This window comes from Mytilus edulis, chromosome 8 (genome assembly GCF_963676685.1).
Source record: "Mytilus edulis chromosome 8, xbMytEdul2.2, whole genome shotgun sequence".
In the NCBI taxonomy this organism is placed as follows: domain Eukaryota; kingdom Metazoa; phylum Mollusca; class Bivalvia; order Mytilida; family Mytilidae; genus Mytilus; species Mytilus edulis.
In genome coordinates, this window is record NC_092351.1 from 14380127 (window position 1) to 14524305 (window position 144179).

Consider the following 144179-nt stretch of genomic DNA (forward strand, 5'->3'; position numbering starts at 1 on the left):
TTCTTCTGTACCAACCCTGTATGCTAACATTCCCAGGAAAATTTTTAAATTGTTTGTACGTACATTGAACGACAAACTTATGTGACGTATAAAATTTTCTGACGTCAGACACTCAAATCAATAAATGTGTTCGTTGATAGTAGATGTTTTTGTGTTCTGTTAAATTGTTCCTTTTAAAATTGTTAAACGATGATGACTGATGTACCCATATTTTGATTATTTTATTCATTGTGTCTGTTTAGTTAATGCATCAATGTAAATATAACGAAATTTGATGAGACTGTCATTAAAGTGAGAGGGTTAGCGCTATAAAACCAGGTTTAATCCACCATTTTCTACATTTGAAAATGCCTGTACCAAGTCAGGAATATGACAGTTTTTGTCCATTCGTTTTTGATGCGTTTTGTTATTTGATTTTGCCATGTGATTATGGACTTTCCAAATTGATCTTCCTCTAAGTTCAGTATTTTTGTGATTTTAATTTTTTTTTAGCTCAGCTATGATATTTTCGATCGCATAATCAAAAAATGTTCTAAATAAATTATTCTTTATTCTCATTTTGTCCTCGCGAATCGTCAACCTTCCTTTAAACTAGGCTTTTTGACAGATGCTGTCAAGGCAACTATGTTTGACTTCTCAAAATACTCAATCCATTCTATTGGTATATGAATATTAGATTTCGCTTCGCCATCTTTAAACTTTTCCTCGTCAAATTTTTTTTTCGTGTCTTCGAAATTGTGCAACAATTTAAAATAGGCCGAAGGTTGTTCTTGCTTTATCTTGTCGACAACATTTTCTCCAAATACGTCTATCAAGAATCTGTAAAACGCCTCGTTGACGGTAATACCTCCCCAATGATCTCCACACGTATGGTGTATTTCCTTCAGTGTGTTCACACCTTGTATTTCATGAACAGCAATATCAGTTGTTTCACCTGAAAACAGTTACAAGATGATTGAACTTTTCAATCATATGATCAACTAAATTATTAGCTCTTTGGAAACACTCTTTATACAAAAATTTTTCTTTTTTAATTTATAAAAAAAACATTTCTCCAAATGTCCTAGATGGACATTAGGCAACAACTAACATAAGATTATTTTTGTTTATATAAAAGGCATCAAATATGAATATTCAAGAATTTATACATTTGAAACCGATCACTTTTTTGTGAAACTACTTGTGTGTGTCAGTTTTCCTTCGTGTATTTGAGATATTCATAATTAGTCATGTAAACAAAATAAGCCATCGGTTTCATGCCCATTTTCTTTTTCAGTTACAACAGCAATGATTTGTGTTCCGCTAGGATTAATTTTCAATTTCATTGCCCTGCTACTTTTCATTCCCCCAGAGTTCAAAATACATTGTACCAATGCAGCCACACCCCTCATCTGTAACATATTTTGGATTTTTGTTTGTTGTTGCATAAAACTTAAAACGAACTGTCATTTGCTCCCGTCTTGCAGGCACGTACTCGTGCTCCTTGAGAAACTCACCAGCTTTAACCGCTTGTCCACGTTCGGTGTGTTTATCAATTACATTGTCAACTAATCCGTTGACCAAACTGTTTCTCTTTGAATCAAGACCAACTCCTGGTATGAAAGGTCTTTGCATAGCAATTTCATATGTATATTGCATCACGCGACTTGTTATCGTTTCAGGTTCAAACCCATAAAGGACGGCCCCCCTTAGAATAGCAAGAGATGGCTGTTTCGGTACTACAATGTCGAGATTTGAGAGGTGTTCATACAACGCATTTATCAGAACAGGTGATTCTGAATGGCCACCGACTACTAATAAGGTCTTCACGTCCCGTAGCTCCTTCTTCTGTACCAACCCTGTATGCTAACATTCCCAGGAAAATTTTTAAATTGTTTGTACGTACATTGAACGACAAACTTATGTGACGTATAAAATTTTCTGACGTCAGACACTCAAATCAATAAATGTGTTCGTTGATAGTAGATGTTTTTGTGTTCTGTTAAATTGTTCCTTTTAAAATTGTTAAACGATGATGACTGATGTACCCATATTTTGATTATTTTATTCATTGTGTCTGTTTAGTTAATGCATCAATGTAAATATAACGAAATTTGATGAGACTGTCATTAAAGTGAGAGGGTTAGCGCTATAAAACCAGGTTTAATCCACCATTTTCTACATTTGAAAATGCCTGTACCAAGTCAGGAATATGACAGTTTTTGTCCATTCGTTTTTGATGCGTTTTGTTATTTGATTTTGCCATGTGATTATGGACTTTCCAAATTGATCTTCCTCTAAGTTCAGTATTTTTGTGATTTTAATTTTTTTTTAGCTCAGCTATGATATTTTCGATCGCATAATCAAAAAATGTTCTAAATAAATTATTCTTTATTCTCATTTTGTCCTCGCGAATCGTCAACCTTCCTTTAAACTAGGCTTTTTGACAGATGCTGTCAAGGCAACTATGTTTGACTTCTCAAAATACTCAATCCATTCTATTGGTATATGAATATTAGATTTCGCTTCGCCATCTTTAAACTTTTCCTCGTCAAATTTTTTTTTCGTGTCTTCGAAATTGTGCAACAATTTAAAATAGGCCGAAGGTTGTTCTTGCTTTATCTTGTCGACAACATTTTCTCCAAATACGTCTATCAAGAATCTGTAAAACGCCTCGTTGACGGTAATACCTCCCCAATGATCTCCACACGCATGGTGTATTTCCTTCAGTGTGTTCACACCTTGTATTTCACGAACAGCAATATCAGTTGTTTCACTTGAAAACAGTTACGTACTAGTACAAGATAAATAAACTCATCATAGATACCAGGACTAAATTTTGTATATACGACAGACGCGGTTTCGTCTACAAAAGACTCATCAGTGACGCTAGAATCCCCAAAAAGTTCCAATACTTTGATATACTCTGCTGACGAATTTAATGTTTCCGGTTTTACTGAATAAAGATAAAACATGTTTTCGTCCATTGTTTTCGTAAATAAAAAAGTATTTAAAAGATGTCAACCAAAAGATTTATGTGACATACCACTAAAAGTTGATTAATATTCATTTTGCCAATTTTACTTCTTTTTGATAAATTCCTTTTTATGTATGAATGAGCAACAGCAGCCAAGCGTTGTCAGTTTATTTTCGATTTATGAGTTTGACTGTCCCTCTGGTATCTTTCGTCCCTCTTTTAACCAAAGAGAAGGTTATCTACAAAGATGGGAGTGATAGAAAATTATCTTTTGGTATCTTTGATGAAATTTTACATGCATTTTATTAACCATAAATCTATATATTCTATTTCTTGTCAAATTTACTAAGTTCTGGCTATTCCATTCACATTCAAAGTGACGTTTTTGAACAAAAATAAGAAACAAATGATTTGAGTCCTTTTGAAGGTATTGAAAACAAATCTTGTTTTTGCAACTTTAAAGGATTAGTCATATAAATACGTGTACCCATTTGACTTTTCGGGAATACCATTACTGAGCGATTTGGTGTAATTTCACTTACTCATTATATTCTCTATATGAAATGTTTTTTTCTCTCACAATTATGTATTGATAGGATTATGGAATTGATTCGAGAAAGAGATGAATTGAAAAAGGCAAAAGACGAGGCACTTTCAAGGTAAAAACAAGGGAAATACAAAACCTCCTTTTAGTTTTTATAGACAGTAATTTCAATAGAAAAAAATGTAAATTGCTTAAATTATGTTTTTGTTCTTTTTTTCTCGTTGGAACATATTTCAAATTTTGGAAAATGAGCATACCTTAAACATTTTTGCAACTACACTACTACAGCTAGTATGATTGAAATACATGTCATTTTATAGGTTAAGTGAGATGATGGGAGTAAAACTGAGAGAGACTAATCCTGCCATTACAGACCTAAATGATCCAAATAGTCCAATGAAACTTGGAGAACAGTTTAATGAGCTCTATGAAAATGAATGGACAGAGGCATTTTTAGAGCTACAAGATTTGAAAACTGATGACACTCCAATCAATGAGGAAGATGCTGTCACAATTTTACTGAATATATTAAAGGTAAATAAACATCATGTATTCTAAAAACAAACCGAACCAATATACCAGCCAGAGTACGAACCTTGTATCCCTATCACAATAACCCTCCCATCTACCAAACGAGTTAAAGGGTACCATGAAGGAAAAGTTTTATGTCTTATAGGCTGAGGCAAGCACTGCTACAAACACTGTTCAACAGTGATATTGATTTCAATCAGCAGAACCAAAAGTGTTTGAAGCAAGTTTATAACATAGACTTTTCATTTCAATTGAAAAAGGTAAATACTAATTTTGGATATTTAAAGGATGTTGTTCATCAAAAGCTCAAAAATTTAAATTCAGTTTCAATGTACATTGATTTTATTTGATATACAGGTAGACGTTTGTCATAAATACAATTCAATTTTATATTTCCAATCTTCATGATAACTTCTTTTCACAGGAGATAAATGAGCAGGGTATTGCAGAATTGACGCTTCAATTATCTGGCTTGTTTGAGTCAGTTCAGGTCAGTTTATTTCAGTTTTACTTACGATAATTTTTATGCCCCACCTATGATAGTAGAGGGGCATTACGTTTCTGGTCTGTGCGTCCGTTCGTTCGTCCGTCCGTCTGTCCTTCCGTCCGTTCGTCCCGCTTCAGGTTAAATTTTTTGGTCAAGGTAGTTTTTGATGAAGTTGAAGTCCAATCAAATTGAAACTTAGTATACATGTTCCCTGTGATATGATCTTTCTAATTTAAATGCAAAATTAGAGTTTTTACCCCAATTTCACGGTCCACTAAACGCAGAAAATGATAGTGCGAGTGGGGCATCCGTGTACTATGGACACATTCTTGTTTGTCTTATTTTTTATGCATGAAAAATATTTTCCACAGGGCCTTAAGCAAACATCAACGAATCAAACTATAACCGTACACATGTTTTATTTATATTACTATACCATGTCATCATGCATTGATTTATTTGTGTAGTAAATTGCTAAATATAACGACATACTTATTAAATGACATCCTCCGATGTTGCTTCATTTTGACCCAGAAATAGTGTACGATAAACAAATTTTCAAAATGTACACAACAATGGGACGCAGAGTAAAGTTTTTGGTGTGGCCTGCTTTATTTTTGCACAAAGGTGGTCCTCTTCTTGTTGTGTCACCTTTACCAGATGTTGATTGAACCTTTATTCTTCAAGTTATTTAATCACAACGATGAATATATTATACCTAGAACCACTGTTTATGTTTTCATTCAATATTATACATACATGTATTCTGATATCAATACATGTATGAGATATACTTGAATATCAGTAATAATTCAGGTTATGTAATATAAGTCAGGTAAATACAATAAAAGTTTTAGTTAAACATTAATTTCTAAGTTATGAAAATCACACTAGTTGCAGTATCATTTCAGTCAGATAATGGAATTTAGTATTTCGTATGTCTGGTTCAATTGATGTAAGGAAGAATACTATAGGTTTGTTGTCATAGGTAAATGCCCAAATATTTGAAAGCTAGTGATGTATAAAACACGTAAAACGTTATGAGCTTTCTGACCAAAGGGACATTCCTTTAACGTCAACATTGTATAAGGGAGTTATAAACTTAATTTATTTGAGATTAAAGATCAAAGGGACCTTAAAAGAATAGCCGAAATGTACGATTATATTAATTATTTATGTATTTCTCTGTCTTCAGTATTACTGCATTTATATTTACTGTATTCCTGTCTTGCAATGTTGTCATTTTAGTGGTATATTTATCATTGCCATCAAGTGCAATGTTTTGCTAGTCACATAACCAGGTTCAACCCACCATTTTTCTTAAAATTTGCGGTAACAAGTCAGAAATATGGCAGATGTTATCTTAAAGTTCGTTTCTATGTTTGATGTATTGTCGTTTGATTTTTGTTGCACTTCAGCGTTTCTGTTGTTTCGTTTTTTCCTCTTATAGTTAATGTGTTTCCCTTGGTTTTAGTTTGTAACCCGCATTTGTTTTCTCTCAATCGATTTATGACTTTAGAACAGCATGTTTAAATTCATGTATGTCAGTACATCTATAAAACGAATAACAATTCAGAACAATTTCGATTATGGATGATATATTTGAATCATGTTTACTCTAACCACCAGTGCACAATGTTCCATATTGACAGAAGTATTGTTTTTAACTTTTTGCACTGTAGTAATAAATAATCTGGAATTTGTGAATTTTGCGTCAGGGCGATATCTTGCTTGTCATATTATTACAAATGCGCGTAATAATGATTTTCGAAGGAGTATGCATTTTGTTGGAATGAAAACTCTACTGATAATGTGATAACGAGAATATGCTATGTCCTGGCATTTATCGCTGGATTAAGCCAATACACGACATGCATTTTACTAAATATACACTGTTATTTGAATGGAGACTTGTCTCATTGGCACTCACACCGCATCTTCCTATATCTACTTATCCCAATACTTAAAAAGAACAGAAATGAATGTTGATGTTAAACCTGAAAAAAGGGGATTTCCAATTGGTCATAATACACCTACGTGTACAAGTATCCACCAAACACCAAATAAATCAGGATTTAATAGAATACAGATACCAAAGCATTTTTTTTAAACAGATACGCCAAATTACAAGGTGTAATCGACTACGGGTTCTATATGGTTTTCAACGATTTGAAAAACCAATGAGTATAACAGGCTACAAAAGACTCTAAAATAACAGAATAGCCTGTCGTTTCACATGTTTCATAGCTGCGTTCATTAAATGCTCTAATGGTAAATCGTGTCATAACTGGAACTATTGAATGATATGATTGTAAGCCGTTTCAGTTGTTATCCATTCGTTCGATGTGTTTGAGATTTTTTTTTGCCATTTGCATATGGACTTTCTGTTTAGAATTTTCATCCGATATATAAAAAAAAGAAGATGTGGTATGATTGCCAATGAGACAACTATCCACAAAAGATCAATATGACACATACATTAACAACTATAGGTCACCGTACGGCCTTCAACAATGAGCAAAGCCCATACCGCATAGTCAGCTATAATAGGCCCCGATAAGACAATGGAAAACAATTCAAACGAGAAAACTAAAGGCCTTATTTATGTAAAAAAAATGAACGAAAAACAAATATGTAACACATAAACAAACGACAACCCCTGAATTACAGGCTCCTGACTTGGGACAGGCACATACATAAATAATGTGGCGGGGTTAAACATGTAAGCGGGATCCCAACCCTCCCCCTAACCTGGGACAGTGGTATAACAGTACAACATAAGAACGAACTATAAACAGAAGTTGAAAAAGGCTTAACTCATCAGATGGACAAAAATACAAGTGGACGTAGCCGGGTACTTATACAGCTCGTTTTAATGTTATTTTAGTTTTGTCCTGATGTTTAGGTGTTCTGAAGGTTAGCTGCTTCATTGCTAGAATCATTGGATGTTCTGATGGTTGGCTGTTTCATAGCTGGACTTATTAGATGATCTTATGGTTAGCTGTGTCATTGCTGGAATTATTGGATGATCTAATGGTTAGTTGCTTCATAGCAGGAATCATTAAATGGTCTAGTAGTTAGAAGTTCAATAGAGCTCTGGAATACTTCAATGCTCCAATGGTCAGCGGTTTGAAAGCTTGAATCCTTGAATGCCGTCATGATTATCCTTTTCAAAGTTCGAATCACTGTTTCTGATGCTCAACTGTTTAACGGCTGTAACCATGGAATGTTCCGTTGGTTAGCCTTTTCAAAGATACAACTATTGAATGCTCTGTTGATCATCAGTTTTTGGACGGATATCGCTCTCCCAGGAGCTCAATCTTTACCGGTGCCACGATAAATAAGACATAATTTGATTTGTATCCGCGTTAAACAGATTGTTGTTAGCTTCTGACAAGTAAGAAAACAACTCGATGCAATAAAGTTAAAAGAGCGGCGAAAGCTACCAAAGGTAAAACAAACCTAATAAGTCGAAAATAATCTGACAACGTCATGTCTAAACAAGAAAAACGACAAACATACAAACAACATAACACAAAACATGACTTGAAATAATCACTAAGTAACACCAACCCCATCAAATAATAGGGTTAATCTCAATCAAATGAAAGATGAAAAACAGAGAGAATACACAGGCAAAATGAAGAAAATGACGAAAGTTATAATTCACTAAAACATCCAGAAAGTGACGATCGACATATTGAGAAATAATGTGCATTCGGTTGCTCTCTTGCTTTACTAGATGCAACCATCAAATCAATTATTTCATTAAAATTATAGTTATTGTCGCACATTGATATATAGTTACCAAAATGCACAAAAAGTATAACATAAATACCAAACTCCAAGGTACATTCAGAAAGGGGAAGTCCGTAATCTGCTAAAATTTAACGTTATGAACCAACGGAACGAATAGAAAACAACTGTAATAATCCTGACAGAGATTTGATTGATTTACCTCGTATATGAATGTCAGTTTTATGAGTGACAACTTTGACATTGAACTGTCACTGGAAAAAAAGCAACTTGGGGTAGGGAATGGAATTGTGTCTGGCAAAAATTAAGAACGGACCATTGAAAAGTTGCCACAAGCGTTCGTTTTCATGGAAGGAGCATCCGTCATCTTCCCTGTCAAACTACGTATTACTCTGTATTAAATATGAATTCTTCACACCAAAACGGACGACTATGAACACCATATGTTTCCATAGTTATATGCAGTATTCATAGTCCAATCCATTTAGTTTAATAAAATTGAAAAGATGTATTTTGATTTCATTGAAACCTGGTATTATAATAATATTGAATAAAAAATCATCCTTTTTGTATTGCTCATAACATGACCTCTTACGTTCTGAAGATACCCGATGTAATAAAAGTGATTTTCTTGATCTTTTTCTATTATAAGTGGTATCAATATGATATCTGATGCAGAAGATAAACTTATTTTTCACTTTTTCTTTTTATCTATTACACATGGTTATATTTTTGCATGTATTCTTTTGATATCAAACTTAGAACATTTATCGGGCTTTGGTATTTTTTTATTCTGAGTTAACTGAAAGTTTTACAATTTTTACATTATTTTATGCATTCTTGGAATGATGCCATTGGCGTATTCCCAAAATCCAGTGTACTTCAATATACAGTCATGCAATGTATCGTGCTTCCTACTATACATTAAGGAGCTGTTACAGAAAATTGGACGCAAAGATGCACACAGTTGTAGTTGATAAAATGCAAATATCAGTTGTTGTTATCGTACTTGTTGTGTTTGCTACCAAAAAGTCTTATGGGTACAGAAATTATGTGATTAGGCAAATGGAACGGAACCTGAATGATCTGAAGAACATGAAAGGTGTGAAGGAACTGGGAAAGGTATTTTAACTTATGTTTACTTTCTTCAATAGTTCATCTTGTTCCTAAGTTTGACTTTTGAATACTAGTTGCAATGGCACTTTAAATGGGTAGATTATCGGATGTATTTGAATATAACGTTTAGCAGCTAATTTAAAATGCATATCAGAGCTAGGACTTGTCAAAATTTATATACATGATATCCCTATTTTTGTGTTAAATCAACATAATAAACAAGAATTTGAACTTTAATCTCTTGATAACACATAATAGAAAGACTTGCTACCAACCGGGAAATTATGACTCGTCTGAGTGAACGGTCATCATTGATCTTACTCATAAATACCAAGTGTTTAGAGGAAAAGCAGTCAATTCAATTTGACACCTCTGGTTCGCACCGGTCGGCGATCGTATCCACGACCCCCTGTACCCAAAGGAAACACGCTACATTTTCAAAGGGTTTTTTTCAGAATAAATATATATACATCGACAAAACAGGCGTCAATAGGTTCCTCGATTATTTATTAATTATTTCTAAAAATTGAATTACAATTTTCTCGTTGTAAAATTATATTTAATTGTTTTGTTATATATTCAACAAATGGTCTTTGTTTTTAATATTTTCATTTTATAATTAAACTGACTTTTGTCGTTTTTTTCTTTTATTTATAGCTAAAGCAGGAGTTACATATATTAGATGGGGAAGAAATACTTGCGCAGGGGATGCAACACTTGTGTATAATGGTGTGTAACTTTTATTTCTTCCTCCATGATTCTGTAATTAAGAATATAAAGAGTATTCTAAACTTTCGTAATTAGAATGAGCAAATGGTCAAATTTTGATTCAGTTAGAAATAATCTTGTAGACTATTTATTTATCATCCTTATAGACAGAACGACTTAAAACTTGACATTTGCTATATACATTTGTCTTATAGAAGAACGATTGCCTCTTTTAAACTGTAAATTGTATTGTTAAAATATTTCTTATTGCCATACTGTATACTAAACATCTTTGTGTATGAAAGTTAACGATAGTTTTTATTTTCATGATTAAAATACGAGCATTAACGATCATTGCAAGATGATCAAATGCCTATTTCTTTTTTTAAATCTAGGAATAAGAATTATAATCAAACAAATAAATAAATACAGTGAGTGGTCAGTGAGAATATTTATATTTTAGTTCTGCTCTAAAATTTAATTATGTAGAGAATATCTTATATTTTTGGAATTTTAAAAACATTATATTATACAATGCTAAGCAACAAATTATTCATTTGTTTTCCTACGGTAAGGGTCAATAAATCATGTATATTCAAGGTAAGAGATGCAACTGATCTCTCTTTCTCTCTTTTACTCTATTCAAAATGCGCCCGTATTTCGCTTTTGACACCAAATAATACTTAAAACTGTTTTGTTTTAGGATTAATGCCTGAATTCAAAATATTCAAATTTCAATCATTAGAAACGTTCTGCATTTACGACGTTCAAAAATAAATTTCGCTCATTGCTTTTTATTTTTTTTAGAATACTGGAAATAGGAAGGGATCCCGAAAACAACATTTTGAACTAGTACTTTAAGCTAAATTACATGGCAGAATATATCAAAGGGACACATACTTTTAGAGTAAAAAACCCAGACAATACCAGATGTCAATTCATTATGAAAAGGAATTCCAGTCCAATAACATAGTTTCTACTTGAAGATATATAATCCATTTGCAGTTGCTGCCGAATACTGGAATAATTCTATAATTTAAAGATTGAGATGTGCTAATGATTGTAGAACTGCATACTAAATAGCAATGATTTATAAAATGATTAATACATCCCTAGTTAAAAATAAGGCAACAACGAACATAATTATCTTTTTTTTTTTTATATATAAAAGGAGAAAAATATAAATTTTCAAGAATTTTACATTTGAAATAGATCACTTTTGTTAGACGCGTTTATATATATATTTTTAGCTAAAGTCGTAATTAAGATAATAATGACTGTGTATAAAAATAAACTACTTGTGTGTGTCAGTTTTCCCTCGTGCATCAGAGCGTTTTATAATTAGTCAAGTAAACAAAAGAAGCCTTCGGTTTCGTGTCCATTGTCTTTTTCAGTTACAACAGCAACGATTTGTGTTCCGCTAGGATTAATTTTCAACTTCATTTCCTTGTTACTTTTCATTCCCCCAGAGAGTTCAAAATACAATGTACCTATGCAGCTACATCCTTCATCTGTAACATATTTTGGATTTTTATTTTGTGTTGCATAAAACTTAAAACGAACTGCCATCTGTTCCTGTCTTGCTGGCACGTACTCGTGCTCCTTGAGAAACTCACCAGCTTTAACCGTTTGTCCACGTTCGGTGTGTTTATCAAATACATTGTCAACTAATCCGTTGACCAAACTGTTTCTCTTTGAATAAGGATCTACTCCTGGTATAAAAGGCCTTTGCATAGCAATTCCATATGTATATTGCATCACGCGACTTGTTATCGTTTCAGGTTCAAACCCATAAAGGACAGCCCCTTTTAGAATAGCAAGAGATGGCTGTTTCGGTACTACAATGTCGAAATTTGGGAGGTTTTCATACAACGCGTTTATCAGAACAGGTGATTCTGAATGGCCACCGACTACTAATAAGGTCTTCACGTCCCGTAGCTCCTCCTTTTGTACCAACTTATTTAGCTCAGCTATGATATTTTCGATCGCATAATCAAAAAATGTTCTAAATAAATTATTCTTTATTCTCATTTTGTCCACAACAATCTTCACCCTTCCTTTAAAATTAGACTTTTTGACCGATTCCTTCAAGGCAACTATGTTTGACTTCTCAAAATACTGAATCCATTCTATTGGTATAATAACTTTCGATTTCCCTTCGCCATCTTTAAGCTTTTCCTCGTCAAAACATTTTTTCGTTTCTTCGAAGTTGTGCAACAATTTAAAATAGGCTGAAGGTTTTTCTTGCTTTATCTTGTCGACAACATTTTCTCCGAATACGTCTATCAAGAATCTGTAAAACGCCTCGTTGACGGTTTTCCCTCCCCAATGACCTCCACATGCATAGTGTATTTCCTTCAGTGTGTTCTCACCTGTTATTTCATGAACAGCAATATCAGTTGTTCCACCTGAAAACAGATAAAGATAATAGAACTTTTCAATCGTATGATCAACTAAATTATTAGTTCTTTTGAAACTCTTAATATATGAAAAAAATTCTTTTTTAATTTATAAAAAAAAAACATTTCTCCAAATGTTAGCCTTGAAATTTAATGCGAACCATGTCTGCTCTTTGTATGTCATATTTAATTCCATTTACTAACCCCATGAAGACTACTTTAGGATCCGTTAAAGCCAGAAACAGAAGAGAAACTGAGTAGTTATTAAACTAAATGAAATCATAATGATTTCGATAAAGACTGATTTATTCATGGGTAACTTCTCTCATAAAATATAACTTATTTGTTTATATTTTCAGAATTGCTATGAAGTCCATCTGAACTATTTTCTGGTAAAATTACAAAAAACCTGACCTCCGAGGTAAATTCCCAAATCAAAAGCTCAAACACATCAAACGAATTGATAACAACTGTAATATTTCTGACTGTACAGGCATTTTCTTATGCAGAAAAAAGTGGCTTAAACTAGGGTTAAATCTAGCTAAACATCTCACTTGTTTGACAGTCGCATTCAATTCCATTATATTGACAACGGTATGTGAACCAAACTAACAAACAGACATAATAGGTAAAAATGTCAAAAAATGGGGTACAGCAGTTAACATTGTGTGTTGATCTTAATCCCCATAAAACAAACAAATATGTAACAAAGAAACACAAAAAGTCATATAGACAAAGCACTGTAGCAAAAATGTGAGACAAGAATACGATTTGTTTTACCATAGAACAATACCACAATGACGGGATGGATAAGAACATTACCACGTCAAATGGATAACAAATAGCATAAATTTTATAACCGATGCTTGTCTAAATCTTGGTATTTTTTGTGTATTTTACAACATGGTTGTCGAGAAAATCTTAACAGTGTTGTATATAATTTATTATTGTATGTATATCTTTGTGTTTTAATGTAAATATAGTTCCTAATGGGACAATGTGTTAAGTGCACATTTGTTTGTATACCCTTTTCAAATTTAGTTTGTAATGTTTAATGTCCAAAGTAGTAAGTAGAAGGGTGGAATTACACTGTTAAATTTGGGTATTAGACTTTTAATTTTAATGTAAAATAGTGATATGGTCCAGCTGAAAAGATTAAAAATTAGAATTTCGAAAGCCGACAAAACAATTGGTTGGTGGGATTTTTAAAATTTTCATTTATTGTCTAAAAGAAATCCACTTCGAAATAACTGTGTTCTCGGGTCAGATGGAGCATGAAAAAAAATCTTGAAATTAATTCAGCTCAAATCAAGGAATGTGCTCTGTATATATGGTTATAACTGTTTCTTTGCGGTGAGTTTAGTTGGTTTATCAAGAGTGCAAACGCAGTTGTTATGTCTTAGCACAAATACTTCGTTTTACCTATCACTTTGGTATTTTATAACTTTTTTTATAAATTTTATAGACGTAAATTTCAAACTAATTTCATAATATATGAAATGAATGTATTTTTGCAACCTATATGAACGTGAAAGACAAGGAAAACACAAGAATAAAAAAATAATATGTGTTTGTCCACTTTGCAATTCTAAAGTAATACAAGTACACAAAGAGTGTTGAATGTATCACTTTTGTTTTATATTTCATACAGTATTATAAAATCATACTGAATCACTTATGTTTAATAAAGTAGTATGCAATAGATATGATGATTCATTTGATAAATAAATGAATGAGTGAATGAATGAATGAATAATATTGTTTTTAATAAGACTAACCTCCTTGATCTAGGACAATATATTTTGACCCAATGGTCATCTTAGCAATTGTTTTCTTTCCATCGTTAAGAGTTTGGACGCTAACTGGAACTCGCCTACAATGAATTGATGCTACCTCTGGTTCTAAAGCAAGTTTAAGTTGGTTGATTGGAATCCCGGCCTTAAAATGAATATATTGTATAAATTATTGTACATTGTATTACACTTTAAAGAATAACACCGTCGTTCTTCTTACATATAGAAATTCACAATGAGGGTCGGGTTAAAACAAACCTTACGACAAAAGGGATGATTTCAGTTTCCCAATTGTGAACTTTCCATTTTTAAGCAGCAACATTCCAACAGCGCCTGCATACGTAATATGTATCTTCGAATTGCTATTCCTGTGCTTGTATTTCTTATCATGATTTTTTTGATAGAGGGTGGCTACTCACAAGGAAGCTATTAAACCGAGAGTTTAGTAATGGTGAAGTTGAAATCATCCCTTCGTTAATTTTACGGACGCCATCACGAGTTGGTTGACCGTTATGCAATAACCTTTTCACAGATGATATCGGATATGTTTCTTACGTCGTAACTACAACCCCCTTTCCTTTTTATGAATGCGACCTATCGAATTAGACTATTTACCGGGTTTGAAATAACATGAGCAACACGACGAGTGCCACATGTATAGCAGGATCTGCTTGCACATGAGATAAATCCTGTTTTTGGTGGGGTTCGTGTTGCTTAGTCTTTAGGTGTCTATGTTGTGTCATGTGTACTATTATTTGTCTGTTTGTCTTTTTCATTTTTAGCCATGGCGATGTCAGTTTATTTTCAATCTATGAGTATTATTCGCCCCTCTTTTGCAAATCCGTACTTTGTTCCCCTCCTGGTTTATTCGCCTGATGTGTGTGCTATTTAAATATCAATCATATTACAAAATTCATGTTTACAAAAACCAAAACGCAAACAAAATAAACAAATTCAATACAAAAAAGAATCACACATAATACTGTTCAGAAGACAGTCATGTTAAGCATTTTCAAATTATACTTAGAAATTCAAAATTGCGTATAAAGCTAATATATATTTATTAAAGGTACTGGTCACATGGCGTAGTAACGTAAAGTGATTGTTCACTATAAACACGTGTTTAAATATAAATCAAGCACATGTTGTGTGTTCAAATTCAATTTGATTGGATGACATATACCCGTACTGTGGCTTTTACGAATATATATGCACTCATGAGATTTGTGAAAAAGTATGACGTAAGGGGTTTGTTTAAGAAAAACAAAGATATTCGAAGTTAACGTAACAGCAGTTCGTTATTATGTTTACCCAAACAATCAACCTTTTTATGGGTAGATTATTGTTTATTCGGGTATATACAAATATTACATATTAATATGAATTTTCCCTCTCTTGTAAATAGATTTTAATGTGTAACTGTATATTCTATTATTTGATTGGATTGGTAGTGGGCTTGCCTGAATTTATAGTGAAGGACTTTAGTTTGAAGAATTTTGAATGTAATTAGTATTAAAGGCTACAGCTGTAGGCACACAGATCCTATTTGAGTGTTGTTTTATTAAATAATTTATATTCGTTTGAAATGACGAATTACAATATCAGAAGGTTTTCGAAAATGAGTTGATTACTAGCACATAACATTCCCTTCCCTTATCATTGAAAATTGATTTACCTCTTTAGCGGCATCTCGCATGAACGTCCTTGCTTTAAGGTCCCATATAGCTGGCACAGTAATTACCCAGTCTATATCACCTTCATCTATTGAAGAAGTTTCGTTTGCTCTTCTATTTAGAAGCAACTCTTTAAAATGCCTAAGTACGGCTGCAAACACGAACATGGCTTTCATTTTCTTCCTACGAGCTTTATTTCCAATCATTACCGATTCTTCTAAGTCTGTTTTCTCAGTTAACTGGTCCTATTTGGAAAAACATATTTTGATAGATCATCCTGTTATAACTTTTTTGCTAAACTTGATGCCGTTTGTTTTCATGATATTTTCTGACTGTTGTCTAATCGTCAGGTACCTATGTACAATCATTTAGTCACATAGACTCAAAGCATTGATTACTGCGTTTTTTCAATGAAAAGTTCAAAAGTTGAATATTTCCAATTGTAGGTAAGTTTTTACTACGTCATTTTGGATATTTGTTAAAGAGTCCATGCATATATATATTTCGCCAAAAGTTAATCACCATCTATTTTTATTGCATCGATTTTTTTTCTTATTAAAAAATCACTTATTCCTCGATAAAAGAAAACATTCATGTAGTAATAAAGCTAACATATACCATAACCAAACCATGAACTTAAGTTTGGTCATTTATGAAGGTTCTATTTATTTAAATTTTGCGTTCATAGTAATAGTGTAAATTACACAAATAAGAAACGAAAATAAAGTTTCACCGTGTTTTTATTTTTTAACAACAATCAATCACCCAATATCATTAACATTTTCTACAAATAATATTTGGTATGTAGGGCAAATTTATTGTCAATATTTGAGTCAATAGGATGTGTAACCACCCCTCTTCCAGTAAGTTCCATAACAAGGCGTCTCATACTCTGTATAAGCCTTCTGAACTTTAGTTGAGGAAATCTATTCCATCAATAATTGCCACTCTTAAAACACCAAACATTTTGCAAAGGTGGATTTCTGCGATTGAGATTTTACCAATGAAATCCCTGACATGTTCGATAAGGTTTATATCTTGAGAATTGAAGGCTAAACTATAGTGTAAATGGCTTCTTGCTCTTTGTACTCGGTTACAATCCTTACCCTGTACGGTTAACAACTCTGTTCTTGTTTAGCTTTACAACTATTTTGATCTGAGCGTCACTGATGAATCTCGTGTGGACGAAACCTGCGTCTGGCGTACTTAATTATAAGCCTGGTACCTCTGATAACTATTTAGCATTGTGGTCCATGTACAAGGGTCTTGACGCAAGTTGGTGATTATCAAAATGAGGGACTACAATGTTTTTAAGTTCGAAATCCCTGTATGTCTGTTTGTCCATGTTACCCTGCAGAATATGCTTGCCCAGCTTACAATGGTATGAGAAGCAACCCCATACTGTAACACCACCCGTCCAGCATTGAATGCAGTCGTTGGGCAAATATTGATTTGGTGATGGGCAATTTATTTCCCCGCCAAATTCGTATTCTGCTGGCTACTGGTCGTAACAGAAACCGAGTCTCATCTGACCAATGAAATTATGACCGCTTCACATGTTCAAGCGTCGATGGACATAAGCCCATTGCAACAAGATTATACAGTGCCTTGCTATTATGTCAGGTCTCTTCACAACACGACGTGCTCTTATGTTACCTATATAGTCGACGGACTAATGTTTGAACACTAACACGACCACCCAAAGACAAGTGGTGTCTAATTTGTGGGACAGGGGTAAATGTGTTGGCTTTAGCACAACGAATAAGCAGTCTGTCATCACGACGGGTAGTAAAACGGGGTCTTTCGGGTCTTAGTCTATCATTTCAAGTTCCCGTGTCAATAGAGATGACCAGGATATTGAAGAACTAACGGACGAAAGCGTAACTTGACGAATCGTACAAAGTGGGAGCGGCAATTTATATATATTAATGAATTAATCCAACATAAAATCGTCGAAGTGAAAGAAATTGCATGGTACTGCATGTAATTTAAAGAAATATTATCGGTTTATTAGCTTACTCCAAGCATTAATAATTTAATGTTTGCTACAATAGAAAAAGGTGCACTCGATATTCAAGACTTTTAATTTTAAATTTGAGGTCCCACAAGTGTTGTTGTTGTTGTTGTTGTTGTTGTTGTTGTTGGGTATAAAAAGGTGAAAGCATAGATATCAAAGTTTACCATATTGAGATAATTCATTTTTCTATTTTAAATCCTGTTTTCGTTTCCGAAATTTATCTATCTTCGTTGGCTTATACCTCCAGACAAGCCAGATTAGGCTGATTACAAGGAACCCTAATAAAATTAAAGAAATAAGTTCCTAATTTTTTTTTTAATATTTTGCATGTCGTAAAAAGAGGATGCTACAAAAATAGATATTATTACTAGTGTATTGATACTTTTGAAAATCAAATTGCAGTTGCATCTCTTATGGTTATTACATTTTCCGCTCATTTAATTAGTTTACTCATTATAATTGCAAATTTATACGAATATAAATGAGTTTACAGACTTCTATTATCCAATATACCTCATCATAGGAGGTGCATACTGGTGAAGGTCCAATCTTTGAGTACTAAGGGATATAACCGTAGAAAATTTTGACCAGATCATCCAACCCACGCACACAGATGGACCTTAAGTACGTTTCAACTGGCGGAGTATCACATTATGGCATAAAAAAAAAAATAGACAATATAAATAAAACATCATTTTGAAATGTTGGTTTAGACATTCTTCAGACATTTGCATTTTGTGACATTTTTCCTGCTATGGCTTCATGTGAAAATCGACAATTTAGGACAAAACTAATTTTTTTCATTATAGTTAACATATAATTACCGGCAGGACATGAGTGTGGAATAAAAAAAGGCGGATGACATTGTATGAAAAAAAGTCAGGACAAACTTATATAAAAAGGCAGGACCGAATAGAGTGAAAAATAATAAGGACAGCGATTGCACTAAACAAAATGCGGGACAACAATTAACATACTAGCCCCACCTTTTCCTCCTTTTAAAAAAGATCATTTTTGAACGGGTTAAAAAAACGATATACTTTTTATATATAAACTGATCAATGAGATTACATATATAAAACTTAAATACCTAATTAAAAAGACAGATAAAGAAACGATCCCACAACATAACATTTGCATATTGTTTCAGAGCATCTAAATTTTATGCATTCATATCTGTATATATGAGTATAGTAAAAGTTGTCGGTGCACTCGAATACTTCTGTGCGTGATGTATATTTCGTGATTGCATCCGAATACAATTCAAACAAATTAACCATTACATAACAACACCTTTTGTTTTAAGTACGTTTTTAAACATTTAAACATACAATTACCGCTCCTAATACGTTCGTTCGTCAATATCCTGGTCATCTCTATCATGACTTTGTAAAAAAAAATGGTTACCTATGTTTATAGTGCTCCTACCGGCATTGGAGATGCCAATATTGCTAGCCAACGTTCAGCCACAAACAACTTACGACTTGCCATATTATATAATGGATCGGTGAAGGTCAAATTTCACCTAGGGCAGGACAGAAGGAAGATGACTTAACGATATCGAAACAGTGTATTTGTAAACGTCCAGATGACCTTTAATAAAAAGTTGCCTGACGGGTTTATCGGAGTTCAATCGTTTTGGTCGTTATGATTTTTTTTAAAGTATCTTAAAGGCATTTCATAACACCAAACATTAATATCTTTTTCGAAATAGTTCATTCATTAATTAGGTGGTGCTTAACTTTTGGCGGACTGTATATATTAAAACTGAGCTTTATTTTAACAAGTTAATTTTTGTGATAAAGTAAAAGAAAAGAATACGTTTATGGAAGTTTTAAAAAAGAATGGATAGGTAGGTAGGACATAATTATGTATCTGAATGACATGTTTTTATCTTATTGTAACCTCCTGTAATTTGTCAAAATACACTACCAAAAAGAAACAACAAAACATTAGGATAGGCAATTGGAGACAAACTAAATAAAGTATAGAATGAGAAATGCTAAACAGAAGTATTTTAATTTAGCCTTCTAAGTGGTTTCATTTGGAGTGAACTCAATAACATTTATTTTATAAGACATTTCATAACTAGATTATATTACCTTTTCGTTGTATAGCATCATTTTGAAATGTTCAAAGTAGTACCATTCCGTAAAGTCAATGGTTTCAGCATTATTATAGAAAAAATTAACTGCTTCAAATCCAAAACTGTGAAATATTCCGTCTTGGTCAAACAGAACACACGTTGGAGCTTGTTCTCTTCTACTGCTTTCATCATTCCAAATTTGACTGTAAATAGGTAGATCTACACTTTCTACTCCTTTTTTACAGGCTTCTTTATAAACCTCATAATCCTTAAGTTTGCAGTATGCAAATCCAGAGTAGGTTGTTCCAAAATCAATGGCAACCACTATCAACTAATGAAAAAGAAATTCCTTGAATACACGTTCCATAATAGTTATCCCACGAGGACGCAGTGTGTCATTGTAAGACCATCCAGATAGCCAGAGGACAGAGGGTGATCTTACCCTGACACGCCAAGTACTATTTTACATCCAATATGGAGTACGGAATAACCGTTTCACAAATGATATCGGATATGTTCCTTACGTCGTAACTACAATCCCCTTCCCTTTCATGAATGTGACCTACCGAATTAGACTATTTACCGGATTTGTTATCATCACATAAGCAACACGACTGGTGCCACATGTGGAGCAGGATCTGCTAACCCTTCCCGAGCACCTGAGATCACCCCTAGTTTTTGTTAGGTTTCGTGTTGTTTATTTTTAAGTTTTCTATGTTGTGTCATGTGTACTATTGTTTGTCTGTTTGTCTTTTCATTTTTAGCCATGGCGTTGTCAGTTTATTTTCTATCTATGAGTTTGACTGTCCCTTTGGTATCTTTCGTCCCTCTTTTACATCCAAGCTGTTTTTAGATTAGTTGAAAACAACATTTACGCGTCATTAAATCCGACACAATGTTTAGATATGTTAAAGTAACAAAGAGTGTGTATCCAGTCGACCTGGTGTATTGGTTTGTTTGTATCGTAGGTGAATATTCTTAAGGTCTTGATTTCGATTCTCAGCTTAGACACAGGATGTTTTCTTCTACATAAAATTTGATAAAAAGTCTTTTGACATTCCCACCAAAATGTTATAGAACAAAGGAAAACATTCAGAAAAAAGAAGCATAAGCTAATGTGGTCTGGTAATTGGATAGAATGCAGGAGCTGATATGTTCTGTTTGATTTTGTATACTTTAGTTTCGTAAGTTTTGTATTTTCGAGTTTCAAAGATAATTGTAATAATGCCTCAGTTTTTATCTAATGATGTTGAAAGTGATAATTTCTATAGCAAAATAAATTATTGTTAAAGGTATTCATGTAATGAATATGTATTATAACTAATATTTCCTTATAAGTTTTTCAACGCATGTATCTGTTTTATATTCAACGATTGCGGGCAAATCTTTCGTCACATCGTTATTGCTTTTACAATTTAAAGTTAAATTTCTGTTATAGCTTAACGACTTGTTTATTTAAAGTATGATTTTTATCAGTATTAGTTAAATCATAAAGTATATGTTACTTACGTTCTTTCGATCCGGCTCTCTTATAGTTTCCTAGAAAAAAAAAGAAATTGAACCCAAATGAAAGAATCCAAGCTTCACACATAGTCTACAAAACGTAAATCAATTGTGAGTTATCGTAAAAAAATAAAAGTACATATAATAGTTATCAAAGGTACCAGGATAATTATTTTATACACCAGACACGCGTTTCGTCTACATAAGACTCATCAGTGACGCTCAGATCAACACAGTTAAAAAGCCAAACAAGAACAAAGTTGAAGAGCATTATGGACCCAAAATTACAAAAAGTTGTGCCAAATACGGCTAAGGTAATCTACTCCTGGGATAAGAAAATCTTTAGTTTTTTTTTAAATTTAAAGTTTTGTAAACAGGAAATTTATAAAAATTACCATGAAATTGATATTCATGTCAACACCGAAATGCTGACTACTAGGCTGATGATATCCTCGGGGACAACAGCTATTTAGATCAATTTACCGTTACAAAAAAAAGATTAAAAAAGAAACAAGTTTTAACTCTTGATCTCCTTTATAATACTGATTTATTTTGATTTAGACATACCTGTTAAAATGCTAGATCACTTCTGTTTGTTTTATTTCTAAAGTCATATAAACCGGTGTGACAATTTTGTTTCAAACCAGGAAGTTATTTGATAGAAAAACATTGCACACGTTAACGGAGAAAATATGGAAAATTTCCGGAAACAATACTCAAAAGTCATTTATTGCTAGATGATATATATATGTTGTGTACAAGTTATCATTTTGTACAAATTATAATTTGTACAAAAGAATTGTACAAATTATAATTTGTATTTTGACTTTGTACAAATTATAATTTGTACGAAAAGTGCCTGTACAAATTACAATTTGTACAAAATAAGGCTTAATTTCACTTATAACTTGTACAACAATTTATCATATGGATATTGTGATACAAATGTATTGATACCTACTATAAAAACTGTTCAATGCTATTTCTAAATTCATATTGATTCATTTATATTGCCTTGAGGTTATAAATTGAACGTTCAGTGGCAAATATTTCATGCATATTCATGACGATGTATCAAAATAATCAAACTACTATAGGATCACAGTAAATAAGGGTGTACACGTATTTATTAAGGAACTTTAGGTCACAAAACAGACGACAATATGAGCTTTAACTATTTCACAGATCTGCTTATATTTATAATATTTAAACAAGAATATCGCTGTTATGGCTCATAACATAATTATCTTTAGAACAAAATACAAGTTTAGCTTTGTGCCATACTCAAAATGGTTTAATGCTTACTTTCAGATGACACCATTCTTTACTACTTATCCGTTGAGGATATGTATGATATCATAAAACAGCACATGTTGGGGTCGGTCATGGAGGTCTCAATAAAACTAACAAAGAACTCAAAAAACATTTTGCTAACATTAGCCGGGAAGCAATACGCATATTTAATGCCAACTGTGAACAATGCATCTTGAAAAGAAAACGTTCTGACATATCAAAATTTGTTGTTAAACCTGTAATGTCTGCTGACTTCAACTGTAGAGGGCAGGTTGACCTTGTAGACCTTCAATCTGTCCCCGACCAGGAATTTAAATGGATAATGCATTATCAAGATCATCTTACCAAATTTAGCGTGCTTATTTAGAGCTCTGAAATCTAAGAGAGCTGCTGAAATTGCGTATCAATTACATGACATTTTTCTTCTCTTTGGTGCACCCTATATCCTCCAAAGCGATAATGGAAGAGAGTTCACTGCACATATAATTACTGAACTGAAATCGTTATGGCCAGAATTAGTAATAGTTCATGGGCGACCAAAACATCCCCAAAGTCAAGGGTCTGTAGAAAGAGCAAATTCAGACATTACAGAAATGCTCATATTATGGATGAATGACAATGACACACGACAGTGGTCTGAAGGTTTGCGTTTCGTGCAATTTCAGAAAAATATCAGAGAGTAATTGAGCAATCGCCTTATCGTGCTCTGTTTGGTTCTGACCCAAAGATAGGTTTATCTTCATCTTCTTTGCCCAGGGAACTTTTGCCAAATCTTGAAACTTAGGAAGATCTGGAGATAGTGTTTAAAGAGGTTTCAGAGGAGAACAGTGAAATTGAGATTGATGGAACGGATCAACAAGTACAACTATTGAAGTAGTATCAGAGGAAGTCGAATCCCCAATCATTCGTGCTAGAAAACGTGCATTGTCTGGCCAACAAATCCAAGCAGATGTCCTTACAAGAAATACAAAACAGAAACTGAGTGAGTTATCTGTTGGAGACAACGTTATTATCCCAATAACACAATATGACCGAGCACCGACCAATCCGAGGAACATACAAGGTGTTGTTGTAGAAGTAGGAACTTTGGATATCGTGTAGGGACAATAGCTGGTAATTTATAAGGAGTCTTAAACAGAAACCAACTAGAATCAATTAGTGACTCTTCTGTGTCCGTTACACAAATTCCAGATTTACAACTTTCCCTAAGGGAAGCTGTGAATTTTTTAAAAAAAACTGGTGGACAGGGTTATCTCTCTTGCAATGTAAAGGCGGTTGTAACAATTCAAAGTGTAAATGTAAAAAGCAAAATGTATTGTGTAATTCGAGGTGTCATGGTTCGCTAACCTGCTCAAACAAATAAGAGCATTATATAGTATTGTGTGGTATTGTAAATAGAGTTATCAGTGTGTTTCATGTTGATTCGTAATTAGAATTGAATTTATTTTTTATCATTTGATTTGAAACTTATTATATTTAAATATTGTACAAGTTATAAGTGAAATTTAGCCTTATTTTGTACAAATTATAATGTGTACAGGCACGTTTTGTACAAATTACAATTTGTACAAAGTCAAAATACAAATTATAATGTGTACAATTTTTTTGTACAAATTATAATTTGTACAAAATGATAATTATATATAACTTGTACACAACATATATATTATATAGTATTTTTTTCTTTTTATATATATAGATCGGTGTTGTTACACAATCTTTCAGACAATCTTTTCAACCCTGTGTTTCTGGTATTAACAAACAGGGACTCTTCACTAGTATGCTGGACTAGTGAGGTATATTGTTAACAGCAGAAAGTGCAATTTGTTGTTGAATAAAAATTAAAAAAAAAGATATCCTGGGGGACGAAACGTCCACAAGCAGTGTCATCGACCCAGTGGTATAAATAGTTATTAAAGGTACCAGGATTATAATCTTATACGCCAGACACGCGTTTCAAAACACAACATATATAACAACACTAAACTGAAGACTAATATGTATACGTATGTCATTTTGTTCAATTTTGTCTTTTTGAATTATTTGACATATAAACCCATATTTTATTGATTTTGTATTTACATTGTGTCATAGATCAAATGTATTCGTTCAGTATATGTTCACTTGTTTTAATATGCCTTTTGATTAAGTTAAACCATTCCGATTGATATTATATAGTGTTTCTTTTTTGTTGTTGTAATGTTACACTATTGTTTCAGATAATGGCGAATGTTGGCACCTATTTAAACGTTTTAGACCGCTGCATTTGTAACTTTTAGAAAAACTAAGGATTTTCTTATCCCAGGCATAGATTATCTTGGCCGTATTTGGCACAACTTTTTGGAATTTGGGACCCTCAATGCTCTTCAATTTTGTACTTGTTTGGCTTTATAAATATTTTGATACGAGCGTCACTGAATAGTCTTATGTAGACGAAACGCGCGTCTGTCGTACTAAATTTTAATCCTGGTACCTTTGATAACTATTGTGTGCACCTATCACAAATCATGAATCTGATGTTCAGTAGTTCTTGTTGATGTGGTTCATAAATGTTTCTAGTTTCCCGTTTTTAACGCAGATTAGACCGCTGTTTTTCCCGTTTGAATGGTTTTACACATGTCATTTTTGTGAATCTTTATATAGCTTGCTGTTCGGTGTGAGCAAAAGCTCCATGTTGAAGACCGTACTTTGACCTATAATGGTTTACTTTTATAAATTGTGACCTTGATGGATAGTTTTCTAATTGGCACTCATACCACATCTTCTTATATCTATTATGGTACTTATTATGGATAGCTGTTTAACTTCCACCGGCAAATTGAATGCATATTCTGGACGATGTAACAGTTTACAGGAAACGTAATACTCTTTATCAATCCGTAAACAATGTTCTGAATTTGCACTAACTCCCTGAAATCGTGTTTTCAACGATGAATCAGGATAAATACCATTTCATTTTAAGTCTTCGGTTTTACCAGACCCGGGCATAAACCCCCAATCACACGCACCAGAGACGAATATGAAACAACCAAGATGGTTTAAAACACATAATTGTTAAAGCTTGACGATTTGTTCATAATTATGATTTTTTATCGGTTTTGATTTAATCAAAAAGTGTGTGCTACTAACGTTGTCATCTTTTGGAGCCGCCTTGATAGTTTCCTAAAATAAAAAAGAAGAATTTGAACCCAAATGAAAGAATCCAAGCTTCACACTTAGTCTACACAAAACTATTTGTGAGTTATCGTAAAAAGTATATAAACACTACATGCATAGCAGCACTAAACTGAAGACAGATATGTATACTTAAGATCTAAATATATTATTGTTTCTGTGGTTTTTATTGTACAAAATCAGGTGAAATTTTCTAAACTTCACACAAGAAATATATAGAAACATAATGCTAACTGAAAAAAATACACCAGACTGGTTTTTATTATTATAAAGTAAAACCATCGTTTCAACTTTCTTTTTAATATTCCACAGAAACAAATAAAATGTTTAAAAGTTTAATGATGGAATATGAGATAAGCTTTATATCTATGGCTAAAGTTGAACGATGAATTTATAACACTTATTAAATCAATCGATGTGCAAACGTCAGGAAACTCACAGTTTTTGGACATACATACCTTTTAGTTTTGTTTTGTCATGAAGTCCTGGGTTAATTGATTAACCTTTCGCATACATACCAATACAGTCACAGGTGAAAGAAGAAAGAATTTAAAAGGCGTAAACCTTTAACTATACTGTTGATGTTTATTATGAATAGCTGTTTAACTTCAATCAGCAAATTAAATGCATATTCAAGACAAAGTAACAGTCAACAAGAAGACATATTAACCGGAATCAATATTATAACTCTGAGTCGACAAGCCTTTGCTTTCACTTCTCGAAACCCTATTTTCAAAGGATAATCATAATATAATACCAATTTTAAAGCCAGGGCTTCAACCAACAACCTCCCGCACCAGAGACGAACACAAAAAACGAAAGTGTTCAAAAAAAAATATAAACTGACAATGTATATGCGAAAAGCTTGATCTCGTATGATTTGTCTCAAATAGTTAGTTATGTTACAAGATATGGGTTAGTTTTAATATATGTTATATTTCAAAATTACATGTAAGACGTGTCACGGTACTTTTCTATCCCAAATTCATGTACTTGGTTTTGATGTTATATTTGTTATTCTCATCGGATTTTGTCTAATGCTTAGTCCGTTTCTGTGTATGTCACATTTTAATGTTGTGTCGTTGTTCTCCTCTTATATTTTATGCGTTTCCCTCAGTTTTAGTTTGTTACCCCAATTTAGTTTTTTGTCCATAGATTTACGAGTTTTGAACAGCGGTATACTACTGTTGCCTTTAATTATACCTTTTTAAGAAAATGGAAAAAAAGTTAACATACAATAAAGCGGTATGATTATAAATAATAGAATTCCAATTGGCATTAAAGTTCCCTTCGCGACAAAAAAAAGACACACTAAAACAATAAACGAGATATCAAACTGGCAGAAGGCAACACATGACATAAACCGAGTTTAAGAGTTACCAGAGTGTACATGAGACAAACATATTATTTTTAATTTCGATGTGTTAAGCATGAACGCTAAACTATTGCCTTATACTGAAATGATGGTGTAACAGCACAACATATGAAAGAGAAATACTTTATTAGGACTTGTATTGTTGAGTTTGTGTATAAAAAATAACAGACCACTAAGCGATTAAATTGAATGTCGGATATTTAAAAAAAAAAATTGCTATTGGAATTAAGAATATAAGCACACAAAAAATGCGGTTTTAATTTGCTGGTCAAAGATGCATGCCTGAACATTTGTAGGCCGATTACATTTCCATGTTTATAGAATAATCTAAGAAAATTGATTTTAAAAATGAGACCACGTGTGCTCCAAAATGAATTGATAGCGATATCTGCTTAAATGTGGCACCAGATGAAGTTTTTTATGTGGCTTTTCTGTAATTTTGACGATTTTTGTCAGTTTTTATTAAACCAAAAAGAATATGTTACTTACTTTATCATCTCCTTGACCTGACATTATCGTTTCCTTAAAAAGAAAAAAAAAGAACTAAAATGAAAGATGCTAACTTTCCAACATAGTCACAAAAAAAACCTTAAAAACAAATTTAAGTTATCTTAAATAATAAAAGTACATGAAAACACTACATACCACTGAAGATTGATATGTATAATTAAGACCTAAATATATTATTGTTCCTGTGGTTTTTACTGTACAAAATTAAGTCAAATTTCCAAAACCTAGCACAAAAAATTTCAAAACACACTGCTAAATGGATTTTTTTTTTACATCAAACTAGTTTTATTATCATAAAGTAAAGTCAGACATCGTTTCAAAAAATTGAAAACAACACGTTTAATAATTCGAAGAAAGATGATGTAACTCTGAGAAAGATGGAGAAACTCTGAGATAAGATAACAGATCTCTTGTGAAGAGATGACGGAGCTCTTTTAAAAACATGACGGAATTCTGAGTAACAGTGCAGAACTATTGTGAACAAATGACAGTACTCTGATATAAGATGACGAAACTCTGAGTAACAGGACAGATCTATTGTGAAAAGATGGCAGTACTCTGATATAAGATTTCGGAACTCTGAGAAAGATGATGGAACTCTGAGAAAGAGGACTGAACTCTAAGAAAGAGGACGGAACTCTGAGAAAGAGGACGGAACTCTGAGAAAGATGATGGATCTGAGAATAGATGACGGAACCCTAAGAAAGAGGACAGAACTCTCAGAAAGATGAGAGAACTCTTGTGAAGAGATGACGGAACTCTCAGAAAGAGGACAAAAATCTGAGAAAGAGGACGGAATTCTTGTAAAAAGAGGACGAAACTGTTGTGAAAAGATGACGTAACTCTTGTAAAAAGATAACGAAGCTCTTGTGAAAAGATGATGCAACTCTGAGAAAGAGGACGGAAGTTGCTTTTCTGGATTTACCTTCATCAGGAACGCTCAAAGCCAAACATTTGAAATCCGAAGATAGATAAGTACACAAAATTGTTGAAGAGCTATATGTAAAAGTTACGTAAAATAAATAGCCAAATTCATCTAAATCCAAAACAAAGTTTCAAATTTCACTTTGATATTGCACAGAAACAAAAATTAAATGTTTAAAAAGTTTAATGATATGAGGTAAGCTTTATATCTATGGCTAAAACGAAAGATGAAAACTTTACAACATAGTCACAAAAAACCAAATTTGATTTATCTTAAATAATAAAAGTACATGTAAACACTACATACCACTTAACTGAAGATTGATATGTATACTTAAGACCTAAATATAGTATTGTTCCTGTGGTTTTTAACTGTACAAAATTAAGTCAAATTTCCAAAACCTTGCACAAAAAATTCCAAAACACACTGATAAATGGATTTTGTTTTTACATCAAACAAGTTTTGTTATCATAAAGTAAAGTCAGACATCGTTTCAACTTTCACTTTGATATTGCACAGAAACAAAAATGAAATGTTTAAAAAATTTAATGATATGAGATAAGCTTTATATATTTATATGGCTAAAAATGTTGAACGATGAAATTATAACACTTATTAAATCAATCGAGGTGCAAACGTCATGAAATTCACAGTTTTTGGACATAAATACCTTTTAGTTTTGTTTTGTCATAACAAAGTCCTTGGTTACTTGGTTAACCTTCTGTATACATACCAATTCAGTCACAGGTGATCGAAGAAAGAATTTAAAAGGCGTAAACCTTTAAAATACTTATGACGTTTAATAAAATTTAGTTAGTCGTACGTTCATGAATATTCATGACATGTGACCATTTGTCCGCACTTAAAACCCGTGTGGTCACCTTTCTGACCATCGACTCTCGCTATAGCCTAAAGAAGACACGTGTATTCACGGATGATTAAATGTGAATTTGTAATTGGAATTATGATATTTTTGTTATTCTGTTAACTTTGTATTTGATACATACATTATTGTATTATATAGAATAAAGGTTATAGCGAGTAGCACACCTACATTATGACGTTTGTTCATTGTTAAGGCTATAGACTATAATTACTTTATATTCGGACGAACGTAGTGAGGGAGAATATAATTATGAATAGCTTACAGTTACAGTCAACCGGAAGTCATGTTATCCAATATATCAACAATGAAACAAGATTCTGATTCTGAGCCGACCAGTCTTTGCACTTACTCATTGAAGCCGTGTTTTCGACTTAGAGTCAGAATATAACACCAATTTTAAAACCAGGGCTTCAACCTACAACCGCCTGCATCAGAGACGAACACAAAACAACTAAGATGGTTAAAAACTAAATAAATTGACAATGTTTACGCGAAAAACTTGATCTCTATGATTTGCCTTAAATAATTAAGTACGTTTCATAATGACAGTTTTAATATATTTGATATGTTTTTTACAGGAAATACCAGATATTCAGTTTAATCTCTTAATGGTCTGTAATTTGTCTCTTATTTATCTCAATAATACAAGTCCTACTAAAGTATACCTTTTTCTAATGTTGTGCTATTACACCATTCTTCCAGGATACGGGATGGTTGATCGTTTATGGTTAACAAATTGATATTCAAAATAATATGTTTGTCTCAGGTAGACACTGGTAACTCCTAAACTCAGTTGATGCCATTTGTTGCCGTCTGTCATTGTTGTTTTATCGTTTAATATGTTAGTGTGTCTTATTTTTTACAATGCCACATCTTGCACGAAGGGAGCTTTCATACCTGATTATAATTTTATTATTTACAATCATATTGATTCTCCTTACTTAGTATTTCTATGTTAATCTTCTTTAGAAAGATATTAGTTTTGATTTCTTATACAATTGAAGAAAAATGTTGATAAAAGAAAAGTGAAGTCTTTCATACAAGTATTACGACTGTTGTAACATATAAACAAAACAACATGTATCCAAATTCAATACTTGTTATAATAACATCGAATTGTTTTCATTAAATTAAAACTAATTGTAACTAAATACCTACTGAGGAATAAATAAGTACTTTGAGGTAATTCAAAGTTATGGAACATACATTTAAGTACATGTTTAAGAATGTGCCTTGATATTTATGATAACTGTTATTGAAGTTCTACTATTTAAATGCCCATGTTCCACAATACTTTACAATAGATCATAGGTCTCTGAATATCTGCTGATGAATTAGATATACTGCGAAAAATTGCAACATCTTATATTAAAGTCCTGTAGTTTAATGCTATTTTGCCACTGTTGCACATTCCATTTCTGTTACGGACATTTTTTTGTATACATTGCAATCAACCAAAAAACCTGGTAATTTTTACAAATTCTAGAGTTCTTATTTCCTTTTTTTGTTAAATTTATACATGTATAAAAATATTTAAAAAATTGAAACTTTTTTTCAAATTTTTCTCAAATTTACGACTTTAATTTGTCAGAAATATTTTTTCCACAAATGTTAACGCCCAGACCTAAATTGTCTGGGTCCAAAGTTGATGTCGTCATACATCCCAAATTTTATCTATACACCACATTCTGTTCTGCCATACACACCACAATTAAAGTACCAAACCTGTTCAAAATGATTGCTCTTCTCTAGCCTATGAATAAGCTTCATATTTCTTTGTGTGACATCATCAAAAATTTTCACGTTCCCATTCAATTGCTTCCTAACACGCATGACACTTCTCTTCACATCACTATTAAAGAAGCGAACAATAGGTGGACTTGGCTCATGTACTGCTGGTAACCTATGTATTGCCACAACATCCCTTTCTTCTAAACTAACATCCAGATCATTTTTAGCTCACCTGGCCCGAAGGGCCAAGTGAGCTTTTCCCATCACTTGGCGTCCGTCGTCGTCAGTCGTCGTTAACTTTTACAAAAATCTTCTCCTCTGAAACTACTGGGCCAAATTAAACCAAACTTGGCCAATCATCATTGGGGTATCTAGTTTAAAAAATGTGTGGCGTGACCCAGCCAACCAACCAAGATGGCCGCCATGGCTAAAAAGCATAGGGGTAAAATGCAGTTTTTGGCTTATAACTCAAAAATCAAAGCATTTAGAGCAAATCTGACACGGGGTTAAATTGTTTATTAGGTCAAGATCTATTTGCCCTGAAATTTGCAGATGAATCAGACAACCTGTTGTTGGGTTGCTGTCCCTGTATTGGTAATTTTAAGGAAATTTTGCTGTTTTTGGTTATTATCTTGAATATTATTATAGATATAGATAAACTGTAAACAGCAATAATGTTCAGCAAAGTAAGATTTACAAATAAGTCAGCACGATCGAAATGGTCAGTGGACCCCTTTAGGAGTTATTGCCCTTTATAGTCAATTTTTAAATATTTTTCGTAAATTTTAGTAATCTTTTACAAAAATCTTCTCCTCTGAAACTACTGGGCAAAATTAATCCAAACTTGGCCACAATCATCTTTGGGGTATCTTATTTAAAAAATGTGTCAGGTGATCCGGCCATCCAACTAAAATGGCTGCCACGTCTAAAAATAGAACAAAGGGGTAAATTGTTTATCAGGTCAAGATCTATCTGCCCTGATATTTTCACATGGTTCGGACAACCCGTTGTTAGGTTACTGCCCTGAATTTGTAATTTTAAGGAAATTTTGCCGTTTTTTGTTATTATCTTGAATATTATTATATATAGATAGAGATAAACTGTAAGGAGTTAGTGCCCTTTATAGTTAATTTTTAACATTTTTCATAAATTTTTGTAAATTTTTAGAAAATATTTTCCACTGTAATTACTGGGCCAAGTTCATTATTGATATAGAGATAATTGTAGCAACAAGAATGTTCAGTAAAGTAAGATCTACAAACACATCACCATCACCAAAACACAATTATGTCATGAATTTATCTGTTTCCATTGTTTAATATGCACATAGACCAAGGTGTGCGACACAGGCTCTTGAGAGCCTCTAGTTTAACATTTCAATGAAATCCTTGCGAAGGTTTTGTCTATCTCTTCTTGGGAAGTTAAACACCTTGAAATTGTTTTTCCTGGAATATTGTTCGTTATAGTTGCTGCTCAAATTAGCTATCTTGGCAACTTTAGCTGTTTCTGCTAGGTCTGTCTAAATAGGAGTTATATGAGAGAACATTGCATCAAGTTTGTTTTTCAGGTGCTTATTTTCAATAGATAACGCCTCTGCTTTCTCTTCCATCTCTTTTTCAACTTTATTAATCTTACCATTTAGCTTTTTATCGAGTTATCTTAGTTTTATATTTATGCTTTTATTCAGTATTTCAACAATTCCTTAAAATAATAGTTTTCAAAAACATTTGTTTGTTTGCCTGATGAATATGTGTTCTCAATATTATGTGAATATCGATACATGTATGTATATGTATAGTGTAAATGTATTTACCTCATTATGGGGTCTCTGAAACTTTTAACCGCAAATTGCCAGGGTTTGTGAGATAGTGCAAGAAGAAAAGTTGTGTTAAATTTACTGAAAACAAAAAATTACAATATTTACTGCTCACAAGATACACATTTTACTATTGAAATTGAGAATGCTGTCAGATCCATGTGGGGTCTTGATTGTTTTTTCTCTTCTTTTTCCTCGAATTCACGAGGAGTATCAATCATGTTTAATAATAATTTTGAATTTAAAGTGCTTAAAGAAAAAAAAGACTTGAATGGCAATTACTTAGCATTAGATGTTATAATAGATAAACAGAAACTTACACTTGTGTCATTATATGGACCTAATGTAGACAGTCCTGTTTTTTATGATCAGATTATGAATGTTATTCAAGATTTTGGAAATGAAAGTTACTTTAATTTAGTATTAAATCCATGTATTGATTAATGTTAATAATCCCAATGCCAGAGATAAAGTTCTAGAAATTATAGATCACTGGTCCCTTTTGGACCCACTCAGAGAACTATTTCCTGATCTACACAGAAACACTTGGAGAAAAAAATCACCATTCAAACAAGCACGTCTTGATTTTTTTCTTATTTCAGACTGTTTGTTGACAAATTTAAGAAACTGTAAAATTAAACTTAGTTATCGTTCAGATCATTCTATGGTAGTTTCAGAATTTGAATTTAATCCTTTTGTTCGAGGTAAAGGTCTATGGAAGTTCAACAATTCATTACTTTATGATATTGAATACATAAATATTGTTAAAGATAAGATTTTAGATGTTAAAAAACAGTATGGTGCATTGATTTATAATTTTGATAATATGCATGAGATTTGTAACGATGATCTCCATTTTACAGTATATAGTCAGTTATTTCTTGAAACTTATCTTATTCAAGCTATAAGAAAAAACAAAGGGATAAAAAGGAAAAAGATTTATTATGTGATATTGAAATATTAGAAGCTAAACTGGAGGAAAATTTATTAAATAGCTTAGAAATTAAAAAAACAAGAATTAGAAAGTATAAGAAAAGAAAAGATTAGGGGTAAATTTATACGCTCTAGAGTGCAGTGGATTGAAGAAGGTGAAAACCCTACAAAGTCTTGAATCAAAAAAATTTACAAGCAAAATAATTCCCAAAGTCGAAAAGGATGATGGGAAAATTATCACAAACAAATTTGATATTTTAAAGGAGACAAAATACTTTTATGAAAATTTATACAAAAATAAGGATACTATTGGCAATGGGTGTAAAATGAGTGATTAAGAAAGAGATTTGAAAGATTTAAAATTTAATAAATTATCTGTGGATGAACAGTTGAATTTAGAAGGGGAGATAACTATTAATGAATCTAGCATTACTTTACAGAAAATGAATAATAATAAATCACCAGGGTCAGATGGTTTTTCAACAGATCTTTAAATTATGGGTCAAATTTGTGACATTTATCAGTGACTCAAAGGCAGGGAATCATTACATGCTTACCAAAAGACAATAAACCAAGGCATTTACTCAAAAATTGGAGACCGATCTCCTTACTTAATATTGTATACAAAATTGGTTCAGGGGTTATTGCTAGTAGATTTAAGTAAGTTTTAGACAAACTGATTGAATTACATCAAACTGGCTTTATTAGAGGGCGTATTATTTAGGATAACACCAGATTGATTTATGATCTTTTACAATATACAGAAGAACATAATATTCCAGGTTTATTGCTTTTAATTGATTTTGAAAAAGCATTTGATTCTTTATCTTGGGACTTTTTGTTGTCAGTGTTGCAATTTTTTAATTTCGGTGAATCTATTATCAACTGGGTTAAAGTATTTTATACTAATATCTCATCTGCAGTCATTCAGGGAGGAAATCTTTCAGATTTTTTTCAAATAGGACGTGGCTTATCACCCTACCTTTTATACTTTGTGCAGAAATTTTGACAATTAGAATACGAGGGAATGAAAATATTACTGGCATAACTGTGAAAGGATAGAACATACGTTATCACAGTTTGCAGATAATACTTCACTTATTTTAGATGGAAGTGAACAGTCCTTAAATCAAACTTTAAATGAATTAGATTGGTATGCAAACCTCTCAGTGCTAAATATAAACTTTTCTAAACCACAGGTAGTTTGGATTGGGAGTAAAAGATACTGTAGTGACAAACTTTGTCCAATAAGAAATTTATCGTTGGCTGCAACATCTTTTAAGTTAGTGGGTATACATTTTGACGTAGATCTCGATAAAATTACTAACAACAATCATAATGAGAGAGTTTGGCAGATCAAACATCTAATTAAAATATGGTCAAAAAGAAATCTTATAGTAATTGGCAAATAAAGGCAACAGTAATATACCGCTGTTCAAAACTCATAAATCCATGGACAAAAACAAAATCGGGGTAACAAACTAAAACTGAGGGAAACGCATTAAATATAAGAGGAGAACAACGACACAACATTAAAATATAATACACACACACACACACACACACACACCCACACCTGACTTGGTATATGACATTTTTAAAGGAAAAAATGGTGGGTTGAACCTGGTTTTGTGGCATGCCAAATCTCCCTCTTTTATGGCCATGTGAAATATAACATTAAAATGACAACACAACATTACTAAAGCTGTTGTAAAAACTCTGATATTACCTGTTCTTAATCACCTTATAATTACATTGCCAAACCCTAAGAAAGAACTTGTGAAAAAGATTAATGAGCTTATTTTTACATTTATTTGGAATTCACCTGTTCATAGAGTCGAGAAAGAGCTGTTACAAAAGAATTACAGTGAAGGTGGATTGAAAATGATCAATCTTAATTCCTTCATCATAGCACTCAAATCTACATGGGTTAGAAAACTTTTTCAATCTAACAATAAATGGAAAAATGTTTTATTTTCCATAATAAATCAAGAAAAATTATTTAAGTGTGGAAATGGTTATTTGTCAAACATTAAAGTAAAGATGGAAAATAAATTTGGCAGGATGTATTCCATATATGGGCGTTTTACAATAAAAACGTATTTTCTTGTCCCAGCCACTTAAAAAAAAAAGCGTTTGATCTTTGCAAGTAATTTTTTGTGCAATCAGTACATTGAATTAGATTTAACATTTTTAAGCAAAGAAACAGTTTATTTTTAGAGGGATTGTTAAGATATTGACTCCTGAATGGTCCAAAACAACCAAAATGGCATGTCCCTAGACCGCCTGTTCAACATTCATACTCTAAAATATCGTAAAAAAATGAAGAAATAAATGTTATTTTTACTTTACACAAGTTCTTTAATAATTCAAAAGTATGTTCAGAGCCAACATATTTTAATAAACAGCTTTCAATATAGGATTTTTAATTTCAGAAGGTGTGTCCCTCACAAAATGTCCCCTACGAAACGAAGTCATTAAAATTGGCCAATACACAGTTTTATAAAATCAATGTAATTTTTGTTTGCGAGAGATATAAACATTAGGGTCTTGCAAAAGAGGTGATGCTTTTATAACGGCAATTAAATTGTTGGTAAGAAAAATTGAGCACATCAAATGGACCAGAGTGATACCGTATTTTTGTTAATGTCCACTACGAAATGTGTCAAATCTCCTTTAATATCTGGTTATAAAATTATGAAAAAAATATCAGTGTACAGCTTAATAAATGCTTTGATGAATACAAATCAGTCTTGTTGCTATTGCAATATAGGGATTGTGGGGGGGGGGGGAATAAAACATGCGAATATGTCCCCTACGAAACGGTCCCCTACGAAACAAGTATGGAAGAAAAACGTTTCGTAGTGGACACTACCACTACCATGCAGTCTTTGTTTTAAATCTTTTTTCAAATATATTAGTACAAAACAAATAACAAGGGTTAGTTTCATGTAATTTTTATTATGTTTTTATTAACATATAATAGGATTGATGTCAACTACGAAACTTTTTGTCCACTACGAAACGGTTTTGTCCACTACTAAACGCATCAAAATGTCCACTACGTAACATGAGTTGTACCTTCATATGTGAAGTACTGTCTAATCTTTATCGATAAAAATGGTTTTCCAATTCAGAAAACAAATGAGATTTTTCTAGTATGTAAAGTAAACAAACTGGAATGTCTATAGGAAACCTTTAAAATTGCCAAAAATATGTGTGTTTAGAAGAAGTTTCGTAGGGGACAAAAGTCTCCTACGAAACAGTACACAATTTATGGAAATAATATCATTTTAAAGAATATTTAAGATTGCACTTTTTGTTTACAAACATGTCTATAATAGAGGTATTCAAAATAACTCTTGAAATTAAATTTTAGAGAAGTTGTTTTTCCATTATTTTTTAGGTCTGAAAGTTACGCTTTTATTGAAAAACGCCCATATGGGACATTATTGTTGATAAAGAAGAAAAGAATATGTTGGAATATTTTTATCAAGCCCACTGTGGATAAATAATTGTACAAAAATAGAGGAATAAACCTGTATTTTATAAAAAGCTGGTTTAATAAAGGTATTTTTTTTTCATTAATGACATTGTATCAGACGCAGGAATTAATTCTCAGTTTGGAACAGTTAGAAGAAACATTTAAAATTAATAGAAATGCTATGAAATAAAACAGCATAATTTCTGCTGTAAAGAATGCAAGAAAGGGATATGGTTTTGATAATTATAAACTACCCCTCTTATTCCTTCATTTGCCAAGATTTTTTTTAAAAGCTCAAGGGGAACTAAAGACATGTATTCACTATTAATTAAAAATAATTTAGTTTCAATGGGTAAAAAAAATGGGATCAAATTGTAAAGGTAGATGAAGAGGAATGGAAATAATTTTCAAATTACCTTTTAAAGTCACAAAAAATACCAAACTGCAGTGGTAACAATATAGAATAAATCAGCATATGTTAGGTACTACTGTAATAAATTTTTGAATAAAATTAAAGTCACTGACAATCCAAATTGTACTTTTTGCCAAGAAGAAGTAGAAACTATTGTACATTTATTTTGGAATTGTGAGATTGTTCAAACTTTCATTGATGAAATTGACTCATGGTTTTTGTCAAATGGTATAAGTGTCCCATTTACCATAAACTATTTTCTATTTCGGGATATTACAAAATCATTTAGGGGTAATGCTGCAAATTTGATTTATATGCAGATTAAACAATATATTTTCAACTGCAAATATTTTAAGAAAGCTTTAACAATGCAGGCAGTGCAAAGTAAAATAAAATCTTTATACAACACTGAAAAATTAATTGCTGTTAAAAATAAAAGGGTAGATATTTTTGACAAAAGTTGGAATGCTTTTGCCATTCTTTTCTTTTTTTGTTTTACATTGTATATGTGTACACACATTAGTAGAACTAGATAAAGGCAGTAGTATACCGCTGTTCAAAACTCATAAATCCATGGACAAAAAACAAAATCAGGGTAACAAACTAAAACCGAGGGAAACGCATTAAATATAAGAGGAGAACAACGACACAACACTAAAATGTAACACACACAGAAACGGACCAAGCATCAGACAAAATCCCACGAGAATAACAAATATAACATCAAAACCAAATACATGAATTTGGGATAGACAAGTACCGTGACACGTGTTATCGCAATGTGAAATTACACTCAAAAATAAGAGAAAACAAACGACGCAACGTTAAAATGTAACACACATAGAAACTAACAATAATATAACAATGGCCATATTCCTGACTTGGTACAGGACATTTTTAAAGGAAAAAATGGTGGGTTGAACCTAGTTTTGTGGTATGCCAAACCTCGCACGTTAATGGCAATGTTAAATATAACATTGAAATGACAACATAATATTACAGGACTACAATACAAATAAATAGGAGAACGTATTTAGACAAAGAAACACATGATTAATGAATAACATAAAGTATCCGGTTTAAAATTCAATACGCCAAAAACACGCCTCGTCCAAACAAGACTCACCAGTGACGCCCAGATATAAAAGATCGAAAGCGAAAAAAAGTACAAAGTTGTACAGCACTGAAGATCAAAAGTTGAAAAAGGTTGTGTCAAATACGGCTATGTTTTTATGCTTGGGATAAGAACATCCTTATTATTTGAACAATTAATGCTATTGTAAACAGTAAATTTTATCAAATGAATATAACAGATATACATATTGAAACTGAAGTATTAACTCATTACAGAAAACAAACACGAATACATAATGCAAAGACCAACACAGAAAAGACACACCCGACTCAGTCCAGGCCTCAACGCAGTAAATTATGGAAATGACGTCACATACGATGGTGAAAAGGCATTAAAAATTACGTCACATTTAAATTTATGAAATTTCTGAAACAGCAGAAAAATGACGTCACATACGAAAAACTATATCTCAAAAGTAAGATAGAATTAAGGAATAACAGTACTGTAGTTGAAGAATTGCCACCGTCAATTGTAGATTTGACGGTCGCAAATGCAGTTTTACTGGCGACGCGTAGCTGTGACAGTAAAACGGAGATTTGCGACCGTCAAATCTAAAATCCAACTTCAAACGTAAATTATCGTAGAATTGTCATATGATATATTGTCTCTTACATTGTCTTACATGAGAAAAAACTACATAATTCATCTCTGCAAATAAATAACCAAAAACGAACAAAAAACTTTTAATTTCTTTGAAATTGAATATTTATCTTTCAATGTATCTATTTACTTATTTATTTAATTTTGTTTCTTTTTGTTTCTTTTTGGTTTTTTTTCTCTGTTCTTTTCATAATTTCGAAATCAAAATAATCTATGAACATACTTAACATATATATCTTATATATATTTATTTTTTATTACTTCAACTACTCACATTAAATAGTTTTCATAACCTGTGCATTTGTTATATTAGATAATTATGTTTGAATATCTCATTTTTTGATATTACTAATATGGTATTATATGATTTTTTCAAATATGGAAAATTGTATGTATAATACTAACACAAACTAACAGCAGTATATATATGTTACTTACTAATGTTAACGAGGCCAGGATAAGGTACCGGTACTTGATGTTTTAAACTAACAAATGTACAGATTTCAATAAAATATGATAAATTAAAAAAAAAACAAAAAACCTGGTAATAAATTTTTCAAATAAGGCCTTAGAAAATGGTGTAATAAATTACTTTGGAGTGTCAAAAATTCGTTGGAAATAAATTTCATGCTTATATTGGCGATTCCGAATTTGTTCGAAGTTTTGATTTGTCCACCCTATTTACCACTTTGATAATCTTATTCAGACAAATTAAGGCAAAATAACAAACAAAAGAACTATGTCAATCGAACCTGCTTTGATACTACAACTGCACTTTAATTTTTAGTAAATAACATTTTTGTTCGCTACGGAGATTCCGTATATCGTCAAGTTATCGGTATTCACACTGTTCACCACTTATTGCGAACCTGGTTCTGTATTATGATGAGTTATAATTTATGACTAAAATCAATCAAGACCTATCGAAACAGCATCTGGTTCAAAAAATTTTGGATGATATATTTGCTTTCAATAATGACGACTTCAGTATGTATACTAAGGAGATTTATCCTGCTGAACTGACTTTGATGAAAGCTAATACTAACAATGAACCCTGGCCTTTTTCCATTATCTACGGAACCTTAATACCAAAATTTATGATAAGAGATGAATTTTCATTTCCTATTGTTAATTATCCATTTCTAAATAGTTACGTCCCCTTGTCACCATCTTATGATGTTAATGTATCTCAACTTGTTCGATTTGCTCGAGTATGTAACAAGATATTAGATTTTAACGACTAAGACTCCTTCATCTTGCAATAGTATAAAAAAAAAAACATTTTACACTTTACACAAGTATACCCCATTCCAAACTAAAAGAAAAATTGAAAGAGTTGGTATTGCTATGTTTAATAAAAAAAAGAATGGCCAACGTAGATACAAGTATCTTGTCTAAGGGAGGGATGAATCCTACTTTGTAAAGGATCACTCTGATTCAAACAAAAACTGAAACTGACATTAGCAAGATGCTTGATTATTAGATTGACAACATATTTGTTATGTTTGGAGGACGTGTTTTTCAACAGACTGTCGGTATTTCAATGGGAACCAATTGTGCCACTCTCTTTGCCAACTTATTTCTTAATTATTATGAGGCTGACTATATACTGGAACTTCTCATGAAGAAATACGAGAAGTAAGCAAAATCCTTCAACTTTACTGTCCGCTATATAGATCATGTTCTCTCACTGAATAATGCAAAATTTGGTGACTATGTTGAACGCATTTATCCCATCGAACTAGAGATAAATGTTACAACAGATACAGTTAAATCTGCATCATACCTTACTCACATCTAGAAATTGACAATTACGGTCGGTTGAAAACAAAACATTACGACAAAAGAGCTGATTTCAGCTTTCCCATTGTGAACTTTCCATTTCTATGTAGCAACATTGAAGCAGCGCCTGCATACGGAGTATACATCTTCCAATTGATACTATATTCACAGGCTTGTTTTTCCTATCATAATTTCCTTGATAGAGGATTGCTGCTGACAAGGAAGTTATTAAACCTAGAGTTCCAAATGGTGAAGTTGAAATCATAGCTTCGTAATTTTTACTGACACCATCACGAGTTGGTTGACCGTAACGGAATAACCGTTTCTCAGATTATATCGGATATGCTCCTTAGAACGGAACTACAATCCCCTTCCCTTTTCATAAATGTGACTTACCGAATAAGATTGTTTACCGGGTTTGTAATAACATAAGCAACACGACGGGTGTCACATATGGAGCAGAATTCGCTTACCCTTCCTGAGCACCTGAGATCACCCCAGTTTTTGGTGGGGCTCGTGTTGCTTAGTCTATAGTTTTCTATGTTTTGTCTTGTGTACTATTATTTGTCTGTTTGTCTTTTTCAATTTTAGCCGTGGGGTTGTCAGTTTATTTTCGACCTATGAGTTTGACTATTCCTCTGGTATCTTTCGCCCCTCTTTTAATATACATGTATAATCACAGATAATCCATTTAATTTACTTATATACCAGAAGAACATTGATTTTTATAAATTAAAAGATTGCTTGTATGCAAAGCAGGAAACACTCGCTCTGTTGGTGTATCCAGTCTCTCCTCTCTTTGGAGTTATTGTAGTTCCCTCAGTTTTTGTTACTTACATCACAAGTTGCATTTTCCAAAGCGGATTAATGAGGTGAGACCATTGGTAAACTAATGGAGCCCATAATTAAACAATGTAATAATTAGTTCTGGAGTCCAACTCTTTAACGTTGAATAAAACATAAAATAGAATTTGCACAATGGTGGATTCCATCTAATAAATCAGGACTCAAACAAGATTAATAAAATGAAACAAGTTGTTCATTAACCTAAACGATTTGGCTGAGGTATATCAGTTTGACTTGTACTAGTAACTGATTTATAATACCAGAATTGGTCAGGATAAGGTATTACCCAAATGTGATATTTCCTTAAGAATTAAAAACTTTTGTTTGTAGTGTAATTGGAGTGTAAATCGAAGCACATTTACTAAAATTACGGATTGTTAAAAAAGAACGTGTAATGTAATTTGCACTCCTGTTATCATTTTTAATTCCCTTTTTTGTTGTTGCCATTTCCGTTATTTAAAGGGGTTAAAATCTAAAAAAAAAGATGAACACTGCCACATTCAGATATGCTTTTTCCAAGTCAGACACTTCGTCATTTTTTATTCAAGTCTTAGTTATATGTTATTTTTGGAGAAAATGTAGTGTTGAAAGCAGACTTTCAAATTTTTTCTTTTTTTTCTTTTATGAAATTTGGTACATTCTTGTGACAAATTTCTATCGTTGACTATGTGGTGCCCTCTAGATGTCTTCTTGTTAATTTTGCTTTGGATTTGCTTTCTCATTAATTTAAAGCATGTATCTCATTTTATTCATATTATTAGATATGAGATTGTATTAATTATTTATTCAAACTATATGCTAGCTATTGAATAATACTATGATTCATTCTGATGGAAATTGTAACACAGATAAAAAGCAACCATCAAATTAATTAATAAAATATAGAACAAAATAAACATAAAAGTTCATTAAGGGTAGGCAGATTTTGTTGACTCGAATGAAAGTGATTGCGAGTTCCAGTTTTTACTTTTGTATTCAATTTTGCAATGTTTATACAGAAAAAAAAACGCTCTTTTACAAACAGTATAAATATACAAGTTTTTTGTTTATATGTTACTTTTAAAAACTAAATGTATCATAATGATCTGTGCATGTGATAGTTCAACCGTGGTTGGTTACAGGCCTGATCTGCACTTACATTTGATTTTTTACTTTAATTAGAATCAGAGGGAAGTCGGAAATAACCTTTACTTTGTTTTTTTGTTGCTATTTCAGTAACGAGAGATACAAGTTCTGTGCCACTGTTATTGATTTTCAAAGCCATGGTTCGCTTTCCTGTCATCTGCTCGGTAAGTTTAAAGTGCAATGACCCAATCCGGCGACATCCGTCATCTGTGACATACTTTGGTGATTTGTTCAAAGTGTCATAAAAAATAAAATCTACGCTATTCTGATCTTTATACAGTGGAACATATTCATGTTCTTGGAGATATTTATCTTCTCCAACTTCGAGAATCTGACCTATTTCTATATGTTTATCAAAAACATCTTTGCACTTTTCAACTCCGTCTACAATAATTTTCTTTGACTCTGGATCTCCTTTCTCAAACGCACGCGTTGTGCCAATACCATATGTAAATCTTGCAACGCGACTAGTTATCGTTCCAGGATCAAACCCGAACAAAACAGCACCTTTTAATACCGCTAATCCCGGATCTTTTGGAATAACCATTCCAATTTTCGGAAATTTCGTTTTGAGAGCTTCGGTTAGCACTGTTGAAGCTGAATGTCCACCAACAACCAACAATGTTTGAACGTTCTGTAACTCTTTTTTCGCTAGTAATTTCTCTAGTTCTCGTATAACATTTTCAAGAGAATAGTCGTAGAAAGTTCTAAACAAATCGTTTTTTATTCGAAATTTATCTTTGTTCACTTTTACCCGACCATGGAATATCGTTTTTTCTACATCCTCAGCCAACGAAACTGATGTAATGGCCTCGAAAGTATCTGTCCAGTCAATTGGTAATCTAAGTGTTACTTGCCCTTCCGGTTCGCCTTCATCTTCTTTTTTGAATGATGTCTTTTTGTTTTCAAAGTTACGTAGTAGTGAATAAAATGCCGACGGATTTGTTTCTTTGATGCTATTTATAACATCCTTACCAAATATTTTTTCAAGAAATTTATAAAACTGTTTATTAACTGTAATTCCTCCCCAGTGTCCCCCACAAGCTTGGTGCACCTCTTTAAGTGTGTTCTCCCCTGTCACTTCATGTACAGCAATATCAGTTGTTCCACCTGGAAAGTACAATAAATAAAATTTAATTTGATTAACAATTATGAAGCAAAAAAAAAAAAAAAACACTTTTGCTAATGCTATACACAGAAAACAACTAATATCTTAATATAAATAAGAAATTGCTAAACTTTTAGATGTTGCGAAAATAGATTCCATTCAATTATTTTTTGCCAAATATGAAACACTGTACCTCCTTGGTCAAGCACAATGAATTGTGCTCCTGGTGCCATTGCTGCAATAATTTTCCTCCCATCACCTTCTGTTTGAACACCAACTGGTACTCTTCGACAGTGAATAGAAGCTGCTTCTGGTTCCAGTGCTAACATGATCTGATCGTGAGCTATTTTTGCCTAATGAAAAAAAAACACGTTTGAAATTATGATTATTTTTTTTTTTTAAGTGTGTCGTTTGTTTTAAATTTTCTTTAAAGTTTGGTATTTTTGGTATTTACTTTTTACAGGTTTACATGTTTACTAATGTGCATCTTACATATCCATTGAAATGTACTAGTCAATAAAAGAAACGATACACTATTTTTTTTCAAATTTCAAAATGATGTTTTCCGTTTACATGACCCATATTGAAGGTAGCAATACTTAATGACCATTGAAATATAAATCCGTTTAAAAAAAATGTTTGCTTTCATGACGTCATTTGACGAAATAATATTTTTTTTTAACAAAATTTACATAAAATGACAATTTTAAAATCAGAGGTTCCAACTAATTATGCCAACCTCTCATTGAAAGGTTGAGGCAATGTTTGCCATCAATTCTTTTTTCTTTTTTTAAATCATACAGTTTCCTTGTTTATTTGTAAGTTCGGTCCCACAAGAAATCGTTCAAATGTATACATTATCAATTGATTTACCTTAGTCACTATTTGTAAAGTGAAACTAAAACAAAACCGGTAACAATCTTAAAACTAATTCGAAAAGTTCCAAATTTACAGTGTGTTATTTTCATATCTAAAGCATTGATTTGAGACGAAAACAATTATTTATTTTTTTAATTTTTTGAGATTCCAAAAAACACCTTTTTTTTTACCAAAAATTAAAAAAAAAAAACAATATTTCAACCCATTAGTTACAATATTAACATAACTTGATTAGCATATTGAATATTTTAAACAAATTTGAAAATTCATTTAGTATTTAGAACATTATGTGTCGATTTTTTATCCAACTTTCCACAAAAATAATTTGCACCCTATGATCGTTTACACGGAATTTTGTAACTTTCCGACAGGTTTTAATTTTCATTATCCTATGTGCATACATTGCAAATGAAAGCTTTTTGAAATAGTGTATCTCATTTTCGTTTTATATTTAATACTTTTTGATAAATTTTATTCCAAAGTCGTGTATCGTTTCTTTTGTTGACTAGTATGCAATAAATGTCCATCGGAAAAGATCTATATTATAGTTACTAATTGATACTAGACATCATTGAGATAGAAGCCATCTCTGTGGACCCCGAGTTTTTTTTACCTTGACCTTTGACTTATGAAGTTGTATATATATTATGACACATCTCTTGTGTTGGTTATTATACATGTCGAGTATAAACTTTGAAACCATAATGGTACCCAAGATATATAGCGGACACAATCTTAACCATAGAACATGGGGTTGACAACTGAAACCAAAGTTTTTGACCTTGAAATTTGACCTAGAAAGTTGCACAAACACTATGACACACCCTCTGGTGTTGGTTAATATACATTAAATTGAGAAAGGAAATGGGGATGTGTCAAAGCGACAACAATCCGACCATAGAGCAGACAACAGCCGAAGGCCACCAATGGGTCTTTAAAGTAGCGAGAATCTCCCGCAACCGGAGGCGTCTTAAAGCTGGCCCCTAAAGAAATATGTATGCTAGTTCAGTGATAATGGACGTCATACTCAACTCCGAATTATACACAAGAAACTAAAATTAAAAATCATACAAGACTAACAAAGGCCAGAGGCTCCTGACTTGGGACAGGCGCAAAATTGCGGCGGGTTAAACATGTTTTTTGAAATCTAAACACTCCCCCAAAACCTCTAGCCAATGTAGAAAAACAGAGTCCGAGTCCGATGTCAGAATATGAAACTAAAGAAAATAAACAAAATGACAATAATACATAAATAACAACAGACTACTATCAGTTAATAACATGCCAGCTCCAGACCTCAATTAAACTGATTGAAAGATCATGTCTCCATCATATGAATATCAGGCAGAATCCCTCGTGTTAGGTGTTTAGTATTATACAATCATGAAATATATGAGAAGAACATAACCAGTGTCATGCCAACAACTGGTTTTAGAATAAATGTTTTTTAATTCCGATGCAAAGACCCTTAACGTGAATCAATATTAAAGCCAAAATATGCAATAGTTAATGAAAGAGGGACGAAAGATACCAGAGGGTCAGTCAAACTCATAAATCGGAAATAAAATTACAACGCCTGGCTAAAAATGAAAAAGACAAACAGATAAACAATAGAACACATGACACAACATAGAAAACTAAAGAGTAAGCAACCTGACAACATTATCGTAACTATATCCCTTCTTGATAAGTCTGTTTAAAGGTTTTGTTAGCTTTTGAGGTGAATACTGACATTTCGTGCTTTGTAAAGAATATATTACCATAAAAGATTGGATGTGAAATACCTGAACGTATCAGATGTCTGTATGTTGAGTTATATTTACGAATTATTTTCTTATACCGATGATAAAACTTAGTAAATGATTTAACTAGTTTGTGATATCGAAAACCCTGATATAATATTATTCAGTAATACATAAAAATTATCTCGCTACAATCTAATACATTGTTACATACATGAGCGAATCATACATGTTGAGATATATAAACACCATAAGATGGTGACAAGGGAACGTCACCATCGAAAAATGAATAATTAACGATAGGAAATGAAAAATCATCTCTTTTATCATAATTTTTTTGTATTAAGCTTCCCGTTTATGATATAGATATCAAGATAGAGGAAAGGGCAGTGTTAGTATAAGCTTTATTTGTATGTTCAACAGGATAAGTTTCTTTAGTATACATATTGAAGTCGTCACTATTGAGAGCCAATATAGCATCCAAATATCTATAAATTTTTGTATTAAATGTTGTTTCGATGGGTCTTTGCTAATTTAAGTTATAAATCGTAACTCATAACAATACAAAAACAGGTAAATGTCTAGTATGAAACTATAACGGTTCTCTAGATATAGAGCGGACATAATTTGTTACGGGCGGACGGATGAACAGACTGATCCCTATAATGCGACCCGTCACTAGTCGGAGCCCTTATAAATCACATAAAATTATTGTAAAATGTCTTACCTTTTTAGCACATTCTCTCATAAACTGCTTTGCTCTCAAATCCCAGATTGCAGGAACAGTAATGACCCACATGACGTCTTTTTCTGTAAACCAGTTTTCACCTGAATTCTTTATAGCGCCTAATAGCTGATCTCGAAAGTAGCCTATTACAGCCCCAAATACATCAACCGCTTTCATCTTTTTTCTCTTTTTAACATCGTCTTCTTTAATCGATTCCTCTAAGTACGTTTCTGTGGTAAGGTCCTGGACAAAAAAAAGAGACGATATTGTTGAGTATAAGAGTGCAAAAGAAATGAATTGATGAAATGGCAAAACATTTGTGGTTAATCTAGGATATACCTTTATGTATTACTTATTGACGCGTGCCTTGCAAATAAACTGCTAATAGCAATGTTAAAGTCTTTGGCTTTTTTTTAAACAAATTTCAGCAGTAAAAATTTAACAGAACTTCAGAATAAGACTGGGTTATAACTTGTAGGTAAAACATCTTTATTAACAACATATAATATAAATATACTGCCATTGAATGGAGGTGTCAGAGTAGATTAAACCAAGAGGGGAAAAATATCCCCAAGATGTTTTATGATTCAAGTGTACGCTATGTTATAAGAAGGACAATTGTGAAAAAAAGGTAAAGTCATAAACTAAAATAATTGTCTTTTACTCAGATGATTCCAAAAGGCCCAAACACATGTGTATAATCCTAAATACAAATGTTGCTATGGGTAGGCGGAGCTTATGGAAAATTGGTGAAAATTGTGTCCAATGAAATAAATGGTTTATGTAAGAAATTTGCATAAAGTCTATTACAAGTTGCTTTCTTTTAAAAAAAGAACTGCAATCTTGAACCTAAATGCTTGTTGGTACAAAAGATCAGATAATTATTAAATAAAGATGGCATGGTTTTACCTAATTTTTGTTGTATAAAATTCATATCATATTCAAGATATGTGTAATCTCAGTTTATTTATACCACAGACAAGAAACTCCCAAAAATATTTTGGAGTGAGGGTTTAAACTTCAACTTTATACATTTACTTAAAAGTCTCACTTTTTTCATTTATAGCCTGTCCTTTTGTTTTAATAAGCAAAAATTAAATGAAGGTGTTGTTGAGTTGCTTTTATAAGCTTGTGTGACAGACAGAAGGACGCGGGAATAAAAGGACCAATGCAGTATAGTTATGTCCAGTACGCAATTAAACATGTTGTTTTTATAATCTCTTGTCCTTTGAATACGGATATCGATTTTAAGACGTGATCAGGTTTGATAGGGCCAATTTATTGCAATCAAACTGGGTTTAGTTTAAAACTAGTTTGCAAAACTATTTGTTTATTTTTAAAAACCGGTTTAAACTGGATTTCTTGTTTATCTCGTTCAAAGTAAAATAAGTTTTTGAATTTTAGCCTCGGTCACACCTTAACGGATAGCTCGAACGGACGACTAACGGATAACTTTTGTTCAATCCGTTCATGTCCGTTACACGTCAGTTCTTATCCGTTAGACGTCCGTCCATATCCGTTGCATGTCCGTTAAGCGTACGTTTTATCCATCGACGTCCGTTCTGTCCGGTGGAAAATTATTAGCATGTTCAAAACTTTGAACGGACGTCCAACGGACAAAATGTCCGTTGAACGTCCGTTATGCGTCCGTTTTGTACGGTACTCATCCGTTTCGTTTCCGTTTTGTATCCGTTACGTTTCCGTAATACATCCGTTGGAGGTCTGGAAGATAAATTCACCAACGGACTTCTACCGGACGTTTAACGGATAAAACGGATGTTGAACGGATGAGAAACGGACTTCTACCGGACGTATAACGGATAAAATGGATGATGAACGGATCTGAAACGGATAAATGCCAAACGTTTTATTCGGTCAGTACATCAACGGACTCCCAACGCAGAGGCGGATGTAGGGAGGGGGGGGGGGGGTTGCTTATATAGGGAATCACTGAAGCGTGACAGGAGCGGGCCCCCTCTTAGGTCAGTCATTGGGCCCCCAATTTCTGGATCCGCAACTGCAACGGATAACAATTTTGTCAACGGACAACTTTTATTTTCATCCGTTAGGCGTCCGTTCGTGCTATCGTAAGGTATGACCGAGGCTTTAGCAAACTGCTCGTGGTGCAGTTTGATAGTTCGGTTTCTGCAACAAATATGGAGATGTCGCAAAAAAATTGAGACTTGAATATGAAGATACTGAAAATGTGCAGTGGATATGCTACCAACACGACATAGGTGGGTGGATTAAGTATTTGCATAATAATATAAACTAGAGACATATAAAACATTGCACTAATATGTCTCTGTATGAACATAAGGAGACGTGACATGATTGCCAATGAGATCTATTAATACTATATAGCCAAAAGAGTTTGAATGAAGTGGCTGCAAGTAAACAATTGCAATGATGATCGACCACACGTAATTAAATCAGGTTACATGAACAAAAACCTCAACACATAGGTGTCGAAGTGCGCGTACATATGATTTCCATGGTACACAGACGGTTAAAATGTCCTTGTATGCATCTTTCCGAGTCAAATTTTTCTTATCCGTTGAAGGGAGAAGGAATGCATAACTAGTTATCGAAACATAAACGAATACACTATATTATTGACGATGGAAGTGTTTAACGTCCTTGACTGGCTTTTCAGCCCTCGTACGGTCGGTACAATATATTGGACACCCCTCTACTACTTATAAATTGATATAATTGTTATCTGTACAGAATATTATAGTCCAGTCAATCTAGTTAATATAAATTTGAACCTAGCCTTGAAGTAATTGCTCTTTACTATTCATGGCGTTCACTGGTGTGTATATATATAGTACCTTTGACTCTTGATACCTCTCCTGAAATTCTCTGTATAGTAATTAAAGTATATATGCATGTTCATAGAGTACAGAAAAACAGAAAAATCGGTATTTGGAAAATAGGGGGAGGGCAATAAATGTGCCCAGTCCCTAATTACCTTTGACTTTTGATACCTCTCCTGAAATTCTCCAGTCAGTATATTTTTTTTAAGTTTACATACGCTCTATTTCCCCGCGATTTCGCGGGTGTGTTCTAGTTTATATAAAAATTGATACAAAATTATAACTTTACCGCTTCTATTCAACACAATGACCACAATGTACTGATTTTGATATTTTAGGCGTCTTTAGAATATAACAAACAACTCTATATCTTTTATCAAGCTACAAACTAGATTTCTTAATTCATTAGTTGATCAATTATTAGATTTTACAGCATGTAAAGAATCTCAAATTGAATAAAACTAATTAAGTATATATTCTTCTTTTTGTGGTTTAGAGTTTCTTTACACAAGGTAGATGCTGATCAAATATAATTTACAGATATAAATAATACCAAATATTCATTCAAAATGGTCACAAAGCCATAAATGTGCAATTTCTTTAATAAAAATGTGCAAAAAAATAAAAATACTCAGTTCAGTTTTATACATTTCATGAGCAGAAAATTAGATAATACAGTCAACTTCGAATTTATGACCCCATCAATGTATCATATTTTACATGAATTAAAAAAAATGAACCAAAAACTGACAAGTAAGACTTAATCATTGTGTAGTTATCTGCCTTTCCGATGTTAATTTCCATAAGAAATTAATGATGCAAAATTAAAATTTTCCTCAAGTTAGATTTATGAGACTTTTTTTCTGTGTATATTTGGGGCTTAATGCTATTATAGATTGGAACTAAAACATTTTCTGTTGCAATTAGTTTGAGGTTAAAACTTAGTTTGACTGGACTATTTTAAAAGAACTGAACAATCTTGGTAAATACGTAAAATTAGCAGAGAAACTACGCTGCTAACTTTTATTAATTTTATGGATTTCATACTCTGCGTTATACTTGAAATTGTATTGTATACGAGTGATTTAATGTATTTCAATGTAGTTAACATTTTTTATTAAATGTCTGTTTATTTAATATGGTGCATGTATATTTATTATTTTTAATTTGTCAAAAATTGAATGTATATCCTATAAGCTGTACTTGCTTTTGGAATAAAGTATTTTTTATTATAATTGGAAAATGCATTGCATAAATATTTACCAAAACTGAAAACATACACATTCCCCATTTCCATTCTCAATTTTACTCAAAACTAATTCAAATGGCTCAAACATTAGGAAAATGCATTGCATTTATAAGTAGGCACTGGCTACGGTTACATGGAAATGTAACAATAATAAAAATATTATTGTTACATTGGTGACTAAATGCCGGAATGCATGGTTGGGTAAGGACCTGTTTAATTACGAATGTAACAATAATTATTGAGGCTACGGTTACATTGCGTTATTATTACATGACAAACAGCAATGTACGATGGGACTAGTAATATGTACTAAATAATAAAAGTTCAATACATTTATTTTATATTTACAATACATAATTATATTTATTACATACAATTACTTTACTGTAATTTTTTATTTACAATGACAGTTTCTACATTTTTAAGTCCGACACATTTTTGATGAACGACATTACGTCCTCCGTGGATACATGTACATACAGAAGTTCCCAGAATTTAAGTTACAGTTAGCAATCTTTGCTTTCGTGATGTAACAATTTTTTTTAGAACTGAGTTTGTATAGCTGTATGAAATTTGTGTCTTGATATTGTTTCAGTTTCGTTTAAAACGCATCCCAAGTTTTAAATTTTTCACCCTAAACAACATTGGTAATAGGAATATCTTCATCCATTGTTCAAAGTAAAATGACAGTAATAAGAGTAGGTGTGCAGTCAAATACTTAAAAGTGAAACCATTGTACTATATTTTTCATCTTTGGCGCTCCTTATCTGGAGAAGTAGCTTTATTTATCACTATTACAAGTATTATTTAGTACATATGAAAGAATTATGCAATAAAACTATAAGTTTAATAAATCTAGCGTACATTGCTGTTTTTCATGTAACAATAACCTGAGACTACTATAACACATGTGTTATAGAAGTCTCAGCAATAAGGTAATCGTAGCATCAATAATTATTGTTACATTCGTAATTAACCGGTTCCTTACCCAACTTTGCATTCCGGCAATTAGTCTCCAATGTAACGCTAATATTTTTATTATTGTTACATTTCCATGTAACCGTAGCCAGTGTCTTATAAGTAATTACCTTAACCGAAAACATACACTATAAATAACTTTATTGATTCAATTCGTATTTCTATGAATGTGATATTTTTGTATTTTTTTTTTGATTTTATTATTACAAGAAAAGAAGTGTAACCTTTATCATCATGCCAATGCAATTAAGACGCCTGAATCTACCATTGGCCTAATTGCCCTTGAAGTGGATGAAATTGTAGCTTTTCTAGTCACCGGTTAGGTTCCCAAAAATCTTTTGAAGGTCTCAATAGCCACTCAGTTACTCCATATGCGGAATGTCCGATCAAATGTTTGTCAAGTGTTTGTGGGGAAGGGTTCATAAAATTGATCATTGAAATGGGGAATATGTCAAAGCGACAACAACCCTTCCAAAGAGCAGAACATAGCAGAAGACCACCAATTGTTCTTCAAAACAGCGAGAAAATTTATCCTTATATTCAAATGCTTAACCATAAACAGACGAGTTTTCAAGACCCTAGAATCGTGAACTGAAACCGACCATCCACATGCAACATCCAGAAAATGTAAAGTCTGGTCAAAAAATGTTTGCAACTATGATAGATATAATTATTTTTTGCAGGTAATATTGTTCAGCATCATATTTTTAATAGGTATATGGGAGTCATCCATAGCACAAATTACACCAGGAAAACCTTTGACCTTAAAAAATAAACTGTTGAGAGTTTCTTGCACTTTTAATCCGGTAGGTCATTTAAACTAATCAGAAAGCATATTAGAACATAAACTGTCTGTGATCTTCGGACAATGGCATGAAAAGTACCCTCACATATGCCAAAGTTATCATCTATTTCTCTCAGTGTATGTTGGGAAGAGTTATATTTAATGAATATTAACAGATATTTCTCTAGATTTATATACAGACACGTTCATAATACCTTACTTATTTCCAACATTCAATGTATGGGATAAATGAATGACTAATCTGTCAAATAGGGATCTGCTCATTCTGAAATCTTGTCTAAAGTCATCTGATGGAAAACAATGGAATTACATTTTCACCCTAGTCTTTCAATCTGGCTATCTTTCTACGATTCAAAATGACAGCCAACATCAATGTTAACTGACATGTTCTGTGTAAAAAAATGGTGATTGAGTTTTCCTGAATGTAACGGGACGCACCTAACTATCGGGATGCTAAACCGACACCTTGTGCCATTCCCGAACCGTAGCAATCAGTTACGAACGTATGTTACTGCGTTCAGACAATAATAGGACATTCCAGATCATTAAGGAATAATTACATTAGATGTATGTTTCATTCTAACATGACGTCCTCCAAACCGCTTTGAGTACACACCCATGGTAATAGTAATCTGATTTTTTTTCTCACTTTTCGTGTCTTATTGCTGGCTTATCTCAAACGGGAGCCATACTCGTCACTGTATAAACGCCATATTATGTTTTCTAAATTGATGTTTATGTTTTAATGAATGTATCAGATATACACATCATTCTGTAAGCTACTATTGATTCTTTTTTATGCAGGTCAATCCTTTTCACATTGCATGATTTTCATTCAGACTGATAAACCATCATTTTCGTATAATTCACTCAAAGTTAATTAAGAGGTGCTGTCTCATTGCTGCATACATATCTCCTTTTATTTCTCTGAATAAGACATCATTCTAAGAACTTTTGTTAATGAATAAATTTAAAAAAAAAGACATACCTCTTGTTCATACAGCATCATCTTAAAATATTCGAAGTAGAAATATTTATTCAATTGCAATTTGTCAGGATTATCATAGTAATTTTTTATAGCCTCATGACCAAAGCTATGCAACTTCTCTTCTGTATCGAACAGTACACATGTCGGTGCTTTAGAAGTCAAACTTTCTCCTCCAATCCACGGATTGCATTGTATTGATGGGTTAACAGGATTTCTTGTGTAATCAGCATGTTTACAATAGGCATAACCAGAGTATGTTGTCCCAAAATCAATGGCCGCTACGATCAATTTACCGTGGTCTACACGCTGCAAAATAATAATAATAATAATAACTAGTATCCCAATTGTTTGTAAAACAATTGAAAGGTCTTTCCTGTAAAAGTGATGTTTTCGTTATGTACTTTGTACGACCTTTCGTTTGATATACGACAAGCAAACCTTCTAAAACTTTTCGCTTTTTACACTTTATGACCTCATCCGCCTACATTTTCGAGGTTGGAAGTATGATATATGTAACATAGACAAGATGATCTTTCATTTGATATGCGACATTGCCATGTTCTAGAAAGTTTGATTTTTGCACTAAATAACCCCATCCAACTAATTTTTTAGGGGGTCTCATTGGGGGGTTCCGATCCCGGATCCCGCTTACTGTTTTGTCCGATTCCCGTATCCCGCTTACACTATGTACGTAAGCAATCCTCATTTTTTTGTCATTTCCCGGGTCCCGCTAGACCTCATTTCCCGTTTTCCCGACACAATGATTTGACTTTCACGTGTCACGCTTACAAAAAATCGGCAATCCCGCGTCACGCTTAGACCCCAATGAGACCCACTTTTTAAGGTCGGGAATTTGATATTTCAAATTTACTTATCATGACCTTTCTTTAGATATACAACAACCCTATCTTAAAAGAATTATTTTTTTGCACTCAATGACCCCATCCAACCAATTCTTTTGGGGACGTCAATTTGAAATTTTAAACGTATGCTTTATTTTCTTTCATTTGATATGCGACAACCTTACCATCTGAGAAATTTGAAATTTTGCACTAAATGACCCATCCCTTCCCCCTGGGATGAAAAAGGGGTTTAAAATTTTGATACGGTCTGATTAGTCAAAGGCTTAACGTCAGGTTCGGGTAAATCTGTTAAAGGTATTTCTGTTATTTCATTGGTTATAAATACTATCTAATGGCTGCTTCGTGGCTGTTTCCGGAATGATTATGGGGGAAATGAAGGTCATTTTAACGTCTGATTGGCTATTAATGAGTGGCATGCATTATATGTTCTACGCGTCCGTAAGTGGGGTCGGATTGAAATCATGATACTAGGTTATAGGTACATATTATGATAAAGTGTTCATTTGCTATAGTGATAAGTGATGATGATAACTCACCACAAACTGTCAATTTGGTACAGATTATATAATCATGTGACAATGTGATGATTTAATCTTGAAATTATGTTGCTATTTTGGTAAGAAACTGTACATTTATGTATTATTGCTAGTCTCTAAAAATAGAACAGTAATGTGTATAATTTACACTTTAAACTGCGTATTAAAACGGTTAAATGATTGAGATACTTTTATGTTAGATTTCTTCGTATAAAGCTTAGATTTTAAATAGTTAATGTAATAACTGACTTTTAGGCCTCAAGGAAAACTAAAGTCGCTTTGCTAGGGTTAAGGATATTTATTAATCAGTAACGTAAAACACCCAACTTTTGGAGCAAGGTAGTTACTGTTGTGGCACAAACCAATTCAAATGTACATACTGGTTATCACATAGTGATATCTTTATAACAGCTTACAAGTTGTCAAAATGTCAAGTCTGTCAATATAATACAATGCTGACTATACTTCTATACTTTCAAACTATTCAATGGCTACTGAACATAAACGTCTGTCCATTTTGACTCCATTAGTCCTTTTGGCTCAAAACAAAGAAAATAAGAACTGAGCGGTAAAACTTTAAACTAACCAATCAAATCCAAGTAATCATGAATAATGTATGGAAACGTATCAGTGTAATAAAAGTTTATATGATACAATATCTTATGAAGTTTATTTAATATTAACATAATTATACATCTTTATTTTACAATTAAAATATAAACAAAATAAAGAGGCTACCACATTAATACACAAAAAGTATGCTCTATGTATAAAAATAATAACCATTTATTTTTCATTGCTTGGACATATTAATTAGAAAATATTAAAATCACGGAATTTACCGAAGATGTAATTTCGTTTCCAGCACTTTCATCGCTTCATTGATTTCTGGTGTAAATAAACAAACCCGACGATACTGATTAGAAGAATACAAAAATTACAAGGTGAGCAATATGGTTTCTTATGTGCAAAGAAGCCTACACCAAGCATCACGGTATTGTTATTGGCAAGGGTTTCAGTGCACTATAGGATACTATAGTGTCAGTTGTTGCAAATTATATAATTTAGCTTTTTACAATGCACAGCTCTATATACATGTATATGACAATGACCCCCAAGGCAATCATTTTATACGATCCTTCGAACCCAAAAAACTTGCAACACAGTGAACTCACAAAAAGATGTTTGCATGTGGGTAGACAGTTTGATGATCTTTGATGTACTCGTATATTCTTTGGAGTTGTCAGGCGGCTGATTTAGAAGGGGGTCAGGGGGGCTTGCCATCCTTTTCTGGGAAATTTTGTGGGCCTGCACTTATGAAAATTTCTGGATCCGCCACTGGTTGTTGGACCATAATAGTCCCAGTATGGACACAGTGGTGATCAGCAGTCATTATAAAAAAGAAGATGTGGTATGATTGCCAATGAGACAACTGTCTACAAGAGACCAAAATGACTCAGACATTAACAACTGTAGGTCACCGTACAGCCTTCAACAATGATCAAAGCCTATACAACACAGTCAGCTATAAAAGGCCCTGATATGACATGTATAACAATTCAAACCAGAAAACCAAGGCCTTGTTAATATACAAAAATGAAGGAAAAACAAATATGTAACACATAAACAAACGACAACCACTGAATTACAGGCTCCTGACTTGGGACAGAAACATACATAAATATGTGGCGGTGTAAAACATGTTAGCGGGATTCCGATCCTCCCCCTAACCATGGACAGTGGTACATGTATACATGTAACAGTACAACATAAGAACAAACTATAAAAATCAGTCAAAAAAGGCTCAACTCATCAGATTGCCCATTGATATATCAAAAGCACTGAAAACTTAATTTGATATGTCTGATTTCAATTTATTCACATCAGGTCTTTCACTTAGTATATTTTTTCGTGATGAACATTACTATTTGGTTGATTATGTAGGAAATCACTTAAGCATGACTGGAGAAGTCGTCCCCTCCCCCAGCCCCCCTTATTGTCCCAGCTGACCTGAGAATCTGTCCCATTTTAACCATTAACGTCATACAACAATTACTTTTCCATTGTGGCATCATATATTTTGTATTAAAACATCAAAATTTTACATGGAATATATGTGATGTACATGCATGTACAGTTTGTAATGGCAGACATATACATATTGTAGCAATAAGGTGTATCCAAAGCAAAATAATTAATAATAAATCAACTCAATGGATAGAAGCATACTGGTTAGTCAATTTTTTTTTCACACAGCATCTGCATAGAGTGATGAGATATAAATCAGGAGATCAATCACTGGTTTTAGAAGTCAAGAATTTTTATATTTTACTTATTTGGGTAGATACATGTACATGTAACACAACATTTATCTTGTCATAATACCTGTACGCTCAGTGTTCTTCATGAAAACTATCACACTGATTTTAAATCATTATAGGAAAAGCACAGTGTATAAGCAAACATTTCAGGAGGCAAAGAGTCTATTATAGGCTGACTGCAATAGTCTGTATATTATCTGAAAAAGCTTAGTTCTTGTCAACTTTCTTATTATTTCAAACATTTAAATAGATGTCTCCCAAATTTGGTGTATTTCTATTAGCTTTTTTTAAAGTCATTTTCATTATTTTTCAACCCGGCCCAGAAATATGTTTAATATAGCTGATTTAGAGAAAGGCGACCTGGGTCACCTCTAACAAAGGCTATATATTTATTGTCACTGCAAACATTTTACCTGTTCAACACCAAATGCTGTCAAGTATGGGGCCCCTGGCGATGGCTCTTTTTTTTCATAATTCATCTTACATGTACATCTCCTTTGAATTTGTTTGCTTATTTGTTCTATGGTCTATCTATGCATATCTATCTATATACCACATTTTCATGGTCCCACAAAAATGTTTAAAATGTATACATTTGACTTTTTTCTAGCTTCTCTCATGTGATAGCCATACCTTTTTGGTCACTATTTATGTGTTGCGTTTAAATATGAATTGTAACACTTTACAGTGACTGAACAGGTAAAACAAATACTTCTCAAGAAACAGAAAAAAGAAGACTACTTGGAACAGCACCAGACTACATGTATGTACATATATGAATAAAAACTCAGATCTGAATAGCATGGAGGATATGATACATGTATGTCCTTGTGAATAAGCAAGGAAAGCTTTTAATAATAGTGCCTATTTTTTAATTTACTACATTTGTAGATTTTTCATTCATTATCTGTGCAAATTTCAACATAATTTGTCATAAATCCTTATCTAACTTTACTCAAACTTTCAGTGGTCGATCCAGAAATTTTCATAAGCGGGAGCCCACTGACTGCCTAAGAAGGGGCCAACTCCAGTCATGCTTCAGTGATTCCCTATAAAAACAACAAAATTTTTCCTAAAAAAAGGTGGCCCAGGCCCCCGAAAAACCCCCTAACTCCACCTCTGACTTTAATTTTATATGACAAGTGTTTCATTCACCAAAATACTGGTGCGTTTCTGTGATAAATATCATGCACAATTTTATAAATGAGAGGGGAAAGAAGATCCACATGTGGTGTACCTGCACATGACAATTGCAAACTGCCCCATTTTTCTTATCACAACCAATCAACTGATCATGCTGATACTGACATTACCAGAGAGTACACATCAAATGAAAAATCACAAATAACTGATACATATTATCAGATATTACAGAATTAAATATGTTTTAAATTTATTACAAAAAAATGTGTTCTCAATCTTGTAGATAGATATTACTGGATCTCATATACATGTAAGTACCAAAGACAACTGTCTATCCAAGTCACAATTTATAAAAGTAAACTATAAAAGGTTGTAGTTTGGTCTTCAACGCAAAGTTTGGTTCACACCAAACAGCAATTTTATATAGTCCATATCAATAATGACAATGGCGTTTGGGGTTAAACATGTTTTCGTAGGTAAATCATATTGCCATGGAACTTTTTTCATGAGAGTGTTATAGTCTATAGAGTATTACTTCCTGTTTGGTGGAATAGTGAAATAGAAGTCAATACGTTCTTGCTCAATCCTATGTCGCTTTGAAGGTGTCATGATTGTAATCCTCAGCTTAAGCAATGTGTTACTGTTATTTGAATTTCAAAATGACTGAGCAACGTTTTTCGAAGCACTGGTCAACTCCACCATAGCAATCACATGACTTTGACAATCAGTAAATTCCAGCGAAAAATATCTCTATAAGTAAAGAATTGTCGGATAAAAAATAAATAATAGAGTACACAGGAAATGGCAAAGTTCACATAGTCGCGTATGATTAATCATTTAAAAAAAAAAAAGAGCAAAAGGGGGGGGGGGATGGGGCGTACACACTTTACGCCCCCCTCTGGATCCGCCACTGCCTTCTGTTGTTGTCCATTTTGTCAAGTAGTAATCCTCAAAAGTATGTGTAGGTTATATGCTATTTTTATCAAGTTGATTATAGACACAGAATACATTTTATTATAATATCATTCCCCATTTCCATTATCAATTTTATTAAGTCTCCTTCCATTATAACACGGGTCCACCAATAATACAACAAAAATGACAAATTAGTAGAAAAAAAGCGCTATGTTTTCATATTGCTTGAAGTGCAATATTCCAATAAAAATAAACTACTCACAAACCACTGATCTCAATATAATCAGCTAAAATACGGCAAGCTTTTTAGAAAAGCTATTACTTGTTTATTAGTAGAGTTTATTAAGACAATCAATTTGATATATCAGACGACCCAAAGTGCCAAAAATGATGCAATATCAAATATATAAATAGAAGTTATGAAACTTACAAAGTCAATGCAAAACATGAAAATTTCAAATTGATTTTTTGGTGTTTTTTTCTATGGATTGTTTTTGGTATTTGGTCAAACATATAACTATGTTAGCCTCTTCAATTTCTAAAACATTTTGGCAAATAATCTACAGTTGAAGGACAACATGTTAGGAAAAAAAGTGGGACAATTTTAAGGTTAATCAAGGCCACAATGAATCATCAAATATATTTTATGATGTAATATCATACTTCAGAACCGGAAGTTGTAGAGACATGGGACTACCACCATTCAACTCAGGACCACTTGACCTTTGAAATATCACAAGGTCAAGGTTATAGTACACTTTGAAGGTCAAGGTTAAATTTCATCAGCACCCGTCATTGACCTCAAATTGAAGGTCTTGAATTACTAATCATCTTTTCAGTTTATAGTGGGTTGATATCTGTTACCTTATAAAAGATATACACATGTTACTATAGTTTTGAGAGATATGTTGACGTTACTTTTGAACAGACGTTCGGACATTTTTGAGCTTAATGTATAAAATGTAGAGCTCGTCCAGAGGAACATTCCATACGCAGTATACATGTATGCAGCAAACTCTTATCGTTTTCTTAACATGTAAGCTTGAAATTGAAGCGTATTTTTTTTTTTGCACTCAGTGACCTTTGACCTTGGGTACAAATTAAAGGTTACATAAATTACAGAATATTGGTGAAGGTCCCAAGTCTCTACGACTTCCAGTTCTCGATTTTTTTTTTCGAAAATTGTATAATTTTTCAAAGGAGACAACTCCTTATCAGGGCAAATAACTTCATGTTTTCATGTTTATTAACATTGCTATCAGTTCCTGTACATACTGCCATTTTCAATTCTATTCTATCTCTAATACTTTTTAAGAAAATTGCAAATAAAAGAAATTGCTTCAAGGGAATATAACTCTTAAAGGGGATGATGAAATCCTATACAGCCTCGTCTGGTAATAGATCATAATGAGGTCTATCGATGGTCAATATTTAGTCTTGATGACTTCAATAGAAACGAGGGGAGGGCATGTCAAAAAAATGCTGGAAGAAAAGAAAACATTAGAAAAACAATAAGGTCTTTCCTCACGTAGGGGAAAGACCTTAATATATATATATGTTTATTATCCTCCTTAAGGAGAGTATGGATATACATGAACATAAATACAAATGTGGTATAATACAGAGTGTTAATAATAAGAATTTAAATAAAGATTTGGATAAAATAAAAGAAGAAATAAATATTTATATTAATGAATAATTAAATAGATCATTGAATAAATAGAATAGATAAGTAAATGTTCAGATGAATCGAAAAATGTCTTTTAAGATTTTTCAGTTGTAATAAATATCAAGTTAACTGTCATATTCCTTACATAACCTATAAATAAACTTTACACAAGAGTGGGTGAAACTGTCTGCATCGGATTTTTCAAGAATGAAACATTTGTCACTATTACATGATAGTAGAGTTAGTGTTAAGTATATGTCTTCCATAGCATGGAGCGTTGCGCTAAATTCAATTGGTCCAATATTAATCAGATCTATCCAAAACAAGTCTCTTGTAGGCGCTACACTACAACATTGTATTAAAATGTGCACAATTGCGTTGCCATAGAAAAGGCCACACTTATGACATAACAGTAATTCAGCATCAGGTTCGCTTGGTCTAACCAGGGCGCACAGAGATATGATAAATTTTGCTTGAAAGTTCAAAGACGGATACTGGCGCAAGATGGTCCAAGCACGATGTGGTTCTATAGAGTTATGAATATGTTTAAAATATTCAAAGTCACTGTCACTATCTAGGCGTTGTTTAAGAATGTTCTCTTCATACTCATATACGCGTTTTTTAACTATCGATTTCCATTGCTTCTGCTTAGGAAAGTAACTTGTCGATATTAGTTTTTCAATATGGCCTACTAAATCGTATTTCTGCATAATCTGGATGACATCATTCACAAAGCCAAAGTTATTTTCAGTACATTTGTGGTAAAACACCAAAAGTCTTGACATAAGGACGTTTTTCGGCAAATATTTAGATGGCATATTACACAGCCTCCCAAAGAATAACAACTTATTAATGTTAATGATACTTTCAATAGGAATCCACCCTAGCAAAGAAGTGCACTTGTCAGTTCTAGTCAACCTAGGCAATCCTTGTACGTATTTGCAAATATACCGATGCGTTCGTTCAAGTAATAATAGTTCGTTTTTAGTCAAGTTGTTCCACAGTTCACATCCATACAGGCCTTTGCTATAACATAGTTGGACAATAATTTTGCTACATGTGATTGGATTAAGTAGAGACGGATGAACACCCATTCTGATTATAGACATACAAACAGAACGTATTGTACGACAGGCTGCTAAAGTTCTCTCAGTTGAATTAAATCTAGCATCAAGTATAATACCAACATGTTTCACACTATTACAAACTGGAATTATATCTGTATTGAGTTTTAAATCTCTATACGTTTCGGTTCTTTTAGAAAATATAAGAACTTGACTTTTACTGGGAGAAAACTCGAACTTCCATTTAACGCTGTAATTGTAACAAATGTCAATCATGCATTGCATTCCGGAAAATGTTGGCGATATAAGAGCGATGTCATCAGCTTGTACAGGACATCCAACATTTAAATCTAGCATAACAGCTCCTTTCCCTGACGTAGAAAGTATATCAATAAGATCGTTTATATAAATAAGGTAAAGTTTCGCCGATAAAGCACTACCTTGTCGAACGCCTCTCTCAAGGCTGAAAAATCTAGAGGTTACATTATTACATCGCACACAACTTTTAAGATCTCTATACATATGATCTAGCAATTTCCACAAATTACCATCAATTCCAAGGTCATTGATCTTGATTTTAAGTCCAATATGGTCCACCGTATCAAACGCCCTCTTGCTATCTAGCAATGTTACTTGAATAGAACTATTCCTCTCCTTATAGTGATGTACGGTTTCTTGTAAATTAAACGAGGCGTAAATACTGCTTAAATACTTTTGATATGCCATTTGTTGATTATTCGGAAAATTTATCAGTCGTTCATTTAGTCTATTATCCAGCAATTTTTCGAACACTTTTGATATGCAAGGTATGAGAGATATACCACGGTATGATTCGATATCAGACTTCAACTCTTTCCCACCTTTAAACAACGGAATTACTACACTTGTTTTCCAATCAACAGGTGTTATACATTGATCAAAGATTAGATTAAAAAGGTTGCACAAATGTCTCAATAATAATTTTCCGCCGTATTTAATATGCTCATATGATATTCCATCAAGCCCACTCGCTTTTCCATTTGGCAAGTTAGTCACAATTTTCGATAGTTCTTCAAAAAACACGGGTCTAATTGGGTCGTTATCACATCGATTACGAATAAGGTTCAAAAGTTTAGTGTTGACTTTGTCTTCAGTATGATCGGACATTTTGGCGATTGCTTCAAAAAGATTTGCAAATTCAGCACAAACACTTTCGGGATCATTTACAAGTTTATTGTTCAATTTCAGTAGGATATCAGATGTATTCCTTGATCAACGACTGTTGATAATACACCATGCTAAGCGTTGATCTACGTCGATAGATTTTTCAATATCATTAGACATCTCGGCTACATACTCGTCATAGACTCGACGAAGTTCATTCCTAAAACAGTTTTTTGAATTTTTGTATGATATATACGACTCATATTCTTCGCCACGAGGTCTATGTTCACTGATCCATACATTTCGACGTTGAATCATAGAATCATGTAACTCCGTTAAATGATCATTCCAATATGGTTTTAAATGTCTTTTATGCTTGACGATAGGAAGGGTATCTCTTGCTGCTAGAACGAGACTGTTGATTATTTCGGAGTAATACTTTTCTATATCAGTTTGATTCGTATACACATGTTACTATAGTTTTGAGAGATATGTTGACGTTACTTTTGAACAGACGTTCGGACATTTTTGAGCTTAATGTATAAAATGTAGAGCTCGTCCAGAGGAACATTCCATACGCAGTATACATGTATGCAGCAAACTCTTATCGTTTTCTTAACATGTAAGCTTGAAATTGAAGCGTATTTTTTTTTTGCACTCAGTGACCTTTGACCTTGGGTACAAATTAAAGGTTACATAAATTACAGAATATTGGTGAAGGTCCCAAGTCTCTACGACTTCCAGTTCTCGAATTTTTTTTCGAAAATTGTATAATTTTTCAAAGGAGACAACTCCTTATCAGGGCAAATAACTTCATGTTTTCATGTTTATTAACATTGCTATCAGTTCCTGTACATACTGCCATTTTCAATTCTATTCTATCTCTAATACTTTTTAAGAAAATTGCAAATAAAAGAAATTGCTTCAAGGGAATATAACTCTTAAAGGGGATGATGAAATCCTATACAGCCTCATCTGGTAATAGATCATAATGAGGTCTATCGATGGTCAATATTTAGTCTTGATGACTTCAATAGAAACGAGGGGAGGGCATGTCAAAAAAATACTGGAAGAAAAGAAAACATTAGAAAAACAATAAGGTCTTTCCTCACGTAGGGGAAAGACCTTAATAATAATAATAATAATAATAATAATAATAATAATAATAATAATAATAATTTGTATACTTAATTCTTATAATGTTCTGTTACACCACTATCCAAGGTTAAGGGATGGTTAGGATTCCGCTTACATGTTGAACCCCGCCACAGTCTGTATGAATGTGGCTCTCCCAAGTCAGGAGTCTGTAATTCAGTGGTTGTCGTTTGTTGCTGTGTTACATCTTTATTTTTCGTTCATATTTTTGGTACATAAATTGTGCTGTTAATTTTCTCGTTTGAATTGTTTTACATTTGTGATTTCGGAGCATTTTATAGCCGAGTATGCGTAAACTTAATAATGATATAATTGATGTTTAATATAATTTTCTTCTACCGTTTGGTAATTACAAATAGTGCATTTTGTCGTAATTTATCATTAAAAACATTACCTTAGATGGATTTGGCTGTTTAAAAGGTTGTTTTTGTTTTTGTTTTTTGTTTTGTCATATAGCTCTTCAACTGTTTCGGTTCCTATATATCCTTTCAAATATTGGGCTTTGAGCGTACCTGGTGAATGTAAAATCTAGAAAAGAGCGTCGGACGCATGCAATTCATAAAGTGTAATTTCATTTTTTACAGCACTAATTCGACACCCCTGCTAGTGCACTACAAATCCCCAAGGTTGTCATCATCTCAGTAGTCAGCATTTCGGTACTGAAATGATTGATAGGCAAAGTTGACCTAAGATGGATTTGGCTATCTTTAGTTTTGTTCATATACAATGTACCTATTCAACCGTTTCGGTTGTTATACTTAACATTGGCTTTGCAATATTCAGCTTTAAGTGTTCCTGATGAAGGTAATAAAAGATAAGAGTTTCGAACGCATGAAATCTATAATATTTTGTTTTCATTTGTTAACAATGCTTTGAAACATTTTAAAAGGGCTTACACGTGATACTTTTTTCAATGACAGATAATATCCAATTTTATGAAAACATAAATGAATTAGAAAATTATGTAGCCCGCGTTTTCTAATATTTTAATATATTATGTATAACATCTAACAAATTAGGTTTGATTAGAACATTCCTCAATTTGACAAACGTACATGTACCATTATCTTTATATCCGCTGTTTTATCAAAAGAATAACAAAGGAAATATAATTGTTACCTTGTCATTCGGCATTGTGGAAAACTCTTTTCTGTATCATTTATGCGTCATGACGACGAATTTTCAAATGGCTCTAGAAATTAAAAAGAAATATTACCAATCGCTAAGCATTGCAAATCCATGAATAACATTCTCTAGTTTTTTTTCTTTTTTCTATTACTACTGTTCATCGAATATTTTTTTAACCAAAACTTCAAAAGTTCAGCAGACTATGATATCAAGCACACATATTTGCCAAACAAAAGTAACTTGACGTTTCAAATAATAAGATACCATTAACATAAGTTATGCTTTATTTCTCAATGTAATAGCAGCAAAAACATGTGTCTACCGTACTGCATAAGATGTTCACGAATTAGTCGTCATCAGCAATGCTATATAGAAAAGTTTGGTGAAACCATAAATCCATAATATTAGCAACATAAAACCGAAAGTAAAAATATATATTTAAATAGGGTAAAGTTTTCTATAGGTAAACAAAACGGATTATTGTGCCTATTCAACATGTACTAGCCTTACTTTATGTCTATTAGATCCCTATTCTACAATCCAGACTATTTTGTTGTAAATTTCAACTACATTTTACACGATGAATAGACAAAACTTTCGAATGTTTACGTAAGCAGTGCTCGATATTGGTTCCTTGTACATGTTGTATGATACGAACTCTCGCGAGAAATTACAGATAATACTATAAGTAATGATATTAGTTAAATATATATCTATACAGGTTGGGTAAACGATTTAAAAAGATATATGTTAGTTTATCACGCATTCAGGTCGTTTACACTAAATTATCTAAAATAGATATGGTATTGATCACAATAACGACGTCGACTCGTTATTTGTTAAATATTCTATACTAGTCTATGTTAACGTATACCCTCCATAACATAACTGTCGTCTTTCGAACATTTTGATAATAGTCTTACACATATTTACTCATACCTCTCGAAGAACAATAGAATAAAAAAATATAAGGGGTGGGGAAAATAAAATTCAATTTTAGCCATACCACCTCTATGAAATCGATCAATTTTTCAAATGGTAAGCCGTTATCATATTGTATAGCTCATCGTTTCGTTTTAGATTACATGGCATCGTCATGTCACTGACAGCTGTTTTACAACGGTGTGATAAACATATTATTATTTAAATAAGTTTACAACTTATTGTGTTACGCTTTTGTTTTCATGAAGTTGTAAATAATGTTACTTAGCGAGCCTGATACGTGATATGTAATTCTATTAAATTAAATTACTATTTGAATATTAAATATGTGCTTGTTTGATATATATTATTTAAGTCTTAAGCACAAGTGACATTCTTTTCATTAGTTGCTTAAACCTTTGAATTAACTTCAGTCACTGTGATTACTCTTAGATGTATAATTGTGTGTTTTGTTCTGATAGATTCGATGAAATAAGCCCCTTATAACTGAGTTTTATTGTGTGTTCTTATGCTTATGATGTTGCGTTACACCACTGTCAAAGGTCAGGGTAGAGGGATTGGCACAAGCATAAATGTGCAACACCGCCACATTCTTGTTTTGCTTGTCCAATGACAGGAACCTGTAATTGAGATGTTGTCTGCGTCATTTTACATGAATCAGGCTGTTGAATTTCTCGTTTGATTTTTTTTCATTGCCATTTAGGAATCTCTCAAAGTTTACTATGAGGTATGGGCTTTGGTCGTTGTATCTAATAAGTTCATATTTGCTGATCGTTTTTATTAGACGCTTTTATTGCTTTCGAACACAACTTTATTACAATTTTGACAATTTTATACGCATGTTTTATGAGGGAAAGTTTTGCATCGACCATCCTCGACCATTAATATATACCATAACATATTGCCTAATATGAATGTAGTTATGAAATAGTGTTATTGTTTTGCAATTAAACAAATGAGAAGTTCGATGTGTGTTGCTTAGTCTTTAGTTATTTATGTTGTGTAGTCTGTACTATTATTTGTTTTTTCTGTCTTTGTATTTTTAGCCATGGTGTTGCCAGTTTATTTTCAATCTATGAGTTTGACTGTTCCTCCGGTATCTTTCGTCCCTCTTTTAACAACTGCAGAATTCACAATACTAGAGCTTCCATACATTATTAAAAAGTAAAATTTATGCCAAATATTGTTTAATTTAGAATTTTAACACTTCATCCAGATTTAAACTAAAATGCTTCTGAATCAGATGATATTTTACGTCGAATTTGAGTAATAAATTATTTTTTCTAGACTAACAGAAATGACAGTCAATGGCGTCATTCAAAAGTAGGTAATTGTTCTGAGAGTTGTTTCCCCTTTTCTTACTAATATGTAAAGACGCTAGACAAGTCGAACCAACCAACACCATTGCGGTAAAAACAAATATCTTTATTGTAAACTAAATAGAATATTGGTAATACAAACTGCAAAAATGAGAAACCCCAGTTTATCTTAAAGGGTTAGTAATCAGGCCTTGAAGTCCTAAAACTTAAGAGTCAGTTTTTTGTACTCATACTCTTAAATCAACTAATCAAAATGATGGTTTCGAGCATGATTTTTGTGCTCTGAGCTCTGAGCAAAGTTTTATGACTTCAACCCTTGTGTTCCTTCTTCACTGTTTTTAGCTCACGAGGGCATGATTTTTGTGCTCTGAGCAAAGTTTTATGACTTCAACCCTTATGTTCCTTCTTCACTGTTTTTAGCTCACGAGGGCATGATTTTTGTGCTCTGAGCACTGAGCAAAGTTTTATGACTTTAACCCCTTATGTTTCTTCTTCACTGTTTTTAGCTCACGAGGGCATGCTTTTTGTGCTCTGAGCACTGAGCAAAGTTTTATGACTTCAACCCTTATGTTCCTTCTTCACTGTTTTTAGCTGACTTCTATACATATGCAGACTGAAGAAATAACATTTGAAGTATCGAATAAGTTCAGAGATCAAAAGTAAGTTTTTGTTGAGTAATCACCACCGAGGATGTGAAATCATAATCAACTTAATATCTGCTACTAACATGAATGACACTAAGATACAATGTACAAATAACGATTTAAATAAAAACTATTGTATGGTGCCAGCTGACAATGTTGTGTTTGAATGATTATGTATAGCATTGAAATGTTATATAAAGAAATAAAAAATCTTTAAACTTTTATTTAGAAAAAAAAACAACGGAAAACCATTAATTCGAGACTGAAAATTTCCCTCACAAAGCATTAAGTGAGAACGACAGTGTCCTAACTTTACATATGCATTGATTAATGAAAACACATAACTCATTTTGAATCCACTTAAATATCTTCTTCTAGAAAATGTGCTGCTAGTAAATTAGCCTTATCGAACAAATTTACCTTTAATTTTAAAAATTGAATTATTCAATATTGCAATAAAGCCTATCAAAACATAGTTATTCTTATACCCTTCTCTTCAACATAATCTGATAAAAATAAACATAAAAAGTAAGTTCAATGTGTTTTGATCGTTGAAATTCTCGGATATAGTTTAGAATTCTTGTTTGAATTTTTTGAAAGTTTTGAACTTGAGAAATTATTTGGGTTAAAATTGCATAAAAGCTTTTTTTTAATAAATGCATATCAAAGTAAAAGCAGGAAATAAACAAGTGAAAAATGCAAGTGTGATTGAAAGGAAGTTTTTTTATAACAAAGTTCAGTGGCAAATATTTCATTCCTTTTCCGGGACAAGAAACAATCTAACAAATATAAAATACAGTTGCAAATATTTCTTGCATATTCAGGGACGAGAAACAATCTAATAAATATAAGATACGGTGGCAAATATTTCATGCATATTCAGGGACGAGAAATAATTTTTTGAAGTAAAAATTCCAAATTTTCTAAATCACATTCATATACTGTATATGTGTCAACACTAAATTTAAAGTAACTTTTTTTTACATATAAATGAAATGCGGTATAATTTAAAAACAGCCACTGCAAATCATGAAGGTTTTTTGGATAGCGGCATAGATGTGTCTTGTCACAGTCAACCTACTACAAGTTATTGCACGGGAAGAGAGCGTGACATAAACTAAACATAAGGCATCATATAAACATTCGCTATTTCGACCAAATTCAACGTATCTGTGTATTTAACATCCCTTTGCAAAACGTATGTTTCTTGCGGGGGATTAGTCATTCCCATTTGAGAGAGAAATTGGAGACAAATAACTATAAAAAGTAAAACAACAAAAAAAAAACCAACCTCCAAATAAAACCAATAAATCTTTTTGTTTTTTGTAAATATAATACTCTATGTATGTATTTTAAGTCCGTGTATACGTGTTTTATTCAGAAATACGCGACTTCTAGTTCGATTCCATTTACTAAATTTTTGATTCATAGAGAAATTAGCACTCTAAGAATAATTATAATAATTCTACAACAGTTAAAATAAACAGAAGTAAGCTCTGTATTCATTTTTAGTGGCCTTTTCTTTTACAACTGCTATTATTTCAGTGCCACTAGCATTAATTTTCAATGAAAGCTCTCCATCTTTTGAATCCTTTCTTGTAAGATCGACGCTGAGTACCCCTAACATACTACAATCTTTTTCTGTTGTATATTTAGGGTCCTTTTCTTCTGATGCAAAGAATTCGAAATGAGCACATTTTTGATCGTCTACAACAGGGAAGTAGGTGTGCTCTGGTTCAAAATGTCCAATTTCTACCACTTGTCCTTTCTTGACATGAATATCAAAAACATCATCTATAAGACTGCCATATCTAGGACGCTTCGATGCATCATCAACGCCATCTATATAGTGCCTTTGCATTGCAACACCATATGTATATCTCGAAACACGTGACTCAATTGTTCCTGGTTCAAATCCAAACATAACTGCTCCTTTAAGAACAGCCAATCCGGGGTCTCTTAGAACGATAACGTCTACCTTTTCACCCAGTTTTTGTTTAACGGCATCTATCAAAACAGACGACTCCGAAAATCCTCCAACTGCTAATAATGTATGAACATCGGAAAGCTCTTTTTTTTGGAATAATTTATCAAGTTCATTTGTAACATTAGTTATTGAATAATCAAAGAACGAGCGGAAAAGGGAGTGTTTGATTCTCATTTTGTCATTTGAAAGTTGAATCTTGTTATTAAATCTCGTCTGTGGTATTACATCTTTCAACTTTTGCTTAGTACTTTCCTTGTATGTGTCAAGCCATGCAACGGGAATTCGGATAGTCACTTGATCTGTGTCTTCTTTAAAACTTGTTTTGTTACGTTCAAAATTGTGCATCAGCTCAAAGTAATCGGCAGGATGGTTCTTCTTAACATCATTAATGACAAAACCGCCAAACAGTTTAACTAGAAACTTGTAAAACTCTCCGTTGACTGTATTTCCACCCCAATAACCTCCACACGCTTGATGTATCTCTTTAACAGAGTTAGGCCCAGTAACCTCATGAACAGTTATATCTGTTGTTCCTCCTGAAAAAAAAAGACATTGGTCAATTATAATACCATTAATGGTTTCATTTCTGTACTCTCAAATAATCTGCATCACTTATGGCTTTACATTTCTTTCTAGCGATCCTAGAAGAATATTCACCGGGCGTCAACTAAACATTTTATAATTTACATTATAGAAAGAAAAATAAAAGAAACAAAATGAAAAATCAAAATAATGTATGTACATTTAAAAAAAATACTCTTAAATAGAACTATATACATTGGATAACGAAATAGTTATGAATAGAATATAGAGATGAGAGCAGATTCTGGGATTGTACTTTTGAATTCCTGTAGTGTATTATATCTGGGACTGTTAGTATCATAGTCCCAGATTATATGATACTGTTTGTTATGGCAGATGATTTCAATTTACAACTGTACGTGGATAAAATGAATATTTTTAACCGTCTTTAGATGTTTGTATTTGCCTAAATAGGTGTGAATTGCTATGTCTCGTTCTATTGTCTAATGAGACCAAAAGGTTAAATGTAGGTACTGCACCAATTTTTGTAGTTTTGTTAAAGAAGACAAGTCTGTATCGTAAACGCCTAATTTCAAGTGGGTACCAATTTAAGCTGTCATCATTTCAGTAACTGAGCTGGTGTTATAAAAACGGTTGCATAAGAAGCGAGCTGCCATTCACTGAACTTTTTCAATTTGTAAAATTAGCTGTTTTTGATGTGGGTCCCAAACAATTAGTTTAAACATATTTATTTATAGTGGAATGGGAAACAAGTTTTGCAACTTATAGTAATCCCTTTCCACTTTGCGGGTGCGAGTGCTGCCTTGTAGCGGCATTATCCTACTATTTTTCGAAATCTACAAGGGTGTCTTTATCGTGCAAGAGATATGGCTCTCTCTTAACACGGGTCAGCCATTTATCGTCCCCTTCCGACGGACTATCATCGTTTTCTCAAGACCATACTCGCAGATGGTGTCAAGGGAGAGCCGAAAACTGATTTCCTGAAATTTTCAACCCAAACGGGAATCGAACCGGGACCTTTGTGTTAGTAGTCCGATGCACTAACCACTACACCACGGCTCTCCCGAACAATTGAGCAGTACTCTAATTTTGATCAGACAAGAGCTTTAAATGCATGATCTTTAACTTTAGGGGAGGCTATTTTAAGGTTTCTACAAATGAATACAAAAGACTGATTTGCTTTGGTGTCATGTTATCAATATGTTTATCGCATTTTAATTTTGGTTGAAGTGAAGAGTTAGGCCTTGATATTTTAGAGAGTCAACTTTTTCTAGAGAGTGATTGTGTAATTTGTAAGTGAAGTCTAAAGGTTTACGTTTTTGAGTTACACTGAGAATGTTGTATTTATCAGGGTGAAAGTGCATAAACTTGTCCTGCTCCAATCTGTCGGCCGCTTTTAAGTGTCAGACTGTAATTTATATGTGTCATCTGGTTTGTTTTTGATTTCCCTATGAATAATGCGGTCATCTGCGAATAATCTTAATGTGCTATGTTCAACATATTCTCCCAAATCATTTATAAATATTTAGAAAAAAAGTAGACCAAGCACTGTGCCTTGAGGAACTCCAGATGTTACAGAAATATAATGTTGATACAAATATTATTCATCAAATATTATTTGATGTTTCACCTTCAAGGACTACTGTTTGTGTTCTGCTGGTTAAAAAATCCTTCTTGAATCCAATGTAATGTATTGCAATTTATACCATAGAAACTAATTTCATACATGAGATGGTGGTGTGAAACTTTGTCATATGCTTTTGCAAATATTTTTATGATGTCTGTTTGGATGTTTTTATTATTCGAATTTGCATGTTTCATTATATGACAATGTGCAAATAGTTTGCAGCAGATGCACGTCAATGATATAGGGCGACAGTTGATAAGATCGTGTTTGTAACCTTTTTGAATGCTGATAATACATTTGCGTGAAGCAAGTGAGTTCAGTGATTTTTGGAATATGATTGACAAGATGGGAATGATAGATGTCTTACACTGTTTTAAAATATTTCCATGGATGAGATCAGCCCAGCTGCTTTGTTGATATAGATGTTGTTGAAAAATGGTTTAGAAGCGTGTATATGCCTTGTTTTTGTATTTTAATATCAGGCCTCTATGGATGTTTACTGACGCCCTTATCTCGTATTGGATCCTCTGTTACAGGTGTGAATGCTTTTTTGAACTGTTCATTTGAAATATTAACTTTTGCTTTTAATCAGATGTAAGTGAGCCTTTCAGACCTTTGTGTTTTTATATAACAGATAAGCTTTTTTGAAGAACCTCTTAGTAGTAGTGTTGTGATCAACTGGTTTACTTCATATCATATTCAATTCCAATAAGATGTTCTTGGTTGTTTTTGTATTTCATGTTTTAATGTTTTAAGTTGGTCTTGTTTTCATTTCCTTTATAATTTTGATATTTTTCTTGTTCTTTTTATTTGTCTTCTAAGATTGTCTGTTATCCATGTTAGATTTTGCTGTGTCTCTTCATTTTCTGTGGTATGTTCTCAGCGATAGTGTTTTGTAAAGAATTTTTAAAACTCAACCAAAGTCTATTTGTATCCTTTTTATGTATGATCTCTTGATATATTTCGATCTATATCCTCTTTTATTTTTTGCCAGTTTGCATTTTTATATTTATGGACTTTACGTAGCTTGGTTTGGCATCTTTTTGATGATAGTAAACATCCTATATATAAACAATATCATGGTCTGCCTCTACCAATGATGGCATGCTTTCAGTTTCTTTCAATAATGGCAGGATAATTTGTTAACACAAGATCGAACATTTTATCATTTAGAGTTGGTATGTTTACCTCTTGCGTTAATGTAACTATGGTCATTTATTATGTCTAAAAATTGCTGATCTTGTTTTTTTCTTTTTTTCAGGGATTACACTTGATGTTTCCTAAATGAAAGTCCCAAACAATAATTATGGCTGATTTTGAGCTGGCGTTTATTCTACTTCTTCATTCCATTAGCAAATCTAAGGATGTAGCGATATCTGGCTTAGACTGATAATAAGCACATATATATTACATTTATGTACGTTTGATATCAAAAGTTCTACATTTCGGCTGTTCATTTCTCAGTCTGTGCGATATACATTCCTTTCATATAACTAATATGAGCTTTTAGCCTACCATGAATAAAACAAAACTATGGAAGGAATTACGCGTGGAATATATATATAATTCTAATATGACGTGCTTCCTCGCTTTGTGAATAAACACAAGCTCTAAATTCAATAAAATTTGTTTGAACATGCGTATATTGACTACTGCAGAATGATGAATTTTATCAAATTGGCCTGCATTTAATTAAAACACTTCAAAACTCTTAAATGATGCACATGTTGTTACTAATTCATTTATCATGATTGTAATGTGTTGCAATTCAAAATTGACATATTTGACATAGATACGACAACCGTTCATGATGGCTGTTCAAAACTCTTCCCTCTAAAAATCACACTGCCAGTCGTTTGCTTTATTTACAAACAAAAACGGGAGGTTCATGGAAAAGCCTACACAAACGATCTACACCTATACACTTCGGACATAGAAATTACCTTAATTGCCCTAATCAGAATCGAAATAGTTGATGCAAGCTATACTTTATTTTAGTTTTAACATGGGTTATGCATTGTATTCGTGTTATTTAAGCCCTCATTATCGCTCGGGCAAAAATAATCACGAATATAATGCCTACCCATGTTAAAACTACAATAAAGTATAGCTTGCATCAATTATTTCTTAAATATATGCAGGTTTATTGTTTAGGTAAACAAGTTGAGCTTGCAGACAGAATGCCGGAGAAACGTAAACAAGTAAACCCCCACCCTTTCCAGAGCGCGAATATAATTATAGCACGTAAATCTAGCTTCAGTGACTGTGTTATCTTATCATTCAGTAGAAATTATTAGTAATTTTAGAATACATACATACCTCCTTGATCAAAAACCATATATTGATTACCCTCTTCCAAACTTGCAATGGCTTTGTTACCACAAGGTTGTTCTTTTACAGTGACTGGTTGTTTTCTACAGTGTACAGAAGCAGCTTCTGGTTCCAGAGCAAGGGATAATTGTTCCTTTGAAATCCCTGCCTATAAAGAAAAATACACAATACCGATTTCAGTGCGAAAGAAAAAAAAATAGTATAAAAGAAAACAATTGTACAAAAAGGCTTACATTAATGTTTTTACACTGCTTTCGCAAATTTTTGTTTTTCTCTCGCCGGGATTCGAACCCATGCTAATGTGATATCGTGACACCAAATCGCCTGCACTGCAGCCGTCCCGCTAACCACACGACCACCTGGGCTATTCAACCGAGTTGAACAAATGTTCTAATTATATTGTCCCGGTCATACAATTCAGGCTCCACTCTGTCTCAGATGTCATACTTTTTTTTATATAATACTAGAAGATACCCGCGAAATCGCGGTACAATTGAGTAAGTTTTGAAACAAAGAGTTTTAAAATTTCACGGGCAGTACGTCGACTAATCATGCGCGAAAACGTATAAGACAAGGATGGATAACGATCTCCGAATTTGAATATTTTCTCGAAAATTGGCGTTTTCTGTGGAAAAAAGATTGTTGTTCTGATCAATTGCGTTCGGATTACGTTTAACTATTGATGTGAAAAGAGACTCGAAAAACATTAAATCAATAATTCGAAGCAGTATTTTTTCTTCCATTTTGTTCTTGTTCATTTCCCATTTTCGTTGTCTAGAACGATCGATAAATGAAACCAAGTCACATCAAATCAGTTGAGTGAGACGGCATATCTACTACTAGGAGAGTAATTGGTGAAAGTATACATGTGGAGATACACCGATAAAACATCCTATAACAGTTTGTAATTGTATTAATAGGAGTTTGAAGACGGTTTAAACAGATCTTAAAACAAAGGCCCTTTGTGAACTTTATGCTCTGTACGTTTTATATTTTTGGTTTTTAAAACTTTTGAACTCGACCGTATGTAAAGATTGTTGTTCCAGAAACATTATATCGCGTAACTCTAGTATACGTTTATACATGTACCTTTTCAGCAGCATCGCGCATAAATTGTTTTGCCTTTAAGTCCCATATAGCCGGAACTGTGAGAACCCAGTGAAAATCGTCATTAGTGAATGTGTCAGTTTTCTTCGAAGAGCTGTCAGTTTTTGTTTCCGTCTTTGAAGTCATCGTCTCATCATGACTCGTCTGTAAGGCAGTTTTTGTTTCCGTCTTTGGATTCACCTTATCTCCATGACTCGTCTGTAAGGCTTTCAGAATCTGTCCTTTAAAGTACTCAATTATTGCTGCAAAGACTGTAACTGCTTTCATTCGCTTAGGCGTAATTCCCTCAATATTTATTGACTCTTCCAGCCAAGTATCTTTAGTTAATTGGGCCTGAAATTAAAAGGAAAGTACGAAAAAACGAGGAAACACAAGCAATAATGCATTTCATTGCCTGAGTATACTCTGTACATGTATACATTAAACAAAACCAAGTTCAATTTTTTTTTTTTTTGCAAGATATTGATGCTTTCAAAATTTTTCAGTTATTATACATCACAATCAAGGCGTGCTTCAGCTGGCATCTAAACAAAAATGTGTACTACTAATTCATTGATAATGCACGTCATTTTGTTTTTTGTCCATAGATTTACGAGTTTTGAACAGCGGTAAACTACTGTTGCCTTTATTTATACTAAACTTCGAAATATATTAAAGAAACTAAAATTAAAAATCAAATAAGACTAACAAAGTCAAGAGGCTTCTGACTTAAAGCAGGCGCGAAAATGCGGCGGGATTAAACATGTTTTTTTGAGATCTCAACCCTCCCCATATATACCTCTAGCCAATGTAGAATAAACAAACGCAATGCAATACGTACAGTAAAATTCAGTAAACGTGCGTCTGGCGTATATACAAAATTTAGTCCTGGTATCTATGATGAGTTTATTTACAACCACTTGAATTGGTCGATGCCACTGCTGGTGGAGATTTATTTCCCCGAGGGTAAATTATTGATATGGTTATATTTATAAATTAACTGTTTTCAAAATTTTGAATTTTTGAAAAACTAAGGCTTTTCTACCTCAGGCATAGATTACCTTAGCTGTATTTGGCATAACTTTTAGGAATTTTGGTCCTTAATGCTCTTTAACTTCGTACTTAATTTTGCCTTTTTAACTTTTTTGGATTCGAGCGTCACTGATGAGTCTTTTGTAAACGAAACGCGCGTCTGGCGTATATACAAAATTTAGTCCTGGTATCTATGATGAGTTTATTTACAGCCACTGGGTCGATGTCTCTGCTGGTGGAGATTTATTTCCGCGAGGGTATCACCAGCCCAGAAGTCGGCACTTTTTGTGCTGACATGAATTATCATTGATATGGTTATATTTATAAATTAACTGTTTACAAAATTTTGAATTTTTGAAAAACTAAGGCTCTTCTTCCTCAGGCATAGATTACCTTAGCTGTATTTGGCATAACTTTTAGGAATTTTGGTCCTTAATGCTCTTCAACTTCGTACTTTATTTGGCCTTTTTAACTTTTTTGGATTCGAGCGTCACTGATGAGTCTTTTGTAGACGAAACGCGCGTCTGACGTATATACAAAATTTAGTCCTGGTATCTATGATGAGTTTATTTACAGCCACTGGGTCGATGCCACTGCTGGTGGAGATTTATTTCCGCGAGGGTATCACCAGCCCAGAAGTCGGCACTTTTTGTGCTGACATGAATTATCATTGATATGGTTATATTTATAAATTAACTGTTTACAAAATTTGAATTTTTGAAAAACTAAGGCTTTTCTACCTCAAGCATAGATTACCTTAGATGTATTTGGCATAACTTTTAGGAATTTTGGTCCTTAATGCTATTCAAATTCGTACTTTATTTGGCCTTTTTAACTTTTTTGGATTCGAGCGTCACTGATGAGTCTTTTGTAGACGAACGCGCGTCTGGCGTATATACAAAATTTAGTCTTGGTATCTATGATGAGTTTATTGAGTCCGATGTCAGAAAAGGTAAGAAAAGAAACTAAACAAAATGACCATTGGTTGCACCTGTCCTAAGTTAGGAATCTGATGTTCAATAGTTGTCGTTTATTGATATGGTTCATGAGTGTTTTTCGTTTCTCGTTTTTTTTAAATAGATACGACCATTGTTTTTCCTGTTTTAAATGGTTTTACATTATTTTTTGGGGGACCTTCGTAGTTGCTGTTCGATGTGAGCCAATGCTTCGTATTGACGACCGTACTTTGACCTATAATGGATTACTTTTATAGATTGTGACTTAGATGGAAAATTGTCTCATTGGCACTCATAGCACATCTTCCTATATCTATATATGATACACGAATGAACAATAACTTGTTAATCTTCTCCATGTTACATGCGATTTACAGGGGCAAATTTATACATCGGCTCTTGTAATTCTCAATCAAATAGAAGTTTGTCCAGGTCATTACCTTTTTGAATGAATTACAAGACATATCGCTATCAGCTGCCAAGTTTTGTTAGGAAATTAAGCCATGCTGAACACTCAATGAAAGTAACACGTGTATAGCAAGGCCTATGAAGTTGAATAAGTTAAAATAAACATATTAACAAAACCCTGCTTTATAAAAGACAGGAAGACATGTCATCCGTGCCTTGACACAAAAGTTCCACTACGAGTTATTTAAATACTTATTACTCCCACGTTTCTGTAGTTCTGCAGTTTAGTAGAGAAACAGCAGTTGTTGGGGTTGGTCGAGCCACGTTTCCTGCAGACAACTTGTCGATGCGGTCATAAAATTTGATTTAAAAAAAAAAATGGAACTGCTTGTATATACAAAAACATACCTTCTCTTTATACAACATCATCTTGAAGTTTTCAAAGTAAAACCATGTAATTAAATCTCCCCTTTGAAGATGGTCCCTGTAGTAAGTCTGTGCCTCGTATCCAAAACTATGGAACGTTTCGTTAGGACGAAATAAAACACAAGTGGGAGCTTTGGGAGTCATTCCTCCTTCAGTCGACAATGTTTTACATTTGATTCTCGGTTGTTCTTCTTTTCCTTGAAGGTATTTATCATAATCGTGCTGGCTACAGTAAGCATATCCAGAAAAAGTGGTTCCAAAATCGATGGCAGCAACCACGAGTTTCTGAATTATGAAAATATTTTATACTTTTTGGGACAATACATACACAATATAACTAAACGATAATCAAACAAACATTAATTAAAAGCAAATCTTAACTTAAAAGGAATTTATTATGCATATAACGAATCCAACTGCTACTTTTATCATAAAAAGATCGTCAAAAGATTAAGAATTTGATGAATTATTAAGAGATATCGGCAAAATATTTCTTTAACTGAGGTCAATCATGAATTAAAAATGCGTTATATTAAACAGTACGACCTGGTACCAGCATGTAACGTTATCGCAAACTTTCGGCCAATTGGAACAAAAGGAAAACCTCTTCTACATTTTGGACCATGGTAGAGAGTTAGGCAATCATACCATATATTGTCACTCTTATATGCAAGTCATCAATTACCCTGTCAACTCTTAGCTGCAGATATTCATGTGTTTCAAAATTTAGATTAGAAAAATGTAAAATTGAAGCTTTAGAAGTCCGTAATTCTGCTAAAAGTCGGTCACTCAAACGAACAGCATACTCAATCTGCTAGTCACCATTTTAAACCAAAAACTATATTCAGAATGACGGTTATTGTTAACTCTATATTCCACGGCCACTTACTGACGAACATTCGTAACACTATATTTCCCGGTCACTTCCTCACGGGTGTCATTCGGTTTATCGAGAGAAATGATCGTGAAAGAATATCTAACGGCGGTCAAGTATTGAGAGACGATCGTGAAAGTTCTGGTAACGGATCGTGAAAGACATTTAATCGAGAAGACATATGAAAGGTCAATAAATATTTTAATTTAATTAATTACACAGACAAATTTACGACAAAATAAAATTGTCTGTCAAAATGGTTCAACATTATGATCAGTATGTGAGTATATCCAGTTTTAAAAGTACATAGTTATTACAAAACAATAAAAGGCAAATTGCTTCTCGACATTTCAATGACATAAAAAATGTAAACAAACATGATTTTTTCACAAATTCGACTAGAAAAACGACTTTTATCCAAATAAGGACATTCTATTTGAATTAATCAAACGGTTCTCATAGTTATTTTGTATAAACATAATCTGAAACTTGGTAAATAAAGAACTATTTACACAAAAATTGATTTTTCGGATCGTGAAAGATCACGTACCTCATTTTTGAAGATCGTGAAAACGATCGTGAAAGATCTGATGCTACGAAGACGTTCAAATTTTCTTCAACTATATAATAATTAATGTTTGTTATTGGTATTAAGAAAAGCTAGATAGGTCAACATCCTCAATAGGTTTAAGCATTTCAAATTCAATTTATGAAAAAACGAGCAGAAATGCATATGATTTTTTTTAGACCACTTGATAGATATAAACCTATGGATTCAGGAAAGGTATCACTGTAATTGATTGAAATTTTCCTTTAGACCAAATTTTGGAGACTTTTGTGACATGTTCAACCCCCTTTTTTGCTATATTTTGTATCTAAGAAATGCAGATTGTTGTCATGGTTATACCCAAAAGGGATTATATTTCACCATTATGACCATTAGAAATCAAATCTATGGAAGATTTTCTTTCTATAAATATATACATGTATAACACACATAAAAAGCTTTAGGAGGGGAAAGAGGGTAAATTATGAGTGTCAATTTTAAGTTGTTTTCCTAACTGTGTAATGCTACCTGAAGATTCAGTTTTGTGGTCAAGTCCGTATCGCGGATTCGTTAAGCTTTAGGATAACTGTCTGTTATTATGATTGTAAGTTGTAAATTTTCGACTTCTGCAAGATTTCAAATGACATAGAACTCATTATCATGCATCATAATTCGGCAATGTTCGTTTTATGTTGTGTAGCCTTTTGCATATATATCTGTATGCTATAGCGCCAAGGTATTTTATGTACATTTTTTTTGTACATGTTTGTCTGCATGTTTCATATATGACCATGGTGACGGCAATTGTATTTGATATATTGAATGATAGTAAGATGTCTATGTCTGGCTGTCGGTCAGGGTTCATATACTTTTGACCTTATGTTCCGAATTAATTGTCCAAGGCATAACTTTTACATTTGTCAGTTTCTTAGGCACTGTAAGGATCGGAACACATTTATTTGGTGTACGGGATATTTGTAGAGATCTGTATGGCATGGTTCATCTGACCTTGCACTCTTTTTATGAACCATTGACAATCTTAAGCGCATTTGACACTTCTAGTAAAACCCTTGATATTATAGACGTTCAACAAATATACTATGATAAGTAAAGCAGACGAGACATTACAGGATTTGCGCTCTGGTATTCTATAGTCTGTAGTATATAGTCAAAGCAATCCACATCTGCGTTGTATATCAAGAACTAAAGAAAGTACTGTTGCACAAAATGTTGGTTATCGTTCAATATCAAATTACTCATGAAAGATGCTGTTTTGCTGTAATTGTTTGTTTGATGGATATCATTTTTGCATATCCATATTATTGGCTAAATAGTTTCGGTCTGCCTATATTGCACTTGACCGATTCTCAGAGCTGAATCTTTCACACTTATTTAGACACGTATTTGGTTTTTTTTTAACTTTCGATGTAAAGTGTTGAATGGAAAAAATATTAGCTTTAATGATCATCCTTATCAAAATAGATACAGGCTTCAACCAGTTGTAAGTTTATCAAATGATAAAAAAATACTGATTTCTGACTACTAGTATTAACCCTGGTCACGCATTATCTTTCACGATCAAAATAATGCGTTGCCTGATCTTTCACGATCAAGTTTGATGGAAATTCAACAAATTCAAGCTTTTCATATACAAATTAATGCTTTTAAGGGAAGAACATACTTTAATTTTACTATACTATCAGATACACCAAAGAGTAAGTTTCAAATATATCATGATAAACTGAAATATGACCATTATTGGTACAAAAAGCGTATTATTTGTAATTAATTTCATAGACATTCATTGCGCCTTTTGTGTTTTTTCATAAAGTATTGGATATTTTCTTTATCTTATTTCACAGTTATGTTGGGGAAGTTAAACCATTTTGACAGACATAATTTTTTGTTCGGATTTGTTCCGCGTTTTGAAAATTAAGCGTTTTTTCAAAGATTCTGAACTAGAATTTACATTAAATGTCTTTCACGATCCGTTACCAGAGCTTTCACGATCGTCTCTCAATACTTGACCGCCGTTAGATATTCTTTCACGATCATTTCCCTCGATAAACCGAATGACACCCGTGTTCCTGGCAGAACTATAAAAATTGCCACACAACTTTGAGCTGAAGAAAAATTGATACACAACTTACTTTAGATGCTACAGTTGCCATTTGTTAGGTCATAGTCTGATTTTTATCTGAAACTGTAAACGTTTATGGAAAATGCTATTGTAACATTTCCTGATAGTCACAAGGCTTATACATTTTACACAACACGCGCAAAGTACTGCTGGTTTCCTCTGAGACATCAATTAAGAGCCATCTAATTCACAAATCACAAAACCTTGAAATATTCAATTGAAGTTTTATTTCCTCATTAACAAAATTAAGACTTACAAAACATTGGTTTGGAATTAGAAAAAAATACTTTTGAAATGGTATAAAATATTGGATACATTATCCTGGCTTGGATATATTATTTGCTGAAAAATGCTCATGGTTCTTAAATAGTCAATTTCTACGTACGCAATAAACTGTTAATGAGAGGTGAAAGATACCAAAAAGGACATTTAAACTTATATGCATTAGTGGAAAATAAACTAACAACGACATGGCTAAAAAAGGAAAGTCAAACAGACAAACAATAGTACACAATATACAACATAGGAAACTTAAGACTTAGTGACACGATCTCTACCAAAAACTGGGGGTGATCTTAGGTGCTTCGTAAGGCCGGTAGCTTGCTCCACATGTGTCACCAGTCGTGTTGCGCATGCGAGTACACACCTGATACTAGATCTAAACCGATAAGTCACATTTAAGAAATGGGACGGTATTGTAGTTAAAACAATAAAGAACACATCCGTTATCATCTATGAAACGAAAATGATTTAGGGAAATGAGAAGGTATTGTAGTTACGACAATAAGAAAAATATCCGCTATCATCTGTGAAACGGATATTCAAGAATGGTTAACCAAGTCGTGATGCGTTGAGTCCGTAAAACTTACGAATGGATGATTTTAACTTCATCACTTAGAACTCTTAGTTTTTATTAATAGCTTCATTCAGACCAAAAACCCTCTATCAAGGAAATCATGATAGAAAGTACAGGCCCTGGAATATCGTATCAACTGGGATATATATATACTCCGTATTCAGTCTCTGTTGGAAATTTGCTACATATTGGATACAGCGAATTGGAAAGTTCACAATTGGGAAGTTGAACCAACGCTCACTTTCATTTGCAAGATATGAAATGAGGCAGACTTAACTGTATCTGTTGTATCTTTAATCTCAAGTTCGAGGGGATAGATGCGTTCAACATAGTCACCAAATTTTTAATTATTTAGTGAGAGAACATTATCTATATAGCGGATAGTAATTTAAAGGATCATACTGCTAACTTCTTTTCTTTCTTAATAATCATTTCATGTATAAACTCAGCCTCGTATGAACAAAGTGTGAAAAAGAGAGACACATTTTTTCCCATGGGAATGTCAATTTGTGCTTGAAGTGCACGTCGTCCAAACGTAACAAATATATGTTGTCAATCAAGAAATGAAGCATCTTAACATCAGTTTTTTCAAAGTATTTTTTGTTTAAATCAAAGGTTTTTTTTATTCAAAGAAGAATTTGTCCCTTAGTAAGGGAAAATAATTGTAAATACCATCATGGTAATTTTTTTCATGAAACAAAGCAGGAACAACTCTTTTAATTTGTCTTTTAGCTTGGAATGGGGAATACTAAAATAAAATACTAATTAATAACTTTAAAAATGGTACTAGGCAGCGAATAAATAAATCGGACTTAACCGGGGTCTTCAGTCAGTAGAGTGAAGATATATGTTAATGTCTGTATATTCAAGGGAGTCGTTATTTTGTTCTAAATAATGAAATTCCTCAATCGTTCACGTGACCTTCTGCAGTACAGTATGGTCTTAATGGTTTTTGTATAATAATGTACAGTAAGTATTAATGATCAAATGACATAAATGACATTCTACTTACACAGTTCACCTTAATATAGCTACAATAATTACCTCCAATGGAAGGAAAGTAGAACGAGTATTGTACTTCCTTTTCCAGATTTTAAAGACCTAGTTATTTCAATTTCCGTTTCTGTTGAATGCACCCATAGATTCAATTTAAATATGTAATCTATTTAAATGCAATCAATATATACGACATGATATATGATTTAAATTTAACTACACTATTTATTTTCGATTTGTGTAACATATGTTCATACGACTGTGACGTGACAGAAGATTAAAATTAAGTAATTTTATTTGTTTTACTCGCTTCTCATTTACTAGTGTATTTTCTTAAAGTATAACGTTCGTTGCTCCGTTCCGTATATTATAATTTCTCCACATCGAAAGATGGCATATTTCAGATACATTTGTAGTTTAAAAAAATACTCCGAGAAAAATTCAAAAAGATAAGTCCGTAATCCAATGGCAAAATCGAAAGCTAAAACACATCAAACGAATAGATGACAACTGTCATATTTGTGACTTGGTACAGGCTTAAAAAATAAATGAAATATGAAAGTCTGAAATAACCTATCTGACAAAAATAGCAAGTACTTAAAGACTATATAACTTATGAACAAAAAATGACATATAATAGTGTGTATAGCGGTTACGCTAGCATTAAAACCAGGTTTAATTCATAAGAAAATGTCTGTCCCAAGTCATGAATATGACAGTTATTATCCATTCGTTTAGTGTGTTTGACAAAGTTTTACAAAGCCAAACAGGGGGATGATGAAAGTGTAACTAAATGGCGTAACAGATTATTGGATATTATTTGGAAAGCAATTAAGTAAGGAATGGTACAACACTAGGATGCCAACAGTATGCTACATTCTATATATGCTATGGTCTGGACTGAAAACAGAACTTATATATCTGGGCACAAATACGATACGATCAAAGACTTTGATGAACTGAGGATAGCACTGACACATATTGAGAGATCTCGTGAAGAACGGAAAACACCCAAAGCTGCAGCAATATCTGAACCTTCCATCTGAATTTGAAGAACGCCAAAGGACTTATTCAACAACTCACCGCAGGGTTTGATAGAATGAAGACCTACAGATTATAGAGAACGAGTCAGAGGCTAAACGAGCTACAAAGGTCAAACACCAACAGATATAGCAAACAACAACAAAGATGGAAAGACCGATCTAAACCATAAGCTTCATCAGGCAACCAGGATGAACGAAGATGTTTTAGATGTGGAAAAACCGGGTCACTTAAAGTTGGGAAACATTATAAAGACGGAAAACATTTAAACTTCGAGAAGTCTATGGAGTAGACTTATGTACACCAGGAACAGCACCAGGTCCTAATAGTTTACCACCAGGATTATATGTAAAGCCAACAGAAACTGAAATTGTACCTAATGGAAAAACAGTGAAGGTTTTACTTGACACAAGATCAACTGTGTCTACTATCAGTCATACATATTACCACAGCAACCTACCAGATTGACCTTTAGTACACATCAACGAGCTACTTGATATTGAATGTGCTGATGGAAAACAACTACCATATATGAAGGATATATAAAAACTGAAATTACACTCCCACATCAGAACAACACTGATCCATGTTTGCTGTTATTAATACTGGATAGCAACTATCACACTCATATACCATTGCTTCTTGGAACTAACACTCTTTAACCAATCATGGAGTCATTGAAAGGTCAACATTGAACAAGATTTGTACAGTCATGCAACTTAACAACACCTTGGTACTTGACTTTTCGATGCTTCACAATTAGAGAAACCTAGTCGCAATAACAACGCATTAGCTATAGTCTGAAATGCTATGAACCGACCATTTTACTATCAAACCGAACCCAACCACAACGATAGAAGGACACACTGACAAGGATATATCATACAACAAATGCAACAATGTTACACTGATCTAAACTTCTACCGAACTGGAAAGGTTTAGATATATAACCGATACTTTTGGATTATAGATATATAAGAACAACGGAAAGATTGACGTTCAGATTGCTAATGTTACCACAAGAACTATTACCATCCAACTAAACTGTTTTATATGCAGTTTTATGTGCAGTCAACATTGAACAACAACTAAAAGATACTTCATCATTAATGATCAAGTGGAAATTACAGAAAGTGACTTAACCGAAGATCAACTAGAAAGAGTGATATGTTTCATAATTTCATTTGACAATATATTTGCAAAGAATGATAAAGATATTGAAAACATAGAAGTTTAACACCACATCGATTTAATTGACCAGAGACCTTTTAAACAACGATATAGACGAACCTCTCCAGCTATGTACGATGAATTCATGTCACATCTTCGACAACTATTGTCAAATAGTACCATCAGACCATCAAACAGTCCATACGCATCTAACATGGTACTTGTACCATGGAAAAATAGGAAGCTGGAAGTACATTTTTTTCCTGAGTAGACATGAGAAGTGAATATCATCAGGTAGAGATCCTGGAAAAGCACGAAGAAATGACTGCATTTACAGTAGGTCCAATTGGATTTCTTTTTAAATACAACCGGATGTCATATGGATTGACCGATTCACCTGCCACTTATCATATTTATAAACATGGTATTATAGTGGAGTGACCAAGCCAACAATTTGTCTTTAATGAACCACCCTACCTGCAGGCTAAATCATGACTTTTAGAAAGAGAAATGTTTATTCTTTAATTTTTGCCTGGTCGTAGAATTGAAATATGGTGAAACTCTTTTTTAAATAAGGCAAAAGGTTAGTGATTGAATTTTTCACTTTTGTTAATTTATTTCACAAAAGTTTATAAAAAGTCTCCAAATGATATCTGAATTGTTACCAAAAAAGAAATTTATAATAAAACAAACTGTGAGACTTCCTTTTTAACTTAATTTGAAAATAATAAAGCCACCAAATGCCAATTTTAAGGGGAATCCAGACTAGCAACAATAAGAAAATAGAAGATGGAACAACAACCGACTCTCAATTCATTTTTGTTTTTACATCGCATGTACTTCTAAAGATATTTTAAAGAATTTTACGGCTTTTAAAAAAAAAATCGAGGTCTATTTAGTTTTTGCTTCACTGTATATTTCTTGCCAGTCACAACTATTTCACAAGGCAATTAAATCAAATGAGTTTAATGATGGACTAAAGGTTCAGCATATATTCTAGCTCTGAACTTTTGAGGTTTTTTGTGCCTTTGCCTTACCATTGGACCCTTCACGTGAACAAAATTTGGAATACGCAGAATTTTGTTGGTTGTCTACACAGTTTTTATTGCAAGTCACCATTTTCTACATAAGAATATTCCTATACCAAGATAGAACTATGACATTTGTTATCTTCTAGTATTCGGTTTGATGTGCCTAAGCTGTTGATTTTGCGATTTGTTTCAGGACTTTTTTTATTTTTGAATTTCCCTCGGAGATTGGTATTTTTGTTATTTTACTTCTTGTTCCTTTTTCGTTTATTACCTCAATGCATAACTTCAAATTGCTCAAAGCTAAACATTTTAATTTCTCACAATCCGAAACAGTAGAAGAGAAAGAAGGGTCGACATGTCCGGAAATAGATTGCATGTTAGTTTCCGCTTACCCAAGCATTGTTCTACGCTGTTCTGATTCAGTCCCAGGTTTATCAAGAATTTTCTATAGATTCATCCCGTGACCGCCTGAAACAAGAATCCCTTGAACAGATTCTATGTCTCTAAACATCACTTTTGATTCTTTGATGCCCACACCACCATCACTTTGTATGAACTTATTCTTTGTCTCATTTTTCTTTTCTGGGCACAAGTAGGCCATGACCAATAAAATAAACATTTTTTTTCTTTGTAGCAACTGCCTATTTCTTTTCTTCTGTTTCACAACTGTCCAAGCTTAAGGAAAGGCTGAGCATTCACAAGCATATGTATGAGTCCCAAATGTCCCAAGTTAAGAATCTGTAGTTCAGTGGTTGTCGTCGGTACTTGTCTGTGATGTGTGTTTTCGTAAATTGTTTTGATATAAATTAGGTCGTTATAGTTTTCTCGTTTAAATTATTTCGCATTTTCATGTCAGGATCTTTTATAGACTGTATGTCGTACAGTGCCCGTAATATTTTATATTTATTTCATTTAAACTCTGGTTAATAGTTGTCTCATTGACAATCATTCCACCTCTCCTTATATTTATGTAAATCTATTTTATGTAAATATACGGAAATTTTGATTGCAACAGGCCAAATACAGACTCCACAACTTTTGGGAATTTTGGGTCCTCAATGCTCTTCAACTTTGTATTTGTTTGGCTTTTTAACTATTTTGATCTGAGCGTCACTAATGAGTCTTATGTTGACGAAACGCGCGTCTGGTGTATAAAATTATAATCCTGGTACTTTTGATAACTATCCATAAACAGATTTATTCTTTAATAACGTGCAGAGAGCGTGGTATATTTCCTACACAATACAGGATATATGACGTTCCCGTTTCCTTTAGAATTTGTCAGTAAAAGAAGAATGGTCATCTCCTCAGGATAATTGTATAATCTTTTCCTTCTTCATTAAGAACTGTTAACTAAACCCACATTTTAAAAGTGGAATAAAACTACATCTTTATGTTAACTTGAAATTAATCATTTCAAACGCCTCCTTCATCAAGCCACGTGAAAACAGATATGATAAGCTTTGGTATTTTTATGGCTTGTTTTTTTCTTTGTGCATTTGTAAGTTGTGTACTATTTTCTATTCTTCAGATTTACTTATGTTATTTTGTAATTGCTGTATAGTGTTCCATAATAATGACATTTATAGTACGTACATTGAGAACACGAAGGCACATTTTTCATAGACATCGGACATCGTATATAAAGTGTGTTTAGGAGCTTAAAATTGAATAAATTTGTTCATTCAAAAGAAGAATTCTTCTCATTAGATCCATTCCTCCATCAAAATTCTAGACTTTAGTATTGTGTCCTGCTATTATGAGGCCCCTCATGGGGGGTCCTAGTAATCACATAATCACCATTTTTTTGCCAATATAATCACATAATCATTAAATATTTGCTTATCTTTAGTAATCAAATAATCATAAACTAAAAATACAGTCCTAGGTAATCAAATAATCATGAAATATTTGGCTTAATAATCAAATAATCATTAAAAAAACGGCCAAGTAATCACATAATCAAAAACCCCATGAGGGCACTCTATTATACAACAAAGATGGAGGAAGACACTAATATACCATCATAAATGAAGGATATGAACACAAAAGTTGCTTACAGATCCTTCAGGATATCAGCAAGACACAACAGCAGTCATACCTTTTTTCAAATGTAATTACAACACATATATAGTTGTTAGATTCCAGAATGATCAACCAAAATGAGGTTATTTCCAATTGAGGGAAGTTTCACATAATTCTTAAGGATTTAAAACAATGCGTTTAACAGACCACTCAAATGTATATATTGACTACAGGATACAGAATGTAAACAACATAGACTCATCCTTAAAAGAGGGACGAAAGATACCAGAGGGATAGTCACACTCACAAATCGAAAATAAACTGACAAGGTCATGGCTAAAAATTAAAAAGACAAACAGACAAACAATAGTACACATGACACAACATAACTAAAGAATAAACAACACGAACCCCATCAAAACCTAGGGGTGATCTCAGGTTAAAGTAATTATTGATAGACTTCCAAATAGTCTACAAATACAAAATACGTTTTACTGTTATTTATCTAGGTGCTGCAATTAAGATCTAAACAAGAATGTGTCTATGGTACACAGAAGCCTAACTTGCACTTTCATTTTCTATGTTCAGTGGACCATGAAATTGGGGTCTAAACTCTACTTCAGTATTAAAACTACAATGATCATATCACAAGTAACATGTGTACTAAGTTTCAAGTTGATCGGACTTCAAATTCATCAAACACTACCTCGACCAAAAACTTAAACCTCAGGTGGGACAGACGGTCGAACTAATGCATGCACAGACCTAAAAACATAAAGTCCATAAATGGGGCACACAAAATGTTACATAAGTCTGAACTCCAAATAATTTTTATGGTGTAAACACAGTAAGATTTTGGCAAAAGGATTCAATTAAATCCATTTTAATCCAAAAAACAAATCTTGTCTTAAGTAGTCAAGAATGGTAACAATAGACAAGTACTTAGTCAATAAACTCATCTTAGATACCAGGATTCAAAGGAGAAGGTTCGATGTAGCCCTAAAATGGCCCCCTTTTGTAGCCTAAATTTCAAACTAAGATGTATAGTCCAATATCACAATGGATCATAGCTAATACATTGATTATATAGGAAATAAGCCTTTTTGTTGAAAATTTTTGTTCCTGCTTTGTATTCATGACGTCTCAAATATTACTAATTTTGATTTCCACTAAAAATCAAGGAAAATGGGATTAATTTCCATTTGTTATTTTGACCTTAATAGTTTTATTTAACTTTCTCCCATGTCTTTAAGTCAACATAAAACATTTTTTATCTTGTAACATTGAACTTTATTATCAGGGCCAAATATGGCCCTTAACTAACTTTCTCCTTTTGTACTCCAGTAACACTCTTCCTCTCCAAAAGATTAATTAGAGACGCTTGTATAAAAAAAGTTAAAAAAGGCCAAATAAAGTCCAAAGTTGAAGTGTATTGGCAACCCAAATTTAAAATTCCAAAGGTTTTGCAAATACAGCTTAGGTCATCTGCATGTATTCCCAGGAGAAGAACATGCATAGTAATTTCGAAAAATAAAATATATCAAAACATTTTGGACAACTTGAACATAGAAATAGTTGGAGGCTTTTATTATACATATACATAAACTCAAATAAATCTTTAAATAGTAAATACAGGAATTTATTGCAAACAATATTTTATAATGGTTTGAAAAACATATCAAAATTATTATCATAAATATTGTTACAATAAAAAAACTACTGGCACTTTTCATTAAAGAAATAGTCATAACAATAAAATATAAATATAAAATCCCAATAAATCAAATATATGTTTACTCACAATGACATATTTCTGAAAATATCATCAAAACATAAATGCCTAAAGATGGCTTCTGCAATATTGGTAGATTGGCACATTTGAGGAATTATCTAAAAACATAATCTGGACATTCTCAACAAATATATCTGAAATCAGATGTTTTCAAGCTTTGGTATATTCCATAATGGAATCAAATTTGACAAAAAGAATATTTCCTTGTGAAACTTTATGAGTTTTTGGTTTAATATTGAAGAAATCTTGAATATCTATTGCCATGGAGGAAATGTAGTTCATTGTGACCTCTCAATTCATCATTGAACTAAAGAATAGCCAACAGAAATGTGGCATTGCAGGCTAGACAAACCAAATTAACACATTATCTATATCATTAATTCATATTACACTACATTGTATATTTTATGTTATACAAAAAAATATCTCTTCATATGGAAAAAGATTAAAGGCCACAGCATAGGGGTAAAAAGGTAATTCATTTTGGAAAACATGTCTTTAAATACAAATCTTCTACAATAACTTGTAAAATTAGTGAAGTAATCTTCAACAGCAATGACTGTGAGTACACGTATAACAATTGTTGCATTTTGATTTAACAGTCTTATGTCAAATTATAAAAAAGTTTGGAATATTATCAACCCTTATTCATATAAACTTTCTAGTAGGTTTAAGAAACTTAAATTTTAAATCCTTTATTGAAATAAATATCAGGGAAATTGGTCATACCCCAAAAAATAACATTAAAAATATATTACACAAAGATGAAAATTTACATGGTTAAAAATTTTCACATGCAGCACTGACCACTGAATTATAAAAAAGCTAATATCTTTATCAGTATCAAAATAAACTAAAGTAAGCTCTGTATTCATTTTTGGAAGATTTTTCACTTGCAACTGCTACAATTTCAGTGCCACTAGCATTAATTTTCAATGAAAGTCCTCCGTCTTTAGAAAGCTTTTTTTCTAGGTCAACACTTAATACCCCTATCATTTTACACTCAGATTCAGTCGTGTATTTTGGGTTTGTTACCTCTGTTGCAAAGAATTCAAAATGAACACATTTGTGTTCGTCTACAACAGGGTAGTAGGTATGTTCTGGTTCAAAATGTCCAATTTGTACCACTTTTCCTTTTGTCACATGAATATCAAAAATATCATCTATGAGCTTGTTACCATGGCTAGGACGCTTTGATGCATCATCAAAGCCATCTATATAGTTCCTTTGCATTGCTACACCATATGTATATCTAGAAACACGTGAGGTAATTATACCTGGTTCAAATCCATACAATACGGCTCCTTTCAACACAGCTAGTCCAGGGTCTCTTGGAACAATAACATCTATTTCAGGTCCAAGTTTTTCTTTAATAGCATCAATTAAAACAGAAGATTCAGAAAATCCTCCAACAGCCAATAATGTCTGCACATCAGAAAGTTCTTCTTTACGGAATAGTCTTTCAAGTTCATCAGTAACATTTACAATTGAATAATCAAAGAAAGTACGGAAGAGTGAGTGATCAATCCTGAGTTTGTCCGATACAATTTTGATCTTTTTGTTAAAGTTTGTTTGGGGTATTACCTTCTTTAATGTATCCTCCGTAATTTCTTCATATTTAGTGAGCCAAACAAGCGGAAGTCTCACTGTGACTTGTTTAGTGTCTTCCTTAAAATTGGTTTTGGCATGCTCAAAATTATGCATAAGTTCATAATATTCTACCGGGTGGTTCTCTTTAACAGCGTTAATAACATCTCCACCTAACAATCGAACTAAGAATTTATAAAACTCTCCGTTGACTGTGATCCCACCCCAATGTCCTCCACATGCTTGGTGAATCTCTTTAACTGAATTTGGTCCTATTACTTCATGAACAGTAATGTCTGTTGTTCCACCTGAAATGAAGTGAACAGAATAGAAATACCATCAATAATGCTATCTCCAATCTTTAACTTTCACATTTTCATTTTTAGTTAACCATGGTCATAGGCGGTATCACGATTTCCCGAGAAAAACAAGAACCTTTATAATATCCCAAAAACAAACTGGTATATCCCGATAAAAAGATTTCTTATGGTGTTATGCTACCTTTTCATGGTGTTATACCATTAAAAATATGAATAAAAGATAATACCTGTACTCGTTTTTACACAATAAAAGTGCAATTTCACTTCAAGAATTCGATTTGTATGTCTTGTATACAAAATATAACGTCCGCCACATTGTTTTCAACAAGGAGTTTGCATACAAGATATATAACAGATCAACTTTCTGAAGATTGCTTGTACTTTTATTAATTATGAATGCCTTAAACCTTATAATTGTATGCTGATACACAGTATAACACCATAAACAAGAATGTGTCCAAAATACACGGATGCCCCACTCGCATTATCATTTTCAATGTTCAATGGACCGTGAAATTAGAAAAAATTACCATGTTCCATGGACCGTGAAATTGGGTAATAATCTAGTTTGGCATTAAAATTAGAAAGATTACACTATAGGGAACATATGTACTAAGTTTCAAATTGATTGGACTTCAATTTTATCAAAAACTACCTTGACCAAAAACTTTAACCTGAAACTCCCACTTTCATTTTCTATGTTAAGTAGACCGTGAAATTGGGGTCAAAGTCTAATTTGGCTTAAAAATAAAAAAGATCATATCATAAGCAACAAGTGTACTAAGTTTCAAGTTGATTGGACTTCAGCTTCATCAAAAACTACCTTGACCAAAAACTTTAACCTGAAACTCCCACTTTCATTTTCTATGTTCAGTGGACGTTGAAATTGGGGTCAAAAGTCTAATTTGGCTTTAAAATTAGAAAGATCATATCATAGGCAACAAGTGTACTAAGTTTCAAGTTGATTGGACTTCAGCTTCATCAAAAACTACCTTGACCAAAAACTTTAACCTGAAACTCCCCCTTTCATTTTCTATGTTCAGTGGACCGTGAAATTGGGGTCAAAAGTCTAATTTGGCTTTAAAATTAGAAAGATCATATCATAAGCAACAAGTGTACTAAGTTTCAAGTTGATTGGACTTCAGCTTCATCAAAAACTACCTTAGTGACCAAACACTTTAACCTGAAACTCCCACTTTCATTTTCTATGTTCAGTGAACAGTGAAATTGGGGTCAAAGTCTAATTTGGCTTTAAAATTTAAAAGATCATATCATAAGCAACAAGTGTACTAAGTTTCAAGTTGATTGGACTTCAGCTTCATAGAAAACTACCTTGACCAAAAACTTTAACCTGAACGGACGGACAGACGGACGAACGGAAGCACAGACGGACGAACAGAGCCACAGACCAGAAAACATAATGCCCCTCTACTATCGTAGGTGGGGCATAAAAATACTAATTCAACACAGTATAACACCATAAACAAGAATGGGTCCAAAGTACACAGATGCCCCACTCAATCATTTTCCATGTTCCATGGACCGTGAAATAGGGTAAAAATCTAATTTGGCATTAAAATTAGAAGGATTATACTATAGGGAACATGTGTACTAAGTTTCAAGTTGATTTGACTTCAATTTCATCAAAAACTACCTTGACCAAAAACTTTAACCTGAAACTTCCATTTTCATTTTCTATGTTAAGTAGACCGTGAAATTGGGGTCAAAAGTCTACTTTGGCTTTAAAATTAGAAAGATCATACCATAAGCAACAAGTGTACTAAGTTTCAAGTTGATAGGACTTCATCTTCATCAAAAACTACCTTGACCAAAAACTTTAACCTGAAACTCCCACTTTCATTTTCTATGTTCAATGGACCGTGAAATTGGGGTCAAAAGTCTAGTTTGGCTTTAAAATTAGAAAGATCATATCATAAGCAACAAGTGTACTAAGTTTTAAGTTGATTGGACTTCAGCTTCATCAAAAACTACCTTGACCAAAAACTTTAACCTGAAACTCCCGCTTTCATTTTCTATGTCCAATGGACCGTGAAATTGGGGTCAAAAGTATAATTTGGCTTTAAAATTAGAAAGATCATATCATAAGCAACAAGTGTATCAAGTTATAAGTTGATTGGACTTCAGCTTCATCAAAAACTACCTTGACCAAAAACTTTAACCTGAAGCAGGACGAACCAACGAACGGATGGATGAACGAACAAACGGAGCCACAGACCAGAAAACATAAAAAAATCTTGCATAAAAAAATCTTGTTATCAGGATATATTAGTGTGTTTTGGGGATATTATGTTGTACTTGTATTTCTCGGGAAATGTTGTATCCGTAATAAAGTAATAAGGAATATCTTTAAAAAGTTCTTCAATATACAGGGTATTAAACATGTGATTTAAATCAGATATATATCATGTTGGTGGGACTATTAAGGAAGCTGGCTTGTCAAGTTTTAGATTTTTTGTCAGATTTTCGAAATCCTCTGGTTTATCCATTTGAATGCCTTGAAAAAATTTGCCAGGTGACCCCCAATTTTCTTTTGGTAAATCTTGTACATGTATAATGATAAGCAATCTGTAAAAGTCTTATAAAATATTAATTACTTTTTAACAGTTTTTGAGAACTTCAACTTGTCAATGATAAAGCTATGAAAAGTTAAGAGAGAATATTTTTCCTACAAAATTTCAATAGCTAATATCTCGAAAACAAACACGGTGACCTATATATTTTTTTTTGTTCTTTGGATTTCTTGAATTATTAATCCAATATCTATATAAACTAGTGTTGTCAAATCGTACACTTTTGCCTAACCGGTTACTCAGATAATCGTTCAACCAATTAACCAGTTAACCGGTAGTTTAAGTTGATGTTTGAAAGTCTTTTCAATAGTACCTTACACATAGATATAAGAAGATGTGGTATGAGTGTCAATGTTAATACCTTCCATTCAAGTCATTCATTTACGTTTTTATAATACCATAAATTGAAGTTTGTCCCTTGGTATTATAAGGCTTGTCTGTGAAGATTTCTGTCGAAGTTTGATTTTTAATCAAATAAACGGTATCAACTATGGCGTTTGTACTAACTTCTGATTGATTTTTTTTTTTTTTTTTTTTTTTTTAATAGTTTTTGAGTTAGCTTTTCGTTTAAAATATGACAAAGACTTGCACGGCGGAGATTGCACATGATTCAGATGTCAGTTTACACAATATAAGATCAAAAATGAAATAATGAAGTAAATCGTAAAATTTAATCGTATTACTGATTTAAAGTTACTGTTAAAAAAACATGTAACTAATTATGTTTCCTTAATATCTTGCCCCGAGCTGAGAGACAAGTTCTAATTAATTTTAAATTTTTGGATTAACAATAGCAATCAATAAACTGGACAATTGATCTGTCAAATTAATTACCACGACAATTTTTAAAGACAACATAAATATTTTATGATTTCAATACAAATTTATATCAAATCTATTACAAGAGGCTGTCACAACGACAGCAAACCGGATTTATTAACATTTATTTGTGTCCTGGCAATATCACAAGAACCATTACTGATGAATGGTGAAAGTGAAAATCGTCAATATCAACTTTGACCTCCATTTTGTCATCAGTATCAACATATTAAAATTTGAAAAGCTTAGATTGAATGGTTCATGATTAAATGCAACAACGTGAATGGAAACGCCATTTTATGATCTTTCAAGAACCATAACTCCTGAACGGTAAAAGCCAAAATCGTCATTATTGAACTTGACCTCTACTTTATAATCAGTAACAACATATTAAAATTTGGGAAGCTTTGATAGAACATTCATGCGTAAATGCACGGACACTACTGGAAACTCCATTTTGCAATCTTTCAAGAACCATAACTCCTGAATGTTAAAAGTAAAAAATCGCCATTATTGAACTTGACCTTCGTATAGTTGTCAGTAATAACATATCAAAATTTTAAAAGCTTTGGTTGAACGGTTCATGAGTTAATGCACGGACAACGTTTGATTGCCACCTGCCCGCCCGCCCGCCGTACATCCCCAAATCAATAACCGACATTTTTATCACAAAAATCCGGTTAAAAATTGAAAAAAAGCCCGGTTAACCGGCTAGCGTTTTTGGTATTCAGTATTCGGTCGTTCGAACGGTTAACCGGTTAACCGTTGACAACACTAATATAAACTAGTGTTTTGAAAAGTTAATTACTTTGAAACTGAGAAGCGAACTCCCTTAACAACCACATTAATAATTATAACCTGATCAGTGAACTGCAAACTTTTGGTCAAAACCATAATTTGACATATTTTTAAATGATCACATCATAATTAACATTTAAAATGTGTTCTAATTATTGTGAATCAAATCTGTCAAATCTGATTAATGCCATTACAAAACATTTCATTCTGAAGTGATAAGGAATGCAAGTTTTTATTAATGCAAACTTGATATTGTTGCATTTTTGGCATCAATTAAAACACTGCAACAATTTCTGAATTTCTTGCATCAATCAATGTTCTTATACTAACCTCCTTGATCAAAGACTACATATTTGTCGCCCTTTTGCATTCCGGCAATAGCTTTTTTGCCATCTGTCTGTGTTTGTATGCCAACGGGCTGTCGCCTGCAATGTATAGATGCAGCTTCAGGTTCCAGAGCCAGAGTCAGCTGATCATTGGAAATTTTTGCCTACAGTGAAAATAGAAAAATATCATGTGGAGCATGCGTACATAAGACAGCTACCCCAAACAATAATAGACTGAAAACAGAGACTCATCTAGGTTGTGTAACATAGTAACAAAATTTAAGTCAAAGTCAATACACCATGTCCTTGATGTACACACAAGCCCTTAATAATGGATAAATATTCATTAAATATGTCAAGCTATTGATAGATCTAATCTAGAAAAGTTAATTTGAAAGAATAAATAAAAGACTTTATTGAACTTCCTCATATAAGTTTTATTTTCAAGAGGCATTACTGTAATGACAGCTATTTTTTAAACAGGTCTATCAGTGATTATGTAAACAATGCAATAGTCAACATAAATTATACATTTTTAAAAGGGACATACTTACTCTTTAAATAATTTTCTGGATTGATTTTCAAACCAAACAAGCTGTTTATGAACTTGACCGTTAATATAAATTTCATATCATCTTCCAAGAAATGTAGGCGTTAGAGTGCTAACAATGCTATTTCAACAGAATTTACATTTTAAAGGTTAATAACTCCTGTTATTTCATCAGGGCTGATTTTTGAATCCCTATAAGTTCTTACAGTTATAAAAATTTAAAATTTAATTTACTTAATGTCAAAGCAAGATTTTGATTGGTAAGTATGAGGGAGCCAATTTACTTTATCCCATGGCAAATACTCTATCAGGAGCCCTTCATGGAGACAATTAATAAATATGGATGAATGTTATGTACAAGACGTCATAGTTTATTTCTTTGAATTTGAAATTTTTATATACTGTAAGTCAGTAAAAACTAAACATTCAGTATACAAAATTATAATCAAAGTACTGAAGTACTGAACATCGGATGACCGCAAGTTCTTGTGGATGGTCAAAAGCACATGTCACAGAAAAAGATCACATCTCTATACCAGAAACTGAGGTTAATGTTAAGAGATATGTTTTTTTCTGAGACAAGTTCATGCGTGGATGATGAATTAATGACAAAAAATTCAACCGCACTGAATAACTATCATATTGTAGTGCTACAAATCAGTATACCTGGGACTTTACTAATTTAGATCAATATAATAATAATCCCAGAGTATACACTGGTTTGTTGTTATATATTATATTAATATAACAGTTACATGTATATACAATTTTTATCCATTTGTATATCATTCTATTCTGCTTTTATTCTTATGATAGTGCAGTGCAAGTGCATGGTGGGCACTCTTCTGTAAAAAAAGAGTGTCGCAAATTCTTCTGCAAGCTTTAACACAATTTTTTGTTACGTGTGCTTAGTAATTATCAATAATTTTTTTACTTTTATATATATATCTAACGACAAAACATTTTCATATTATTAATATGTTTAAAAAAATTACTTATAGGAGTATCCATTGGAAAAATAAATTTTTTTTTTTTTTTTTTTTTTTTTTATTATTTATAACTTCCAATTTACAACATAATACACACAAATATAATAGCAATATATAATATATAAATCTATAGATATTATCTAATCAATACATCTTTCTATTAGGAAGCAATTTTTTTTTTTTTTTAAATATACAAATATAAGATAAAGAGTAAAGCAGTTTGAACACTGGAGAGAGAGAGATAGAAAGAGAAAGAAAGTGAGAGAGAATAGTGTGGTGAGTTTTCAATATAATTCATCTAGAAATTGAATTCTATTTTAGTATAGTAAATACAGCATTTTCATTTATAACATGTATATACATTTTTGTACTTAACTAAGCATGCTAAGTAATATATCAAAAGCATTCCATTCTCTGAGAAACTGATGTTCACATTTGTTTTTCATAGCAATATTTTTGTCCATTGCATACACATATTTTATCTTTTCTTTTACTGAGTTTATTGTCAGTTTTTTTTAAAAACATCTGGAATTATAAATATATTGCTTTATGGTAAGAAAAAGAGTATTTTCTGCATTGCCTTTTGATATTTTTGCAGTGTTACCAAACAAAAAAACTTCTTTTGTAAAAAGTACACTAATTCCATTGGTTAGAAACCAATTTTCAATCTGTTCTAATAATAATTATGTATGTTCACATTCCCAAAATAAATGTTCTAATGTATCAATTTCTCTATTACAAAATGTACAATTTGGATTATCATAAATCTTAATTTTATGAAGACATTTGTTTGTAGCTAAGATTCGATGATTGAATCTAAACTGTAGCCACTGTAACTTAGTATTATTTGTGACAACAAATGGCAGTTTATAAATTTTTTTCCAATGATTTTGATCAAAGCCAAAAATTTCAGTCCATCTTAACTGACTAGTGGGAACACTTCCATTTTTATTCAAAACAATATACATATCTTTAGATCCTTTTGAACTTTTAACAAGTCTTTTAATAGCAGATGGAATTAAAGGTAGTTCTAATTTGTGATTTTTTCCCACAAATGATTTTGATGCTTGATGTATAGCAGATATAATACTATTATATCTCATGAAATTCACATTTATCTGATACATTTCTTCTATCTTTTGATGAGAGAAAAAGGTCCCATCTTCATTTACAATATCATTTATAAATCTTATACCATTTTCAAACCAATCTTTATAAAAAATAGGTTTATTTGCTACCTTAATATTATTGTTAAGCCAGATTGGACTAGCAAGAAAGCATTCCCAACAGTCATATTCATCTTTTTCTCTAAGAAGTTGCCATGCTTTCAGAACATCTTGCCAAAATTTATTTTTGATATGTTGCTGTAATTTTTGGATATAAACACTTCCACAACCATAGAATTTTTCAAGTTCTACATGAACATTTGACAAAAAAACATTCTGCCATTTGTTGTCTGTTTTAAATAATCTCCTTATCCATGTACACTTCAGTGCTAAAATAAATGCACTAAGATTTATCATTTTGAGTCCACCATCTTCAATATCATTTTGTAAAACATCTCTCTTAATTCTATCAATTGGTGAACTCCATATAAAATTGTACATAAGTTGAATAACATTTTTTAAAATATCATCACTTGGATTTGGTAAGGATATAAACAAATGATTTAAAATAGGCAATATCAATTTCTTTACTAAAGTAATTCTACCAATAACAGTAAGATTTCGTTTTGACCATTGTCTTATTACACATTTAATTTGTACAATTTTTTCATCATAATTAATTTTTACAATTCTATCAAGATTAACATCAAAGCTTATACCTAGTACCTTAAAACATGTTTCTCCCCATGTAAGGTTTCTATTTTGGCATAATACCTCATTACTATACTTTTTATTTCCTATCCAAATAACTTGTGTTTTAGAAAAATTAATATTTAAACCAGATATATTTCCAAACCAATCTAATTCATTTCATGCTTCATTCAAGGATTCTTCTTTACCATCGAAAATAAGACATGTGTCATCAGCAAATTGTGAAAGTTAAAACATGTGATAAGGAATCTTATTTTGTACTAGATAATGTCTGTTGATCTATAAATTTTATAGATTCGTTGAAAACCCAAAACTAATTTGCATTATGAAAATTTAGGCAATAACAATACATTGGAATGACCTCAAGGTCATCTCAATGTAAAAAAAAATATCTTAGAGGGAGATAGATAGAGCAGATTGTCACCCACAAAAAGACATTGTCAACCTTGGTTTTGCCTCAGTTGCCAATGTTTCCTCGGGGTAAGGCCAACCTTAAAAATATGTTTGTTTGCAGTTTTCCGACTGTACCTTCAGACTGAAGGGTTGGTAGGTAGGAAAAATATTTTATTTTATCAGCTAAAATACAGTTTAAACATGCAGTTACATCAAACCAAAAAAGAAGGAAAAAAAACATTTTAAAACAACAAACACTGGACATGCTGAAAACCAACATCAAATGAACAGGCATTTTCAGATAAAAACTTTTTAACCAAAACTGATACTTTAACATAGTGTCATTATCCAATTTATGACATAAAATATGGTATAATTATTAAATACTGGAACACTTATAAACAAGGAATGTCATTATGACTAGAACTGTTTTAAAGAAATATATTCAGACATGTATGCTTCTTGACTAGAATGTTTTCATGAGTAGAGTATTTTCATCAGAAAAATGTAGATATTAAAGATTTATAAGACAATGTATTAAAGAGTGTATTTTTAATAAAAAAAAATAACCATTCAATTTGAATCTTCCTCAATTGAAAAAAAGGCAACTTGAAAAAAAAGTATTAAGACATTCTACTGTTTTCATATTTCTAACAATATTTAATTATATGTGATAAGGTTATATTTTTGCCAGGCTTTAATGAAAACCAAAGAAATCTAACGTTTGGGGTGAAATCCATAGCACCCCATTAAAAGTAAATGGTCTGTACTGAAATGTTTTTAATGCATAAAAAAATTGGCAGCATAGCTCCCAAGGACATGTTTTAATTGAATTCACACAGGCCACACAGTATGGTTATATTTAATATTGTAAGAAAGAGAATAATTGCAATGAGTGGGGCAGCCCCCCTTATCCTAAAGGAGCATACTCATTGCAATCGAAGATAGATTTAATATAGAGAGAGTATATTTATTTTTCAAGCTAACCATTCATTTTCTCTACATCTTTGTGTAGTTAGGGTTGCTTCTTATTGATTTGGCATGATCTACATCCATTAACATTTCAAATGAGCCCTTCCTCCGTACAGGCGTGTTTACAGATATCCATGAAGATGTAAGTCACAGAGGAGTGGTTTCATCTTTGTCGTCTTCACAACGATTTGTAGAAAATATGCCATACTTCAAGCTGCTGTCGAATTATTTAACCACTGAAATTGGTTCCATAAAGTCAGGCTCCACAGATTCTGTACCCGATTTGTTCGAGACAGAATGGTTATCGTGTTAGTTATGAATATCCGCTACATCATCATCAATGATATCATCACACATCATTTTTTGTTTGTTATTTGTCTTAAAATTGACATGAGACGACAGTGTAAAGTACTCCTCCGTGACTTCATGGATACCTGTAAACAATTTCCATGTGCTTTATCATTAAATGGTCACATGAATGCTTGACGGGAAGCTAAGACAAACCGAACTTGAAATGCGTAATTGACCCAGACTTTAAATCATTTCCGGAAAGGACCCAAAGTTCCGGATCGCGTCAATAGAAGTATTAAAAAAAATTTCTTCAAATTTAAAGCAATAAAATTTTCACAGTCGGGAGGATTTTCATGGGTCGGTCGGTAAACTGCAAACAAACAATATTTTAATTTAAGCCTAACAATCTGCTCTACTGCCATCTCAGATATGTGTTATTTACATGTCAGCAGATGCAATAAAAATCCTACAAGAAATGAAGGCTGATTTTCAAATTCACCTGAGATATCACTGATATTAACCTTTGATATAAATTTCATAAAGGTATAGAAAGAATTGTATGCCTGAGAAGGCTTATAATACAATTATACACAGAATTTAAATTTCAAATTGATTAGCACTGATTTAAACTTGATCAAGGCATTGTGGATATAAACCTTTGATATGAATTGATAAAAATCTTGCATGGATTGTAGTTCTGAAAGTGAGCACATTGCAAATATCCATAGAATAAATATATTTACTACTCTAAAAAGTAATTTTTCTGCACTGGTTTTCTAACACATCCATGATAATACCTAGACATTAATTTTTTCATAAGATTTGATTTGATTTTTGGTGTTTTAACACCACTTTTAAGCACCGCATACCGGCTATTTTGTAGCGTCCAGTTTTTAATGGTGGAGGAAGCCAGAGTGCCCAGAGAAAACCACTGACCTTCGATAGGAAAACTGACAATCCTAGTCAATTAAGATTGGAGTTGAGTGCACCCCCATGAGGGTGGTTCAAACTCACAATCTCATTGCTACTAGCTAGTGATTACATTAGTAACTACTAAGACCACTCGGACAACAAGTTCCTAAGAACTACAGTGACATTCATAAGTATTAGCAAAGTGAAGGTACTACAGGTTTACTAACCATATTGAGTCCACGGTCAAAGACACTAAGCAACAGAACTAGACGTATGGTAGTTCTTTTCTTTATTTACACTTTTGGTTTATAAATATCTAAATATTTCCAAAGAGCCTAATACTTATAAAAATAATTGATCAGTAGTGATTTTCAAAGTTGTCAAAGTTTCATCAAAATCTGGGAAGAATTGTACACCTGAGAGCACTAACAATGCAATTTTCCATATAAAAAAAAACCTCTTTTAAATTTAAAAGTAATTAATTTGCACTAATTTTTAAACTTGTCCAAGAGACTGCTGATATGAACCTTTGACATTAATTTCATAAAATGTGGGAAGAATTGTACACACAAGAGCACTAACAATAAAAGGTTCTTTATGATTAATATTTCCTTGGTTTTTTAATAGTTGATCAACACTGATTTTCAAACTTTTTAGGGACATTGCTGATATAAACCTCATTTATGTTTTATAAAAATCTGAGAAGAATTGTACATTTGAAAGTGCTAACAATACAAGAACAAACAGACAGACAGATGCCCAGTGTTTCTATGTCCCCCACAGCACTTCCTATTATTTTTGTTTCACTAAGATTGGAATAATATGTAAAAAAAAGAAAAAAGAAAAGGGGGTTGATAAACATACCTTTTCAGCAGCATCTCGCATAAACTGTTTTGCTTTCAGATCCCAGATAGCTGGGACAGTAAGCACCCAGTGAATGTCATCATTTGAGAAAGCTGTGGCTCCGTGACCCTTTAGTAATTCATTCATGATTAATCCCTGGAAATAACCAATGACAGCTGCAAACACATCAACTGCTTTCATTTTCTTGTCACCATCATTGACATCAATTGTTTCCTTCAGCCATGTATCTTTGGTTAATAAATCCTAAAACAAATAACTTTTTCTCACATTTCATTTATGATGTGTTTACATGTATTCATATTGCTGGTGTAACAAATATTCAAAAATACACATATACAATGTAGATGCTTTGAAACATGAACAGTGGTAAAATAACTGATTTAATACTCTTCAACATTTTGCCATGATTAGAAAAAATATAAACTGTAAACCAACTTACTGTCATGGATACTATATTTCCTGTTCAGCCAGCTCTGTCAAAATTTGTGATTTAGTTTTGCGATTTTAAAATTCACTTGATGTTGATTGATAAGGACATGAAGGAATGATCCATGATTTAAATTTTTGTGACAATTAATATTTGCATTTTTTTCTACACCCGAAAGCCGGGAATTTAAATTGCATGTGAAAAATAGTTTGTTTACAGTACATGTATAGATAAAACAATTTAGTTAAAAGACAGTGCTGCTACCTATGGTTCCTTACATCCATGTCCTTTAGTCTCTAGTGGATAGTTGTCTCAATGACAATCATACAACATCTCCTTTTATTTGAATATATAATTTCATGTATATTTGTTTGTGCAGTGATCTTTGATGAAGGACAACAAAAGGTTCAAATTTCATGTCAGGGCCTTTTAAGGTTGACTATACATTATGGGTGTATCTCATTGTTGAAGAAGTAAAGTGGTTTATAAATGCTAACTTCCACTTCATTATAAATCTGGTGTCAATCCTACCACATCTCCTTATTTTGATAGTAGTGATTTTAACAGAAACTAATAAAGATGATGTTTTGTGCTTGAATATAAAGGTAATCTATTTCTAAATATGCATGAAATATTTGCCACTGAACAATAAACAACCAACAATCATTCAGTTTAACCTAATAAAAAGAAGAGGCACTGACATATAAGAATTTTAAGATGAATGAAACAACAAATGTTTCCTAAATTTAACCAAACTACAAATTTACTTCATCATGTTGTTCATGTACTTAATTCTACCAATGAAAGTGATTTTATATGTTTGTACCAACCTTCTCTTTGTACAGCATCATCTTAAAGTGCTCAAAATAATACCACTGAGAAAAATCAACTTTGTCAGAATTTTCTTGGTAAAAAGATTGAGCATCATATCCAAAGCTGTGAAATGACCGATTTGGTTTGAACAGCACACATGTTGGGGCTTTGTAGTTCATCCACCCGCCAGCCTTCCATGTCGGACACTGAATTTTTGGTTGATCCCTTTTATTTTTTAGATAGTCATCGTAGTCGTGTCTGGTACAATAGGCAAACCCAGAGTAAGTTGTCCCAAAATCAATTGCAGCAACTACAAGTTTGTCGTGTTTTATCTGAAAAATAGGAAAAATAAATATTTGATCACTCCCTATTGACTATTGAACAATGTATTCACAGAAAATTACAGTTCTTTTTACTTCTCAACAGACCCCAACAAAAAGCAAAAAGATATTTTCAGACATAAAAAAATGTAGTTTTAGTTTTAATCCTAGCATGCATATTGTATTTGCCACTGGACATTATATAATCACCAATTCAGCAACATTAAAATGAGGCTATTGTGAAAAATTTAACCTTAACCGTATGACATTATAGTTATATCTCTAGAATAAAAGTATGCACTAAACATTTATTGGCCATATGTAAGCTTCAGAATGGAAAATTTTGATAAAAAGAAGATTTGCAAAAAAATAAGTTCAATATTTTGTTACGAATTGAAGAAATCACATTCAAATAACTTCCTGAAATCAAATAATTAAATGAGTCCCTTAGTTATAGACAGGTACACAACTGAGTTCACATATTAACTTTATATATATGAATTTGTCAGTAGACATGGTAGAATGAAAATCTGAAGAATAAAACAAGTAATTTAAAAGTGAAATTCTGATCTTCTAGCATCTTTTACCAAAAGTCAGCTACATTGCATTTTATAAGGAATGATTTAACTTCCATATCTGACTCAGCAATAATGCTACAAACTTTAACACTTACATCTTCCATTGCCATTGTCTATGAATGGAAAGGTTTTGATCTACCTGAAATGATAACAATGATAAGTTTGATAAAAATCTACCTGAAATGATAAACATAATCATAAGTCTGATAAAAATCTAATTGAAATGATAAATATGATGAGTCTGATAAACATGATAAGCCAGATAAAGATTATCTCATTACTGTATCTTGCTGACAGTGGCCTGTAACAAAAGCACATAAGTTTCACATGTGAAGCACGTGAGATTCAAGCAGGGGCGGATGCAGGAATTTTCGAAAGGGGGGGGTGCTAACCCAGGGCAAAGGGGGGGTGCAAAACATATGTCCCGATACAAATGCATTGATCGGCAAAAATAAAGGGGGGGTGCGCACCCCCGGAACCCCCCCCCTGGATCCGCCACTGGCAAGTAAGAATTGTATGCAAATCAGATTGCTCACATGTGCAGTTTGGTAGTTCATATGTGCCCCCAAAAATCTAACATAATTGCTCATATGTGCAATTCAAACCTCAGGTGAGCTTTTATCATCCATGTTAGTTTTATGTTAGTTTTGTACTTTGAAAGTTTGTCCATTCTTCTAACCATTCAAAACTAACCTAGATCATTGCTCATATGAGCTTTTTTAAAATGACATGCCCAGTCATGTACTTCCTGTAAATTTAAATTCAAAGCATCTATTTGGAGGGAGATGGAGATGAAAAATTTTAAGCCATATTTTGTGCTATTTGAAGTTAATGGCTTTGTTGGAATCTGATAAAACCAGTGTAGCTGTGGTTAATTATTTGTAAGTTATCATTTCTATTTCATTAATGTTAATTTTTGTGTCAGATTTTGAAATATAATATTACAATTTTAGGTCCTTTATGGGAATATTTATGCAGGTTGCTTCAAAATAAGTACTACAAGTATATAGATTATTCCTTTTTAAACTTTCTGAAATACAGGATTATGTACCCTTGTGTTGATTCAATGCTAAACATAATGGAAATTTTATAGAAAATCCACAGCCTTAATCCTTGTACTCTCATATTTGGCAATTTAATTACTGTTAGATATAGAATTATTGCATGCAGTGCTAGCATTGATTTCATTAAAACAAGTTTATGATTGTAGTTATTGGTTTAAACAAATAAAAATTGGTTAAAACAAATAAAAATGTGGACCAAATCAAATACACCTTTTAGGGTGCGCTCAACTTTAGTGACTCAGCATGAGGTATTTTGGAATTTACAGGTTGGTTAGAACTTTTTGTAAAAAATAAACACTAGCACATTCATAGAAAAACAAGTGAGTAATCTATCTTTCATATTTTATAACAAAAATCTCTGTAATAAAGGCTGTGGATTTTCTATAAAAATCTTGGTTTATTTGCCACAAACTACTCTTTTTCTAATAAATGCAATGAAACAGTAAATAATAATGCTTTGCATCAGGTTTCCCCTTGGTATATGTACAAAATGGCCTGTCTCTATTATTCACTATATCTGTAGTTTTCATACAATTGAAATGTGAAAAGTTCGTACAAAAATGGCTACAGAAGGGGTCATAAACCTTAAATAAAAAAGGACCAAATGATATGAAAATCATAGTAAACTGACAATAATTAAAGAATAACACTTTTAACATGATGTGTCAGTTATTTTATTTTCAATTGAATTATTAAAGATTTTCATTTAAATTTGAAAAATATTCCTATTTTGAAGCAGCCATTTTGTTTTGGTCAACTAATATTCATGTGAGCAACTGCTCATACGAGCAATCTAATAAATTGCACATGTGAAGCAAAAAATCATATGAGCAGTTGCACGTGAGGTTTTTAACATGCAAATTAGGTTAGTTTCATATGTGCAATTTTTTTGCTCACAAAATGCTCACCTGATTAATGCATGTTAAAAACCTCATGTGCAATCATGTTAGTTTCTAACGTGAGCATCTTATGTGCAACTTATGTGCAACATGTTACCACTTTTTGGTAAGGGGTATACATGATATGCATACTTGGAAACAATGATCAACAATTATAATGTATTTATAATATGATGTTGAAGTAAACAAGTATGTTGTTGTTTTCTGACTAACAGAGGTACTGATGACCAGATTTGTAAACATAATAGAGAAAGGCTGGATGGGGGATTGTGTTCTTTAATTCTTAGACTACTTTTCTGTATTCTTTACAATTTTTTTTCAATTCTATATGCTTTATCATCCCATTATTTCCATTCTTAGTTTGGGTCTATTTTTATCAATGACCTGTTATTCTGTCCAAAAAATAGAGGTTCCTTCATAATAAATATAAGTTAGCATAAAGCATAAAACATTTATTTAAAGTTGGTTATACATATATAACAATACAACATGAGCTCTGTAGAGCTTTTATCCGACATGGATAATGTATTCTGGAATATTATTTCCACTGGAATAAATATTACAATAAACCAGCCGGCGGGCACTTGTGTGACAGTTGAATCAAATTCCGTATTATTTATAATGATGTGTGAACAAAACAGAAATACCAGCGTTACACATGGTACAATTCATATATCTATAAATCAGGTTATATAAACTTGATAGATGAAAATGATAATCTATAATCTATAATTAACTTGGCTCTTTAGATACAAAGGAAAATATTTTGTAAAAGTTTACAAAAATTTACCAAATTAATGAAAATTGTTAAAAATTTACTATAAAGGACAATAACTCCTTAAGGGGTCAACTGACCATTTTGGTCATGTTGACTTTTTTGTAGATCTTACTTTGCTGAATACTATTGCTGTTTACAGTTTATCTCTATCTATATAATAATATTCAAGATAATAACAAAAAACGGCAAAATTTCCTTAAAATTACCAATTCAGGGGCAGTAACCCAACAACCAGTTGTCCAATTCATCTGAAAATTTCAGGTGTAATACCACCAAATCATGGTACGTCACATCCGGTTGTATACGAAAGTAGGTCTAAAAAAATATTCCCTTGAATTTGACAGTTGTAGGTAATTAATCCTACATTTTACTGCAGTAAAAACATTTCTGTGTCATAAACATATGTCTTGGGTATTTCAAAACACCATTATTTTTTATTTGGGATTTCTACAGAAAATTTTGTAATGTTGAGGTTACATGGTGACTAAACCTTGTACACAGATAAAATAAGGGGAGACATTTGATTGGTTAACTTCCAATGATGGTTATTTTCTTATATGCAATAAAATGTTATGTGAATTTTTTTCTATAGTACTGGACAGGATAAAACTTTACTCATGCCAAGTATTTCTTTATTTGAAACAAAGATAAATTCTGCACATTTTTTTGAAAAGTGCAAATTTAACAAAGGCTAATTGGGGAAAATCAATGGTGGTATTACACCTTTCAGGGCAGATATATATTGGCTTGATAAACTATTTAACCCAATGTCAGATTTGCTCTTATACTTTGGTTTTGGAGCTATAAGCCAAAATCTACATTTTACCCCTATGTTTTATTTTTAGACATGGCCGCCATCTCGGTTGGTTGGCTGGATCACAGCACACAATTTTAAAACTAAATACCCTTATGATTGTGGCTAAGATGGTTAAATTTGACCCAGTAGTTTCAGAGGAGAAGATTTTTGTAAAATATTACAAAAATTTACGAAAATACTACAAAGGGCAATAACTCCTTAAGGGTAAACTGACCATTTTGGTCATGTTGACTTATTTGTAGATCTTACTAAAATGCTGAACATTATTGCTGTTTACAGTTTATCTCTATCTATAATAATATTCAAGATAATAACAAAAAACGGCAAAATTTCATTAAAATTACCAATTCAGGGGCAGCAACCCAACAACCAGTTGTCCGATTCATCTGAAAATTCCAGGGCAGATAGTTCTCAACTTGATAAACAATTTTACCTCTGTGTTAGATTTGGTCTTAATGCTTTGGTTTCAGAGTTATAAGCCAAAATCTACATTTTACCCCTATGTTCTATTTTTAGCCATGGTGGCCATCTTAGTTGGTTAACCTGGTCACCGAACACATTTTTTAAGATACCCCCATGAGATTGTGGCCAAATTTCGTTAAATTTGGCCCAGTGGTTTCAGAGGAGAAGATTTTTGTAAAAGTTAATGACGCCGCCGGACGACGCTGCCAGACGCCAAGTGATGAAAAAAACTCACTCGGCACTTTGGACCAGGTGAGCTAAAAAAGAAGATGTGGTATTGTATTGCCAATGAGATAATTTATACACAACTTATATTAGTACTTAACGTGCTAAAAGCCTTTGATGATGTTTAATAGATCTATAAAATTAAACTAAAATATGACTTTACCAAGGATTTGTATAGTAAGTCTTACTATACAAATCCTTGATTTTATCAAGTAAAGTTAGACTAGTCTATAACTATACAAATCCTTGATTTTACAGATTAACACACACCTTATTAGTGAAAATTGAGCATGGCAATAATACATCAAAACCACAATCATTTTCATTGAGTTAAAAAAGGTATACCTATCTTGACATCTTAATCTTCAAATTTACTATATTATAACAGTTTGCATTATACTAACCTTTTCACTTTACAACCAACAAGCTTATATTTTTCAGTCAATGTTATTTCACAAGTGTTATACGTCAGCTGTTACGAAGAAAAAACCTATAAAATCCCAGTTTCTAAAAATAGTAACATTTAAATCACATCATGAACAGCCTCAGTCCAAATAATCATCAAAATAATTACGATAATTTTGATTGTTTTTTTTTTTTGCTTATTTAATTATCGACACTAGCAAGCACAAACTATAAAGATAATCTTTTCAAGACGTCATAACCATTTGGACTAGTGCAGCCTTGGATCATCATGAAAAGTTAAATAAATAATTTTGCAAATGTATGAGGTCATCTTGATCTATGATAAATGCATGTCGGTACAGGTTGAAATATAAGCGTACATTACCTGGTATAAATAAAAGAATACTTACTACGATCAACTGAATGTGTAATTATTACTTTCAGTTAACCATTACGTGTAGAGTGGAATCGGCACGAAAGTAGCATTTGTACTTTCGTTTTAGGATTTGTGTATTGCCTCCAGGTTTACAGCCCACTGATTTCGTTTCCGGTGAAATCGTCATGCATAGTCACATGTTAGAATATCGACCCGCCTACAATGAATAGAATAGAAAAGCGGTTCTAAATTTCATACAACTTTTGTTATGACAATGATATTAAAATAAATACAACATAATATATGATGTATGTATTTTAGTTTAAATATATCCTGCATATTTTATTGTTAAAAATGACAAAGTCAAGAGATTTTTAATAGACACAAGTTTTTCAACTTCGTAACGTCTTCTCCAGAACTATGGAATACAAACGAAACGCACATGATTATCATAGGCGGATCCCGGGGGGGGGGGGGTGGGGGCTAGGGGGCCCGCCCCCCCTTTCGTGGGAAAAAATTGGTTGATTATATAGGGAATCATTGAAGCATGACTAGAGCGGGCCCCCTCTTAATTTTTGGTGCTGCTTCTTATTATTTATTGCATGCTGCATGCCTTGTTTTATTTGTTATTGCATATGTTTTTATATTCGGTGAAAAGCTCATTAGAGCTTATGTTTGTATTGTTTGTCAATATGCCGAATCCAAATAAAGTTTTACTTACTTACTTACTTACTCTTAGGTCAGTCAGCGGGCCCCCCCCTTAGGAAAAGTTCTGGATCCGCCACTGATTATTGCCCCAAGGAGATGAAGGTATATAAACAACAAAATACAACAGTACTAAGCTACCGTCATCGGTATGCATAAAAATCGTCTATCAATCCGACTGAGTTTAACTAATGGACTTCTGATATAAATTCTACGTGTGCACGTAAAGTGCATCTAGTGTCTAAATGCATAGTCTCTAAATGGCATTTAGAAAAGGCCCAAAGCTTAGATCTGCAAATTTCATTGAATCAGATCAAAACCAGCCATGAATGCTTTATATCTGAATTACTTATAACTGATCATAACTGTCTTGAGATGATTATAGCTGTAAAAAATATTTTAGAAGCAACTATTAATTGGGGGGTCAAGTTGAAGGATTTTATGTTTTCTCTGTCTTTCAGATAACAAGTCCTCTCCCATCCTTCATAACATTTAATTTACGGGAGCTTTTTCTATCAGTAGCTATAGCATGTAATAAACAGACATCTCATTTGAAATGATACCACATCTTTTTATTTTGATATCATAAAATTGAGAAAGGAAATGGTGAATATGTCAAAGCGACAACCACCCGACCATACAGCAAACAACAGCCGAAGGCAACCAATGGGTCTTCAATGTAGCGAGAATTCCCGCACCCGTAGGTGTCCTTCAGCTGGCCCCTAAAATATGCATAATAGTACAGTGATAATGGACGTCATACTAAACTCCGAATTATACACAAGAAACTAAAATTTAAAATCATACAAGACTAACAAAGGCCAGAGGCTCCTGACTTGGGACAGGCGCAAAATTGCGGCGGGGTTAAACATGTTTATGAGATCTCAACCCTCCCCCTATACCTCTAGCCAATGTAGAAAAGTAAAAGAATAACAATACGCACATTAAAATTCAGTTCAAGAGAAGTCCGAGTCTGATGTCAAAAGATGTAACAAAAGAAAATAAATAAAATGACAATAATACATAAATAACAACAGACTACTAGCAGTTAACTGACATGCCAGCTCCAGACCTCAATTAAACTGATTGAAAGATTATGTCTTCATCATATGAATATCAGGTACAATCCCTCCCGTTAGGGGTTTAGTATCATACTATCATAAAATATATGAGAAGAACATAACCCGTGTCATGCCAACAACTGTTTTTTTAGAAATAAATGTGTTTAGTTCCGATGCAAAGACCCTATCAGTGAATCAATGTTAAAGCCAAAATATGCAATCTTTAATGACCTGACAACAGTATCGTAACTATATCCCCTTTTAATAAGTCTATTTAAAGGTTTTGTTAGTTTCTGAGGAGAATACTGACATTTTTGTGCTTTATAAAGAATATTTCCATAAAATTTTGGATGTGAAATACCTGAACGTATAAGATGTCTGCATGTTGAGTTATATTTACGAATGATTTCCTTATACCGGTGATAAAATTTAGTAAATGTTTTGACCAGTTTGTGATATCGAAAACCCTGGTGTAATAATTTTTCAGTAATACATAAATTTCTCTCGCTAAAATCTAATACATTGTTACATACACGAGCGAATCGTACAAGTTGAGATATATAAACACCATAAGATGGTGACAAGGGAACGTCACCATCTAAAAATGGATAATTAACAATAGGAAATGAAAAATCATCTCTTTTATCATAAATTTTTGTATTAAGCTTCCCGTTTATGATATAGATATCAAGATCGAGGAAAGGGCAGTGGTCATTGTTATCATTAGCTTTATTTAAAGTAAGTTCTACAGGATAAATTTCGTTAGTATACATACTGAAGTCGTCATTATTTAGAGCCAATATATCATCCAAATATCTAAAAGTATTGTTAAATTTTTGTATCAAATGTTGTTTTGATGGGTCTTTGCTAATTTTAGTCATAAATTGTAACTCATAACAATACAAAAACAGGTCCGCAATAAGTGGTGCACAGTTAGTCCCCATTGGAATTCCAATAACTTGACGATATACAGAATCTCCAAAGCGAACAAAAATGTTATCAAGTAAAAATTCAAGTGCATAAATAGTATCAAAGCATGTCCAATTGACATAGTTCTTTTGTTTATTGCTACTAAAAAATGATCTAAAAGAGTTTGAACATGTTTATTGACCTATACGTGAGCTACCACCATTCCCCATTCGAATTCCTTTATCAAGTTACAATATCCCGATCCTGTGATGAAAAATTCTTTGTTGTATTGTTCAAATATGTATTTATTATTTTTTTTTAAATTACTGGTAAATAATATATTAAGTAAAATTTAAAATATGCTAGTTATCCACCAGACACAAGTTGGTTCCTTTTTCCTTTTTCCTTTTTCGATATTCAAATTTTGAAAAATATTACAAGTCCAAACTAAATTTTTATTTGCTTCAAAACTTTTTTTCCTCAAAATTTTTTTTTCCTCAAAATTTTTTTTCCTCAATTTTTTTTTCCTCAAAATTTTTTTCCTCAAAATTTTTTTTTTCTCAAATTTTTTTTTCCTCAAATTTTTTTTCCTCAAAATTTTTTTTTCCTCAAAATTTTTTTCCTCAAAATTTTTTTTTTCTCAAATTTTTTTTTTCCTCAAATTTTTTTTTCCTCAAATTTTTTTTCCTCAAAATTTTTTTTTTCTCAAATTTTTTTTCCTCAAAATTTTTTTTCCTCCAATTTTTTTTCTCAATTTTTTTTTTTCCTCATTTTTTTTCGTTTCCTTATTCAATTTCTTTTTCCTTATTCGATTTTTATTTCCTTTTTCATATTCATTTCCTTTTTCGGTTTCTATTCCCTGAATCGGATTCTATTTCCTTATTGGGTTTCTATTTCCTTATTCGGTTTCGATTTCCTTATTCGGTTTCTAGTTCCTTATTCGATTTTCATTTCCTTCTTCGGTTTCTTTTTCCTTTTTCAATATTCATTTCCTTTTTCGTTTCTATTTCCTTATTCGGTTTCTGTTTCCTTATTTGATTTCTTTTTCCTTATTCAATTTTCATTTCCTTATTCGGTTTCTATTTCCTTATTGGATTTTCATTTCCTTATTCAATTTCCATTTCCTTATACGGTTTCTTTTTCCTTTTTCAATATTCATTTCCTTTTTCGGTTTCTATTTCCTTATTCGGTTTCTAGTTCCTTATTCGATTTTCATTTCCTCTTTGGTTTCTTTTTCCTTTTTCAATATTTATTTCCTTTTTCGGTTTCTATTTCCTTATTCGGTTTCTATTTCCTTATTGGATTTTCATTTCCTTATTCGATTTCCATTTCCTTATTCGATTTCCATTTCCTTATTCGATTTCCATTTCCTTATTCGGTTTCTTTTTCCTTTTTCAATATTCATTTCCTTTTTCGGTTTCTATTTCCTTATTCGGTTTCTATTTCCTTATTCGGTTTCTATTTCCTTATTCGGTTTCTATTTCCTTATTGGATTTTCATTTCCTTATTCGATTTCCATTTCCTTATTCGATTTCCATTTCCTTATTCGGTTCCTTTTTCCTATTTCGATATTCAATTTTGAAAAATATTACAAGTCCAAACTAAATTTTTTTTTGCCCCAAAATTTTTTTTCCTCGAAATTTTTTTTTCCTCAAAATTTTTTTTCCTCAAAATTTTTTTTTCCTCAAAATTTTTTTCCTCAAATTTTTTTTTCCTCAAATTTTTTTTTCCTCAAATTTTTTTTCCTCAAATTTTTTTTTTTCTCAAATTTTTTTTTCCTCAAATTTTTTTTTCCTCAAATTTTTTTTTCTCAATTTTTTTTTTTCCTCATTTTTTTTCGTTTCATTATTCAATTTCTTTTTCCTTATTCGATTTTTATTTCCTTTTTCATATTCATTTCCTTTTTCGGTTTCTATTCCCTGAATCGGATTCTATTTTCTTATTGGGTTTCTATTTCCTTATTCGGTTTCGATTTCCTTATTCGGTTTCTAGTTCCTTATTCGATTTTCATTTCCTTATTCGGTTTCTTTTTCCTTTTTCAATATTCATTTCCTTTTTCGTTTCTATTTCCTTATTCGGTTTCTGTTTCCTTATTTGATTTCTTTTTCCTTATTCAATTTTCATTTCCTTATTCGGTTTCTATTTCCTTATTGGATTTTCATTTCCTTATTCAATTTCCATTTCCTTATATGGTTTCTTTTTCCTTTTTCAATATTCATTTCCTTTTTCGGTTTCTATTTCCTTATTCAGTTTCTATTTCCTTATTCGGTTTCTATTTCCTTATTCGGTTTCTTTTTCCTTATTTGGTTTCTTTTTCCTTTTTCAATATTCATTTCCTTTTTCGGTTTCTATTTCCTTATTTAGTTTCTATTTCCTTATTGGGTTTCTATTTCCTTATTCGGTTTCGATTTCCTTATTCGGTTTCTAGTTCCTTATTCGATTTTCATTTCCTTATTCGGTTTCTTTTTCCTTTTTCAATATTCATTTCCTTATTCGATTTCCATTTCCTTATTCGGTTTCTATTTCCTTATTCGGTTTCTTTTTCCTTTTTCAATATTCATTTCTTTTTTCGGTTTCTATTTCCTTATTCGGTTTCTATTTCCTTATTCGATTTTCATTTCCTTATTCGATTGCTGTTTCCTTATTCGGTTTCTATTTCCTTATTCGGTTTCTTTTTCCTTATTCGGTTTCTATTTTTTTATTCGGTTTCTATTTCCTTATTGGATTTTCATTTCCTTATTCGATTTCCATTTCCTTGTTCGATTTCCATTTCCTTATTCGGTTCCTTTTTCCTATTTCGATATTCAATTTTGAAAAATATTACAAGTCCAAACTAAATTTTTTTTTGCCCCAAAATTTTTTCCTCAAAATTTTTTTTTCCTCAAATTTTTTTTTCCTCAAAATTTTTTTCCTCAAATTTTTTTTTTTCGCAAATTTTTTTTCCTCATTCGGACTCCTTTTTTTGTTGTTTTTCTCCAAAAATGAACCATAAGAATGGACGACAAATGCGACTTTGCATGTCATCTTTAAAACCCAGAGGCATGATGATTAATTTATCATGGAAGGAAGAGAAGCGACACACAAAAGGAGGTCTTCTCGTTTAATAGTATAAAAATACAAATATAGTACTTAACAATACAGTATACATAGCTACAAACACAAATTAGAAACAACAGTTTTTATATATTAGTATATATATCGGAGTAAATTTGTAATTTATATTTAGTAATTAGCAACCTTGTACACGTATGCTAGATAGCCAGTCAAGGTCGTTAAAAACTTCCATTTGTTGTATGCTGATTGCAAATTACTGTATATAGTAAGTAAGTAAATAGTTTATTATAGTGTCACGATCCAATATACATCATCATATACAATATAAAAAAAATCTTTAAAACAATATTAGATCCCTGCCTTTAAGACATATGAGACACTTTCATCCTTTTCAAACTAAAAAATATATACTATAATGTAAAAGAAATATTTAAATAATATATGTGAATATAAATAGTTTCTAAAATTTGGTAATTAAACTAATTGAATTTGAATAAGTATACATAAATATTTGTGTAAACTGATTAATCCATCATCCTTGAATGTGCATGGTGACATTGCACTTTTATGTTCTGTGTAAATACAAAAATGTAACAGTCTCTCATAGTTCTTTTAAGAATGACACATGCGTTCTAAATTTTTTATATTATGTACTTTTATTATATTGTGTTTATACTTTCTATGTATGTAGTGAAACTATCCTTGAATCCTTCATTTACATTATGTTTAGATTGTTTTGAACGTTTATATGACATCTAACATCCATCGTCAATCAATCAATAAACTAGTATGATTTGTGGTACGTGTTGTGAATCTCAAGCAGAATTGCTTTTGATACAGATGTACAATATATAATAATGTAAATTTTTCAGCATCAAATGCGGGCTGTTCATAGCCGTGATCTCCTAGTCGTTGGCATCGTACACAATGTAACAGTGCCAAGTTCAAATCTAGCAGTATGAATGAATCTTTTTATTGTAATTTTTCTCTCGACCAAAATATTGTTTTAAACTTAGTGATAATATATATTTCATTTTTCATATACAATTGATGATTTTGTTTCTGTATTTACATTGAAAGACGTAGTTTGACTGGCAGTGGCGGATCTAGATGGGTCAAATAAGGCGTTGCTTGGACTTTTTTGGGGAAACTGATTAATCAGACAAGTCTTCGAGAACTTTCCCATTTCCCGTGTATTTATTTTTTATGCGACAATTCTTTACTTATAATGATATTTTTTGCTGGTATTTACTGATTATAACAAACTCATGTGATTCGCTATGGCGGAGTTGACCAGTTCGCCGTAAAACGTCACTCAGGCATTTTGAAAATCAAATTTCAGTAACACATAGACTGAGGATAACAATCATGACATCTTCAAAACAAAACAGGATTGAACAAGAACGTATTGACTTGAAGTTCTATTTCACAATTCCACGAGACAGAAAGTTATACTCTATTACACTTTCTTGAAAAAAAGTTCCACAACATTATTACTTACCTACGGAAACCTGTGTAACCCCAAACGCCCCAGCCTATTTTTACTAGAAATAACACAGCTGAATGATGGTCCCCAGTCTAAATAGATTTAAAGTGTAAGGAACGAACCATTTGTTAGAGAAGGCGGTCTGAGATATTTGAAAGAAAAAAAACTGACTTGGGTTTTTGTCTATTAAAAACTAAAATTTTGACCGTATCTGGATTGAAAACAATAATCTTGTCCACTTTTTTGCTATAAGAAACGAAAGTTTCCAACAAAATTATTTAGAATTAAATAAACATGATGAACAAAAAAACGGGCGTATTTTTTGGGGGCGGGGGTTTGCATGTGTGACTGGAATGTCTGTTTCGGCGAACTGATACTGCATATTAAATACTTTTTTCAAGACTGAAATGCCACCGGCTGCTGTGTGTGATCCATTTGTCAACCGTCATTCATAAACTCGCTGTCATTTTAGAATTATGTCGTAGCCTTTTGTTAATTTGGAACCCCGCATTTCCATTAAAAAAATTTGGCGAAACATATCAACCGAGCATTTGGATAAAAATTGCTTGTTTGTCTTTCTTCAATCGTGTCGGTCGTATTGTAAATTTCATTGAAGAGCCCGGCGTATATCTGGTTTACAACAAGCAATCTGTGAGGTTGTTCTAACTTAACATACAACAAACAAGAATTGTCCATGTCGAGGTCCTACATGCAATAAAGCAGTAAATAGCTTTGGATCCATACTATTATTTTATATATACAGCATAAAAAAATGTTCAACCCTTACACTTTACAACAACTATAAAATATATATGCCCAAAATTAGGAACCGTTTAAATATGCATTCTACACAAATTTTATGTTTTTTAGCCCCCAAAAAGGTCACAATTTTTTTCGACTCGCTTCGCTCAGCCATCTTTAAAAATGTCGCCCCTTTTCTAAAATCCAGAATCCGCCCATGAAATTCAGTACATGACGTCACAAAGTATATCGGTTTTTAGATATTCTAAAAATAACCGTGCGATATGCTTTTTGCCGGTCAATATGCTTTTTGCTATCCGCCGTTTTTTCTCTACCTTCGAAAATATAGTTTAACATGTGACTATCTCTAAACGAATCAAATATGTTAAAATATACGAATTAATGATATATATATATATATATATAGTGTTTGTATGATATTTTATTAGATAACAAGTGTGGACACAGATGAGTATGGATTTGTTTTTCGTTTATTTTTTGTACATAAATAAGGCCGTCAGTTTCTCGTTTGAATTGTTCTACATTGTCATTTCGGGGCCTTTAATATCTGACTATGCGGTATGGGCTTTGCTCATTGTTGAAGGTCGTACTGTAGTTGTTTTAATTTCTGTGTCATTTTGGTCTCATTGGCAATCATACCACATCTTTTTCATATGTATTTGCTTACTATTTGTATGGATCTATGTATATTACTTTATGGTGGATCGTCAGTATCATTAGTAAAACTTTTTGTCAAAATGTCTAATTGTTTTTTTTAGTAATGAAAATGCCTGACATGATGCTTGGGGCTAGATGAGCTAGAAAGAGAACTTATGTGTTGTGGTTTTTTCTTCAATTCTTTGATAATATTTCCTCCAAAGCTTGTCAAAGCAAAAAGGAGTTTTTACTAATGTGAAAATGATATCGTGAAAAGATCCTTTGTCAGCATGCTTCAAAGACTCATAACTGTTCTTAGAGTAATCTGGTAGAATTCAAGCATGTAAGGTGGATATTATGAGCATCTAGTTAATGTGTCTTGATATCTAAAAAGTTATAATATTCAATACAAAAATGGTAGTGCAAAATTATTCTCTTTTTATTTTTTGGGTTATAATATATGGACACAAATATAAGTGATACCATTACAGTATTTGTTGTGGTATGAAAGTGTAGTAATTAACATTTACTGTAACAATGTTAGTGAGAGCCGTGGTGTAGTGGTTAGATCATCGAACTACTAACACAAAGGTTCCTGGTTAGATTCCCGTTCGGGATGACAATTTCAGGGACTCAATTTTCTGCTCTCCCTTGACACCATTTGCGAGTATGGTCTTAAGGAAACGATGATAGTCCGTCGCAAGGGGACGATAAATGGCTGACCCGTGATAAGAGAGACACCCTTGTAGATTTCGAAAAAGAGTAGGCTAATGCCGCTACAAGGCAGCACTCTCACCCGCAAAGTGGAAAGGGATTAATATAAGTTGCAAAACTTGTTTCCCAATCCAAACATATGTTAATTCACACAAATTAAGAAATAAACGAATAAATGAAAAAATGTTGAACAGGTACAATGAAATATAATAGTTTTAGAAATCAATTAGGCCAGATAGGCCTAAATTTGTTCTTCTTCACATAATTGAATGACCATTTACACTCAGGTCCTAGTCTTTAGTAGGCAATACAGATGTATTAAAACAACCTAGCATAATATTGCGTGAAGGGGGAGTAGCATTGTCCGGTTTTTTTTCTTCAATTTGATCAATAGACACATAATGTTTGGTTCGAATCGAAATAAAATGCTTTTTTTTTTATCTCCCTATTACATACTAGTACATTGTACATAGAATGAATACTACTTTGACAAATCCTTGTACATGAGAGTTGTATGTCAAATCTTTATTTCACAAAGAATGAATTGCACAGCAATGAACTCAGCTCAAAGCAAAGCACTTTAATGATACACTTAGACAGAGAGCTCAATCCAGTGATATACTTTGTACTACAGGTTCTTCAGGAACATCATCGACTAAAACCATATCTCACCAACATGACTTACTACATGGTTGGATCTGACAGAAATCCTGAAAAAGAAATGAATTTTATCATCGTATTTTAAGTATATATACACAGATTAAAACTTTCGCATTTGTGGCAAAAACATTCAGTATTTAGCAACTTTCAATCGCTTTATGCACAAATTAATATAGGTTGAGTGCCTCTCTTGTCGGCAATAAGAACATACCTCCACTTAGTTTTAGTCAACTGATGAAGAAACATTCAAAACTATAAAATTTTATTTAAGACTTATCAGTGTCTATTTGCCATCGCCACTGAATCAATGATATATGTACACATCTATACATGTAAGACTAACATTAAAGTATATCCGACTAAAACTGACGTTCGGTCTTTACTTCATCCCAAAAAGCTCGCTATACTTTTCCTTTTTTGTCTTTTGTTCGAGCCTGTATATTGACCTCTAGATATCTTTCAATTACATCCAGTTTGGTGCGTGTTGATGTTTGATAGTTGTAAATATAAAGAAATAATAACCGAATAAGGAAATGAAAATTGAATAAGGAAAAAGAAATCAAATAAGGAAACAGAAACCGAATAAGGAAAAAGAAACTGAATAAGGAAATAGAAACCGAATAAGGAAAAAGAAACCGAATAAGGAAATGAAAATCGAATAAGGAAATGGAAATCGAATAAGGAAATAGAAACTGTATAAGGAAATGAAAAAGAACGAATAAGGAAATGAAAAAGAACGAATAAGGAAACAAAAAAAAAATTTGAAAAACTTTTTGAGAAAAAAAATTTTGAGGATAAAAAATTTGAGGGAAAAAAATTTTGAGGAAAAAAAATTTTTGAGGAAAAAAAATTTTGAAGCAAAAAAAAATTTGTTTGGACTTGTAATATTTTTCAAAATTGAATATCGAAAGGAAAAAGGAACCGAATAAGGAAATGGAAATCGAATAAGGAAATGGAAATCGAATAAGGAAATGAAAATCCAATAAGGAAATAGAAACCGAATAAGGAAATAGAAACCGAATAAGGAAATAGAAACCGAATAAGGAAACAGCAATCGAATAAGGAAATGAAAATCGAATAAGGAAATAGAAACCGAATAAGGAAATAGAAACCGAATAAGGAAATAGAAACCGAAAAAGGAAATGAATATTGAAAAAGGAAAAAGAAACCGAATAAGGAAATGAAAATCGAATAAGAAACTAGAAACCGAATAAGGAAATGAAAATTGAATAAGGAAATAGAAATCAAATAAGGAAACAGAAACCGAATAAGGAAATAGAAACGAAAAAGGAAATGAATATTGAAAAAGGAAAAAGAAACCGAATAAGGAAATGAAAATCGAATAAGGAACTAGAAACTGAATAAGGAAATCGAAACCGAATAAGGAAATAGAAACCCAATAAAGAAATAGAATCCGATTCAGGGAATAGAAACCGAAAAAGGAAATGGAAATCGAATAAGGAAATGGAAATCGAATAAGGAAATGAAAATCCAATAAGGAAATAGAAACCGAATAAGGAAATAGAACAGAATAAGGAAATAGAAACCGAATAAGGAAACAGCAATCGAATAAGGAAATGAAAATCGAATAAGGAAATAGAAACCGAATAAGGAAATAGAAACCGAATAAGGAAAAAAAATTTTGAGGAAAAAAAAATTTTGAGGAAAAAAAATTTTGAGGAAAAAAAATTTTGAAGCAAAAAAAAATTTAGTTTGGACTTGTAATATTTTTCAAAATTGAATATCGAAATAGGAAAAAGGAACCGAATAAGGAAATGGAATTCGAATAAGGAAATGGAAATCGAATAAGGAAATGAAAATCCAATAAGGAAATAGAAACCGAATAAGGAAATAGAACCGAATAAGGAAATAGAAACCGAATAAGGAAACAGCAATCGAATAAGGAAATGAAAATCGAATAAGGAAATAGAAACCGAATAAGTAAATAGAAACCGAAAAAGGAAATGAATATTGAAAAAGGAAAAAGAAACCGAATAAGGAAATGTAAATCGAATAAGGAAATGGAAATCGAATAAGGAAATGAAAATCCAATAAGGAAATAGAAACCGAATAAGGAAATAGAAACCGAAAAAAGGAAATGAATATTGAAAAAGGAAAAAGAAACCGAATAAGGAAATGAAAATCGAATAAGGAACTAGAAACCGAATAAGGAAATCGAAACCGAATAAGGAGATAGAAACCCAATAAGGAAATAGAAACTTAATAAGGAAATAGAAACCGAAAAAGGAAATGAATATTGAAAAAGGAAAAAGAAACCGAATAAGGAAAAAGAAACCGAATAAGGAAATAGAAACCGAATAAGGAAATAGAAACTGAATAAGGAAATAGAAACCGAAAAAGGAAATGAATATTGAAAAAGGAAAAAGAAACCGAATAAGGAAAAAGAAACCGAATAAGGAAATAGAAACCGAAAAAGGAAATGAATATTGAAAAAGGAAAAAGAAACCGAATAAGGAAATGAAAATCGAATAAGGAACTAGAAACAGAATAAGGAAATGAAAATTGAATAAGGAAATAGAAACGGAATAAGGAAATAGAAACGAAAAAGGAAATGAATATTGAAAAAGGAAAAAGAAACTGAATAGGGAAATGAAAATCGAATAAGGAACTAGAAACCGAATAAGGAAATAGAAACCCAATAAGGAAATAGAAACCCAATAAGGAAATAGAATCCGATTCAGGGAATAGAAACCGAAAAAGGAAATGAATATGAAAAAGGAAATAAAAATCGAATAAGGAAAAAGAAATTGAATAAGGAAACGAAAAAAAATGAGGAAAAAAAAAAATTTGAGAAAAAAAATTTGAGGAAAAAAAATTTTGAGGAAAAAAAATTTGAGAAAAAAAAATTTTGAGGAAAAAAAATTTTGAGGAAAAAAAAATTTTGAGGAAAAAAAATTTTGAGGAAAAAAAAATTTTGAGGAAAAAAAATTTTGAAGCAAAAAAAAATTTAGTTTGGACTTGTAATATTTTTCAAAATTGAATATCGAAATAGGAAAAAGGAACCGAATAAGGAAATGGAAATCGAATAAGGAAATGAAAATCCAATAAGGAAATAGAAACCGAATAAGGAAATAGAACCGAATAAGGAAATAGAAACCGAATAAGGAAACAGCAATCAAATAAGGAAATGAAAATCGAATAAGGAAATAGAAACCGAATAAGGAAATAGAAACCGAAAAAGGAAATGAATATTGAAAAAGGAAAAAGAAACCGAATAAGGAAATGGAAATCGAATAAGGAAATGGAAATCGAATAAGGAAATGAAAATCCAATAAGGAAATAGAAACCGAATAAGGAAATAGAAACCGAAAAAAGGAAATGAATATTGAAAAAGGAAAAAGAAACCGAATAAGGAAATGAAAATCGAATAAGGAACTAGAAACCGAATAAGGAAATCGAAACCGAATAAGGAAATAGAAACCCAATAAGGAAATAGAAACTAAATAAGGAAATAGAAACCGAAAAAGGAAATGAATATTGAAAAAGGAAAAAGAAACCGAGTAAGGAAATAGAAACCGAATAAGGAAATAGAAACCGAATAAGGAAATAGAAACTGAATAAGGAAATAGAAACCGAGAAAGGAAATGAATATTGAAAAAGGAAAAAGAAACAGAATAAGGAAAAAGAAACCGAATAAGGAAATAGAAACCGAATAAGGAAATAGAAACTGAATAAGGAAATAGAAACCGAAAAAGGAAATGAATATTGAAAAAGGAAAAAGAAACCGTATAAGGAAATGGAAATTGAATAAGGAAATGAAAATCCAATAAGGAAATAGAAACCGAATAAGGAAATGAAAATTGAATAAGGAAAAAGAAATCAAATAAGGAAACAGAAACCGAATAAGGAAATAGAAACGAAAAAGGAAATGAATATTGAAAAAGGAAAAAGAAACCGAATAAGGAAATGAAAATCGAATAAGGAACTAGAAACCGAATAAGGAAATCGAAACCGAATAAGGAAATAGAAACCCAATAAGGAAATAGAATCCGATTCAGGGAATAGAAACCGAAAAAGGAAATGAATATGAAAAAGGAAATAAAAATCGAATAAGGAAAAAGAAATTGAATAAGGAAACGAAAAAAAATGAGGAAAAAAAAAAATTTGAGAGAAAAAATTTGAGGAAAAAAAATTTTGAGGAAAAAAAATTTGAGAAAAAAAAATTTTTAGGAAAAAAAATTTGAGGAAAAAAAAATTTGAGGAAAAAAAAAATTTGAGGAAAAAAAAAATTTGAGAAAAAAAAAATTTTGAGGAAAAAAATTATGAGGAAAAAAAAATTTTGAAGAAAAAAAATTTTGAGGAAAAAAAATTTTGAGGAAAAAAAGTTTTGAAGCAAAAAAAAATTTAGTTTGGACTTGTAATATTTTTCAAAATTTGAATATCGAAAAAGGAAAAAGGAAAAAGGAACCAACTTGTGTCTGGTTAATTATCCCCCCAGAGCATCTAGTCACCTTTTCGGTATACTAGTATATAAACATTTATCTTTATTTTGATTTTAGATAATTTAGTGATTTCTTAACATATTTTGTACTGTCCTTTTCTTTTTGTCTTGTATACTTATTCAGTGATTGTTTGTTTATTTGTTACATATTTATTTTTCGTTCATATTTTGTACATAAATTATGCCGTTAGTTTTCTCATTTTACATTGTTCTTTCGGGGCCTTTTATAGCTGATTATGCGGTATGGGTTTTGCTCACTGTTGACGGCCGTACAGTGACCTATAGTTGTTAATTTCTGTGTCATTTTGGTCTTTTGTGGAGAGTTGTCTCTTTGGCAATCATACCACATCTTCTTTTTTACATTTATTGTACAAATTTTGTTTTTGTCTCTGACTAAGTCACCTCAAAAGGGTTTCTTGATAGAATCTTAATTGTCAAAATGACTGGTTTTTTGCTTATTTTCATTTCAAATACCATATATGAATATAATAGGACGGACAAGGAAAAACCAATGCAATGCATATGCAATGTATTTAATAAGTTTGGCCAAGCGATTCGACAGGAAAGCGCGAAGTGATTTTACAGGAAGGCTCCGAAAGATTGTACAGTAAACTTGCAAGCGATTGTACAGTCAATAAAAATATCCGACATCAAGGACGTATTAGTATGTTAGTTATACGTCCTTGCCGACATGGAGAAATACATAAACTAAATAATTGTAAAAATAGTTCAACAGAAAAAAAGTACATTAACAAAAATGTATGCTTCTTTCGGAGGCAGATTGTGAGCTTAAATGATCGGTGATCCCATTTTTTAAATTTCATTTTCTATTAAGTATATGATAAAGTTCATTTATAAAAAAAATATGCGAAATCTTATATTAAAAAAAAAAAGATTTATACCCGCGAGCCACCTTAAATAACATAATAAATGTATAAAAAAACCATTTGTGTTCGACACAGAATCTGAATAAGCCACACTTATAGTGATAAATAGGGCTTATAGGAATATACCACGGTGGGTATGGTTGTCCTGCGAGAGAACGTACTGTGCTGGTGATTTGGTCCTGACGGGTGCTGGTGGGTCCTGATTCTGTGCTGGTGGGTTTGTTTACATTGTATCAGAACGGCAATAACACGACTGTTTTGTTGCTTAATTGTTCTCTGATGTGTCATAAGTACCATGCAAAGTATATTACAACAATATTATATTGCAAAAGTCGTGCAAGTTCGTTAAACGGAATTGTCCTGACGCTGTGCTGGTGATAAGAAAAACGGTCCTGGTTCTGTGCTCCTATGTCCTGGTTCTGTGCTTTTATATTTTAGTTAAAAGTGGCATATATTCAAGATCATTGATGCTGTACTGTTATTGACTTATTAGCTGTTGTCTGCTTTCTTGAAATTGACATTGTTGTGAATGTGTTTACTGTTATTATGAGAGAAAAAATACCCCTATTTTTTATTTTTTTTTAAAACTAACTGTAATCTTATTTATTGGCCTGTTAATGGAACCCTTCTTGCCCCCTTTTAAGATAAGAAAATATGTTTACGATTTTCGGGATTACGATCATTTTGCAAGATCACCAAAATACGTTGTAATTTATACAATACTTATATAAAGTAGATGATGTGGTATGTTTGTTGTCAATGGACAAATTTCCACAAGAAACCAAAGGAAGTATGTGTTAACAACCATACGTCATCGTACGACCTTCAACAATAACCCATAAAATAAAAATGTAAAAGGTTTTGCATAAAAATGGAGAGCAAAAATATAGAACAAAGGACTTTCTGAGCGTTTGAATCATGTCTTTAGCAGCTTAAAACACATTTGTTTGTGAACAATTGAGTGCTGACTATAAGAATGACAATAGTATTGCGGGTTTGTTTGTTTGGTGTGTTATTTTTTTTGGGGGGGGGGGGGGGGAGGGATGGGGATAAGTTAGAGCGAGGTTACAGTGAAAGCATGGAATAGTTTCCCGTAAGATTTAAAAATTGTATTGTAAAAGAAAAATGTATCTTATAGCTATTAAGATTTTTCCAACAATTTTTTTTGTCTAAACGGTTATCAGGTTTTTTTTTTTTCGAAAGTTCGATAGAACACTAAAAAAAATCACTATTTTATGAAAGGGCAGGCTAGAATATGTCAGATAATTAAGACGAGATAACCTAGAGAACACTAATAAAATTAAGATTTCTTAGCTTTTTTATTTGAAAATAAATATTTTAGATAAAGAATTACGGGGGAGGAAGTGAACAATGTGTCCTTCTTTTCTATATATAAATATTTTTCATGAATAAAAATAAAATGTGCCTTGATTATAACTGAAAATGAGTAAATGGAAAAAAATACCCAACTAAAATACACTTTTATTTTAATATTGGAAATATCACTAAGCTTTTAAGTTTTGTGTGTCAAACACACCATCTCTGTAGAAATGACTCCTTATTCAAGATATTTCACTTCATTCATTTTTTTTCTGCATTTTTTTATATTGTGAATTCATAGAATTATTATATTAAAATGTAGCCTTAATTTATATTTAAACACAACTGAATCTAAAGCCAGATATATCAAACATTTTTGTTTCCATCTATCCGTTTTCAGGACTTTAACAATCAACAATAACACGCCTGGAAATCGGCTGTCTGTAATCGACCATTTTTAGACACCCCAGGCTCCTAAAAAAACAAGCCGGGGTGGGGGTTCAAAGATGCAAATAAGTACTTATATCAATATTTTATCTTTTCGTGTACGGTTAATGACCCCTCCTGTGGCCTGTCAATTCCAAAATGTGCAAACTGCAATAGTATCAAAACAGCACAGACAATGAATAATAGAGATATAATTTTGTACATATATCAAGGGGGAACTTCTTGCAAAGTATTATTATTTATAGTTCATTATTGTATTTAGTAGAAAAAGAGAATTTAGTGAAAATAAAATCACTATTTTTGTAGAAAATTCACAGACCTTTGTACAGAGATTTTTGTTATGTTTAGCATGGGATCTACACAATGGTTCATTATCGAGTAAAACAAATCAAAATGTCTATCTACCTTGCACATTTCAGAAAATTCAGATCAGATAACGAAACTGGTTCCAGCAACATTTATAAGCAATTTAAGATTGTGACCCTCACAGTTTCCATTCACCACAAATATTCTCGTTACAACGAATCATTTTCAATACAAAAATACGTGTTGAATGCAGTCTTTTGTTTATCTATTAATATATGTATACGGATAAAGTTATGAAAGGCAGCAGGGTCATCAGGGTGAGGAGTCCATGTCATCTGAAATAAATGCTAAGCATAGATCTAGAAAGCGACATATAATCATGACATTAAAACAAGTCTCTTCTTTTCGACTTTTTTCGAACAAATTGACACATAAAATGAATTATATAGTATTGTGGAATTTTAAACTTATTTTAGTTACTATATATTGTTATCTGATATTGGACGAAAGATGTTGCCCTTTTATGTTATTATGTAATACAAGTTCAGATCATTTGAAAACACATATTAAACAGCCAAATGGATGCACAAGAGCTAACATAGGAGTCATAGATCCTGTTGGCAACAATTATCTGGCTAATTTTATTGATTTTGTAACATTTGTTTCAAATATGACCAACTTCTTATCCAAAATCACCAGCACCGTATCAGGACCCACCAGCACAATGACAGGACCCACCAGCACAGTATCAGGACATGAATAAATTGAGAAAATGCTAAATTTTAATAAATTGCAATGTTTTTTCACAAAATTGTTTTGTTGTGTGGATTGCGGTATAGAAAGCGGACTCTATGAGCATTTTTGTTTTATTTTTTCAGTTCGAGATTTTCTGAAAATGAGCAATTTTGTGTTACGCTTACTGAAACAGTTTAGAGGGTCATTTTTTTAATGGTTTATATATGAACCCATAAGAAACGAAATTGAAAAATCTCAACTGTTTACTTCCATTTTTTATGAGTGAAAACGTCAAAAATCATCATTTTCGTCTTTGTTTACATTTTTTCATTGATCACCAGCACCCGTCAGGACCGAATCACCAGCACAGTACGTTCTCTCGCAGGACAACCATACCCACCGTGTATACCCTACTTCAGTAATGACAAAGTTTATGGAGACCAAATATGAAAGAATTGTGTTAAGGATAAATCCCACTATATTTCCGATCTATGCATGGATTATATCTTTTTCAATTTCATTTTAATTATAACAGTAGAACATCAAAAGAATCAATTTCAATTAGAATCTTTGATATAAATACCTAGAGATGCTTATCCTTCAAATTTACATCTGATCATATGAAGAATTATGAACACAAGACATTTCTCTTCCTTCCTTCTACATTCTTAATACATAATTGATTTAATGATTTAGGTAACAATGAAGTAGGTCTTTGACCGGTTTACGAAATTGTGTACTTTCTTCTGTAACTATTATACAAATTCGTTAATCATTATTTTTCTGTTGTGGTTGTATGCATTATATATATTCAATATAACTTATGATATCTATGATTGATTGATTTTTGCTCGCTAAACGTTTAGTGGCAACTATTTCATTAATATTTAAGGCGAGAGACTAACAAATAATACAAAACGTAGATTCTGTGAGGTAGACAGACTGGGGTGAGGGGCTGAAAATTTGAAATGCATCTTGGAGACAATGATAAAATTGAGAATGGAATCGATATAAAATTGAGAATGGAAATGGGGAATGTGCCACAGAGACAACAACCCGACCATAGAAAAAAGCAACAGCATGAATGTTTCAAATGTACAAAAAGTAAAATCACAAAAATATTAAACTCAGAGGAAAAATCAAAACGGAAAGTCCCTTATCAAATGGCAAAATCAAAAGCTCAAACACATCAAACGAATGGATAACAACTGTCATACATTTGTATTCCTGACTTGATACAGGCATTTTCTTATGTAGAAAATGGTGGGTTGAACCTGGTTTTATAGCTATTATAGCTAGCTAAACCTCTCCCTTGTATAACAGACGCATTAAATTCCATTATATTGACAACGATGCGTGAACAAAACAAACAGACATAATATGTCAAATATACAGCAGTCAACATTGTGTTATAATCTAAATCACTAAAAAAAATAAAAAAAATATGTAAAATAGAAGCACAAAATGGCATAAGGACCAAGCATATTAGCAAAAATTAAAGACAAGAATACACAAATTTGCCATAGGACAATGACGGGATGTATAAGTACAGAGCCACGTCATATATGCAACGAAGAAACATAAAAAGGCATATAGACAAAGAACAAAGCAAAAAATGAAAGAAAAGCAACAAACAAGTTTTACAATAGCACAATAACGGGATGTATAAACACAGAGTCACGCAACATGCATCAAAGTAACACAAAAAGGCATACAGACAAACACATCAGCAAAAACGAAAGACAAGAATACAAAAATATCATAAAAAAAATTAAAAAAAATGAAAGGACGTACAAGTACAACAAGCATCTTAATCACAACAAAGACAAAAACATATATTTAACAAAAAGGCATATATAAAACCTAACAACCGCACCCATCGCTTTCCCATTTTTAATTTTATCTTTGTAAGTCAAATCCACCTATAATTAAGTACTGGGACCAAATGGCTAGACCAACATTGACTTGAACATGGAATCGCACGTTTGACGTCAGAATGTAAAAGTCACACAAAGGGCACCCATGGGTCTTCAAAACAGCGAGAAATCCCTCACTCGTAGACGGGCTTCAGCTTGACGTTCACTAAACAAACTTAACGGGTTTATTATTACGTAGTGATTAGTTAAGCGCCGTCACGTGGCGACCCCCTATGGATTCGTGGGGGTTGGTCAGGAAATTTCATAGGAGTTAATGACGTCACGTCTACAGTAAATGGTGACGTCATCTATCTATTCCAAACTTAGCTATTTGTTTCTATGTATGTTGCATTGTCGTTTTTTTGTTGCACTTCAGTGTTTTCGTTGTTTCGTTGTTTTCCTTATAGTTGATGTGTTTCCCTCGGTTTTTGCTTTTAGGACATATATTTGTTTTCTCTCAATCAATTTAAATTTAAACAGCGGAATCCTACTTGAAAGATTATGCTTTCATCAATTAAAAATCAAGCAAAATCCCTGTCGTTAGGAGTTTAGTATCATAACATTATAAAATGTACGAGAAAACATACCCCGTATCATGCCAACACAGTCAGGATCCTACTTCGTCAAAATTATCTCCCCATTACGCCAGTTCATTTTCACAATCGTAAAAATGGAAGCCATTGTAGCGATGACGCGCTACCAATTTTGCTCCGATAAATTTATCCACATTGCACCAATACGATCCTTATATGTCAATTATATTTTCATTATGTTTAAAAGACAAATGTATCAACTAGCTAATGAGCATCAGTTAATGATCTTGTCGGCATTGATTCAACTTAAAACTATTGTCTGATCGGTTGTTAGGTGGAATTTTCGAAAAATCATAAACATTTAAAAAAAATCTAATTAAATATTTCGTGGAAGGGCAGACTAGATTTTTTTTAGTGGTTGAAGACTATAAACCCTAGTTATCACACACAAAAAATTAGAATTTTTCGAAGATATGCATTTTCATCATCCAACTTGTAAGACTGTCGTCAAGTACTTTCAGTAAAAAAAAATAGCTATTCGAACACACCTTCCCTGTTTGTGTGACTCATTAGATAGGTATTTCACTTGACCCATATATTTCATCTTTTAGTACTGTTATTTTTTTGTGTTATAAAGTCAACCTGTAGCTTTAATTTATAAAAATGATAGAATCTGAAGCGAGACGATGCATGAAATATTCTTACTTTGAACGATATCAAGACAAAATACTCAACTCAAACACACCCTAACATAAAAAGGTGCACTCGATTTTTTCTTTTCGATACAATTGTTACCTATTTTTTGGATTTTTTCTTCAGTCACATAATGGAAGGGCAGACACGAAAATTACTGAACTAATAGATTGATATCTTTTCCGTCCGTGGTAATTTTTTCAAAAAAATCGGAGGTTATGCATTTTTGTCATCCAACTTGAAAGATACCCATGTCGTCGACTTGATATCTAATTGTTCTGCTTAACTATGTACTAGATAAATTGAAAACTTATGCAAATGGTGTTTTTGAAATAAAACACCTCGTAATTGAGAAGAAAATTGCAGTTTTGTTTGTTTCTATTAACTTTTAAAAAATTTGTCACTATAGTAAACAATACAGTAAACATTTATCGCCTTCTCTAATAGAGAGCTTCCGAATCGATTCTTTTGTTCTATTTCAACCTGGTTTCCGACTGCAACAACTGGTTCTCGATCAAATGTGTTTATTTCCTATGCATTATAACACAATACAATACGATGTGCTTTATTTAAAAACACTCCATCATATTCACATGTGAAGCATGAGGTAAATACATACAAAATACAATCACATACAAAGACGTAAATTTTGACATATAGCTAGCTACCCGTTATATAAATATATATGTTATAAAAAAGAAGATGTGGTATGATTGCCAATGAGACAACTATCCACAAAAGACCAAAATAACACAGACATTTTAAAACAACTATAGGTCCCCGTACGACCTTCAACAATGAGCAAAGCCCATCCGCATAGTGAGCTATAAAAGGCCCCGATAAGACAATGTAAAACAATTCAAACGAGAAAACTAACGGCCTTATTTATGTAAAAAAAAAATGAACGAAAAACAAATATGTAACACATAAACAAATTTACTACATATTGTAGTCGTCATTATCTCCATAACAAACACAATTGTATGTTAGATAAGAACAGACATTTTGCCATTCAACAGGCCACCTACGAACACGTGAAAGAGTTCTTACAATGATTCTCTAATGTGTAGAGAACAAAGACGCCCTCTCTCAGAACGAGGTATCGGTTGACGAAGGGTTGTGGCATGGCTGCATACTTTAATCAAGAAAAAAGAAAGGCTCTTTTTGGGATGCCGGTCGGAAGACTAATGTAAAAGTCACACATTGGGTTATACTACATGATTTTAGAAGAGGGCTTTTTGTTGTGTCTGATCGTTGAAGCAAATAACATATATTTTTAAAAATGCATGGATATTTCAACGGACCGTATTTTCTCGATAACTAAATGTTAAGTATCGACCGGATATGGTGAATTCTTAACGTCGCCATATTTTGATATTTATTTTGTTTTCTTTTTTTTTTTATTATGATCATCGCTATTATTTGAACATATTAATGAGGTCATTGATAAACAACAATTGCAGCACTGGTTTTTACCCTGAGTTATTACTATGAAGTGATTCTCCATGTTTTAATTGAACAAGGAATTCTTACTTTTTTCCATCGATTTATTGGATATAAGTAACGGTTCATGAAACACCATTTGTTCTTAGAGATATCTTCATGTTCCAAGATAATTGCATTCTATAAGAATACATAAAATGTGGCAAATCATCAAAATTCGTTTATAATATCTTAAATGAGTAGGGGTTATTATGATAAATCAAGCTTTTACTCTCCTAAAGGTTAAAAAGATGTCAATAAAATCAAAAATCAACAGGTACTACCATAAAGTCTTCCTTCGACACACAAATATAATATGCATAACACATACAGGCAACCATCGAAGGAATTGCAGAATCAGAAGTCCTTGAAAATGTGTCGGGTTAAACTGCAATGTCGTGGCTTGTACCTTTAGAATCATATTTACAAATAATACATAAACAGCAACAACTGTCCTTTTCTTTATTTGTGTTTTTCAGTTCACACTGGAAAATCTAAACAAAATCTTATATCAAACATGGTTGCGTTCAATATCATAGCAGCTACAATGTACATAGAGCTACATGTACGTCAATTTATGACTATTGCAAGAGTAGCTAGCCTAGCTGCTATCAATATCTATGTAGTAGCTAGGCGAGCTACCCATTCAATAGTCATAAATCTACGTAGCCATATGTATATAGCCGCTATGATATTGAACGCAACCCCGGTATCATCAGCATAATATATTTATAGTCAGCATTTATAGGTTCTGAAATGATTTATAACAAAAGAGAGGCGAAAAATACCTTGGTATACATCTTTTCCTTTGTTGCGTCAATATTTGTTCAGGAGTATAATCTGATATATATATTTGAAGAACAGTTGTTGTCTTTAAAGTTAAAAGTTCATTTGTTTGGGTGCTGTGTCGTATACCCTGTACATTATTGATTTATCTTAAGATATTCAACTTGTATTCAAACTCCATTGGTTGTAGTTTAAAAATTGGGTTTGTATATTGAATTCGTCGAAGATACCGTGGTTATTGTTTAGTACGCAAGACTTGCGTTTTCTCTATATAAGTCACACCAATAACGCTCGAATCAAAACAGCTGTAAAACCACATCAAATACGCTGTCAAAGAGAATAAAACCCAGATATTATCGAAAAGTTGTGCAAAAACGTCTAGGACAACTATGTCTGGGGTAGAAAACTTGAATGTTTCTATTTATTTTAACATTTCCAAGAAGTTTCCTTCTACAAATGAAAAAAAAATCCATGATAATTGATGGCAAAACTAAAAGAGTTGCCTATAGATATATACCATGTTTTCCAAAGGAAATTAAACTATTTTTGTGACCAGGATGGCGTCAAATTAGATATACATGTATTAAAAGTCGCCTTATGTAATATTGGTGGGAGTTGGGTTGAAATTATCGTTTTTATTATAACAGTTATCGATGACCACGTGGAGATTTTTTACATTTATGTTATAAAAGGATAAATAACTATATATTGATACTAATTTCATTCAACTTTATTTGAAACATCGTACATCTTATAAAAAAATTGTTCCAAGAAAACTGACAAATTCTCATATTTTATGAAATCTCAGAAAATAGGAAACCGGATTTTTTTCATATGCATTGTACACGGAAACAGACAAACAATGATTTATCGGAAATAACTTTTTTTTGAAATTTAAAGTAAAATTTTATATCATGAAATCTCGGAAATCAGGAAACCGGAAAAATTTAATGTCACGATTTTTGCTTAACATTTAAAATAAACTACTGATAAAAAAATAATTCATATTTTATATCTTAGTCGAATACTCATATCAGATAGTAGCTATAAAAAACCCTTATATATAAAATGTTAAATTTTGAAACGGGTAAACAAATTGATGATTCCTATGACAAATCAAAACTCGTACACGAAAAATAAGTATGAAAGACAGCCTTGAACAACAACAGCTAACACATAAATCATATTTTGACGACAATATCAATCAGGACACATCCAACTGATTTAGGAATTTTTCATAAATAATCAGTGGAAATCTTGCATTGCCAGAATATAGGAACATAATATTTATAGATTGTAGAGACATACGTTGTCATAACTGCATAACAAAACAAAAACAAGATGTTATGACCGATAAAAACAATATCAAAATATCTTACATAGTTGTTAAACTGATAATAACCTTTAAGAATTATTTTTTTCAATTGATCAACGAGTTTCCATGGATTGTACTTAAATTAAAGGGCTTTATTACCTATATTTAGATATGATCCATGTACACTGATTGGTCATTAAAAAATATTCTTAAAAAGATAAAACGTCATAAAATATCTGTATGAAAGATTACTATGGAATAGTATACAATTACTGTCTTTTGATGAGGTAAATATGCGGTTTTATTGACTTTTGAAAAAATGATATTCACTGAGGCCGACGGCCGAAGTGAATATCAGTTTTTCAAAAGTCAATAAAACCCCATATTTACCGAAAGAAAAGACAGTAATTGTTTTATTCCATAGTCCGAGAAGAAAATGTATCTTATGACAAACATATACCAATTTTTTTTTACATGAAACATTTTACCGTAACGTTGCATGTAAAAGTGCGTGACGTTTAGCGCGGTGAATAACACTTTCTCAGGTGAATATGCTTTTTTTTTAATTCAAAATCCAATTCATATAGAGAAACCTACTAAAATAATACCAATATGGAATAATTAAGTTTATCGATGTTAAAATGTGCTCTTTGTTTCATGTACTTTTCACTGATTTTCATTGGATTAAGCTTATAACGTTACACGACGGCAAACTTGTTTCCAATCAGGTTATTCCCCCCTCCCCCCCTCAAACTGATTCAATCTGGAGCTTTCTTTGTATATTTCATAACTGCTTAATAATATACAGTTTTAATTCAATGATTTACAGTTCAATTCTTTAACAATATATGCAATGGTATCGCATATTACAATGTATAATCATTGTTAAAATAAAATTGATTATATTTGTGTTTATAATAAATTGCTGACTAGTTTTTTTTTTTATTCTCAATTTGATTTTTTTTTATAGATAAGAAGACGTGGTCGGGATGCCAATGAGACAACTCTCCATCCAAGTCATAACGTTTTAAAATAAAACAATTATATGTCAAAGTACAGCCTCCAACACAGAGCCTTGGCCTACACCAAACAGCAAGATATAAAAGGCCCCATAATGACTATTGTGAACCAATTCAATCAAGCAGGTAAACCAACGGTCTAATCTATATAAAAACGAGAAACGAGAAACGCTTATGAACAACATCAACAAACTACAACAATTGAACATCAGGCTCCTGACTTAGCTAGGACAGGTATATACGTCAAATGCAGCGGGTTTAAACAGACACCGACTTTCATCCTAATATGAAACAGTAGTGTAGCATTAAAACTCGATATAAATACATATAAACAAGTAAACAGTCACTGAACGGATAGGTTTGATCTATGACACACTATGAGTACAATATTTATAAAAAAGTTGTTAAGCAATGTCAAAAAGACAACTATAACCTGGCACAAAATGGAGTTAAAAAAAATAATGTACACGTGTGTACATTTGAATATAAGAATTTTCTTGTATAAATAGGAGTACGAAAATATTTTTTAAAAATAAATAAATTGTTGTAAGACTAAGGAAGTGAAAATTTATCGTAATACTAAATACATATCATAGGTGTTACAAATTAAAAATAGAGGGACGAGATGTAACACAAAATAGAGGGACGAGATGTAACACAAACTGAGTAAACAATGAATAACAAAGCCAACAATTATACCAACATGTCATATTAACATGTGTTACGTCCAGAAATCGCCTTTAAATTGTAGCCAACAAAAGACACAAATCAATAGTAAAATTTAACAATATTTATTATACAAAAGTTTACAAGAAGTATTACACAAATATTACTGTCAACTTAACTGTCAAAATATGAGTCCAATCTTTTATCTTTATCTGTATCCGGATATCTTTCGGAATCCAATCTGAATATTACGGTCACAATCCAGTATGATGTTGTTTGTAGAATAAAAGTGTCAATCCAAAGGCTATGAATATTAATGTCTATCGATGTCTAAGTCCAAATCCAAGAGTGAGTGTTTAACTTTAGTGTCTGCATATATATAATTGTCAAGGAAAATTCTAGAACAATCAATACTAGAACATCCTAGAAAGTTACAATGGAAGTTTCTAGTAAAATGTAGAAGTTTATATAAAGCATCTTTTATCAGGATCATTCTGGAAAGTTCCAATCATTCTGTAATTGTTCCAGTGATTTCTAAACTGCATAGTTCTAAGATTATTCTGTAAACAACTATCAGGCCATACAACACAAATTAGGCCAACATAAATAAATACAATAATTACAATATCATTTATATAACATAATTACAATATCATAACACCTCCCCCCTTAAAAGAAGTTTTAGTGTAACAAAAACTTATCATGAATAATATGAACAAAAATACATAGTATATACAAATTAAAGTGTTTTAATAAGCTCTGGATAAAGCATCTGCTATTACATTATCTTTACCCTTAATATGTTTTACAATTACATCATATTCCTGTAACAATAAACTCCACCTAGTCAACCTCTGATTCTTGTTTCTCATTTTTTGTATGAAGGTGAGAGGATTATGATCAGTACAAACAAGAATAGGATATACAGTGGGATTCAAATATACATCAAAATGTTGAAGTGCTGACAACATTGCAAAACACTCTTTTTCAATAGTTGAATAATTTTTCTGATGTTTATCTAATTTCTTAGAAAAATATGATATAGGTTTCTCAACATTATCATCTGTCTCCTGATATAAAACAGCTCCAATTCCTACATCGCTTGCATCAACGGCAAGTTTAAATTGTTTTTCAAAGTCTGGAGTAATCAGAACTGGACTATTAATTAAAAGTGATTTTCTATTTTCAAAAGCGTTTTGACAGTTTTCACTCCAGATAAATTTAGAATCTTTTCGTAAAAGATGAGTCAATGGTTAAACCACAGTAGCAAAATTTGAACAAAATTTTCTGTAAAATCCAATCATGCCTAAATATCTCATAAGTTGTTTTCTATTTGTAGGAGGAGGAAATTTGGAAATGGCTTCCACTTTAGCCATAATAGGTTTCACTTGACCATGGCCAACTGTATGCCCTAAATAATCAACAGTGGCCTGACAAAATTCACTTTTACCAAGATTAACAGTCAAATTTGATTGTGACAATCTATCAAAAGTATCATACAAATGTGTTAAATGCTGTTCCCAGCTATCACTACATACAATTAGATCATCAATATAAGCATAACAAAAGTTTAAATCTTTTATAACATTATTGATCATTCTTTGAAATGTAGCTGGTGCACTTTTCATGCCAAACGGCATTACAGTATATTGAAATAAACCATCTGGTGTAACAAAAGCTGATATTTCACGAGCTTTCTGTGTCAGTGGAACTTGCCAATAACCTTTCAACAAATCAAATTTGCTCACAAATTTTGCTTGACCAATGTTGTCAATACAATCGTCTATCCTTGGAATCGGATAGGAATCAGATTTTGAGACTGAATTTACTTTTCTGAAATCAGTCACGAAACGAAAGGTTTTATCTGGTTTTGGCACAAGGAGACAAGGAGAGCTCCATTCACTGTTACTCGGCTCAATAATATCATTGTCAAGCATATATTTAATTTCTTTTCTCATAGCTTCAAGTTTGAGTGGATTAAGCCGGTAAGGATGTTGCTTAATTGGAGAAGAATCTCCTACATCAACATCATGACAAACAGCAGTGGTTTTGTTTGGCACATCTGGAAAAAGATTATTAAAAGAAAATACCAAAGTTTTTATTTCTTCTCTACGATCAAAAGACAGATGTGCAAGTTTTGAGTCTAAATTTGACAAAATTTCTGAATTTTTCAATCTAACCGTCTCTTCCATAGTTTTAGAACTAAAAGGTGGTACAATTACATCTGGTTTGTCATGATTGTTCTCAAATTTAACCATGCCTAAAGTGGCAACTGGTTTACTCTCACATTCATTAGTACACTCAAAGTATGGTTTTAACATATTAATATGACACACTCTATTTTGTTTGCGCCGACCTGGAGTTTTTACAATATAATTCAAATCATTGATTTTACTCTCTATTGTATAAGGACCACCATATTTAGCCTGTAAAGGATGTCCAGAAACTGGCAAAATTACAAGTACCCTATCACCAGGCTCAAAAACTCTGTTCCTGGCATCTTTATCATACCATATTTTCATCTTGTTCTGTACATTTTTTAAGTTTTTCTGAGCAATTTGACAAGCAGTATACAATTTTTCTTTAAATCTAGATACATAGTCTAAAAGATTCAGGTCAGTATGTTCAGTTAGCCACTTTTCCTTAATCGATTTTAACGGTCCCCTTACAGTATGGCCAAATACCAACTCAAAGGGACTAAATCCAAGGGATTCTTGAACAGCCTCTCGAACTGCAAAAAGTAGAAAGTGAACTCCATCATCCCAGTCTCTGTCAAATTGAAGACAAAAAGTTTTAATCATGTTCTTCAATGTTTGATGAAAACGTTCTAAGGCACCTTGAGATTCTGGATGGTACGCACTTGATCTATACTGAGCAATCCCCAACTGGTACACGACTTGCTGAAATAGACCTGACATGAAATTTGATCCCTGGTCGGACTGTATAGACTTAGGAAGTCCTACTAACGTAAAAAATTTGATAAGAGCTTTGACAATAGTAGGTGTCTTGATATTTCTTAGCGGAATAGCCTCAGGAAAGCGTGTTGATGTACACATGATTGTCAATAAATACGCATTTCCAGTTTTGGTCTTTGGTAAAGGTCCAACGCAGTCAATTAGAACTCTGCTGAAAGGTTCGTCAAAGGCTGGAATAGGCAGAAGTGGTGCTGGTGGTATTTTCTGGTTAGGCTTACCAACAACCTGGCATATATGGCATGATTTGCAGTATTCTGCGACATCATTTCGAAGTCTGGGCCAGTAGAAATGCCGCAAGATCTTAAGGCAAGTCTTCCTTATACCTAAGTGTCCAGCCAAGGGGTTGTCATGGGCAAGACCAATAATTTCTTGCCTATAAACTTTAGGCACCACCACTTGGTATACCACTCTCCATTCCTCCTCTGGGGTAGCATCAGGAGGCCTCCACTTCCTCATTAAAATGCCGTCCTGATGGTAATAGCATTCGGCCACTTTGTCCGCTTCCTCCTGTGGTTGAGCCTGCTGGTTGAGCTGAAGAACCTCAGGGTCTTTATGTTGTTCTTCGAATAAATTCTTTCGGTCTAATGAATGGCTGTTTACGTTTGGCCATGGCATAATAACATTCTTGTTAACACTAGGTGGTCTTATTATGGCCTTTTCTGAGCTACCAGGACCTTCAATGTCAGCTAGGAAAGTGTCAGAAAGGTCCATGTAATCAAACTGGTCTTCTTGCAAATTCTCATCTTGTTGTTTTCTAGCCATCGCCCTAGTAACAACACAAGCTGGATACAATTCAGCATCATCTCCAGGTGATTTAACATCCACCACTGGTTCACTGGTAACAATTGGTTCAGCAACCACTTTGTTCCTAGCTAGATCATTGCCTAGCAATAATGTAACACCCTCAACAGGGAGATTAGGACGAACACCCACAATAACTGGTCCAGTTATCAAATCTAACTTCAGATAAAAACAATGGAGAGGAACATCTATACAACCTAACTCTACACCTTGTAACAAAACGGAGGCACCAACAGAAGTCTTCTCAGACAAAGGCAACACACCTTCTAACAATAAAGACTGAGAAGCTCCAGTGTCCCGTAAAATCTTAATAGGCTGAAGAGTGGTATCATCAACAATAGAAATAAACCCATCAGACATAAAGGGTTTATATTTCTCCATGTAATCACAAAAGGACATTCCAACGTACTGGTAATATAAGGTGTCGTACACGCACTGGACTTCGGCTTATTATCTCGTTCATTCTTCTTCTGGAGTCTAAAACAATCAGCCATCAGGTGACCATTCTTCTTACAATAAGCACAAATCAGTGACTTCTTCTCAAAAGTATCAAATTTTGGACTAGACATATTATAACTGGACCGACTCTTATTCTGTGCAACAGGCTTACTATCAGTACGCTCAGTGCTTTGATTTTTGTAATTTCCACTTGAATTGTTAATATTTTGACCCTTGAAACTTCTTTTATGTGAAAGGGTATAATTATCTGAAATTACAGCTGCATCATGTATTGTCCCAACAGTTTTGTCGTCTAAATGTGTTTTTAAGTCTAAATGAACACATTGTTTGAACTCTTCTAATAACATCAATTGTCTTAGGTTATCAAAATTGTTATCTGTTTTCTTTGAAGTAAGC

General features: G+C 32.3%; 5 protein-coding genes across 9 annotated transcripts; 1 reads left to right on the forward strand and 4 right to left on the reverse strand.

The window, feature by feature from the left end:
• The first annotated feature begins 3556 nt into the window (after nucleotides 1-3556).
• LOC139483956 (uncharacterized) lies at nucleotides 3557-4551 on the forward strand. Its single transcript, XM_071267677.1, has 3 exons — nucleotides 3557-3615; nucleotides 3821-4034; nucleotides 4456-4551. The coding sequence occupies exons 1-3, from the start codon at nucleotides 3557-3559 to the stop codon at nucleotides 4549-4551; spliced, it is 369 nt and encodes a 122-aa protein (XP_071123778.1).
• Nucleotides 4552-11238: 6687 nt separating this feature from the next.
• LOC139484876 (heat shock 70 kDa protein 12A-like) lies at nucleotides 11239-29607 on the reverse strand. Its single transcript, XM_071268895.1, has 8 exons — nucleotides 29517-29607; nucleotides 27901-27933; nucleotides 25992-26024; nucleotides 21576-21605; nucleotides 20083-20397; nucleotides 15966-16208; nucleotides 14276-14435; nucleotides 11239-12506 (listed from the first exon to the last, which is right to left on the reverse strand). The coding sequence occupies exons 2-8, from the start codon at nucleotides 27922-27924 to the stop codon at nucleotides 11440-11442; spliced, it is 1872 nt and encodes a 623-aa protein (XP_071124996.1). The 5' UTR covers nucleotides 27925-27933; nucleotides 29517-29607; the 3' UTR covers nucleotides 11239-11439.
• A 13633-nt stretch (nucleotides 29608-43240) lies between these two features.
• Nucleotides 43241-67502, reverse strand: LOC139484880 (heat shock 70 kDa protein 12A-like). Its single transcript, XM_071268901.1, has 6 exons — nucleotides 67339-67502; nucleotides 66820-66892; nucleotides 54892-55197; nucleotides 48053-48295; nucleotides 44898-45057; nucleotides 43241-44706 (listed from the first exon to the last, which is right to left on the reverse strand). Exons 2-6 carry the CDS (start codon nucleotides 66832-66834, stop codon nucleotides 43625-43627), a joined length of 1806 nt encoding a protein of 601 aa, XP_071125002.1. The 5' UTR covers nucleotides 66835-66892; nucleotides 67339-67502; the 3' UTR covers nucleotides 43241-43624.
• Nucleotides 67503-71125: 3623 nt separating this feature from the next.
• LOC139484886 (heat shock 70 kDa protein 12A-like) lies at nucleotides 71126-85742 on the reverse strand. Of its 4 annotated transcripts, none has more exons than XM_071268912.1 (6): nucleotides 85591-85742; nucleotides 83701-83747; nucleotides 80112-80414; nucleotides 77311-77661; nucleotides 76210-76369; nucleotides 71126-72256 (listed from the first exon to the last, which is right to left on the reverse strand). In XM_071268912.1, exons 2-6 carry the CDS (start codon nucleotides 83719-83721, stop codon nucleotides 71208-71210), a joined length of 1884 nt encoding a protein of 627 aa, XP_071125013.1. In that variant the 5' UTR covers nucleotides 83722-83747; nucleotides 85591-85742; the 3' UTR covers nucleotides 71126-71207. The 4 variants fall into 4 exon arrangements, with proteins under 4 accessions (XP_071125013.1, XP_071125015.1, XP_071125012.1 ...); XM_071268914.1 differs by having other exon boundaries at nucleotides 85559-85671; XM_071268911.1 differs by having other exon boundaries at nucleotides 83701-83753; nucleotides 85591-85665.
• Nucleotides 85743-91628: 5886 nt separating this feature from the next.
• Nucleotides 91629-113201, reverse strand: LOC139484887 (heat shock 70 kDa protein 12A-like). 2 transcript variants are annotated; one of them, XM_071268915.1, is made up of 6 exons: nucleotides 113029-113201; nucleotides 108064-108107; nucleotides 107088-107402; nucleotides 105831-106073; nucleotides 99047-99206; nucleotides 91629-94496 (listed from the first exon to the last, which is right to left on the reverse strand). In XM_071268915.1, the coding sequence occupies exons 2-6, from the start codon at nucleotides 108076-108078 to the stop codon at nucleotides 93445-93447; spliced, it is 1785 nt and encodes a 594-aa protein (XP_071125016.1). In that variant the 5' UTR covers nucleotides 108079-108107; nucleotides 113029-113201; the 3' UTR covers nucleotides 91629-93444. The 2 variants fall into 2 exon arrangements, with proteins under 2 accessions (XP_071125016.1, XP_071125017.1); XM_071268916.1 differs by lacking the exon at nucleotides 113029-113201 and adding an exon at nucleotides 112618-112720.
• Nucleotides 113202-144179: the final 30978 nt, after the last annotated feature.

What these genes read in the sequence shown, in the direction of transcription:
- LOC139483956 (XM_071267677.1), top strand. Translation starts at nt 3,557, where the DNA reads ATGGAATTGATTCGAGAAAGAGATGAATTGAAAAAGGCAAAAGACGAG. An exon ending in AAAGACGAGGCACTTTCAAG is followed by an intron (nt 3,616 to 3,820) that starts GTAAAAACAAGG and finishes GTCATTTTATAG; the next exon opens with GTTAAGTGAGATGATGGGAG. An exon ending in TTTTACTGAATATATTAAAG is followed by an intron (nt 4,035 to 4,455) that starts GTAAATAAACAT and finishes TTCTTTTCACAG; the next exon opens with GAGATAAATGAGCAGGGTAT.
- LOC139484880 (XM_071268901.1), bottom strand. An exon ending in TGAGAGAATGTGCTAAAAAG is followed by an intron (nt 45,058 to 48,052) that starts GTAAGACATTTT and finishes TTTTTTCATTAG; the next exon opens with GCAAAAATAGCTCACGATCA. An exon ending in CATTGTGCTTGACCAAGGAG is followed by an intron (nt 44,707 to 44,897) that starts GTACAGTGTTTC and finishes TGTACTTTCCAG; the next exon opens with GTGGAACAACTGATATTGCT.
- LOC139484887 (XM_071268915.1), bottom strand. An exon ending in TGATGCTGTACAAAGAGAAG is followed by an intron (nt 106,074 to 107,087) that starts GTTGGTACAAAC and finishes TATTTGTTTTAG; the next exon opens with GATTTATTAACCAAAGATAC. An exon ending in TGTAGTCTTTGATCAAGGAG is followed by an intron (nt 94,497 to 99,046) that starts GTTAGTATAAGA and finishes ACTTCATTTCAG; the next exon opens with GTGGAACAACAGACATTACT.
- LOC139484886 (XM_071268912.1), bottom strand. Translation starts at nt 83,721, where the DNA reads ATGGCAACTGTAGCATCTAAA. An exon ending in TGATGTTGTATAAAGAGAAG is followed by an intron (nt 77,662 to 80,111) that starts GTATGTTTTTGT and finishes TTTTAATTTCAG; the next exon opens with GCCCAATTAACTAAAGATAC. An exon ending in TGCGCGATGCTGCTGAAAAG is followed by an intron (nt 76,370 to 77,310) that starts GTACATGTATAA and finishes TTTTCTTTATAG; the next exon opens with GCAGGGATTTCAAAGGAACA.
- LOC139484876 (XM_071268895.1), bottom strand. Translation starts at nt 27,924, where the DNA reads ATGTCAGGTCAAGGAGATGATAAA. An exon ending in GAGAGCCGGATCGAAAGAAC is followed by an intron (nt 20,398 to 21,575) that starts GTAAGTAACATA and finishes CTTTTTCATTAG; the next exon opens with TTGATAGTGGTTGCCATTGA. An exon ending in TGATGCTATACAACGAAAAG is followed by an intron (nt 16,209 to 20,082) that starts GTAATATAATCT and finishes TTTTCCAAATAG; the next exon opens with GACCAGTTAACTGAGAAAAC.